Here is a 144,179-nt window from a genome sequence, read left to right as displayed (position 1 = left end):
ACCTGGAAATAACTGACAGAGAAGACTGGGAAATAGCATTTGCAAAGGCCAGTCCCACCAGTGAAACAGAACAGAGGAAGGAAGGAATCATCAGAGAGCAAACAGACAGATGAATGGCACATAAATCAAAACTACTTAGCAGTATAGGTACTGAATTTAGATTTTTCTCTCAAAATTACTTTTATTTGCATATGTAAATGTTTATTATGTGTCAAGCACTGTGGTAGACACATATCCTTTGGCTACAAGTCACATGGTCAATCCCAACATTAATGATGAAAGGAAACATACTCCATCTGCTCTAGCAGAGTTCATCAGCCAGTCAGGGAGTAAGGGTGGGAGAGGTGTGGGGTAGACCCCAGGTCTACAGAGGAGGGTGAGAGACAGAATTATCTATGTTTGAAGCCAATAAGACAATTATGTATTGCTTGGGACTTCAAGGTGTTTTCTGTGTTTTTTTTTCTCCTAATAAATAGGACCAAGTCAACAAGTAATTTCCTTAGTAGTTTGGTCCTAGAACAGTGGTCGGCAAACTGAGGCTCGCGAGCCACATGCGGCTCTTTGGCCCCTTGAGTGTGGCTCTTCCACAAAATACCACGGCCTGAGCGAGTCTATTTTGAAGAAGTGGCATTAGAAGAAGTTTAAGTTTAAAAAATTTGGCTCTCAAAAGAAATTTCAATCGTTGTACTGTTGATATTTGGCTCTGTTGACTAATGATTTGCCGACCACTGTCCTAGAATATATTTAGTACCTGGTTTCTTATGTCAGGTCAGATTCCTAATACACTTTAACAGAATTAAGAAGTCACAATAAAATCCTCATCTTAAGAGAAGATAGAAACTATTTTTTAATCCACTAAACTGTAGGTAATGTAACTACTTGTAGCTTGCAGGTAGATACATATTAGTGGGGCAAAGGCTGGGTGGTGGTGGTCAAAAGGTGGAGGACATGGGAGACATCTATAATACTGTCAACAATAAAAATACATGTTAAAATATAATAAATAAATAATTTAAAATAAATAAATAAAAATTAACATTTCTCAAAAGAAGTCAAAAGATAGAGCCACAACTATTTAGGTTTGACAAAGCAGGGGCTATTTCTCTTCATTTTGGAGTTTGCAGAAAATTGGATGTGATAGATAAACAGATTCAATTATCCTATCTAATAAAGACAGAATATGAAAATTGACCGTAACTCCATGACAAAGATGGCAGTGCCCACAGCCAATAAGGAAGGAATATGCAAATTGATGTGACAAGGCAAGAGGCGGAAGGCGGCTCTGGCCGGAACAAAGGGGGAAAGGTGGCTCCAGGCTGGAGCAAAGGTGGGAGGTGGCACCCAACCCTGGGGCAAAGGCGGGAGGCGGTGCCTGGCCCCAGGGCGAAGGCGGGAGGCGGTGGCCAGAATGAAGGCCCAGGTCCTGGATGCCGGAGGGAAACCAGTGCTGGCAGCCAGGGGAAGGAAGGCCTATTCTTGCATGAATCTTTGTGCATCGGGCCTCTAGTCCTATATAATAAAGAGGTAATATGCAAATTGACCATCACTCCAACACCAAAGATGGCTGCCCCCATGTGGTCAAAGATGGCCATCCCCATGTGGACACAAGATGGCCACCACAAGATGGCCGGCAGGGGAGGGCAGTTGTGGGCGATCAGGCCAGCAGGGGAGGGTAATTGGGAGGGACCAGGTCGGCAAGGGAGGGCAGTTGGGGGTGACCAGGCCTGCAGGGGAAGGCAGTTAGGGGTGACCAGGCTACCAGAGGAGGGCAGTTGGGGGCAACCAGGCCTGCAGGGGAGGGCAGTTGGGAGCAACCAGGCCTGCAGGGGAGGACAGTTAGGGGCGACCAGGCTGGCAGGGGAGGACAGTTAAGGGCAATTGGGCCAGCAGGGGAGCAGTTAGGTGTCAATCAGGCTGTCAGGGGGGTGTTTAGGGCGTGATCAGGCTGGCAGGCAGGCAAGCAGTTGGGAGCCAGCAGTCCTGGATTGTGAGATGGATCCCATATTGGAGAGGGTGCAGGCTGGGCTGAGGGACAACCCCCCACCCCATGCATGAATTTCATGCACCAGGCCTCTAGTTTGTTTATATATTGGAGATAAAGCAAAGAATGGATTTTGAACTATGTGGGATAACTATGGTTGGGTCTGATAAGTTGATAAGATCAATTTTGACAAATCTATTCTAGTTAGCAACATGTCACATGGTAAAGATCTAGAATGAATGAAGAGTGCCTCCTAATCTCTCATATGTCCCACCTCCTCCTCCCCCTCCCTGCCCCCCCTTCCCCACTGCAGTAAATTCTGCTGGTTTTCTGCTCATTTCCCTCATTCTTACCACTTTGGAGCACACTGGTTTGATTTGCAATGATCAAGACCAACATTTCTTTGCCTGACGGCTTTCTCTGGTCATCAGAGCTATGCCAGAAGTGCTGAGGAAGTAAGGCCCTCAGGAGCATCCCTCACTCAAAGACTGCCAAGAGTTGGTGTATAAATACCCCAGATCCACCCGGGCTGATGTAGTTCAGTTGGTTGGGCATTGTCCTGTGCACTGAGAGGTCACTGATTCGATTCCAGGTCATGGCACATGCCTGGGTTTGGGGCTCAATCCCTGGTTGGGGATATGCAAGGGCAGCCATTAGATGTTCCTCTCTCACATGGATGTTTCTCTTCCTTTACCTCAAAAATCAATTAAAAGTATTTAAATACTTTGGATTCCCAGATTCCCCTGGGATGTGTGTTCTGCATAGGCTTTGAGAGTTTCCCAGTGGCACCGCTCTTTAGTTACCCACAGTGGAAACTTTCTTGATAGCAAGCTCTTCATGGCTGCCTTTCCTGCCCCAAATCGTTTCTCCACTCCCTGTTGTTATTTTTTGGAATTATGTCCAAAATAAATTACTTGCAGTCAAATCTTTGCCTCAGGGTCTGCTTCTGGGAGAAATTGAACTATGACACATAGATTCACAAACCTATAACAGGCTGTTAAATAGAATTTTTCTTATTATGTCTGAGTTTTGGCTGAGGCCTCAGAGCTAGAGAACATGGTTTTAAGTGCCCAACTGTTCCAAAGAGAAGAGCCAGTCTCTACAAGACTTATTAATATGGGGCTGAATTGGCTAGTGGCTCTCACACAACATCTGTGTAAGGCCAAATGCAAAGGGTCAAATTAGAGAAAGAATTTATTTGAAGGGAGTTTGTAGGGAGCTCTGTATTGTTTCATGCTTCTTCTTCTTCTTCTTCTTTTTTTTCCTTAATCCTCACCCCAGGATATTTTTCCATTGAATTTTAGGGAGAGAGGAAGCGAGAGGGAAAGACAGAGAGAAACATCAATGTGAGAGAAACACATCAATTGGTTGCCTCCTGCATGAGCCCTGACCAGGGTTCAGGCCTGGGAAGAGCCTGCAACCTGAGGCACATGCCTTTGACTGGAATCGAACTCCGGACCCTTTTATCCGCAGACTGACGTTCTATTCACTGAGCAAAACTGGGTAGGGCTCATGATGCTTCTTTCTAACTGCCAAGTGAGCGGTAAGAGAACAGCTCATAAAAAGTGGGGCTGTCTGCAGGAAAGAAGACTGATGTCCCATTTCCTGACTGGGTGCTTGCCGAGCTGCAGAAACCCAAAGACCCCCTGTAATTCTACTAGAGCACTGGTCGGCAAACTGCGGCTCATGAGCCGCGGTTTGCCATTCTGTTGACTAATGAGTTTGCCGACCACTGTACTAGAGGAAAGTAGGAAGGAGTCCATTGGGCAACTTAATTTGTATCCCCAAGGGTTGGAGGGTTAAGTGAAGAAGGCAGAGGTGGGTGGGAGGTCAGCTGGAGCAGCCTGCAATGAGCAGAGAATTCAGCAGCTGGAGTGTCCCCACATCCAGAGTTTTTCCCTGGGCCAAGTGGGACTCCATGGACTGTTACTAGTCTCAAGTTATCTGAAAAAGTCCTTTCTTTTTTTTTTTTTTTAAATAAATCTTTATTCAGATTATTACAATTATTTCTCCTTTTTCCCCCCATAGCTCCCCTCTACCCCTTTCCCACCCCACCTTCTGCCCTTACCTCCCCCCCACTGTCCTCATCCATAGGTGTATGATTTTTGTCCATTCTCTTCATGAACCCCCCATACCCCTTTCCCCCTGAGAATTATCAGTCCACTCCCTTTCTATGCCCCTGATTCTATTATATTCACCAGATTATTCTGCTCCTCAGGTTTTTAATTCACTTGATTTTTAGGTTCGCTGTTTTTTTTTTTTTTTTTTTTTTTTTTTTTTTTTTTTTTCCCATTGAAGTTGATGTTTTATTTTTTTATTTTTTTATTTTTTTTGTTTCTTTTTTTTTTTTTTTTTTTTTTTCAAATTTTTATTAAGGTATTATATGTGTACATATCTTATCATTGCCCCCGACCCCCACCCCACTCCCATATATGCCCTCACCCCCCAATGTTTTGCATCCGTTGGTTACTCTTATATACATGCATATAAGTCCTTCAGTTGATCTCTTATTTCCCCCACCTCTCCCTAACCTTACCACTGTAATTTGACAGTCTGTTTGATGCTTTACTGCCTCTGTAACTATCTTTTTGTTCATCAGTTTATAATGTTTTTCATTATCCCCAAATGAGTGGGATCATGTGGTATTTTTCTTTCATTGACTGGCTTATTTCACTTAGCATAATGTTCTCTAATTCCATCCAAGTGCCTACAAATGGTAGTAATTCCTTCTTTTTTACGGCAGCATAGTATTCCATTGTGTAGATGTACCATAGTTTTCTGATCCAGTCATCTGCTGATGGGCATTTAGGCTGTTTCCAAATCTTAGCTATTGTAAATTGTGCTGCTATGAACATAGGGGTGCATATATCCTTTCTGATTGGTGTTTCTGGTTTCTTAGGATATATTCCTATGAGTGGGATTACTGGGTCAAATGGGAGTTCCATTTTCAGTTTTTTGAGGAAACTCCATACTGTTCTCCACAGTGGCTGCACCAGTCTGCATTCCCACCAGCAGTGCACGAGGGTTCCTTTTTCTCCGCATCCTCGCCAACACTTGTCGTTTGTTGATTTGTTGATGATAGCCATTCTGACAGGTGTGAGATGGTATCGCATTGTCGTTTTGATTTGCATCTCTCGGATAATTAGTGACTTTGAGCATGTTTTCATGTGTCTCTTGGCCTTCCTTCTGTCTTCTTTCGAAAAGCTTCTATTTAGGTCCGTTGCCCATTTTTTTATTGGATCATTTATCTTCCTTTTATTAAGTTGTATAAGCTGCCTGTAGATGTTGGAAATTAAACCTTTATCAGTGATACCATTTGCAAATATGTTCTCCCATACAGTGGGGTTTCTTGTTGTTTTGTTGATGGTTTCTTTTGCTGTGCAAAAGCTTTTTATTTTGATGTAGTCCCATTTGTTTATTTTCTGTTTGGCTTCCATTACCCTAGGGGCAGTATCACTGAAAAAGTTCTTTTGGCATATGTCTGAGATTTTGCTGCCTGTGGATTCCTCTAGTATTTTTATGGTTTCCCGTCTTATATTTAAGTCCTGTACCCATTTTGAGTTTATTTTTGTGTATGGTGTAAGTTGGTGATCTAGTTTCATTTTTTTGCATGTATCTGTCCAATTTTCCCAGCACCATTTATTAAAGAGACTATCTTGACTCCATTGTATGCTCATGCCTCCTTTGTCAAATATTAAATGCGCATATTGGTTTGGGTCGATATCTGGATTCTCTATTCTGTTCCATTGATCTATATGTCTGTTCTTGTGCCAGTACCAGGCTGTTTTGATGACAGTGGCTTTGTAATACAGCTTGAAATCTGGTATTGAGATCCCTCCTACTTTATTCTTCTTTCTCAGGATTGCTGTGGCTATTCGGGGTCTTTTTTTATTCCAGATGAATTTTTGGAGAGTTCTTTCTAGGTCTGTGAAATACGCCATTGGTATTTTAATGGGGAGTGCATTGAATCTATAGATTGCTTTGGGTAGTATGGACATTTTAATGATGTTGATTCTACCAATCCATGAACATGGTATGTTCTTCCATCTGTTTACATCTTCCTCTATCTCTTTTTTCAGTGTCCTGTAGTTTTCCGCATATAGGTCTTTTACCTCCTTGGTTAGGTTTATTCCTAAGTATCTTAATTTTTTTGGTGCGATGGAAAATGGGATTGCTTTTTTAGTCTCTCTTTCTGTAAGTTCATTGTTGGTGTATAGAAATGCCATAGATTTCTTGGTGTTAATTTTGTATCCTGCTACATTGCCGAATTCATTTATTAAGTCTGTTAGTTTTTTGATGGAGTCTTTCGGGTTTTTTATGTACAATATCATGTCATCTGCAAATAAGGACAGCTTTACTTCTTCTTTTCCAATTTGGATGCCTTTTATTTCTTCTTCTTGTCTAATTGCAGTGGCTAATACTTCCAGTACTATGTCAAACAGGAGTGGTGAGAGTGGGCATCCCTGTCTTGTTCCTGTTCTTAGGGGAAATGGTTTTAGTTTTTGCCCATTGAGTATGATGTTAGCTGTGGGTTTATCATATATAGCTTTTATGATGTTGAGGTATGATCCTTCTATTCCCACCTTGTTGAGAGTTTTTATCAAGAAAGGGTGTTGGATTTTGTCAAATGCTTTTTCTGCATCAATTGATATGACTATGTGATTTTTATCTCTCAATTTGTTTATGTGATGTATCACATTTATTGATTTGCGGATATTGAACCATCCTTGCATTCCTGGGATAAATCCTACTTGGTCATGGTGTATGATCTTTCTGATGTACTGCTGGATCCTATTTGCTAGAATTTTATTGAGGATTTTGGCATCTACATTCATGAGGGATATTGGCCTGTAATTCTCCTTCATTGTGTTGTCTTTATCTGGTTTTTGTATTAGGGTGATGCTGGCTTCATAGAAGGAGCTGGGAAGTGTTCCTTCCTCTTGAATTTTTTGGAATAGTCTGAGGAGGATAGGTTTTAGTTCTTCCTTGAATGTTTGGTAGAACTCTCCTGTGAAGCCGTCTGGCCCCGGGCTTTTGTTTGCCGGAAGCTCTTTGATGACTGCTTCAATTTCTTCCATAGTTACTGGCATGTTGAGCTGTTTAGATTCTTCCTGATTGAGTTTTGGAAGGTTATATTTTTCTAGGAATATGTCCATTTCCTCCAGGTTGTCCAGTTTGTTGGAATAGAGTTGTTCATAGTATTTTTTAACAATCCTTTGTATTTCGGCGGGATCTGTTGTTATTTCACCTCTTTCATTTCTGATCTTGTTTATTTGGGTCCTCTCCCTTTGCTTCTTGGTGAGCCTGGCTAGAGGTTCATCAATCTTGTTTATCCTTTCAAAGAACCAGCTCTTGGTTTTGTTGATCTTTTGTATTGTTTCTTTGGTCTCTATGTCGTTTATCTGTGCTCTGATCTTTATTATTTCCTTCCTTCTGCTTACACTGGGCTTTTCTTGTTGCTCTTTTTCTAACTCTTTGAGTTGTTGGGTTAGGTAATTTATTACCCCTGTTTCTTGTTTTTTGCAGTAGGCTTGTAGAGCTATGAACTTCCCTCTCAAGACTGCTTTCGCTGTGTCCCATAGATTTTGGATTGTAGTGTTTTCATTGTCATTTGTTGTCATGATGTTTTTTATTTCTTCTTTGATCTCTCTGGTAACCCAGTCATGGTTTAATAGCATGCTGTTTAGTCTCCATGTGTTTGATTTCTTTGGGTTGTTTTTATTGTAGTTGATTTCCAGTTTTATGCCACTGTGGTCTGAGAAGATGCTTGATATGATTTCTATCTTCTTGAATTTGAAGAGACTTTGCCTATGTCCCAACATATGGTCTATCTTTGAAAATGACCCATGTGCGCTTGAGAAGAATGTATATTCTGTGGCTTTGGGGTGAAATGTTCTGAAGATGTCAATTAATTCCATCTGGTCTAGTGAGTCATTTAGGATTGATGTTTCTTTGCTGATGTTTTGTTTAGAGGATTTGTCCAATGGTGATAGTGGGGTATTAAAGTCTCCTACTATGATTGTATTGCTGTCAATGTCTCCCTTAATATCCTCCAGGAGTTTTTTTATGTATTTGGGTGCTCCTGTATTGGGTGCATATATGTTTACCAGAGTTATTTCTTCTTGTTGGATTGCTCCCTTTAGTATTATGAAATGGCCTTCCTTATCTCTTGTTATGTCCTTCAGTTTGAGATCTAATTTGTCAGAAATAAGTATTGCTACCCCAGCTTTTTTTTCAGTTCCATTTGCCTGGAAAACCTTTTTCCATCCCTTCACCCTCAGTCTGTGTGCGTCTTTTTTTCTGAGGTGGGTTTCTTGTAGACAGCAGATATATGGGTCGTGTTTTCTTATCCAATCTGTTACCCTATGTCTTTTGATTGGGGCATTTAATCCATTTACATTTAAAGTTATTATTGATAGGTACTTATTTGTCGCCATTCCTATTCTTTACCCCTGTGTTACTTCTTCGCTTCCTGTTTCTTTCTTTCTTTTTTTTTTTTTTTTACAGTAGACCCTTTAGCATTTCTTGCATTGCTGGTTTGGTGGTAATAAATTCCCTTAGTCCTTTTTTGTCTGTGAAGCTCCTGATTTCACCTTCAATTTTGATTGACAGCCTTGCTGGGTACAGTATTCTTGGATTCAGCCCCTTCCTTTGCATGACTTTGTATATTTCATTCCATTCCCTTCTGGCCTGATGAGTTTCTGTTGAGAAATCAGTTGCTAGTCTGATGGGGGTTCCTTTGTATGTAACTTTCTGTCTCTCTCTTGCTGCTTTTAAGATTCTTACTTTGTCGTTGGTGTTTGCCAATTTAATTATAATGTGCCTTGGCGTCGGTCTTTTGGGGTTCATTTTGCTTGGGACTCTGTGAGCTTCTTGGATTTGTGTGGGTTTTTTCTTCCCTATATCTGGGAAATTTTCTGTCATTATTTCTTCAAAGAGGTTTTCTATTCCTTGCTCAGCTTCCTTTCCTTCTGGAACCCCTATTATGCGGATGTTGTTTTGTTTCGTGTTGTCCCAAAGTTCCCTTAGACTCTCCTCCTGCCTTTTAATTTTTTTTTCTAGAAGTTGCTTTTCTTGGGTATTTTTTTCCATCTTGTCTTCTAGCTCACTGATGCGGTCCTCTGCTTCTTCTAGTCTACTCTTGATGCTTTCTATTGAGTTCTTTACAGCAGCGATGTCATTTTTCATTTCTTCTTGGTTCTTCTTCATTTCCTCTTGGTTCTTGCTCATATTGTCGAATTTGTCTTCCATTCTTTTCAGCCACCTTATGACCATTTCTCTGAATTCTTTTTCTGGAAGGTTGCTAGCCTCCATTTCGTTTACTTCCTTTTCTGGTGATGCCTGCTTTTCTTTCATATGCGGGCTGCTTCTTTGTCTCCCCATGGTCTCTCTTCTCTGGGTGTCTGGTTATGTAGTTCTCTCTATCCTGGGTTGATTTAAAGGCACAAAATACAGCACTACCAGGTACAACTCACAAGGCACTGAACAGGAATGTATTCACGATATTAATAACCTCCAATAAAGGTGACCACCAGAGAAAGGCAAATTAGGTGATAGGAGAGAAAGAAGAAGAGGAAAAAAGAAAGAAAGAAAGAAAAAAAGAAAAAAGGAGTGTGAAAATGAAATTGGGAAAAGGGAAAGTAAAGAGAAAAAAAAAGTAAGAGAGACAAGAAAGTGACTAAGAGAGAAAGGGGAACAGACTATATATATTGGGGATAAAACTCCAATAGAACAATCACTAATCCCAGCAAATGCCAGCAACAAGTGCCTGGGGATTAATACAAACTACAACACCAACTAATATGGATTGAGGCAAGGGAAAGCTGAAGCACAAAACAAACAAAAAATAAACAAAAGAAGAATAAGCAAAACAATCTCACAAAAACAGCATAAAAATTGGATATAATCTACATTCAAGCAAACAACAACAAAAGGACAGAGAGAAGGACAAGTTTATGGATAGCTCAGACAGCAAAGGGAGAGGTGTATGTGGACTTGGAGCAGGGGTTTAGAGATTAGATATGTAAGTAGGGTGAAATTTTAACAAGGGGTAAACAGAAAGAATAGGGAAAATCTAAAGCAGTAAAAGGGTAAGACAAACAGGACACTGAAAAGGGGGAGGTTGGGAAGAGAGTGATGGCCTAAAGGTAGAGTTGAGATAGAGTAAAACGATGCTAAAGGAAAGATAAAAAATAGAATGTAGAACCCTAATCCCAAAATAAAATGAAGAGAAAATAAAATGACACTTAAAAAAAAAAAAGATAAAATAGCAGTAGTAATAATACGGATTGAAAATAAAAATGTAGCCCTAGCCGGCTTGGCTCAGTGGATAGAGCGTCGGTCTGCGGACCGAAGGGTCCCAGGTTCGATTCCGGCCAAGGGCACATGCCTAGGTTGCGGGCTCGATCCCCAGTGGGGGGCGTGCAGGAGGCAGCCGATCAATGATTCTCTCTCATCATTGATGTTTCTATCTCTCTCTCCTTCTCCCTTCCTCTCTGAAATCAATAAAGAAATATATTATTAAAAAAAAAAAAAAAAAAAAAAAAAAAAGAAAATAAAAATGTAATCATTAAAAAGGTAAAATCAAGTGATGAAAAAAGAAAAAAAAGTTTCTTGATTAAAAGATGCAAAAAATGAAAATAAAAAAAAATAAAAAAATAAAAAAATAAAAGGTAAAAATAAAATGTGAAGTAGTGAAGGTCATTCACTTCCTCTGTTTTTCTGTTTGGCACGCCTGTTTCTCAGTCCAGACAGTATTGCAGTTCCCTGCGATCCACTGCTCTTCGGTGTTGTAAGCCAGTCCTGATTTTAAGCAGGCGGTGTGTCTTAATTTCTCGTATTCCTTTATTTTTGATTACGCAAGAGTCAATTTGTGATTCAGCCCCTGGGTGGCAGTGTTTCTGGATTGACTTCCGGGTCTATCTATGGCCTCTCTAGGCAGTGTTAGAGCCTTCTTTCCCTGTGGCACTGCCACCGGCCTGTGGGCGTGGTCTGCCTCAGAGCTGACTCTCTGATGGTCACTCCCCGCTCCGATCCCCAGGTTCCAGAAAAACAACTTTCCCCTGCAGTCTCCCAGGGTGTCCCCAACTGGGTGATCCTATGTATTGGGCTTAGTAATCAGAAGCAAGGATTTGAAGAGGAAAAAGCCCAAGTGTGCGAACTCCAGGACTGCGAGTAAACCCAGGCACAAAGGGAGCGCACGGGCTGCGCGTAAGTCTGGACAGCCTGAAATTCTTAGGGTGTCCCTGCACTTCAGATCAAAATGGGTTGCTTTTTAGAGTGCCCTTCTCTTAGCAGCTCTGAGGACCCCTTTCCACAATCACAGATCACGCCAGCCCCTACAGCCACGGACTTTTCTTGGCACAGACTTCCCTGGTCCTCCAGCTCCCGCAAAACGCGCGTTCCTCTCTCCCGCCGGGACCAGAGACCTCACCTTATCCCAGGCGAAATCTGACCTTTCCGTGGTGGAGTGTAGAGCTCCTCTGAACCCGTGTGCTTGCGCCAGTTGGGGAGCGTTGTTCTGGGGCTCGCAGCTGTTCCTGGGGTGCCGCAGTTGTGGATTCTCAGGCTTCAGATAAGCTCCACTTTCCGGATCAAGATGGCGCAGACTCCGCGTCCAAGCCCGCAGCTCCGGGAGGGGACCCAGCCGCAGTTGGTGCTGCCAGGTCAGGGGAACCCCGTTCAGCAGTCCCCCACCTCCTTCTGGAATTCAGCTGTCTCCCAACCAGCCAACAAACACTCCTTGTGCGTCCCGCAGCTGTTCTTTCTTTCTGCTCCGGGACAAGGCTCGGAACACGTCTGTCTATTCCGCCGCCATTATTCCCTCCCTCTAGGTTCGCTGTTGATAGATATGTATTTGTTGTTCATAATTTTTCTCTTTACTTTTTTCTTCTTCCTCTTCTTTAAGAATACCTTTCAGCATTTCATATAATACTGGTTTGGTGGTGATGAACTCCTTCAGCTTTTTCTTATCTGTGAAGCTCTTTATCTGCCCTTCAATTCTGAATGATAGCTTTGCTGGGTAGAGTAATCTTGGTTGTAGGTTCTTGCTATTCATCACATTGAAAATTTCTTGCCACTCCCGTCTGGCCTGCATAGTTTCTGTTGAGAAGTCAGCTGACAGTCGTATGGGTGCTCCCTTGTAGGTAATTAACTGTTTTTCTCTTGCTGCTTTTAATATTCTCTCTTTGTCTTTTGCTCTTGGCATTTTAATTATGATATGTCTTGGTGTGGACCTCTTTGGATTCCTTTTGTTTGGGGTTCTGTGGGCTTCCTGGACTTGTAAGTCTATTTCTTTCACCAGGTGGGGGAAGTTTTCAGTCATTATTTCTTCAAATAGGTTTTCAATATCTTGCTCTCTCTCTTCTTCTGGAACCCCCATAATTCTGATGTTGGTACGCTTGAAGTTGTCCCAGAGTCTTCTTACATTATCTTCAACTTTTTGGATTTTTTTTTTTGCTTTTTGCTTTTTCGGTTGAGTGTTTTTTGCTTCTTTGTATTTCAATTCTTTGACTTGATTTTTGTGTTCCTCTAGTCTGTTTTTGGGTCTCTGTATAATATTTTTTATTTCAGTCAGTGTATGTTTAATTTCTAGTTGGTCCTTTTTCATATCTTCGAGGGTCTCGTTATATTTATCGGCCTTTTCTAGGATATTCTTAAAAAGTCTTATAACGGTGGTTTTGAATTCTATATCCAGTCGTTTGTTTTCCTCCATTTCTTTCGTTTGTGATCTGATTCTTTGACCCTGCATTTTCACTGATTCCCTGAGTTGGTAAGGTAGATATTTGTGCTAGGTTTCCAATATGGCCCAGTGGGTCTGCTTCCCCAGTTAACCTGAGGTGGACACTCTTGGTGTACCCCTTTGTGGACTGTGTGTACAGCCTTGTTGTAATTAAGTCTTTATTGTTGTTGGTATCACTGGGAAGAATTGACCTCCGGGTCAGTTGGCTGTAAGGATCAGCTGTGTCTATGCTGGGAGAAGCCCAGTGCTGGAGACAGCCCTATAGGATTAGACTTGCCAAATTGCAATAGCCTCTGTGCTCAGCTTGGATGGGGTGGAGCCTCAGTCTTGGCTTCCTGTCAGCCCCGCCCCTGCGCGCACGTGCGCTTTCAGTCCTCCGCCTTCCCCAGCTCGAGTCTCCGCCTGAGAGTCCAGACTCCCCCCACAAGAGTGTGGGTCCCCAGGGGCTCGCCTGGAACCGGGGTTCACTGCAGTCAGAACTGGGGCACAGTGCCGTCAGGAGCCTCTGACTCCCCTCCACCAGGGAAAGCCCGCGGCAACCTCCGCAGCCCTTGTGCGCACCGGCGCGGGCGCGCTTTCAGTCCTCCACCTTCCCCGGCTCCCGAGTCTCCGCCCGAGAGTCCAGACTCCCCCTACCAGAGCGTGGGTCCCCAGGGGCTCGCCTGGAACCAGGGTTCACTGCAGTCAGAACTGGGGCTCAGTGAAGTCAGGATCCTCTGACTCCCTTCCACTAGGGAAAGCCTATGGCAACCTCCGCAGCCTTTGTGCGCACTGGCACGCGTGCGCCTTCAGACTTCTGCCTTTCCCAGCTCGAGTCTCCGCCTGAGAGTCCAGACTCCCCCCGTAAGAGCGTGGGTCCCCAGGGGTTCGCCCGGAACTGGGGTTCAGTGCAGTCAGAACTGGGGTTCAGTGTGGTCGGAGGCTTCCTTCCCCCTTCCGCCAGAGGAAGTCAGCCAGGCTCTCAGCCGCCCTTCCTCTCTGCGCGCACAAAGCCCCTTTGCCGTACCTCCAATTCTCTGTGAGCTTTTCTCCTTCCTTCTAGTTGTAGAATTTTCACTCAGCCTGCTTTCCTGTGGTTCTGGATGGTGTCCGTTCTGTCTTTTAGTTGTAGTTTTGAAATTGTTGTGCGAGGCAGCAGTTTAGGTGTTTACCTATGCCGCCATCTTGGTTTCTCTGAAAAAGTCCTTTCTTGATGGAGCAAGTGGACCCCTTGGATGTACTGACTGACGATGGTAGCTGAGCGGCTTTGTGAGAGACCAGACAGCATCACCCTTGTCAGGGATTGGTGGGGTGAGGAGGTTGGCATGGAGAACTCTGAAGAACTGGCAAAGGTCTCCTGTGAAAGGGCAAGCCAGAACCTAGAGGTGTGCCTGACGGAGGGCATATGCTATTCAGGAGAGGACGGCAGAGGACACTGGCAGTGATGACCTCTGATCCCTCCTCTGTCTTCTCTGATCCTTGACCTTGTTCCAAACTAGAAGGAGCTAGGGGTGCAGCGGGGGGTGGGGTGGGGTTGGGGGGAAGGGAGGTAAGAAAGAAACAAGGGAGCGAAAGAATGGGCAGAATTAGCCACCCCTTCCATCTTCCCCATGACTGGTTCGAGGTCAGACAGCAGCTGGGAGTTGGAGGAGCTTTGAATTGGGTGAAAAATAAAAGTGTGAACTGTTGTAATGGTCCAGAGTAAAGAAAAAGCTGGCATCTCTGCTTCAGATACTGTTTAAGGATCAGGGAGATTTGTCAGAACATGCTGGAAAGCAGTTATGAGAGAAGATGAAGTTGTCTCCTGAGTGTTACCTTCCAAGTTCAGCATGTTCAACCGGCATATGTGTAATATAGGATTGAAAAATGCCTGCAGTCCTGGCTGGTGTGGCTCAGTTGTTTGGAGCATCGTCCCGTGCACCAAAAAGTGGTGGGTTTGATTCCCAGTCAGGGAACATACCCAGGTTGCAGGTTCAGTCCCTGGTCAGGGAACGTGCAAGAGGCACCCGATCAATGTTTTACTCTCACGTCCATGTTTCTCTCTCTCTCTCTCTCTCTCTCTCTCTCTCTCTCTCTCTCTCTCTTCCCCCCCCCTTCCTCTCACTAAAAATTAAGAAAAATGCTTACACATATGAGTGCTGCAATATGAGAGGGAATGCTCTGGGACAGAAATCATAAGGAATCCTCAAAGGGTAAAAGCAGATGGTTTCAGATTGAAGGAGAAAAATCACAGCCCCTACAATAGGACTAATGAAAAAGATTGGAGGAGCTTTGGGATTCCTCCAAGCCCAGAAGCAGGAGGGAACCTGGGGGTGACTGTTGAGGACTTTGAGTGGTACCTGGCAGAGGCACACAGGTGGTGTGGCCCTCCCCTTCTTCAGCACTTGTGCCAAGCAGTGGGTAGCAGAGATGTTGGGACCTGCATCCTGTTTTGTTGGGTTCCTTTCACCTCTTAGTAGTAACTTTTCTCCATCTCTGATGCTTTGATACCCACAGCCTCTTTCTCCTTTTTCAGCCTTCTCTTGATGGCACTCTTCATAGAAAATTTTGAAATTTGGTCTCATTCCAAAATATGTATTTTAATTTGTAGAATTTCCAGTGCCAAGCCAGAAATTGTAGTCATGCCCTTGAAATCACAGCATGTTCAGATCGATATGGCTGATACTGGGAATCAGAAGCAGTGCACTGCTGGTTGTTTTGAGATCTCCCTCCTGTGTTCTGCCTGCTGAACTCCCCTGGCCTTTCTCTGTGTGTCATCCTCGGGAGTAATGAAATGTAACTTGGTTCTGCCTCTGTGATTCTGAAAGACCTGGTGGACAGTAAGCTCCCTATTCTCTGAGAGGAGGTACTCTGCTGCTGCTGACTTTTTAATTATTTAGGTGAACATTAGAGCATAACTTCCAGGCAGGCCTCTCCTCAACAAAAATGTATTCGTAGATGTAAACGCCAGGAAAACTCTGAAGGCTAATTTCAGTTTTACACTATGAGTATTTTATTTCCCAATAATTCACAATGGTCCTGGAGGAGCCATTATTGTTAAGTAAATATGCATAGCCTGAAATCTCCCAAGATGTCATGGCCCATATTTTTGATGTGGGTAACAAAGATATATATGTAAGTAGGCCACTTCTCATCAGTTTTATTAATGGATTGCTCTCTGTGTCTTTCTCCATCTCCTCTTGCTGCCTTTCCTTTCTTTTACGTTCACTCACAAAGCTGAGAAAAGAGCACCAACTAATACAATACTGCCAGACAAACATGGTACTGTTTATTGTTTAAATACATTTTTATTGATTTCAGAGCAGAAGGGAGAGGGAGAGAGAGATAGAAACATCAGTGATGAGAGAGAATCATTGATCAGCTGCCTCCTGCACACCCCACACTGGGGATCGAGCCTGCAACCTGGGGGCATGTGCATTGACCAGGAATCGAACTGTGACCTCCTGGTTCATAGGTCCATGCTCAGCCACTGAGCCATGTCGGTCGGGCAACATGGTACTGTTTAAATTGTAAATTACCAATGGATGAGACAGTCTCAACTCAAATATTTTTGTCTTTTAGCAGACAAACCTGGTATTCTATCAGGTATGAAGAGAGATATTGGAAAACTTAGTAGATTTGGCACTTCTTCCCATACGTACAGTGGATGCAGAATTCATAGCTAACTTAGGAAAGGAGAAAGTACCTTTGCAAGATATGACCCAATGGGCAAAGTAGTACCTCAGGTCCTGCAGACTAAAGCAGAAACCTCAGGATTCATCAGGCTCAAGTCTACTGGAATAAGGGGCAGCTTCTAGCTTAGAGGTAGACGAAGTAAAGGGGCATCCAAAAAACCCCACTGAATCTATAGCCCAGAAAGAGATTAAAGAAAGCCCAGAGCAGCCGGGGGTGATGGGAGTTGCCTAAAGGGAAATGGTTTAGTCACAGAAAAGTGAATCTGAATTACCCCCATTCCTGAATTCACCCAAGGACTCTGTGAAATGGATAGACAACATCTCCAAAAGCTGGAGCAATTTGGTTGCATAATTATTCAGTGCTTTATTGTGATCCTCTGAACACTGTTTTGACAGTGGGGATGTACAGGGAGAAAGGAAACAAAGAGTGTATAAGAGGCAGAGTGGCATACACACACGCACCGATTCTCTGCTCTCTCCCTCCCTTCCACTCTCTCTAAAAATCAATGAAAAAAAAAAAAAAAAAAGATCCTTGGGCAAGGATTAACAACAACAAAAAAATAAATAAAAATTTAAAAAATAAAGGGATCCACTGAGGGATCCATTAATAAGCAAGATCAGGAAAGACTAGCAGCAGAGTTGAAGGGTGAGGGAAGGTTTCTGGGAGCAAGACAGGAGCCGGCCACAGATGTCACACAGGGATTGGTCTGTGTGGCTTGTAGCTGTTGCCATGTTGTAAGGATGTGTTCATGGTCCTGTATAGCGAGGCATTCTCCCAAACAAAATAAATATCAATAACTTTATAACTTTTTATGACATACTTTATGCAGATTCTAAGCGTGATGTTCCAAGAAATAACTTTTGGAAGCAAAATAAGTTCATTAATTAGTGATTTTGAATTGTGATTTTTTTTGTGTGTAATGCTGTTAAACTTGCTGGGTTAGATTTGAATGTTAAATTATTCAAAATCATGTCTGCTGGAATTTTACAACATTTGGATATCTGCTATAGGTACAGTTCTTTATAAATACTACTAAACTGTTATTTCTTATTTCTTAAAAGTATTTTAATAAATCCATAATAATGAGTAAAGAATTTCTGATGTTTCATTTCCAAGTCCCAAAGATGCATACTTTTTGAGAATTTAGAAACACCGCAATGAATGAGAGTCTGCTTTGAAACTTTGCCTAGGGCCAGTCTTTTTCCTGCAAGAAAAATACTGGTCTCTAAGAGGCACAGTTCCTACAGGGAAGCAAAGTTATTTAGTAAATGTCACAGGCTAAAGAAGCCGCAGGGATTTGCTCTTATTTTGTCTTATCTCCCATGTTCTCAATTTCATCAAGAATCATCATGGTACTTTTGTCTTGGCCGAGAAGTCAGCTCATATGCTTAAGGAGGCTTCAATGAATGTGGCAACCTGAGCTGCTGTTTGGTGTGGAATCACAGGTCTATTAACTACTGTGAGGCCCAAAGAACCCAGGGCAAAATCACAACAGCACGTGTCAACTGCATATTTTCCAGCCCAGCCCAGTTCAGATGGAACAAGATGTGATCAAACCACATCAAGTTCTCAAAGTACAGTGATTGCTTCTCTGAGAATAAATTATTTTTATCACCATATCAGAGATAATTGGGCCTGCTTTCTGGTTCTGGGAGGCTGGCCAGCAAAGACAGGGCATGAATGAAATTCATCAGGCACAGGCTTAACTTCTCACTTCAATTCATGTCCTTTGAAGTCAGAACGAAAAAGCTCATCCTCTTACACTTTAGGGAGTGTGATTAGCAGTGGTCAATCTCTGTTCCACTCACATTTTTGTATGTGGCCAGAGAAGGGGAGAATTACAATTAAATATTCATTTTAGATTAAATGTACTCCTCATTCTGATGTAACAAACATTTTTGTATGTGGCTTGTTATATTATGATTTATAACAAATATGTATTTGGTCTTTGTCCCTGTTTCTGGCACAGAGCTTCTAAAACCCGTCAAATTTCTTAAGAGCGATAAAGGCATCTTGATATTCACAACAGACCCCTTTTATTTTTTAAAAAAATATATTTTATTGATATTTTACAGAGAGGAAGGGAGAGGGATAGAGAGCTAGAAACATTGATGAGAGAGAAACATCGATCAGCTGCCTCCTGCACACTTCCCACTGGGGATGTGCCCGCAACCAAGGTACATGCCCTTGACTGGAATCGAACCTGGGACCCTTGAGTCCGCAGGCCGACGCTCTATCCACTGAGCCAAACCGGTTTCGGCCAGACCCCTTTTAATCACACCTGAGTTGATGTTAAGAGGGTGACTTTTAGAAAGCACCAAAAATGGGGACTGGTTGCCAGAGGAACCAACCATGTGATTGGAGATTTGGAAATTTTAGTCCCATCCACCTGACCTCTGGGGCGGGGAGAGGGGCTGGAGGTTGAATAAATCACCAATGGCCAGTGATTTAATCCAGTGATTTTCAGCATTTTTTACCTTATGGCACACAAACTAATTACTAAAATTTTTTTGGCACACCAAAAAATAGGTATAATCTTGATTCATTCACACTGACAGCTCTTGTGTTGGCTGTTGTCATTTTTTAATCTGACAATCTAAGGGAAAAGAGGTCAGTGCCCTTGACTAAATAGTCAGTTATTGCATGTTTCAAAATTTCTTGTGGCACACCAGTTGAAAATTGTTGATTTAATCAGCCATGCCTATGTAATGGAGCCTCCCTAAACACCCAAGAGGAGGGCATCTGGAGAGTTTCCAGGTTGGTGAACCAGAATGCATCCACCTGCCACCATGCTGGGGCCCAGGCTCCATGAAGACAGAATTTCCTTTTGTTTGGTACCTTGCGATATGTATCTCTTCATCTGGCTGTTGATTCATTTCCTTTGTAATAAATTGGTAATCTAGTGAGTAAACGGTCCCCTGAGTTCTGTGAGTCACTCCAGCACATTAATGAAACCTATGAAGGGGGTTGTGTGAACCTTTGATTTATAGCCAGTTGGTCAGAAGCAAAGGTAACAACCTGGATTTGGGATTGATTTCTGAAGTGGAGGGCAGAGGAGGTGATGGGACGGAGCCCTCTACCTACAGGATCTGATGCTATCTCCAGGTAGATAGGGTCAGAATTGAGTTGAATTGTAGGACACCCAGCTGATGTCTAAGAATTGTTTGGTGATGAGGGGACCACCCTCCCACACCCCCAAATACACTGGAATTGGATGATCAGAATTGTTATGGTCAGATGAGGGAAGAATTAAAATTTAATTTTATATTAAACAGACCACTCATTCTGATGTAACACTGCTCTGAGCTGCTAATTAGATATTCAGGTAGATGTAGATGTAATGTAGATGATGGACATGGTGAAGTAGATGATGTGGTTGATGTAGATCCTGTATATGCTGTAGATGTGGCTGTCGGTGACACAGATGTAAAGGCAAATGTAGATGATGTAGATCTAAATACAGATGTAAGTAGATATCAATATAGATGCAGATGTGCATGGCATAGTTGTAAACATGGATGCAGATGATGTAGATGATATTGATTAGAGTTTCTCAATCTCAGCACTATTGATAATTTGGGCTAGATAATTCTTTGCTGTCAGAGGCCGTCCTGTGCATTTTCCTAGATGCCAACGGCACTCTCTGCACCGCAAGTTGTGATAATAAAAAATGTTTCTGGATGTTGCCAATGTCCAGGTGTAGATGATTGAAGAGTACATACAATCATATAGCTCTAAACATAGATATTGATGACATTCTATGTAATAAAAGACTAGTATGCAAATTGTCCCCTCGACCGGAAGTTCAACCAGGAGTTCGACCAGGGGGCAGGACCAGCCTGCCAACCACCCGCGGTCCCTCTCCCAGGCCAGCCCGGGCCGATCGGTCCCAACTGGGGCAGGCTGGCCGGACCTCACCTGTGCACAAATTCGTGCACCAGGCCCTAACTGGTGTGGCTCAGTGGATAGAGTATCAGCCTGCGGACTCAAGGGTCCCAGGTTCGATTCCGGTCAAGGGCATGTACCTTGGTTGCAGGCACATCCCCAGTAGGGGGTGTGCAGTAGGCAGCTGATCGATGTTTCTCTCTCATCAATGTTTCTAGCTCTCTATCCCTCTCCTTTCCTCTCTGTAAAAAAATCAATAAAATATATTATCTACTTGATATAGGTAATGTAGATGGTATAAATGTCAGTTTTATGATCTGGGCAGGAAACTGTAGATGTTAATGATGCAGATGACATAGGTTAGGTATTGGTTATGAAATAAGTATCTAGACAGATCAATATGAAAATAATTTTCCCAACTTAAATTTAAGTTATTTGAAGGTAGGAACCATGACTCCATAGTCATATCTCCCAGAGCAATTTGGAAGTATTCTTTAATGATCTGTTGGTTATTTAATTAGTTCTACCTCTTAAGAACCAATAAAGTTATCTTTTATATTTCAAGTATGTTTTTTATTAAGAAAAGAGATTGGCTTAGGAATGTTTGTGGTAATTTAAAATTTCAGGTTATAAATGTATGTGGGTAGATATTTAATACACTTAAAACCTATCCTGCATATTTCCCCAACATTATATTATGAAAAATGTCAAATATGCAGAAAACTTGATAAAAATTTACAAATAAGACCTGCATACCCACCAGATTTTACCATTAACATCTACCATTAGCTCTTAAATATTCATCTACCCACCATCTATCCATTCATTAATCAACCTTATTTGTTAATGGGCACTGTTGAACTTGCATGGTGAGTTGTGTGTTGGCATTGGTTCATAACTGATTGGAAACTAAATAAGGGTCCTTCACTACTGATCACTGAAGAAGCTATGCTTTAGCACACACACAAAGAGGAGAGGGGAATGATAAAAAGAATGGCAGAAAGCTGATTGCTGTTGAACCTAGGTAATGGGCAGGTAGCACAATTCTCTCTACTTTTATGAAAGTTTTAAAATCTACATCCTTTGGTGTATTAAAAAGTAAAAAACAAAACAAAAACTCAGCCTGTCCATGGAGATATTTTAAATATACACATTTTCAATGCATATATTTATATCTAAACATAAAGTGTATGTGTGTGTGTGTTTTGAATAAAATAATATAGAAATGACACATAGAATACATAGTAAACACAGGGATTTTATGTAATGGTTCAAGTAAAACTTTACAGAAGTCTTAGGTGGGTAAACAAACAGAAAGTAACTTGCTGGATCATGAGCTTGGCGAGCTTTTATTATATAATAAATTCTGCTTATGTAATAAACTCTTTGAGGCCAAGGATCTTGTGAGGTACCACTTCTGTGTCTCCATACCACTTAATCCAGGGTACTGCAGAGTAAATGGTACTTAATAAACATTGGCTGATGGGCTAAACTCAGGAAATGAATTGTGATGAACAGTAGTTTAATTCTCTATGCAATAACGCTACACAGCTCAATCAATTGGAAAATCAGTTTCTTGAATCTGCCCTCATGGAGATTTGCACAGAATGTTTGAGCCTGAGGGAGACTCCGAGCTTTGCTAATGTCCTCATTTTGCAGAAGGAAATGAGTCCCAGAGGGATTATATGAGCCTCACTGAACATCCCACTTGTTAATGGCCGAGTTGTTGCCTCTGACACCTACAATTGGACTCTTGCTTTTGCAATGATATCTCTCAGAAGGCACAAATCCACCTCCCACCCCCAACCCTTGCTCCTGGCTTAAAATTCATGGCTTCAGTTACAGGAAAGAGAAAGAACTTGTCAAGCTGGCTCCACCAGGAGGCTGAACAGGAGACATGACTGCAGAACAAGCTCATGATCAGTGTTGCCCAGCACTGTTCTGTGCTGAGCCTGGGGAAGATAAGTGCTCTGTCTATTGGAAGAAAGATGGACACATGTTAATAGAGGATGGCCCTGCTGTGTAGGATTAAAGCATACATTAGTAGAGCAGAGCCATGGGGGCTGGAGAAAGGATGGAATGTTTGGAGGCCATAGAGCATGGATATAAGATTCTAGGACTGAGGAGAGGGCGGGACAGCCAGGTTAGAAAAGTGTTGACCAGGGTCTGTGCTTCATTCACCCTGTGGGTGTTAAGGAGCTTGGGAGGTTTCTGTGGGGGACGGGATGGGATCCAGTACTGACTGGATTTAGGAAGACACATGTGTGAGAGAGGCTGGCAACAGGGAGAACCTTGAGGAGGGCTTTCAGGAGATGAAAGCTTGGAGCAGGTGACAGCAATGGCAAGAGGAAGAAAACAGCAGATGTAAAAATGGTTTGCTCGGGCCAATGTTTCTCAAAAAGCAATGAGAGAACAAGGCCAGTGGGTTGCAAACAGGGCAAACATGCCTGAGTCTGGTCCACAAGCTTCTTGGACTAAAGAATCATTTCTCCCAAAGGGCTGTTGTTCGGATCACCATAGCATGTTCTTTCTCTGAATGTGAACTTGTCGGGAACATTGAGTTCTCTGACCCAAGGGAGAGTGATGTATGTTCCCCTGGAGAAGAAAGTGGAGGGAGGCGCCATTGCAACGTGACCTGAAAGAATGGGAATAGAGGAAGGAAGAGATGATTAAAACACCAATAGTGTCATCTGCAACTCTTATAGTCTTATTTTTTACATTTAGATCTTTAATCCATCTGGAATCTGTGTTTGTGTTTAGTGTGATGTGAGGATCTGTTGATTGAGTATTTAGGAATTCAAACTTTACGAGTGTTTTGAAATGTTACCCTTAACACATACTAAATTTCCATGAATATTCTCTTGCTTAAAACCCAGGAATCATTTCCTATGGTCTTTAGAATAAAATTCAAATTCCTCGCCCTGGCTTAAAAATCCATCGCCTGCTTCTGAAATTCACCTGCTATTCTGCCCCTGCATGCTGTGCTCTAAACATGGGACTTCTTCTGTCCAGTTTGAGCTCATTTCAGGCTGAGTTTCACACCAACTCTACAAATGCTCGTTCCTCTTCCTGATGCTCCACTCCAGCCTTTGTGTAGCTGGTTCTTGTGAATCCTGCAGCTCTCGGCTCAAAGGCTACTTCTTCAGTCTTTCTCGGACCACCCAGCCTCAAGCACCCACCCAGGCACTACCATCTCATCCTTGGTTACCCCAGAGCATCTACAATTCATTTTGATATCAGGAGTGAGGTGAGAAGTCAGGCTAGACATTGCTTTTTAAACTTCTGGCCATTCATGCATGCTTTGCTTTTTAAAAAGATTTGCATGATGGGCGTGAAAGAATGCACTCCCAGAGCAGGCGCCACGGAGACTGTTCTGGGAGTAAGGAATAGATAAAAATAAGCAAACACAGCCCCTTCCCAGGAAAGAGCATGCTGACCTTCCCCCCCTGCACTTATCAGTAAACAACCTCCTAACTTCTGGTTTTTGTTAAAGTTATAGCCCCTGTCAAGGTTTCTGTAACTATCTTGTGTAAATAACCTATCTTGCCCCCCACCTGCGTGTGATTTTTGCCTTTAAAAGTCTGTAGCCCACCCTAGCTCGGGGCTCCAGTCAGCAGTTTGAACTGTTGCCTGTGAGTCCCTGCGCCGCGCTTGAATAAAGAAACCTCTTGCTTTTGCATCGAGACTCGTGTTCTGCGTTTGATTTGGGGTCGTCGCTCTGCCAAAGGACCTCCCGGGGGTCTTCACGGCCTTACATTTGGTGCGTTGGCCGGGAAGGAGCGACCCCCCCTCAAACGTCAGAACTGACCTTGGAGGTAAGGGGGGCCCCCGAAAAGATTTCGTCTTGTTGTCTGTTGTCTGGTTCGTCTGTTAACTGTTTCAGGATTTCTGGTTCTGGTTTCTGGTTCTGGTAAAGACAGGTTGTTCTCTCCGTGAGGAGAGGGCTCCTCTGGCCGATTAGGGTTCGGTCAGAAAAACTGTCAAACTGGGGGACGCCCCAGATTCAGGAGATGACCAAGTAAAATTGGTCGTCGTCGGGTGTCAGGCGACGGGCGAGTCAAAGTCCGGCCGGGCAATCTGTAGGACGGGTGTCCGTCCGTCTGGTTATATCAGGTTATTGTTTCAGTCTCGTTGGGCCCTTTGTCTAAGTGTCTTGTTCATTGTTGTCTCTTTTTGTTTGCTTCTCTCTTTCCATCCTGACACGGACGGAATGGGACAGGGAAGTGTTGTTTGTCGGCTTCTTGTTTTGTTTTGCTTCTTTGTCTCGTGTCTGGGCCCTGTGTGTAATAATTGTTGAGTTTTGATTTGTAAAGGTTTTGTCAGGTTGTTGAAATCCTCTTGGAGGACATTGAGTGGTTCTTCCCTTCCTGTTTAACCTTTGACTGTGTGACTGGATTACTGATCTTTTTATCAAGGTTCCTTGCAGGATTTTACCTCTCCTGAAATGACCCTCTATGTGTACCCTGTCCCTCCCGACTAAGCACTCTTTTTTTCCAGGTCAACGCCGGAGTGCAGGATGACTTTCCCCTCACAGTCCCTGGCAGACTCTGGGAGTGGTTTTAACCTTTTTTTTTCCTCCACACACACTGGTCCCGCCCACTGGCCTGAGGCGGTGGCAGCGGAGCCAGAAAAAGCGGCAGCGGCATTTGCACACCCTCCCCCCCTTCAGGGTGTTCGCTTCCTGAGCCCTCAGTCTTCCTGTGCCGCCCCTCCCTCCTGGTCCCACCCTCATTATGGGAGACAGAAAGAGCTCCTGAGAAACTCCCTAGGTTGCAGGATGGGGCATTTATCTGCTTGTTGCGTCTGTTAGTCTTGTTTCCTTTGTCCAACATGAGTGCCATTTCTGTTTTGCTGAAACATGGGTGGAGAATCCTGTCCTGGGATGTGGGAAAGGGAGGCCCCCACGTCTGTTCTTGTTAGGCCCCCATCAGGGGATTTGGGCAGTGTTCCTGTTATCTGCTCAGACCCCAAGACTGTAAGAGTACTTGTTCACTGAAAGGGTATAAGTACAGATGTTTGTTTGATATTTTGTTTGTCTGCCTGGGTATAATTATTTGTTCATGTAAGTGTGAAAGTCTGTGAGAAAAAAAAAAAAAAAAAAAGAACATTTAATTTATTTAAGGCTGAGTGCTCTGACACATAGCAAACCGCCCCGAGTGGCCACTGGGATTCCTTTTTCCCAGGGGTGCTTGCTCTCTGTCAGAGGGGGAATCGGCCCACCTAACTAATAACATTTCTGTCTATGTTTATTAATCTGAAGGTATGAAGTTGTAACAGTTGTGGTCCGAAGAGGTTTAAAGCAGGGACCAAATTCTAAAGTTAACTATTTATAAGAAGGCAGCCGGAGCTGGCAAAGTCACCAAGTCTGCCCAGAAAGCTCAAAAACTAAATGAATCTTATTTCAGACACCTGCCGCCACCCGGTCTTAATCAGTGGTGGAGGAACGGTCTCAGAACTGTTTGTCGCAATTGGCCATTTGAGTTTAATATAGTTAATGATTACACTACATTGTAAAACCTTTAGAAGAAAAGGAAAATATTTTGTGGGCCACTTGGTCCTTTTGTGTGTGGCAACTCTCAAGTTATTGGCTCTAAAATCAGTACTTTTTAATGGAAACACACTCAAGCAGAGGGGCTTTTCAGAGAGGTCAGAAAGTCTGATTGCAGTGTAAGGGTCACCGGTTCCTCACACGCTGCCTTCGCGGGCAGGAGGCAAGCGCTTTTCCCAGTGGGAACAGAGAGAGGTCTGCCAGATGAAAACGCCTCGGTGGGTGCACCTCCATTCGCCACCTGGGACCCGAGCCGCGCTCCCTGCCTCCGCCCACCCGGCGCCCGTCCCCTGCAGGGGTTGTTTTGAGTAGCTGGAGGCGGTGGCGAAGAGGGAAATTCCCTTGTGACCCCCTGCGCCCCAATGAGACCCAAGAACCCCCGGAGACTCCTTGGACACTTTTCACCGTGTTCTGTTAGGGGGCTTAAAGAGGGCAGCTAGAAATTCCCCCATTCCCCTTTTCAGGCTTATCAGAAACTGAGATCTTTTATCTTTAGGAAGAATGTGGCCATTTGAATTTCAAGCGGCTGGAGGCCTGGGAACCGCATGCTGGGCCTGTTCCCTCCTCCCTCTACCTTTTCTAAATATTTTAAAAGAATAGAAGGTTTGAGGCATGGTTATACATTTTTGAAGGACATAGAAAAAAGATTTAAAGGCTAATTTGAGATTGTGAGATCTGTGAAGGTTTGTGTATGTAGTGAGAAGGAAAAAAAAATATATATATATATATATATATATATATATATATATATATATATATATATATATATATATATAAAAAGAGGCCAGTAGCAAATAGGAAGGAATTAGTATGCCTATTGCAGGAAGCAGGGGCACTGAAAGAGAGAATGTCCTGGCAGGTTAGCCAGGGAAGCAAAAGGGGAGACTCAGACTCCAAGGATCTTTAACTTAGAGGAAGAGGACTGTCGGGGCCAGGGCTCCTTTCCATTAAGCCCCCAGGAGCCCAGGGTAACCTTACAAGTGGGGGGCAAAACTGTTAGTTTCCTGGTGGACACTGGGGCAGTCTATTCAGTCTTGACAGAGCCGATGGGACCCGTTACCTCTAAGAAGACATCAGTCCAGGGAGCCTGCCTGTTTTCCTTGGACATCAAAAAGGACTGTGGACCTCAGAAGGAACACGGTAATGCATTCATTTCTGGTCATGCCAGAATGCCCATACCCCCTGCTTGGACGTGACAAGCCACCATATCCTTTGAGGGGGACAGAGCACACCTCACCGTGGATCCAAGGAACCCAGGTCCGGTTACATCCTCCCCCGCCTGTATTCTTTTAACCTGTCCTCTGTCAGAGGAATATATCTTGCAGGATACGGAAAAAGCGACACCAGGGGAAAAGCATAAGCCCACTACCTACCTGGAGGAGTTACAACGTCTCTATCCCATGGTCTGGGCAGAAAACAACCCCCCCGGGGTTGGCAAGTCATCAAGCTCCTGTAATAGTCCAATTGCAAGCCACCGCCACTCCAGCCCGGGTACTGGGGAACACAGCCGCTAAACTGGACCGAAGTAGAACAACGGGCCTTTGAGGAACTAAAGAAGGCTCTCGTCTAAGCACCTACCCTAGCCTTGCCAGACGTCACGAAGCCCTTCCACCTCTACGTGAGTGAGGTAAGGGGCATTGCCAAAGGGGTTCTCACTCAGACTCTAGGTCCCTGGAAGAGACCTGTGGCCTATCTAAGAGACTAGACCCCGTGGCAGCAGGGTGGCCAGCGTGCCTCTGGGCAGTGGCCGCCACAGCATTGCTGGTAAAGGAGGCAGATAAGCTGACTCTGGGCCAGGAACTAGCCCTGGCAACACTCCATGCTGTGGAGGCCCTCCTTCGAGCTGCTCCGGAGAGATGGATGTCAAACACCAGGATCACCCAGTGCCAAGCTCTTCTCCTGGACCAGCCCTGTATCCAGTTCCAAAAGACACTGGCCATCAACCCTGCCAGCCTGCTTCCAGATTATGATCCGGAGGAAACAATTCATGACTGCATAGAGGTAACAGACGCAGTACAAACAGCTCGCCCAGACCTGACAGATGTCCCTCTATCATCACCAGACGAGGTACTGTTCACGGATGGGAGCAGTTATGTTCAGATAGGATCTGATATGCAGGGGCAGCAGTAGTCACCCTGGACCGCACCATTTGGGTGCAGTCCCTGAATAGGGGACATCAGTACAAAAAGCTAAACTTTTGGCCTTAATCCAGGCCCTTTGATGGAGACACAGTGCCATCCACCGGGAAAGAGGGTTACCAACTTCAGCCGGAAAGGACATTAAAAATAGGGAAAAGATTTTAGCCTTATTAAAGGCCATCTGGCTCCCAAGGGCAGTTGCAATAGTGCACTGCACAGGACATCAGAAAGGGGAGGCAATTGAAGCCAGAGGAAATAGAGCCGCAGACCTAACTGCCAAGGAAGCCGCCCTAAAACCAGTGGGGCCTTTACAAGTCTTAGTAACCCTGCCAGACCTTGACCTACGGCAGACCCATCCTACACCAAACAAGAGGAGGAATTGGCAAAACAGAAGCAAGCCATCAAAGGACCACATGGTTGGTGGACCTTACCAGATGACAGACTATTGGTCCCAGAGGCTCTAGGTCAGACATTAGTTGCCCAGTTACACCAGGCTACCCACCTAGGCGACACCAAGACTTCTGGACTTCTGCGAGGCAGGTACTATATACCAAGCTTAGATAAGATAATTAAAAGCATAATCACTAGAAGTACTGTCTGTGCACAGGTAAATACTAAGCAAGGTAAGAGGGTCCCCCTGGGAATTCAGGCCTGGGGGAAATTCCCTAGGAGAGCATTGGGAGGTGGATTTCACAGAAATTAAGCCACCAGCGTCAGGGTACAAGTACCTGGTAGTTCTTATAGACACCTTCTCGGGTTGAGTTGAAGCATACCCCACTAAGCAAGCCATAGGAATTAAATTTGTCCTAGGAACCGGTGAAAACTGGACCAACCTCCTGCCCTTCGCCCTCTTATGGGCCAGGTGTACCCCCTACTGGAAAGGGTTTCCTCCCCCTTTTTGAAATCATGTATAGTAGACCTCCCCGCATCCTTCCCAGGGTCAGGGAGAAACTAAAAACTAGAATTCATAACCATTCCTTGCTCAAGTCCTTACAGGCTCTGCAGTATACCCAGAGAGCCACCCATAAGCTTGTTTGAAACGCACTGCCAGTGCTCACCGCGGACCCTGTACATCCCTTCCAGCCCGGGGACTCGGTGTAGATAAAGAAGTTCACTGCCCAAGGACTCACCCCAACCTGAAAGGGATGCTACACTGTTATCCTGAGCATGCCCACGGCTGTTACAGTAGACGGCATCCAGACCTGGCTACACCACTCCCAGCTCCTGCAGCAGGAAACAGCCTGGATCCTGGCAACCAGCAGCCTCACCCATAAGATCCCTAGCCTGGGCTCCACACAGGCCAGGAGAAGACTCGACGCCTGCAGGAGGGGGGACTCTGTGCCGCTTTGAGGGAACAGTGTTGTTTCTATGCAGACCATTCTGGGATTGTAAAAGACTCAATGTCCAAACTTAGAGAGAGACTTGAGACCCGGCGACAAGAACGAAAAACTAACCAGGGATGGTTCGAAGGCTGGTATAATCGTTCCCCCTGGTTCATCACCCTGATATCTACCTTGATGGGGCCCCTAATAATCCTTTTGATGCTCCTGACTTTTGGCCCCTACATCCTTAACAGGTTAGTGGCTTTTATCCGGGACAGAATAAGTGCAGTCCAGGTAATGGTACTCCAACAGAGATACCAACCGCTTTCTCAAAATGAGGGTCTGTAGTCCCAGGATTGGAACTCCCCAAAAACGAAAAGGGGGGAATGAAAGAATGCACTCCCAGAGCAGGCGCCACGGAGACTGTTCTGGGAGTAAGGAATAGATAAAAATAAGCAAACACAGCCCCTTCCCAGGAAAGAGCATGCTGACCTTCCCCCCCTGCACTTATCAGTAAACAACCTCCTAACTTCTGGTTTTTGTTAAAGTTATAGCCCCTGTCAAGGTTTCTGTAACTATCTTGTGTAAATAACCTATCTTGCCCCCCACCTGCGTGTGATTTTTGCCTTTAAAAGTCTGTAGCCCACCCTAGCTCGGGGCTCCAGTCAGCAGTTTGAACTGTTGCCTGTGAGTCCCTGCGCCGCGCTTGAATAAAGAAACCTCTTGCTTTTGCATCGAGACTCGTGTTCTGCGTTTGATTTGGGGTCGTCGCTCTGCCAAAGGACCTCCCGGGGGTCTTCACGGCCTTACAGGCGCAAGGTAAAGAGAGGCAAAGGTAGATGTGGGTTCACCTCATGGAAGTTTCTCACAGTATTCCAGGAGAGTGATGGTGGGAGACTACAAGATAGAATAGCTTATCTCATCCATTGTATTCTGAATTTCAGTCATTTCCAATGTACCACTTTTATAATTTTTGACACATCTATATGTCACCTGAGCTATTATTAATTTAACACTTTCAATAATTCAATTCACTTTTATATTTTAAATATTTATATTAGGCTTATCCTATGTAATATCTATAAAAGCACAGATTCAACATAGTAGTTATATTCCTCTAATATATTAAACTGAATAGATCACAATGAAAATAAACATTGTTTGTGCATGTACATTATTTTGTGTACTACCAGCAGTGTGAGAAACACTGGTCTGAGCAAACCAGTCTCCTCAGTTTTCCAGATGAAAATTTCCACTCAGAAGGGGCCACGTGGACTAGCTGCTCATAGCTGTTGATTGCACAGGTGGGTTCAGTTTATGAAAATCATCAAGATGTTTACTTATAAACTCTTTCTACAAGATTATTGTAATCCAATAAAAAGTTTTCCAAGTAAGCTTTAAAGTTTTGAAAGTATTACTGTGTTGTTTTGTGTTAATAAGATCTATTACTTGTGGCCCGACCAGTATGGCTCAGTGGTTGAGTGTGGACCCATGAAACTGGAGGTCATGGTTTGATTCCTGGTCAGGACACATATAGGGGTTTGGGGCTGAATCCCCAGTGGGAGGCATGCAGGAAGCAGCTGATCAATAATTCTCTCTCATCATTGATGTTTCTATTTCTCTATCCCTCTCCCTTTCTCTGTGAAACAAATAAAAACATAATTTTAAAAAATCTATTACATGTGTCCTTACATAGGTCAAGCAAAGAAATAGACTAGTGAAGTGAATAATAGTTTCATGAAGTTAAAAGATGGCAACAGTTCTCTTCTTTGGAGTTACTGCAAGCAAATCCATCCTCCCCAAGACCAAAGGGCCACAGGTGGTATCACAGGCCAGTCAGAACCTTGGTAGGATGATAATATGTCAGTGAGTGATGTGTAGGGCAGAATTAGATAATAATGCCAAAGGCCAGAGCCTCAATGTCGTTTCCTCTTAGTCTTTATTGAAGGTAAACAGAGATAAATGGAAAATGCCATCCTGACCCCACGAAGATCAAATTAAGGCACGAGATTGCAGGGAATCAGATATCTTGTTCTGACCTGTCACAAGCACTTACTTAGATACAAACAAGAACAGGCCACACTCCTTTTTTTTTTTTTTTTTTTTTTTTTACCATCAGGTGCTTCTGGCTTTTAGACTTGTTAATTCTCTGCTTTTAGAGTCCGCTGGCTGAGAGCCCATAGCACTGATGAAATTAACATAATTATTGACACTAAAATCTCACTGCCCAAGAGAAGCTGCTGCCTCCGGGCATGGAGATTCAAATAGCTTATATCTTTTGTCCTTTAAAAACAGTATAAAAGAGCAGCTTGGGTGGCGGGAGACTGGGCAGCGGCCTGGCAGCCCAAGTTCGCCCAGACACTAAGGGTGCCCAAGGCCTCAGGCACCCAGCACACGCCCAGCCCGCCGCCACGATGCCCAAGAGAAGGTCAGGTCTGCGAAGGGGGCAGCCAAGGAGGAGCCCAAGAGGAGGTTGACCAGGTTGTCAGCCAAAACTGTTTCTGCAAAAATGGAAATGAAGCCCAAAAAGGCGGCAGGAAAGGATAAATCTGCAGACAAAAATGTGCAAAGGAAAAGGAAAAGGGGAGCAAAGGGAAAGCAGGTGGGAGTGGCTGACCAGGAACCTAAAGAAGATCTACCTGTGGAAAATGGAGAAACTAAAAACAAGGAGGGTCCAACTTCAGATGAAGCAGGAGGAAAAAAAGCCAAGTCTGATTAATGTCATATACCATGTCTTATCAGTGGTCCCTGTCTCCCTTCTTACACAATCCAGAGGAATATTTTCATGAACTATTTTATAAATGCAAGTTTTTTAGTAGCTCTAGAAACATTTTTAAGAAGAAAGGAATTCCATCTCATCCCATTTTTTTAAAAGTATAAATGCTTTTTTTTAAGTGGTGAAATCATTTGCTGGTTGTTTATTTTTGTACAACCAGAAAATAGTGGGATATTGAATATGAGAGACTGATTGTCTTGGGTGTCAGCTTAACATTCTATAGATGGGGGTAATTTTTATATCCTACTAGAGGCCTAATGCACGAAGATTCATGCAAGAATAGGCCTTCCTTCCCCTGGCTGCTGGCACTGGCTTCCCTCCGGCACCCGGGACCCGGGCCTTCGCTCTGGCCACTGCCTTCTGCCTTAGCTCCGGCCCTGCCACCCTCCTGTAGCTCCCTCCACCCCCCAACCCCCTCAAAGCAGGTGTCCCGCCCCGCCCCGGCCGCTCTGCGCCTGCACTGTTGCCACAGCAACAACACAAGTGTCCTGGCCTGGCCGCCGCCATCTTTGTCATGTCAATTTGCATATTCCCTCCTTATTGGCTGTGGAGTGACGGTCAATTTGCATATTCTGTCTGTATTAGATAGGATGATACAAAGCATACTAAATGGCAATTTGGAGTCAGTCATGCATTTGCTATGTCTTGAACATTTTAAATTACTTCAATTTACATGTTTTTGGTAGAATTGTTTCCTAAAGAAAACCACTCCTTGATTTTGGCTCTCCCTGTCAGAATTCTGTGCATCTGTAATATCTTTGGTGGTAGTCCAGTTTTCCTAGTAACTTTGTCAATGTGCTGTGAAAGACTGAAAATTTAATTATGTAGTATATATGATATTAAATTGTGAATTAGTGGGACTTTGATGTAACAGCGTATCAACATTTGAAGATATTGGTACTTGATACTTTATTAAGGAAAGTTAGCCTCTAAATTTTAAGCTTGAAAGTCACTGAAATAACTGTTTAGAAAAGAATCACAACTACATGACTTTACATTTTTGGTACGTATGCTAAGAATTGTGTACAAAATGATATGTCTGTGTTCTGATCCTCAAAACAAACAATAAAATCTCAATTATGAAAGAAAAAAAATAAAAACAGTATAAAATAAGTCGGCTTCTTTCTGTTGGTAGCCATGGAAACTAATCTCCAATATTTCAGTGACTGCATGATACTAAGAACTACAGCATTCTTCAAGGGCATCTATTAATTTGCTTCACATTAAAAAACAATAAAACTAGGATGACCTTCAAATTCAAGCTGTAGATTTTCTATAAGTCCCATTGGTTTCATGACTATGTGGGGACCAGTTGAATAGGAGAGGCCCATGGAGGAAGACTGCTGGTCGGAGGAAAATTGGGAGGCTTGTTTTTCCAAGTCTCTCAAAGGCCTGTTCATTTCCTGTTTCCTACCACTTAGGTCTCCTTCCCGTGGTGCCTCTGCACGTCAATGTGGAACTGTTTCTTACGTCTGAAATGTTTCTTATGTCTGACCTTCCTGACCTTTAAAAGGCTTCTGTCTCCATCCAAGAGTCCCCAAGGAACCTGCCTGCAAGGACACATTCACTCTGAATGTACACGGTTAAGCTGATCTAGTTGCTTAATGTGGTTTCTGGAAAGCTTAGAGGGTCTTATAACAATTAAATTTCATCAGAAGTTTCTCCAAATCTAACTGCACAGCATTGCCAGCTTCTCTTCTTTTTTTTTTTTTTTTTTTTTTTTTTTTTTTAAATAAATCTTTATTCAGATTATTACAATTATTTCTCCTTTTTCCCCCCATAGCTCCCCTCCACCCCTTTCCCACCCCACCTTCTGCCCTTACCTCCCCCCCACTGTCCTCATCCAAAGGTGTATGATTTTTGTCCATTCTCTTCATGAACCCCCCATACCCCTTTCCCCCTGAGAATTATCAGTCCACTCCCTTTCTATGCCCCTGATTCTATTATATTCACCAGATTATTCTGTTCCTCAGGTTTTTAATTCACTTGATTTTTAGGTTCGCTTGTTGATAGATATGTATTTGTTGTTCATAATTTTTCTCTTTACTTTTTTCTTCTTCCTCTTCTTTAAGAATACCTTTCAGCATTTCATATAATACTGGTTTGGTGGTGATGAACTCCTTCAGCTTTTTCTTATCTGTGAAGCTCTTTATCTGCCCTTCAATTCTGAATGATAGCTTTGCTGGGTAGAGTAATCTTGGTTGTAGGTTCTTGCTATTCATCACATTGAAAATTTCTTGCCACTTCCGTCTGGCCTGCATAGTTTCTGTTGAGAAGTCAGCTGACAGTCGTATGGGTGCTCCCTTGTAGGTAATTAACTGTTTTTCTCTTGCTGCTTTTAATATTCTCTCTTTGTCTTTTGCTCTTGGCATTTTAATTATGATGTGTCTTGGTGTGGTCCTCTTTGGATTCCTTTTGTTTGGGGTTCTGTGGGCTTCCTGGACTTGTAAGTCTATTTCTTTCACCAGGTGGGGGAAGTTTTCAGTCATGATTTCTTCAAATAGGTTTTCAGTATCTTGCTCTCTCTCTTCTTCTGGCACCCCCATAATTCTGATGTTGGTACGCTTGAAGTTGTCCCAGAGTCTTCTTACATTATCTTCAACTTTTTGGATTTTTTTTTTTGCTTTTTGCTTTTTCGGTTGAGTGTTTTTTGCTTCTTTGTATTTCACTTCTTTGACTTGATTCTTGTGTTCCTCTATTCTGTTTCTGGGTCTCTGTATAATATTTTTTATTTCAGTCAGTGTATGTTTAATTTCTAGTTGGTCCTTTTTCATATCTTCGAGGGTCTCGTTATATTTATCGGCCTTTTCTAGGATATTCTTAAAAAGTCTTATAACGGTGGTTTTGAATTCTATATCCAGTCGTTTGTTTTCCTCCATTTCTTTCGTTTGTGATCTGATTCTTTGACCCCGCATTTTTACTGATTCCCTGAGTTGGTAAGGTAGATATTTGTGCTAGGTTTCCAGTATGGCCCAGTGGGTCTGCTTCCCCAGTTAACCTGAGGTGGACACTCTTGGTGCACCCCTTTGTGGACTGTGTATACAGCCTTGTTGTAATTAAGTCTTTATTGTTGTTGGTATCACTGGGAAGAATTGACCTCCGGGTCAGTTGGCTGTAAGGATCAGCTGTGTCTATGCTGGGAGAAGCCCGGTGCTGGAGACAGCCCTATAGGATTAGACTTGCCAAACTGCAATAGCCTCTGTGCTCAGCTTGGATGGGGTGGAGCCTCAGTCTTGGCTTCCTGTCAGCCCCGCCCCTGCGCGCACGTGCGCTTTCAGTCCTCCGCCTTCCCCAGCTCGAGTCTCCGCCTGAGAGTCCAGACTCCCCCCACAAGAGCGTGGGTCCCCAGGGGCTCGCCTGGAACCGGGGTTCACTGCAGTCAGAACTGGGGCACAGTGCCGTCAGGAGCCTCTGACTCCCCTTCACCAGGGAAAGCCCGCGGCAACCTCCGCAGCCCTTGTGCGCACCGGCGCGGGCGCGCTTTCAGTCCTCCGCCTTCCCCGGCTCACGAGTCTCCGCCCGAGAGTCCAGACTCCCCCCACAAGAGCGTGGGTCCCCAGGGGCTCGCCTGGAACTGGGGTTCAGTGCAGTCAGAACTGGGGTTCAGTGCGGTCGGAGGCTTCCTTCCCGCTTCCGCCAGAGAAAGTCAGCCAGGCTCTCAGCCGCCCTTCCTCTCTGCGCGCACAAAGCCCCTTTGCCGTACCTCCAATTCTCTGTGAGCTTTTCTCCTTCCTTCTAGTTGTAGAATTTTCACTCAGCCTGCTTTCCTGTGGTTCTGGATGGTGTCCGTTCTGTCTTTTAGTTGTAGTTTTGAAATTGTTGTGTTAGGCAGCAGTTTAGGTGTTTACCTATGCCGCCATCTTGGTTTCCACCCGCCAGCTTCTCTTCTTGCTCCCCCCGAAACAATTGATATAACCCTTTCCTGTCACTGCAATTTGTTTGGCGAACTGTCTAGGTAAGGATTACTGCGAGGCTTCCAATGACAGCTGCAGGGATCTTAGTGCCAGGTGACGTCATCTACCAACTGAACTCTCAAATGGGGGTTCAGGACACAGTCGTGGAGCAGAGCACCTGCCAGCACAAGCCTGCATCGGCGATTTAAAGCCACAGGAATATAGTCAATAATATTGTATGATGTCAGATGGGTATCACACTTATTGGGGGATCACTTCATAAGGTACATAAATGTTGCCCTAGCTGGTTTGGCTCAGTGGATAGAGCGTTGGCCTGTGGACTGAAGGGTCCCAGGTTCAGTTTTGGTCAAGGGCACATGCCCGGGTTGCGAGCTCAATCCCCAGTAGGGGGCATGCAGGAGGTAGCCAATCAATGACTCCCTCTCATCATTGATGTTTCTATCTTTCTCTTCCTCTCTGAAATCAATAAAAAAATATTTTTAAAAAAGGTACATGCCCTAGCCGGTTTGGCTCAGTGGACAGAGCGTCGGCCTGTGGACTGCAGGGTCCCAGGTTCAATTCCAGCCAAGGGCACATGCTTGGGCTGCGGGCTTGATCCCCGGTGGGGGGACATGCAGGAGGTAGCCAATCAATGATTCTCTCTCATCATTGATGTTTCTATCTTTCTCTCCCTCTCCCTTCCTCTCTGAAATCAATAAAAATATATTTTATAAAAAAAGGTACATAAATGTCTAATTACTATTATATGCCTGAAATAATATAATATTGTATGTTAACTATAACTAAGAGATAAATTTAAAAAATAATCTAAAAAGAAAAGGTAAAGCCACTTCCTGGTGAAGTCAGGACAGGGTAGGGATGAGGGGGTCAACCATTCAGAAAGTGGCAGAGGTGCTGGCGGCAGACAGAAGGCAGAAACCACCAGAGGAAGGAGTGCACCTGGGCAAAGGATTCCTCTCTCTCCCCCACCACAAGCTGACGAGGCCACTGGCCTACCCAGCCTATCATAACTGAGCTTGTGCGTACCTGGGTGTGTGGAGCACCTTTATTTTCTCCTCACCTTTCACATTTACAATCTGGTGGAGACGAAGAGACTTTATTTTTTTTAAATTTGTGAATCCTAGCTGTTATTTTAGGAGGTCCACATGTCCCTTCCACGCCCAGGTGGTACTATAAAATAGGCAGTTCTGGATTTGGAGAAGCAAGGGTCTGACTAAGATGCGATGCACTTTTTTGGAAGCGTATTTAAATCTTTGTATTCTTCTGGAACATACGCGCTCAATCGCGTGGTCACAGTTTTACGACATGGTATAATTCTTTACTTGGTTCAGCACAGTTTTATTTCCTTCAAAAAATTCATCTGATGGTAGCCTGTTCCCTTAGGTCTGGTTCTCCCAGAAGTAGACTCTGAGTCAAGGATTTAAGTACAAGCGATTTATTGAGGAAAGGCTCATAGGTGGCACCAATAGGTGCATGAAAGGAGGGAAAGCATCGGCCTGATTCCGAGTGGAGCTCCAAAGAGTAAATTATGCCACAGAGCATGTCTTCCTTTGAGACAAGGAAGCTGGGCTTTCTGAACTCCCAAACCAGTCCGTCACTGGCCTCTGGCCAAAGGGAAAGGTAGGAGGGCGTGTGGCCATGGGGGCTGTAAAATTCCCAGGCATCGATGGCTCTCTATTTGGGCTGACCCAGCCTCTAATACTTGGTCACAGATGCCAGCTGTTGGCTGCAGAGCACTTAACTGGGGGAGGGGCACAAAGCTGGCAAGACAGACCTGAGAGGACCTGGGTGGTGCACTGACAGCGTCAGCCCCAGGGCTGCCCTCCAGATCCAGTCGGCCTGCTCTGGCCACCAGGCACCAGTTATGGGTCTTCCATCACATTCTGCTGCAAGAGGAAACGAATAATGTCTTTGGAAAGTCCTGGGGTCGGCTTTTCGTCATCCAGAGACTGACTTCCTTCTCCCAGTGGGTAGAACCGGGCGTCCCTGGAATACCTCTGTAACAATGAGCAGCCATCCCGGTTGAAAATGACCCGGGCCATTTGAAAACTGCGGAGGGCGTACTTCTGGCTCTCCTGGCCCTGCAGTTCATCGATTTTCTGAGACAGGCACTGGCAGACAGTTTCAGAGAGTGGGTTTCGAGAGGCTGGCTGTGGGTGGCCAAACATCTCATAGAGTCTATCCAGGGATTTCCGAAGTTCCTCATCCTCTGTCTTGGTCTCTGGTTGGCCATTCACAGAAGGGTCGAGCCAGAAGTTCTCAGAGGCCCAGGAATCACTTTGTGTAGTATTTAAGTGACGGCTGTCTGTAAGACAAACACATCCCAATACTCAAACACATACTCAAAAATATCAGAAAGCCAGCCCCAAGTAGGTGATGTCTCTTTTTAACTCAACACAATTACTGCTCCCGGGTAATGGGCAATGGGCAGAATCAGATGATTTCTGATTCTGTTCCCACCATCCTGGGGGTATGCCACTTGTTTGCCCAAAACAAGAACATGTTTCAGGGGTTCTTGAAAAGAAGTTCAAAGTGGCTGTGAACTTGGATGGGAAAAATATCATATCTTTATTTTCACTAATCTCTACCTAAAATCAAGCATTTCCTTCCATGATGAATGTAGGCAATAAACCCATTAGCAACAATACCTGTGACTTTATCACCAGTAGATCACAGCTATTTTTATATCACATTATAGTTTGTTGAACATGTTTTGAAATATCACGTATGCCCATCACTATGCTATGGACTGAACTGTGTTTCTCCAAAATTCATATATTACAGTCCTAATCCTTAAAGGAGATGGGCCTTTTAGGAGGTTACTAAGGTTAATTGAGGTCATAAAGGTGGGGCCTCAATCATATAAGATTGGTGGCCTTCTAAGAAGAGGAAGATCTCTCTCTTTTTTTCTTTCTCTCTCCCCCCTCTCTCTTCATGTGCAGGAACTGAGGAAAGGCCATTGAGGACACAACAAGAAGGCGGCCTTCTCCAAGCCAGGGAGAGAGTCCTCACCACACCTGACCATGTTGGTTCCCTGACCTCGGACTTCCAGTGTCCACAACTGTGAGAAAATAATTTCTTTTGTTTAAGCCATCCAGTTTACGGTATTTTGTTATGGCAGCCCAAGTAGACTAAGGTAACGACTATGAAATCACCACAGTTATTAGTCCTGACACTAGATCTTATTATTTAAACATTAATTTAAAAAACATATATTCATTACAGTATCACATATTTTGTACTTTACGTATTTTAATAGCTACATTTCAGTGTTTTCCCGTGGTAAGCTTGTATGTTTTACTTCATGCAGTTAAAAACTTTGTTCTGCATTCATGGGCTCTACCAGATGCCAAAGGGATGCCCTGCACAAACACAGTGCAGACCCCCAGTGCAGACAGTTCTGGGCATTTGCACAGCTCAGATATTTCTTTATTTACTCCCTACTATAACCCTACAGACTCTTTATCTCTAAATTAAAACGACCTTTTTGCTTTTTAAAAGAGGAGTAACAAATAAACTAAGAGATTTAATAATAGACAGTAAGTAACCAGAATTGGAGCCAAATCCTAGTTCTTGATCTAACTTTCTGTACCTCTCTGGGCACCCTAATTCTTAACATAGGAATCTCTTAAGTCTTTTGAAACAAAGAACTTTCGTATCATTTTTCTAGAAAAGATTTTACACAAATAATTTGTAAGTTGCTGAATTCCTTATACAGCCACCAGCTTTATGCTTTAAACTTTTATACTTTAAATCACAATAATATATTTTCCCTTTTTTGCTCTAATATATGCTGTAATTAATTACTAGCTTTAATTCTACACACCCACTCCCCATCCACTTACTCAATTAATAATTATAATAAAAATATCTGTATCCTGGCCGGTGTGGCTCAGTGGTAGAGTGTTGGCCCATACACCAAAGGGTCTTGGGTTTGATTCCCAGTCAAGGGCACATACTTGGGTTGCAGATTCAATCTCTCAGCCCCTGTTTTCCTGCCTTATGGTCTCCTGACCAATCATCTGTGGGTTAGCAGATGGGTAGGGACCCCTCACCCTGCCATTGCAGGACCCCTTTCCCATTCCCCTTGGCTCTCTAACAGCAGTACCATTTGTTAGGCGAGTACTATTTGCCAAGGCCTGAGCTAAGTCTTTTGTTTGTTTGTTTTAATAACAAAGTAGGCCACCAAAAGAAATTTTACAATTACTCTCCAGAGGTTTGTTTTAATTTTTTTCTTGAAATGATCTCAAACTCATGGAAAACTTGCAAGTACAATACAAATAACTTTTTCTCATTAATTATTTGAAAGTTGCCAACCTGATGCCAACCCTGATTTTCCTACCAGCAAGGACGTTCTTCCACATGACCCCAATGCAACCATCAAAATCAGGAAATTAAGAGGGACAACATTACTGCCATCTAACCCTAGCCCCCATCAAGTGGTCCCGATCATGTTCTTTGTAGCAGAAAGATCAGGTTGAAAATCATGTGTTGTGTTTAGTTGTCAGTGGGAAGAATGAAAGAGAGAAGGAGATGCTCCATAGAAACACTGGGAAAGTTGGAGAGTTCCTGAAACTGCCCACCCAAGGCAGCCATCTACACAGAACATTCCAAGGAACATAGCATGTACTTATTAAGTAACTGGTCAACAACTTTGATATGCGGGATTTTAAGTTTTCATCGGAGTTTCATTATTATATTTAATTTTTGAAATTAGGTGTCCTAAACTCAGTGTCCAAAAGAACCCCCAAAATTAGCCTGTCTTCTCTATTTTTCTTGCAAATGTCAAGCAGACTGCAATTCATCTTCAAAGACACCCCCCCTCCACCCCCAATCTCTTTCCAAAGAGCAATAACAACATGGGTTGAATCATTCACTGCTTCAGTCAGTTCTTTTGAACCTGCCTCCAGCTCATTTCAGTCTTTGATTTCCTTTTAAAATTTGCATTACTGCCAACTACAAAGCCATCTCTTTAAATCATGTGTCTGGTGTGGCCTTTTGGACATCACCAGCAAATAAAGCTAATTGCTTCTCTTTTCCTAATGCACTAAATGTAGACAGAAGGATGGATCTTTGATAACCTAGCCAGTTCCTGCTCAATGTTGCATTCTCACAGCTATGTTCAAGGCCCACCTTATTCTACCTGTTGATATAGCCCTGACTTGTAGGGCTCTCAGCTTGGGACTATATTATCTATTCTAGGGAGAGACTGGGGATGTTTTTGTGTCAGTGGTTGGAAAGTGCTACTTGCATTTAGTGATGGGGTCAAGGATATAAATATCCTACAATGTAGAATAGTGATTTTCAACCGGCATGCAGGAGAATTTTTAAAGCATGCAATACCTGCCTATTTTAGTCAGAAGCACTGACCTCTTTTCCTTGAGATTGTCAAATATAAAAATGACAACAGTCAACACAGCAATAGTTGTCTGGTGTGAATGAATCAAAATTATACAATTTTTTGGTCAGATTGGCAAAAAATATATTTTTTGGTGTGCTGCAGAATTTTAGTTATTAGTTTATGTGTGCCACGGGATGAAAAAGGTTGAAAATCACTGATGCAGAAGATAATTCCATAAACCAAGAATCATACTGTCCCCATATTTCAGTAGTGCCCCTTACTCTCTCAGGAACTCTGGCTCAAGGATGGATTGTGGAAGGAGTGGGAAGTGAAGGCTGAATCCTACTGCATCGCAATACATTGATTTGCCCTGAGCTCGCCTTTGCTGTTGATTCTTGCACAATGGATTTCTTGCTGGTACCCATTTGCACTATGCATTCCTGCCTTCTCAGACCTTGAGTTTTTTTGTGTGTGTGTGTTTTTTTTTTTTTTTCCTAAGCAAGGGCTTAACCACCAATCCTAATTCTGGCATTACTTAAATTAGAAATTCCCTTTTCATTTCAATAGGCTTTCAATTACAAATAAAGTTTCTTTAGGAATTAGTAAGAAGAAAAGGAGGACCAGGCTTCCTATGACAATGCTTTTGCATGTACTATGTTAAGGTCACCTATCTACCAGAATATCTGTTTCTTAACTTTTCTTTTTTGTAATCCTCACCCAAGGACATGCTTTTATTGATTTTAGAGAGATAGGAGGAAAGAGGGAGAGAGAGAGAGAGAGAGAGAGAAACATCGATGTGAGAGTGAAACATTGATCGGCTGCCTCCTGCACGTGCTCCTACTAGGGACTGAACCTGTACCCTTCAGTGTACAGCAAGCATGTCAAACTCGAGGCCCACAGGCCGCATGTGGCCCACAACAAATATTTTTGTGGTCCAGCCAATATAACGGTATGAAAGAAATGTTTTAATAAAAATTTAGTAACTTAATTTTTATAATATCCTGTTATAAATAATTATTAATAACAAACTACAATGCTTGCTAATGACAGATTACTATAATCATGTTGCATTCATTTCCCTTACGTGCCTTAAGTGCAGGTGCACCATTTCTCTCCACTAATACTAGCAGCAAATATTTTAGTAGCCACTTGCCACATCACTAGTCTTGGACTGACTTGTTTGGTGTGCACAACAGGAAATATTTCGCTTTCGGAGAACAAGAAAAATAAGTTTATTTGCGTTATGATTATTAATTTGTGCAGTTATTCAGTGTCTGGTAAGTTAATGTTCAAGACAAAATATTAATTTTTATGAAAATGTTCTATTATTTTATGTTGTTGATTACTCAGCAACAACATGTATTCAGCATGCCTCTATTGAAATAAAGCTACGTTTCTATAAAAATTGAAGCTTTTGTTTTTTTGTGGCCCACATAAACTAAAACCTTGTTTATTTGGCCCGTGTTAGCCTTTGTGTACAGGACAATACTCCAACCAACTGAGCCACATTGGCCAGGGCTGTTAACTTTTCTTTTGACCAAAGAGAGAAAACATACAGATATTTGAGATTCTTATGGACCTATTTTTATATCTTTAGGAGTTATAGATGCTAATTTGAGTTCAGTAATCTGAGACAACCAATTAGCATGGAGCATTTGAGATTAATGGTTGTGTTCTGCAAGAGACGCCATTAGCTTTTAGAAACCCAAGTGGTTAATACAGTAGGGGTTTCTTCCAGAGAATCTTCCTGGCTATTTCTGTGGCTGATACACACAGCAGGATTTTACCTCTGTGAAACATTTTAGCCTTCAACTCTAACAAGTTTCCCCTGCATAAATTTGATATTTAGAATTCTGTCTCCTTCTTGCATCAGCATCAATCACTGCCCACTTGGCCTTATTTGCCCAGAGTTTCTTTTACTAACAACTGTTAATTGGGAGGATTTGTGGTTTTAAGTCTGCACAGAGCTGAAAGAAACCTACGACTCAATTTTAAAACATGGAGAATTATCAGGATTTAAGGAAAGAAGTAATATGTGGCATGTGCAGTCTCCTATGTTGCTCAGAGGGGAAGCTGCCCCTTTTGCTGGGCACTGCCCAGCACACTTCTAAGACAAACCCTGCTGCCTTGGTTTGTCTGTTGGAGGTTGCCTGGGTTCTGTGTGGCTCTAAGAAAAATTTATGGGCATGAGAAGAACAAGGTGAATGGGGGAGAGGGATGTTCTGGTTATCAATGGTCACTTATTAGCGCTCTTTTGATGCAAGGACTCACTTCCTTTATGGCAATGGTCAAACTTCAGAGGCCTCATAAGTTCTCTACATGGTGACACCACCAGTTTAGTATATGAGGGGCTGTGGCCCATGGATCTGGGGGTCCTGCTCTTTTAGTCTGCATCTGCCTGCTCCAGATCTCACTTTCTTTTACTTCATTTTCTCTTCTATTTCTCTCACTCCTGCCTTCCCACTCCATAAGAGGAGTGAACAGGATCAACAAGATTAAGCCCTATTTCCAGCCCTACAGGCTACGTGAAAGTCTGACTGGTTGCTCACACTTCTGCGTCATTGCCTTAAAAAGTCTGGCTTCCTTCCAATCCTTGAATGCATCAAGAGAGCTCCCTCCCTTCATGGGGAATGTGGTAGGAGTCAGACAGACATGAACAGAGCAGATAGGTCAGGTGCAGAAGGTCACCAGGGCAGAACTTCCCGGGTGCCTAGCAACACACAAAACAAGGAAAAGAAGGACCTCGCCCAAGGGTAACCTTCCCTCCCCTAGCATATCAATCAGGTCATGAGGTTCAGACTGCCCTGACCTTTCCTCCCCTGGCATGTTGCTAGTCATGCCAGTTAGACCCCTTAGAGGGGGACCGAATAAGGGGGCCAGAGAATAGCCCTTAAGCATTAAGCCCCCAGGATAGGACAATAGGTTCTGACCCACATCAAATACATCTAGGCCTGAGTTGTGTTTCAGCTCCAGGCCCAGAAAAGCAGCAACATCAGACAAGTGATGCCATGGCCGCCTCAGGACCAGCTGCATTGACTAAAGACCCCCTGTGCTGGTGCCTACCTATCAGTAGAGACCATGACTCTGAAAAGACATACCTGAAAAGCTGATGAATATTCTATTAAGATTCTCCCCTAAAACCCCCACCCTTAAAAGCTATTAGGATGGAAACTGCCCCAGTCCCTGGCTTCTTCTTGAACCTTTACCTTTCTCTTTCTTCTAAGCTCCAAAGGCCTTTCTTTTGCCTCTGTAACTTGTTTCCTGAACCCATTTCTTCTACCTCTGTGACTTTTAAAGAAACTTTTGCTTATTAAAAAAAAAAAAAAAAAAAAAAAAAAAGCAAGCTCCCTCTTTGGAACCTTTGCACTTGCTGTTCTCTGAGTAGAACATGCTTTCTCCACATATCTGCATGGCTGGGCTCCTCTCCTCCTTCAGGTCTCTGCTCAGATGTTACCTTCTTAGTGAGGCCAGGATGGGCTAGGTTATGACACATAGCAAGCAAGCCCCAAATCTCAGGGGCATAAAACAACAAAGGATTTTTTTTCTCTCATCTTCCAGCTCAGTGTCATACAAGTAGATCCGAATCATCTTTGTCCTTACCCTGGAACCCAAGCTGATGGGGCAGCCAGGGTCTCAACTATAACAGAGGGAAAAGAGTGTGATAAAGGAGGCAGTGACTGGGAAAACTGTGTCACTCTGTTTACCTATCATTGGCCAATGTTAAATCATGTAGCCAAGCCTGATTACAAAAGAACGAGGAAGAAAAATTCCTCTATAGGAAGAAAGTTTATGTTGAAGCTCCTGCATTGGAGTGTTAAGACACTTTGCTTCCTAGGTTATTAATACCATAAAACTAATGACCCCCGCCCCCAAAATTAATAAGCTTAAGCTACCTTTTGCCTGATAGTAACCCTGTTGGTTTCTACATTTTAGAATGTGCAACTGTTCCTTTAAAGGATAGAATCCATATACTTACAAAGGAGGAAGGGCAAGGGTGTGGCTATCAAGATATTTAATCCAATTTAACACTTCAAAAGGATGGAAGATCTGGTCAGATGCTTTTGAAACCACGGTCTCTGTACTTGTTTACATCTGAAGCTAAAACTGAATGAATCACCCAAGGGGAGGTGGCATATGACTAACAGATGCAATGGGTAGAGGACAGGGTCCTGCAAAATGTAACTGCTGAGAAACAAAATGAATGCTGGGGGAAAAAACAAAGATATGTGCGACAGCCCTAAAATTAGGTGCCTAGGCCAGTTATATAAGGCCAGTTTCCACTGTCTGATCTGTAAGCTATTTTACTTTTATCTTGGCATATTATACTTTTCTTCAGAAATGGAAATGCTCTGAAATTTACAGGGAACCCTAATATCCAAGTTTATACCACCCCAAATCGGCAATTAAGATATCATATTTGCTTCTTTTTTCTTATTAAAAAATTATACATTTCAACTAAAGTTGACCACTTCTATAGAAGCTTATTCCTTCCAGCCCATTTTTATACCTTACATATATATGTCTCCATAAGCAATAGAATTGTTGCTTTGTGAGTGGTGGTCATTTTAAGTTCAATGAACAAACTTTTGCTTTTTTCACTCAACTGTATGACTTTTTACTTCTAGCTAATGTTGATATATATATGAATCTGCCTTATATAGTTTTCTAATATAGGAACATACTGTATTATTTTTCATTCATTCCCTTGCTGATGGGTATACAGCTTGTGTCTAATTTTTCATTATCACAGACAAGGCCTCAGTGAGCCCCTGGTGCCTACCTCCTGGTGCACTTGTGTGAGACTTTCATGGAAACACAGCCAGGAGCGGAATTGCTGAGTCAAAGGGAATCTTATCAATTTCACTAGGATCCAAATTTACCTCATCCAAAGTGGCTGTAGCATTAACCCCTCCACCCCCCCCCCCCCCCAGCAGAGTCTAGGTTTTCCTGTATCTCCACCACTTTGCCAAACCCTGATACTGTTAGACGTTTCAAATGGGATCTTCTCATCTGGGTTCTCATTTCTGTGATTCCTTGTGTGTCTGAGCTGCTTTTCATACACGTGTTGGCCATTTGGGATTCTGATACTGTGAACTGTCTACTCATATTCTTTACCATTTTTCTATTGGGTTTTGTCTCTTTTCTCTCTCTTTTTTAATAGCCTGCAAAATAAATTACAAAGAAAGCAGTCTCTTTGACTTTTCTTTGCTTTATCTCAGTCTGAAGGGGATTAAAAGGAATGAGAGAGTGAAAAAAAGACTTCATGAAAAGCCTCAAGGTTTGTTTTGGTTTTGGTTTAATGGCAAATCTTCTCAAGCAAAAAAAAAAAAAACCCACAAAAAAACCCTCACAATGTCAGCTTATCACTTCCAAAATGTGATACAGTGTATGGGTGTGTGTGTGTGTGTGTGTAGGGGGGGAGGTGGTGGAGTGGAGAGCATCCTGGTCTATCCAGACAAGAAAACTGAGACAAAGGCCAAATCTCCAGAATCACTTGATGAAGGGATTGGCAAATAGAACCGGAAAAGGCTAATCTTATTAATTTTCTGAGTTAAAATTATCTCCATCTGGTTATCATTTGCCATAATTAGGACCAGCGATAGATTTGCATGTTGGTGATGATGAGCCAGGCAGGGATGCTCAGAGCCTCCCTAGCCAATTCAGATAAGTTTCAAATGGTATCTTCTCATCTGGGTTCTCATTTCCTTGATTCCTCGTATGTCTGAGGGGCTTTTCATGGATCCTAAAAATGCTTAACAATTATTTTCTTTACTGTGAGATTGAGGCTTAGCCTGAGGCTGAATTTAAAATAGCTTTGTTTTGCACTTTGTTAAGTAGGAACCAGTTAAAGGATCAGAATCTGACCCCTTTACAGCCAGGAAAGCCATCGGGAATTATTTGCTCCAACTCACTTTCTGGAACAGAACCTTACTGCTGGAGCGGGAGCAAGAATAACGACCCCTGCTGACCCCATCAAGCCCTGAGAGGGGACAATGAGGCAGGCGAGGCTGACAGACAAGTGAACCCGATAGACCGTCCTCCTCAGCAGCCATTTGGAATTAGGAGCTTCGCCATAACCCCTAAAGCAATCATTTAAAATGTTTCCCCCAAAACGGTTTTTTTAACATTTCATTTTACATGGGAGGTCTCAGCAAATTTGTTTCATATCCTGGCCTAGATAGTAAGGAACGCTTGGGAGTAGAAAGGCAAAGCAAATGATTCAGATCTAGGTTTCTATAGCAACATTGCTTTTTATTTTTATTTTTTTTGAACGCCACTGTTTACTTCAGCAGAGTTAAGTTAAATGTGAGCAGCTAATTAAGATGATGCTGGAAACTTTGCCCTTAACCTTCACTATAAGAAAAAATAAGCACATTAAAAATGTTGCTTGGTGTGTTGCTGGAGACATACAGCAGGGGGATCATTCTCCTTTGCTGGGAAAGCAGAAACCTCACAATCTGACCACATCCACAAGTCAATATTTCTTTTTTTTAAGATTTAAAGAGGAATGGAACAGAACTACTATCCAACATTGACCTCAGCAGTAAGACATTTTTTCCATATACAGAATTTTTGTTAGATGCATATTTGTGTAAACAGATTTCATTCTACATCAAATTGATGATAAGTACGCCTATGAAGTAACAGAATGAATTGTATACCAAGACCAGAATGTAAATATATAGCTGACTGCTCCCTCTTCAAAATATTGGGGGGAGGGACTCTTATTTTGAAACCACTGCCATTGCTGAGAGCACATTGGAGTCTCTTAGGAAGGTACTTCATCCCCTCTGTCAGTGTCCGTCTGTTGGATGTCCTCATTAGTGGCAAATCGCCATCCTCAGAGGGCAGAATTACCTTTTTGGAAACTGTCAAGAGGCATTAGGAGTGAAATCTGATAAATAATGGAGGTGATCAAGCATGGGATAAAAAGCAAGGTTTGGAATATAAATGTCTAATCGCTATGCTTTTCACCTGAAACTAATATAATATTGTATGTCAAATGTGATTGAAAAATAAAAAGGTATTTTAAAAGAAAAAAATATGTAAAATCAAGGTTTATCTCCAAAAGGAAATTGCTTTTCTTATGTTTTAAAAGTTGGTTCCGAAAGCATTTCTCACGAAGGAGTTCCTAAATCAGTTCTGTGCTAGGGCAGGCAGCAGGGTTTCGGTGTGTATATACTTTCAGATGTGTTATCTTAAAGGACAGACCTGACATGGATTTAAGTTCTGGCCTTTGTAAAAGGCTCATAGCCATCAATCAGAATGTTGAATGTTTCTATCCTGACAGATGTGATGCGTGTGAGCATCGACTTTGCATTTAAAGGCTTGAGTTTGAGTCCCAGCTTGGCCTCTTACTGGCTATGTGACTTTGGGCAAGTTACTTAATATCGCTGAATTTCCAGGTCCTCACCTGTAAACTGGGGATGATAACAGTTCCTACTTCATAGGACTGTTGTTAAAATTAAATGATTTGTTAGCATAAAGCCTAGCACATACTAGTAGTAAATAAATAAAATCTACTTAAAATCATTACCATGGTGACAAGAGTAGTATCGGCAGCAGAGTTGTCACAGGTGAAGTAGGTCTTTGTCATTTAACATCTGGGATTTTTAAGAGTGGATTGCAAATACTCCTCTATGTCCACTATTCAGTGATAGATGCTTCTGACAAGGGAAGTCCAGATGAACAAGCATCCGTTCCTGACTAGAAGGAACATCACTTTTGCCAGTAGCTACTGCCCCATCCTGGCATCAGAGCTGATGGGATGAGTCATAGTGAACATTACCCATCTCACAGCAGTAGGGCTATGACTACAGAGAGGTCCCAAGTGCACGCTCTGCAAAGCAAACATGATCCCAGTGTGGGTGGAAACAGCAGGTGGCTCCGTGTGTGGGAGTGTCAAACACAGAAGCCCAGGCTGCAGGGCCCTCCAGCTGTCCCCCGACGCGTGTCCCCAAGGGCGACCAGCACCGGAGTGTAGGTGGGACTGAAATGACTCAATCTCCAAGGAGCCTGCTGCTGGTGGTGGTTTTTTGGAAATTGATGGAAACTGTAAATCAAGCAAAGAGCCTTAGGAAAAGTTTCGGTGAGTAAATATATTGAAGAAGGAGAAATAGGCTGCATAAAAAAGAAAGGTTGGGAAAATAGAAAAGGTCTAGGGTCACAAGATGATGGCTGGCTAGTCAGAATTGTAGTGCTGAGTTAAACTTAAAAAGGTGATATGAGCCTGGCAATAAAATGAGAACAGTTCGAGGAGATAAGTTCTGATCTCCTTTCCTCTTGCTCTCTTCCCCCATTTACAGCTGGATCTGAAGGAAGGCAAAGCTTTGAGCTTTCTCTCCTGGACCAAAATCTTCAGAGAACATGGAAAACTCAGAGAAAATGGAAAACTCCACAAGCAAAATTTAAAACAGCATAATACAGCCTATGCAGAAAGGCTTATAACCAGCAGAAAGGTGGAAGTTGGGACTGACTGAATGACAGAAAACATGGGACATGAGGGATTTAGGATGTACTTGTATTGAAAGTGTTTCTAACATGGATTCATTATGAAGGCTTAGAAGTGTGTGCAAACATGGAATTGAATTTCTACCTTTACAAAGGATACTTCTAGTAGGATTGCAGAGATAGCTGTATATTTTTGACAAAAGAGTATGGTTTACAAGATATTTTGAAAATCCTCACTGTTACCAAACATCTAAAAATGCTGGGTAAAATATTATTTTTAAAATCTTGTAAAATGCATGATTGAGCTGGAATAAAGTAAATAAAGTCCTTAGAGACCAAAAGCAAAATGAGTGAAGGCATTCCAAGAGGCAAGTGAATATAGGAGACTTAGCACACCAGCTTTAATGGCCACACAGGGGTCGGGACACAAAGTCTAGGGTCATGGTAGGATGAGGTGCTCGAAAGATCACTGCATAAATCTGAGAGCCCTCTGAGAAAAGATGAACTAGAAAAGAAATACTTGTGTCTTGCAAAGGGTCACAGTAAGAAAACTTGTTTGTCCTGGCTTTGGCTCATTTGGTAGGAGCGTCATCCTGTGCATCAAAAGGTTTTGGGTTTGATTCCCAGTCAGGGCACAGACCTAGGTTTTGGGTTTGATCCCCCAGTTGGGATGCATATGGAAGGCAATCCATCGATTTTTCTCTCTGTCATCGATGTCTCTCTCTCTCTCAAATCAAGAAAAACATATCCTCAGGTGAGGATAAAAAGGGAGAGAGGAGAGAGAGAGAGAAAGAGAGAGAGAGAAAGAGAATATCTCTACTAAGATTTAACCATAAGCCAGACCTCACATATGTTTATAGCCTTAGTTGGGACTATTTTTGTGGTCTATAAACCTCAAAGCCAGGTATTTATTTTTATATGGTTCCAGATTGATGTGCCTTCCTATGTTTAGAGAAACCAAGTGCAAATCCTCTTTAGAGAAGTATACTCTCAACCCAAACTTCAAAAGAAACCCTACACATAAAGTTCCATTGGACATGACTCACAAAATACACACTGAACAGGACAGAACCCCTTTTTTGCGAGTAAGAAAACAAAAAGATCCAGCACCAAAAGAAAACTCACAGAACATTAAGTATTGCAGAATATAAAACAAATGTGCTTAATATGTTAAAATATACAATGGGAAATAGAAAGTTTAAGTCAACAGGTAAATTAGAAAAAGAAATACAAATAACTAGAAAAATTACAAATCATAATAGTGGGTAAAACAAGGTTAGACACTGCTAAAAAATCGAAAATAGAAATAAAATGTAAAGATATTACTTAGAATTTAGCACAGAGAGACAAGGAGATGGAGCAAACAAAACAGAAAAAATAATAAGAGATGCAAGTCAAAGTGAGATGCTCTACTATGCATCTAATTTGAATTTCTCAGAGAGATAACAGAGACTAGGGGCAAGGCAACACACAATGAATTAATGGGTAAGAATTTCCTAGAACTGATGAAAGCATGAGTTCTCAAATTTAGCAATCACCATGTTTTAAAAGCAGGATAAATAAAAAGAACTCTATAGCTAGGCACAAGATAAAACTGCAGATCATCAAAGGCAAGAATAAAAAGTCTACAACCACTCAATAAGAATATACAGATTACCTATAAGTAAATGATGATTAAGTTGGCTGCTAGCTCAATAGCAGCAATGTAAGCAGGAAGGCAGTGGAATAATATCTTGAAAGTTCTAATTGAAAAGATTGGCCAACCTAGGGCCATGCAGGAAGTGGTAAGGAAATTAAGATAGCAGTCTCTTAACTGGCCAGATTGACAAAACGATAAATGTCAGGGCCAGATTGCCTTCATATCAAATCCTTCCTGTTACCAAATACATAAAAATGCTGGGTAAAATATTTTTTTTAAGATCTCTTAAAATGCATGACTGAGCTGGAATAAAGTAAATAAAGTCCAAAGTTCATACTCTAAGAGGGCTTAAAATGGACAATATTCATATCACCTAGGTTGATTTATGGAGATTTTGCCTGAAGAGAGAGAAATGAATTTTCATGTTCTCTATCCCTTTGATGACATGAGTTGGTTTAGTTTATTAATATGGCCCAGCTATCTTTGAACTGTATTCCAATACTAGACTTTGATCCCAAATCACATGTGATCATCTTAAAAGTATAGTTCATGTCCACCCTGTATTTTGCTTCTGAAAGTTTTATTCCATAAATAGCCAATTATACAAAATCATTCAAAAATCAAAGTTGTTCTAGTTGGTTTTATTTTTAAAAATGAAGATGCTTTTAATGTTTTGCAGGTGATATTTTCTTTCTCTGCAACCAATTATTTCTATTTACTTTTCAAATAATTACAAACTTTATCTTCCTAACTCAGTTCATGCCTGCTTCTCAGGTAGCCTCAGAATTACAATACTAATTGTGCAGCCAATGGCCCACAGAACAAGATATCTGCTCCAAACACTCTTTTGGAAAAAAAGAGAAAATAATTATTTTTACTCTCATGATAGTCACTCTCTTTGAAGAGATCACACAAAAGAAGCCATATAGCTTAGTACTAAGAAGGCAGCTAAATCTCTTTTAGCAAATAAACCAAGCCAATCATGAGAAGATAAACAGAGTCAAAGATTATTACTCACAAAGTTATTACTGGTAACATTTACTACCTCATTGGTATTTTAGAATTTTCTGTTACTTAAGGTCCTCCTTAAATTCATTTTATTTCACATATAAATAAAACTGTCTTATTTCCTAGAAAGGAATACAAATTTGTAGGTATTATGAAGAAGAAAAAAGAGAAAGATGACCTAATTATACTGGTTATTCCAGATGATTACATTTTTTTTTGACCTGAGTGGCAAAACTTCAAACACATTTGTTTCTTTAGCTCCTAAAAGCAGTCTGTAATAACTCATGCACACAGTAAATCTTCCATGCACATTTCTGTTTTTCTGAATCTTGATCTGAACACTGGTTAACCGGGTATGTACATATAATCTACCAAGCTGTATATAACACGTAAGATTTGTGCACTTTATATGAAAATTGCATCTCAATTTTAAAAATATCTACATACATACACACACTTCCTGTCTTCACTAAGTCTTGGATGTGGCATAGAAATTAAGTTTTTAAAAAAAGATTCCTGAGGGTTCTAATGTTCAGTTAGGTTGGTAATCACTACCCTAAGGCAACTAGAACTTGTCTTCATTAGAATAGACATTCAGCAAATATTTGTTTTAATGAATGAATGATCAAATCAACAAACTAATATATACCTACTAGGGGCCTGGTGCACGAAATTCGTGCATTGGGGAGGGGTCCCTCAGCCCAGCCTGCCCCCTCTCACATACTGGGAGCCCTCAGGGGATGTCCTACTGATGGCTTAGGCTGCAGTCTGGCCTCCCTTTGCGGGAGGTGACTGGTCTGATCAGGAGAAGGTGCCAGCGCCATCACCCCGCTGCTGCAGCCACTGCCAGTCACTGCAGCCACCAAGGTATTTTCATCAACACGGACTCCAGTCCCTTCACCATGACAAAATGACAACTTTCTTTAAGCATTTTCAAGATGTGTCTTTCATAGGATATGATATTTCTTTCTTTATTTTTCTTTTTATCCTCACCTGAGGATATGTTTCCATTGATTTTTTCCCCCTTCCCTCCAATCCCAGGCTCGGCCCCTGCCCAAGCCTACACCCTCCACCCCAGGCTTTAGGCTTGGGAAGGGGTCCCCCCTCCCCAGCACCTCCGATCACAGGCTTGGTCCCTTCCCAAGCCTAAAGCCTCCGCCCCAGGTTTTAGGCTTGGGAAGGGGATCTCCCACCCCGCCCCTCCAATCGCAGGCTCAGCTCCTTCCCAAACCTAAAGCCTATGCCCGATGGCTGGCTGGGAGTGACCTGGGTGCCGAGGAGGTTCCTGGGACCCAGGTATGTATGCAAATTAACCACCATCTTTGTTGGGTTAATTTGCATACTCACTCGGATTGGCTGTGGGCGTAGCGGGGGTATGGTCAATTTACATGTTTCTCTATTATTAGGTAAGATATTATTCATGGTTGTAGGTATACCATTGACTTGGGCTAGAAAAAGCCCTAAAAATTTATTTTTGAAAAAGTATGCCAGATAATGTTTTAAGTACTGTAAATGCATTCTCTTATGAGCCCTCACAACAACTCTATGAAGTAAGTTGACTGTTCATGGTCTTCAGTTGCAGCCAACATAAATCATTTTGGCTGCTTTAAGCAGAAAGAGCAGTATTAAGAAGTATAACACAGTTCATATCATTGTTGGGCGAGTTGCAGAAACCGACTCTGGGCTGAGCTTTTAGGAATTGCTACTCCAATAAACAGCCAAAGGGGCTACTGCTTCTATCACTATTAGGAACCCAAAGAATTAGGAAGCTGCTGCTACAAATGCTGCACCAAAGTAACACAGTTTCTGCTGCAGTCTGGAAGCTTCCCAATAGGAAGATGCCTGCTGAATCAGGAAGCTATCACTACAGCTGCTAGTTCCAGAACCACACTGCCTCTGCCATTAGACACATCAGCTAAAAATGAATGTACCAGGCCCCATTTCTCTCTTCCCACACAACCTAGGTCTAAATTCAAAGGTTTATGGGAATGCATTTTATTAGCAGAGCTAACTTACATCCAGAACACTGGCTGTGCAAGAGATTCAGGAAATGGAAATTTCCACCCTCTGTAATACAAGAAATCATGGTATGACGAGGTTGTAATAGGCATTGTGTGGGCTAATCGATAAACTCACATATAATGAAACTGAGGCACAGAAATTAAGAAACTTGATCAAAGACACACTGCTAGTAAGTGCCAGGGTTAGGATCCAAACTCAGAAAGTATGCCCCAAGGACTCATAAAGCATATCTAAATATATAAAACCCTAATATGCAAATAGACTGAATGCAGAACAACCAAACAACAGAACAACCGGTTGCTATGATGTGTGCTGCAGACCAGGGGTGCATGCAGAACATAGCGGGTGTCAGCAACAGGTGGCAGAGCATGAAACATGGCGGGCGTCAGCCACGGTGGGATGGTGGAGCAGGTGGGCGGGGGCGCCAGACCAAGATGGGGCGCCAGTCGCTGTCATTGGGGTGAGCCTCTGGTAATTACTGAAAATTATTTGCTCCCGAGCTGCAGTCTTGCCCAGCACTCATACCCACTGATGGCGCTGGCCCCAATCACTCTGCGCCATCAGCGGGTGCAAGTGGGGCCAGCGCCATCAGCGCGTGGGAGTGGCAGTGGCAAGAGCGAGGCTGCCAGCAGAGAGGGGACCAGGGGCCGCAGGGGCATGGAGGATGGGCTGAGACCCGCTCTAGTGCCCACGGCAGCCTCGCAGCCCACAGTTCCTTTCAAGGTGCATGAATTTGTGCACTGGGCCCCTAGTTAGAGAATAATAAGATAGTGCACAGGCAAGCTCATGGGTGTGAGGCCTGCAGTCCTGACATACAAGTTTTTGTGTTCACAAAGAACAACTTCCAATTAATTTTACTCATAAATCCTGATATCACGTCTTGAATTTTAAGTCTCCTCTCATAGTTTCTCAGCTTCAAAATTCAAAAAGGTATCATTAACTTACTTGACTATTTTATTTTTGGTCTAGAAAGTGTTTGTAAGTGTTTTGGGTGATGGGGGATCAAAAAAGATTCTATCACTAAATAGTCATTGAAGATGTCCATACCCAGGCTTGAATAACCACCTCCAGCTCCAACTCCTCACATTACTTCTACTGTATAAATTAAAAGGATATTCAAACGTATCCTGAAGTTATTTCAAGACTTTCTAATGGAACATCTTCCTGATTCTACTTTCATCAAAAAGTTTTGGAAACTGTGTTAGATGCGTTAGAATGATGGCTATTTAACCTCTGCTTGGAAAGATGACCATTATACAGCTCTTGTGCACTGGAAACTGTGAGACCAAACTTGATGTACCCTCTATTATCTGAACTGTATTTCTACACACTCTTAGTGTAGTTTTGTATATCTATCTATCTATCTATCTATCTATCTCCATTTATCCATCCACCCACCCACCCATCTCTATGAGAATGACCCAGATAGCAGAATAAAAACATCAACTGTATCCAAAATTAATATATCAATAAGTACAGACTAAGGTTGATATGAGTGAGAAGGGTCAGTTCCAAATCAAAGGATGGAAATGTTAAAAGTTCCCCACAAAGGAGAATGTGTCAGCTATTTTTAAAAGACCATAATTTTGATCAGAGATCCTTCTGGGGGCAGGAGAAAGAGAAAATGCTTCATTTGACATGACAAGTTATGAACTGCAAATCTGCCAGTTTGGGAAGGGTAAATATTTGCTGAAGATTAAGTACATGGCAAAGGTACATTATTAAATCTAAAGTAATTAAAAAGCTCAATTTAGTATTGCATGCATCTCTCCATTTTTAATGAGCATACAGTCTCAACAGCCAGGAGCCATAGTCCAATCTATTTCCATGGTGTAGAAGGAAATGATAAATGTCTTCAGCATGACTTCCGATAAAGAGAGTCTGACTTAATTACTCCACGTGCAAGTGAAAATGGATTTGGTTAAACAAATGAGCCTGCCAGCAAGGACATCAGTCATATGCTGGACTAAGTTTCAAATGTACATCAAATGGCATCAGTGACATGTGCACAGAAGAAGAGCTGCTGAACACTTACATTTTAATTCCTAACTAATGTTTGTTTATCAAAGTAATATATGCTTATAGCTTTCAAAAGGCAGATGAGGCTAAAAGTCTTACAATGAACAATGGTGCCCTGCCTCCTCCATCCTCTTTCCCATTTCTAAGTCTACATTTCAACTTGCCCTTCCTTCTGGTTTTTAAATTGTATATATCTAATTGATATAATCACAAATGATAACTTATCAGCTTAAGACATTATATGTTGACATCCCTAGGCCTTATATATGCACAGGTACCTTCACCTATTCTCTACGGTTATGTCGTTTTTTTGTTTTTTTTTTATTAAATCAACATTCAGTATTTCTATTATTGTAACTATATAAAGTTGATCACTGCTAAACATACTAAGAATGTTTCCTTTGTTTCTGTGATTAATAGTTATTTTTTCTGCTTGCTTTGCTTTGTAACTTACTTTTTTAAAAATTTTTTTATTGATTTCAGAGAGGAAGGGAAAGAGATGGAAACATCAATGATGAGAGAGAATCATCAATTGGCTGCCTCCTGCACACCCCTACGAGGAGCGGGGGGGATCGAGCCTGCAACCTGGGCATGTGCCCCTGGCCAGAATCGAACCCGGGACCCCTCCAGTCCGCAGGCTCTATCCACTGAACCAGACTGGCTAGGGCTGCTTTGTAACTTTCTTTATCTGTATCCACACCCTCCAAGAGCCTCTCAGTATAATTTTCTACATGTCAAAATGACAGGATAGTCTCTCAAGTCCCCAGCTGTCCTGATCACTTCCCTCTGAGAGCCCTCCAGCCTCTTTCCAGGTTGCTCTCCAGGCCTGCTCCATAGCTGTTGACCTGGGTCTTCCATCTGTTGCTCTACTAAATTTCTTGTATTATTCTATGATGGTTCCTCTGCCCCATTTCCTTCCTTCCTCCCTTCCTCCCTCCCTCCCTCCCTCCCTCCCTCCCTTCCTTCCTTCCTTCCTTCCTTCCTTCCTTCCTTCCTTCCTTCCTTCCTTCCTTCCTCCCAGATTTCTTGTGCTCCATTTCAGTTTATTTCGTTTTTATTAGTCTTGGTCTCTATATTTTCTGATGTAGGATTTCCACAAATATCTAGTGATCACTGGCTGTGAGTTCATAATTTAAGGGTGAGGCATTAAAAAGTTAATTTGGAAGCCCTTTCCATGGGTAGGGCTTATAGACTGGTGGACTTCATATAGGGTGACTGATAATCATTCAGGTTTTCCAGAGGTAGCTCCTCTCATCTCTGCACTGGCCAGAGAAGGATGGATAAGGGTGCTGTTTTAGACAAGGAAGTGCAGAAAGTCCTCTTTGAGGAGATGGCATTTAACTGGAGCCCTGAATGCAATGAGGGGAAAAGTGATGCAAATATCTGGGGCAGCCAGGTTCCATAGAGAGGAAATGGCAAATGCAGAGTCCCTAAGTGTCTGATGTGGAGTGAAGGTACAGTGACCACTAAACCATGAAGGTATCTTGAGACCGGAAAATGATGCAGGCAATGCCATAAATTATCACCGAATGTATTGTGGGGTAAGTTAATTTATAAGCGGTAGGATTAGAGGGAATAGGCAATCCAGCAGTCTGTGTGCAGCTAATCTCTGCTAAATGCTTTATAGCAGTGGTCGGCAAACTGCGGCTCACGAGCCACATGCGGCTCTTTGGCCCCTTGAGTGTGGCTCTTCCACGAAATACCACGTGTGGGAGCGCACATACAGTGCGATTGAAACTTCATGGGCCATGCGCAGAAGTCGGTTTTCGGCTCTCAAAAGAAATTTCAATCATTGTACTGTTGATATTTGGCTCTGTTGACTAATGAGTTTGCTGACCACTGTTTTATAGTATAGCTATAAAGTGATTGACAAGACAGCAAGACAAAGAGCCAGGAACCATACCTCCCAGAGGTCTTGTGATGGATAATTGCTTGCAGTTGACACTAACACCTAGTTTGATATTTATCTCAGTTGCTGTGCCATTCTGGCTGTTACTGACAGGAATCTCTATGGTGACACTGTAAGCTTACAGCACACAGCTAATCATTAACCATAAGGCTTTGGTATGCTTGCTGAGAATAGTTAGGGTGGTCCGAGTTCACAGCATGAATACAAACAGAAAAGAAATCAAGGAGGTACAAAGTTGGAGTAAGCACCACACACAGAGATGGGAACAAGATTTAGTGAGGATGAGGACCAGCCAGAAGGCCACTGTGGCTACAGCAGAGTGAGCAAGAGGGAGACAGAAGGAGCCTGTGCATTTATCACTTATGGAAACAATTTTCACACAGGCCTTGTCAGAGACATTAAAAAGCCAAATATTACAATATTTAGACATAGTTCATAAAAGTAAATCTGAATAAAACTATGTTCTAAGGTGTTACTTGTAGTGGAGTCACTGGTTTGCAGTAATAAGTCATGCCTTCCCACTTAAACAGGGAGGGGTGGTCATCCATGAGACTAGTTGTTAGAAGAATTCCTTGATCAGAACTTTTAGCTTTGAGTTTTGTTGCTCTATTTCCTGAAAATTACTTGGAGATGCTCCTGTGTTGTTCAACTACCTCTTTGATTCCTTGGATCCCACCCATTCTTTCACTTTAAGAAAATATAAGTTGCCATTACAGAGGTCTCTGTATTTTACAGCTGCCCTTTTTAAAAAAATTTTTTTTATTGATTTTAGAGAGAAAGGGAGTGGGAGAGAGATAGAAACATCAATGATGATGATGATAATAAGAGAGAGAGAGAGAGAGAGAGAGAGAGAGAGAGAGAGAGAGAATGAATCATTGGTTGGCTGCCTCTTGCATACCCTACACTGGGGCTCGAGCCCACAATCTGGGCATGTGCCCTGACCAGGAATTGAACAGTGACCTCCTGGTTCATAGGTCAATGCTCAACCACTGAGCCACGCTGACCGGGCACAGCTGTCATTTTTAACAAGCATGTTTCCTAAATAAAACCATTTTTAAAAAGTGAATCTGAATCATTTCTACAGTATTTGACATCAGACCAAAAAAATCACTACCACTTGCCTTTGTTTGGAGAGTCAGGCAGGCTAACAGTAATGTGCAATTATCTATCTCTGTTCAACCCTGTGAAGACTCTAAAAATTAAAAAATCTATAAACATAAACACTTACACTAGAGACTCTCTGAATAAGATCTACACACTTCTAAGCTAGGTCAAAAGGAAGCAGCTCACGTTGTTGAGAAAAATCAAAAGTTTAGAAAAAATAACTAGTTGCCAAGGCAATGAGAAAAAAAAATTAGACAGAAAATAGAGTTTCCATCTCAAGCACTATCACATTCAGAAGCTGAGTGTCTTCTGGGCCTGCTTCAGAAGTTGTATTTAACCTCCACTCAGTCATTTCTGGAGATAGGGCAAGAATCGAGAATCCACAGCACAGGGGCCTTTGTCAATGCTGGGCCATGGGACAACTCGCTAGTAAAAAGCCTGCAAGAGGGTGAAAGTAAACCCTCTGCAGGCTAAGGCATCAGAACCATTTTTCTTTATTCTGCAACTTTTCCTGTGTGACACTTTTACAGAGAACTTCCATTTATGAGCTAGACAGGAAATGGTTACTGAGAGATTAGAAGGTCAAATAATTTGCTGGAGGGTTTCCAAACCCTTCTCCTTGAATTTCTATCATTTCATAGTGACTCAGAGCTGACTTTAAACACCATCTGTGCTCCTCCACTAGCACCCTGCTAAAAGCCATGCCATTTGTCAAAGTCATTCTTGACCCTCCCCTCCCCAGCTTTCTCCACCTGGAGATTCTACTGCTCCTTGGGGACCCAGTGTCATGCCCCTATTCTGTGGGGCCTCCTCAATCTTCCAGGTAGAGCTGGCTGTCCCCTACTCCAGGTCCTGCGCTCAGTACACGGTATTCAGTAGCATTTCCATCCTGGTGACTAGTGAAAGTTTGTGTGTGGCTGTTTTCTTATCCAATTGTGACTTTCTAGAAGCAGTGGCCCTGTCCTGTCTATGGTGGGACACCAGAGGCGTACAGTGCTGATGTAATTGGTTTTAGTGGATGAGACAAAATGAATTAATGCACTGCTCTAGCTTTTAATGCTAAAGGACAATCCCAAGACATCACCAGCACAATTAGGAGGAAGAATCTGGAAAGCTGGCTATGGGTTGAGGGAGGCAAGTGCGTCTGGTCCCAACTCAGGCCCTGGGAGGCTGTGAGATGACTAAACCTTTCTCAGTTTCCAAGCTCTGTCATGCAGAAGGTAGCAGGTGTTCCATGTAAAGGGGGATTTGATTTTCCAATAAGTTCAAGGTGGCGGGGTTAAAAACATTAACTAGGCCTTTTCCCCATAGGTCTTTGCACGGTAGAATCTCACCCACAGAACTGGATGGAATGAATGATGCAGTGAAGTTCTGCTGAGTGCTTGAGATTCCTTATTGTTACTCTTCTCACCCATCTACACTCTGCAAGTTTTTCTCATAGATTTTCATGGATCTCACAGACTGCAGATTACTTAAAACTTAAAAAATGCTATTTTACTAAAGGAATTGGTCAAATTAGAATGCAACCCAGCTGGATGAGACTGTAATATTAATTTTCCTGTATTATTACAGAAACAATCCCTTTCCTAGTTCTTCCTCTGCATAGAGTTGCACTGTTAATTTCTCTAAAAGTTTTGTGTGTTTTTTCTACTTTGGAAAGTTATATTTGAAGGAAAGGACTCACAGGATAGGAGAACCACTCGCCCAGAGGCAGTGCTCTGTTCCCCGCCTCCAGGAGAAGGCTCAGACGTGAATGGTGGCTTTCTCAAAAATTGAGCATTGCCTTCCTGACAATGATAACATAAATATCACATCAATAAACTCACCCAAAAGCAGATACCTGTATTCTAAGGTCACAACATTAAAGGGAATCAAATGTAAACACATATGAAGTGTCTCTTCAATGCCAAACACAGCAGGTGCCTCCTAGATGAAAGGGGTTCCAGGAGAGAGGAGTATAGGGCCACTTCAGGTAACTGAACATAGGCCAATAGTTAGACAAAATGGAAATGATGAAGATACGAGTCCAAGCTATATATCTCTTCCTCTTTTCTGGACTTCTCTCTCTCTCTCTCTCTCTCTCTCTCTCTCTCTCTCTCTCTCTCTCTCTCTCACACACACACACACACACACACACACACAGATAGAGAGAGAGAGAGAGAGAGAGAGTAGGGTACTCACTTTAGACAGACTCTGTTCAAGACAAAGAATCATTTATAGCAACATGGTTAAGCAGAGCCTAGAGATAATGCAAAGCTCACATGGCCCACAACCAGAGCAGAGTCGAACAAACAAAACAATACGCCCATTAAGGTATTTTAAAGGTCAAGAGAAATAATATGTCAGTGTTTACAGGGGAGATTTTTCTTCTTACCAATGAATAATCTCATTTAAATGAATCATGTAAATTCTTAAGGAGTCTAAAGAGAAACTAGGGACAAAGCTCAAAGTAATCTGGGGGGAAAACCTGAAACAGGTCAAGGAGAAACAGGAGTCTATTTTAAGACTATTTTAGGAGGAAAGCAAGAGTACAAATACTGTATGGTATGTGCACCCAGGAGCATGACAGACCTGGAGCTCCAGGTCATAGCAAGGAAGACAGCCATGGAAGCCATACAGCACTGTATGCACTGGTGTAGGTAGTTACTGTGCTGTTCCAGAAGCATCAAGAACAGCACAGCCTTGTGCAACCACCCAGAAATCTCAGCCCAGAGAGGCAAATCTTCTGTTAAAATTCTCAGGCAGAGAACTAGGATTAATGGGATTTTAAGGTCTAAAACATGTAACATCTAAGAATCTGAAAGATCTCACCTGCTTTCAGGATGTGATTGAGGACAATAATAGTAGTCAACACAATGGTCTATCTTAGAGGAACTCTTGGATCATGTCATGTTATATTATTCTTTAGCAAGGCATGAAAGTCCAGCTCTTAATCTAAGTTACATCTTCACATATGGAGAGTAAAGAAAACTGAGGCAGTAACACATACGCTTTCTACTCTACCAAAAAATCCTTTAAAAATTTGGAGAAGTTTCTCCCCTAGACTTATTTCCATCATTCTTAAGAAATAAAATAAAAACAAAAAACAGGGGAGTGGGAGAGGAGGACAGGTTGAGCCTGCAACCGAGGTACATGCCCTTGACCTGGGATATTGATATTTCTCTCTCTGTCTCTACCCCTCCCTTCCATTCTCTCTAAAAACCAATGGGAAAACAGTGGCATTCTAGGAAAAGCAAGGGAAAATACAGCAAAATAATAAAAGTGTTGCTCTCTGAGTGGAAGGATTATGGGTGTTTATCTTCTACTTCTTTGTGCCTTTTCATATTTCCCAGTCTTCTACAATAAACACGTAAACAAGAGAATTTTCAGAGAGAAGTGGAGAGAGATAAAAGAAATTAGAAAAATCAAATACAGACAGCTCAAAGGAACCAGCACAACTATTACCACTTAAAAGCAAATGCTTGTTTTGCCTCAGGCAGAGCCTCTGTTCTTTCCTATTTCTTCAAGGGCAACAGTCATTTCTCAAATATATATTAAATGTCCACCAAATGCCTGACCCTGGATGGAGAAATGAAAGGTGGGGCTGTTGGCCTTGATCAACTTGCAGTCAAGAAAGAATCCAAAGAAATAAAACCCCTAGAGCACTATCAACTGCTAAAACATGTTCTGTTTCTGTTTTTGTTTTCAAAGTGGCTATAATCAGAGTTTGTGGAGAACAGAGGTCAGAGTGCCATGAAGATTTCACTGACCCGGAAAAAGAGCTGACCCCTAAGGGAGATGGGGGTTGGATGAGCTCCCATGGTCCTTCACAAAAAGATCACAGCTGAGTTGAAGTGTCTCAGTAGTTTCTGTTGGTAGATAACATGGGCTGCTTAAAGACAGTGTAGTACTGCCCTAGCCAGTTTGGATCAGTGGATAGAGCATCGGCCTGAGGACTGAAGGGTCCCAGGTCAAGGGCATGCACCTCGGTTGCAGGCTCAATCTCTGGGCATGGGTGCATGTGGGAGGCAACCAGTCAATGTGTCTCTCTCACATTGATATTTCTCTCTCTGTCTCTCCCCCTCCCTTCCATTCTCTCTAAAAACCAATGGGAAAAATATCCTCGAGTGAGGATTAACAAAAGAAAAGACAGTGCTGTCCTAACCAGTTTGGCTCAGTGGATAGAGTGTTGGCCTGCAAACTGAAAGGTCCCAGGTTCAATTCCGGTCAAGGGCATGTACCTTGGTTGTGGGCACATCCCCAGTAGGAGGTGTGCAGGAGGCAGCTGATCGATGTTTCTCTCTCATCGATGTTTCTAACTCTCTATCCCTCTCCCTTCCTCTCTGTAAAAAATCAATAAAATATATTTTTTTAAAAAAAGAGGAGAGGATCCAAGATGGCGGCGTAGGTAAACACCTAAACTGCTGCCTTGCACAACAATTTCAAAACTACAACTAAAAGACAAAACGTCTATCACCCAGAACCATGGGAAAGCTGGCTGAGTGGAAGTTCTACAACTAGAAGGAAAGAGAAAAGAGCACTGAGACATGCACAAGTGCTGAAAAGCTGAGGTATGGAGGTGCACGAATCGGGCTGGTGGCGGGCGACTAGGAGCGCTGCTTTTACAACCCGAAGGGAGACAAGCTCCCGATTACTCCGAACTCCAGTTTCTGGGGAGACGCGCGGGACCCAAACTCCTACGGGGAGAAGCAGGACTGTCTGCCATCGTGTCGAAAAGTGAGGGTGGCTTGCTTGCAGGGCTGCGTGCAGGAATAATTGTTTACTGTGCTGGGGCACGGACGCGGGACGCGGTTGGAGACACAGAGCCGGCTTACTGGCAGCCATCGCTGTTTGCCACGCCCTAGCCTAGTGACGCCCTGAGACCCCGCCCTGCACAACCTACAAACCCACCCAAGCTCCAAGCAGCAGCTTTAGCATATGAATGACCTGCCCTATTGCAGCTTAACCTAGCAAACTTGCAGCCCGGGTCAGACAGCTCCAAAACCTCCAAACCCCAAGCAAAGAGGAGAAAACTGTAGTTCTCGCTGTAGCTCCTGCTGGGTGGCCTCAGACAGTAGCTGACCTGCACCCCATTGGAGATCCAGAAGCCAGTGTACCTAGTGGTCAGTGTGAGACACCAGATTTCAACTCCTCACATCCATAAGTGACACATTCAAGAGGCAGACTCAGTGAGCACCAAAGCCCCACTGAAACAAATCCTGCACCATAAGCATGTCTCCAGTGCAGCAGTTCTTCCATTATAGACACAGCAGGTCCTCACAGCCAATTGGCCTGGAGGTCAATTCCTCCCAGTGTACCAACAGCAATCAAGGCTTAACTACACCAAGACTTTGCACTCAGCCCACAAAGGGGTGTACCAAGAGTGTCCACCTCAGGTTATTGGGGAGGCTGAGCTACTGGCCCCTATAGGTCACCTACCACACAAAGCCACTCCATCAACACAGGGAAGCAGCAAAATGCGGAGACAAAGAAACATGTCACGAATGAAAGAAATGGAGGAAAGCAAACTACTGGACGACATAAAGTTCAGAACCACATTTATAAGGTTACTCAAGAATCTTCTAAAAACTGCTGAGGAACTTAGTGAGACCTTTAAGAATCTTAATGAGAATGCCAAAAAAATGGAAAAGGACCAGTCAGAAATTAAGTATACACTGTCTAAAATAAAGACTATACAGAAACTCAACTGTAGATCAACGTACCCCAAGAATCAAACCAAAGATCTGAAATATGAGGAAACCTAAAACACCCAAACAGAAAAACAAAAAGAAAAAAGAATCCAAAAATATGAAGATAGTGTAAGGAGCCTCTGGGACAACTTTAAATGTACCAACATCCGAATTTTTGGGGTGCCAGAAGAAGAGAGCAAAATATTGAAAACCTATTAGAAGAAATAATGACAGAAAACTTTCCCTACCTGGTGAAAGAAATAGACTTACAAGTTCAGGAAGCACACAAAACCCCATTCAAGAGGAATCCAAAGAGGACTACATCAAGACACATCATAATTAAAATGCCAAGGGCAAAAGACAAAGAGAGAATCTTGAAAGCAGCAAGAGAAAAACAGTTAGTTACCTACAAGGGAGTACCCATATGACTATCAGCTGATTTCTCAGCAGAAACTATGCAGGCCAGAAGGGAGTGGCAAGAAATATTCAAAGTGATGAACAGCAAGAACCTACAACCAAGATTACTCTACCCAGCAAAGCTATCATTCAGAGTTGAAGGTCAGATAAAGAGCTTCACAGACAAGAAAAAGCTAAAGGAGTTCATCACCACCAAACCAGGATTACATGAAATGCTGAAGGATATTCTTTAAGAAGAGGAAGAAGAAGAAAAAGGGAAAGATAAAAATTATGAACAACAAAATGACATCAAATACATACCTACCAACAAGTGAATCTAAAAATCAAGTGAATAAAAAATCTGAAGAACAGAATGGACTGGTGAATATAATAGAATCAGGGACATAGAAAGGGAGTGGACTGACAATTCTCAGGGGGAAGAGGGTGTGAGGGGTGCGTGAAGAGATTGGACAAAAATCTTACACCTATGGATGAAGACAGTGGCGGGGGGCAAGGGCATGGGGTAAGGTGGGGTGGGGAATCAGGTGGAGGGGAGCTATGGGGTAAAAAAAAATAGGAACAACTGTAATAATCTGAACAATAAAGATTTATTAAAATAAATAAATAAATTTTTCCCCCCCAAAAAGAGAAAAGACAGTGCAGTGCTTGTGTGCCTTTTAACCTTCAGTCAAAGTGTCAATGTAAACGTTTGCCTATTCTAATGAGTCTGCTTGAAAATTATAGCAAGGACCTGTTTTTAAATTGATATATTTTAAACTCTTTGGAAAATTATAATATCCATATATGAAAGTGCCTAAATCATAGCTCTATTAACTTTCACAAACTGAACACACTCGAGTATAACCAGCACCCAAATCAAGGAACAGAAGAGCACTGGAGAACCCAGGAGCCCTTCCAGTGCCCCTTGAAGTTACTCCCACTACCCGCCAAGGATTTTTGTTATTTTGACTTCTAACCTCTAGATTGCTTTGTCGTTTTTATGCTGAAAACAAGTGGAATTACACTAGGTATTCTTTGGTATCTGGCTTCTTTCACTCAACCTTGTGAGAATTATCATTTTGTTGTGTAGAGTTGCAGTTTGTTCATTTGCAGTAATATACAGAATTCCATTGTATGAACACATAACCACTTATTTGTCCATTCTACTGGTGATGAGCAGTTGGGTAGTTTCTAGTTATGGCTACTATAACTGGTGCTGCTATGACTATCTCAGTGCATGTCTTTCCATGAAAATATGGATGCATTTCTCTCAGGGCTGTACCTGGGAATGGAGCTGCTGGGTTGCAGGGTAAACAAATGTTCAGCTTTTAGAGATACTGTAAGTACGAATAGATGTAATAGCTCATCTGAGGATTAAGGACCCATTTCTGGTTTTGCCTGTTCCCAGCTCTACTGACGGTGTCCTATACCACAGCGGGTCCAAATCTCATCTTCTATCATCCAAGATTGAGAGCCCCCAAACCATTCCATTCTCATCTACCTTAAAAATATTTTCTTCATAGATATTGTCTATGCTTGTGTGTGTTTTTTTTCTAAAGAAGAGGCTGTAAACCAGAAGGGTAGAAGAAATTATGCTGTAGTTAAGGCAAATGATATTATAAGGGACAAGCTGTCTAGTAAAACACACTTATAATTATAATTATCCTCAAAATAAATCAAATTATCCATATAAATCCAACCACTCACTGGTAAATTAATGAAAAATATGACAGTGTTGAGCTTTTAATTGCTTCTATTGCAAAACCCCCAAACTTCAACTTCAGTTATCAGGCAGAAAAGAGGCAATTAGTTTGCAACAGATGTGTCAGTGAAAACCTGTTACAACATGGGCCCAGAGTTAATATTCTCCAAGTTTTGAAGTCCATCTGTCCAATTTTGTCATGTTTTCATTTTAGACAATCCTACTTAGTCCTTCCAAATTAATTGCTTTTTGTTGTTTGGGTTATTGTTTTTTTTTGTCAGGATCTTTTTCAATCTTCATTATATAAGTTTCATAGGAGCCCTGTTATCTCAAATACCAAGTTTGATTTCCTTTTCAGAACACTTGTTTTTTCAGAATATTAAACCTCAGAAAAATGGCAGATGAAAAGATGATTGAGCAATGGTAGGGCTTAAATAAATTAAGGCTTCCAGGAGAAACCAAGATGGCGGCATAGGTAAGCACCTAAACTGCTGCCTCGCACAACAATTTCAAAACTACAACTAAAAGACAGAACGGACACCATCCAGAACCACAGGAAAGCCGGCTGAGTGAAAATTCTACAACTAGAAGGAAAGAGAAAAGCTCACAGAGAATTGGAGGTACGGCAAAGTGTCTTTGTGTGCGCAGAGAGGAAGGGCGGCTGAGAGCCTGGCTGACTTTCTCTGGCGGAAGGGGGAAGGAAGCCCCCGACCGCACTGAACCCCAGTTCTGACTGCACTGAACCCCAGTTCCGGGCGAGCCCCTGGGGACCCACGCTCTTACTGGGGGAGCCTGGACTCTCCAGCGGAGACTCGGGAGCCGGGGAAGGCAGAGGTCTGAAGGTGCACGCGTGCCAGTGCGCACAAAGGCTGCGGAGGTTGCCACAGGCTTTCCCTAGTGGAAGGGAGTCAGAGGCTCCTGACTGCACTGAACCCCAGTTCTGACTGCACTGAACCCCAGTTCCAGGCGAGCCCCTGGGGACCCACGCTTTTGTGGGGGGAGTCTGGACTCTCGGGCGGAGACTCGGGAGCCGGGGAAGGCAGAGGTCTGAAGGCGCGCACGTGCGCGCAAGGGCAAGGCTGACGGGAAGCCAAGACTGAGACTCCGCCCCATCCAAGCTGAGCACAGAGGCTATTGCAATTTGGCAAGTCTAATCCTATAAGGCTGTCTCCAGCACCGAACTTCTCCCAGCATAGACACAGCTGATCCTTACAGCCAACTGGCTTGGAGGTCAATTCTTCCCAGTGATACCAACAACAATCAAGACTTAATTACAACAAGGCTGTACACACAGTCCACAAAGGGGTACACCAAGAGTGTCCACCTCAGGTTAACTGGGGAGGCAGACCCACTGGGCCATATTGGAAACCTAGCACACAAATCTACCTTACCAACTCAGGGAAGCAATGAAAATGCGGCGTCAAAGAATCAGATCACAAACGAAAGAAATGGAGGAAAACAAACGACTGGATATAGAATTCAAAACCACGGTTATAAGGCTTTTCAAGAATATCCTAGAAAAGGCCGATAAATATAACGAGACCCTCGAAGATATGAAAAAGGACCAACTAGAAATTAAACATACACTGACTGAAATAAAAAATATTATACAGAGACCCAAAAACAGACTAGAGGAACACAAAAATCAAGTCAAAGAATTGAAATACAAAGAAGCAAAAAACACTCAACCGAAAAAGCAAAAAGCAAAAAAAAAAAATCCAAAAAGTTGAAGATAGTGTAAGAAGACTCTGGGACAACTTCAAGCGTACCAACATCAGAATTATGGGGGTGTCAGAAGAAGAGAGAGAGCAAGATACTGAAAACCTATTTGAAGAAATAATGACCGAAAACTTCCCCCACCTGGTGAAAGAAATAGACTTACAAGTCCAGGCAGCGCACAGAACCCCACACAAACGGAATCCAAAGAGGACCACACCAAGACACATCATAATTAAAATGCCAAGAGCAAAAGACAAAGAGAGAATATTAAAAGCAGCAAGAGAAAAACAGTTAGTTACCTACAAGGGAGCACCCATACGACTGTCAGCTGATTTCTCAACAGAAACTATGCAGGCCAGAAGGGAGTGGCAAGAAATTTTCAAAGTGATGAATAGCAAGAACCTACAACCAAGATTACTCTACCCAGCAAAGCTATCATTCAGAATTGAAGGGCAGATAAATAGCTTCACAGATAAGAAAAAGCTAAAGGAGTTCATCACCACCAAACCAGTATTATATGAAATGCTGAAAGGTATTCTTAAAGAAGAGGAAGAAGAAAAAAGTAAAGAACAACAAATACATATCTACCAACAAGTGAACCTAAAAATCAAGTGAATTAAAAACCTGAGGAACAGAATAATCTGGTGAATATAATAGAATCAGGGGCATAGAAAGGGAGTGGACTGATAATTCTCAGGGGGAAAGGGGTATGGGGGGTTCATGAAGAGACTGGACAAAAATCATACACCTATGGATGAGGACAGTGGGGGGAAGGTAAGGGCAGAAGGTGGGGTGGGAACTGGGTGGAGGGGAGCTATGGGGGGGAAAAGGAGAAACAATTGTAATAATCTGAATAAAGATTTATTAAAAAAAATTAAAAAAATAAATAAATTAAGGCTTCCAGGCTGTGTTGCTACTTCCTGTTTCTAAAAAGTAAAATCTTTTTTGAGGATATTAAACATCATTTGTGACCTTTAAAAAGAACTCCCTGAAGTCATTAGTTCATAATAAAATCTAGTTAGACTATCACAATAGTGAGTAATATAAAATGATGCCAATTTTCAATTATAAGTCCCGACAATGCCTATTATACATTTTCAAAATTACTGAATAGGTTTGAAATGGTCCAAATAACAATCAAATATATTTTGATTGGCAGCATTTGGGAAAAAGAAATGAGAAATAGAATGATTTCAGATAAATAATTCCCCAAATATTATATTCCCTATGGTGACTCAAGGAAAAGGGAGTTTGTTCTTGGTCCAAGTCCTGCTCCCATACAAGTGGAAAGGGTGGCTACTCTGATGATGGGCGAGCGGGGTCATGAAGAAATGACTCCTTTGAATGACAAGCAATGAATGACTTGGGAATGGAAAGGAACTTCATGGGTCCTTCCATGGCATCTAGAATCTCCACTCTGCTGGCCTCCTGAGGTTGTGACATGTCACATAGTATTGTGACCAATACATTTATTCATTCAACAGATATTTCTATTATGTGCTATATACTGCTCTAAGGTCTGGAGCCTCTGTGATGAATATCACATATATAGTCTCTATTCTCACACAGATGAAGATTTGGAAGAGAAGGTAAAACAAGGAATAAATAACTACACAGATAAATTCTCACAGTCACATGTAGGGTGCCCCCACAGTGAATGTGACAGCAAGTAAATCTGGATGAGATGGGAGAGTGTCAGGGAGTGACCTGGATATGTACAACATGTGGTATAGTTAACCAGTGTTAAATGTGCTGAATCCATGATCTTAATTAGCACCATCTTTAGCCAGGTAAGTGATATTTATCACACCTTTCCATTAGTCATTTCAATACAACTAATTTTTTTTTCAGCACTCGTATTTATTTCAGCCACTTGAAGGTGCCACAAAAGAATGCCAAGATAACAGTGGTGGCTGAATGTAATGTGTACAACACAGCACCTCTTCTGTCATACATACATACATACATACATGCCAAGATGAGTATGGTGTGGTCTGTCCTCAACAGTGGATGGTCTGGCCTACAGAGGAAGCAGTCCCACAAACAGGCCCCCAGACCACAACACGCAATGCAGCCTAATGGAGTACATGTAGAGTCAGCTGTCAGGGAACTAACAGGAGGCAGGGTATTTTGGGCTGGATCATATGAATAGGTAGCATTCTCTAGGCCAAGAAGGAGGCAAGGGACTCTAGGGAAAGGGAATGGTCACAAAAAGTTGAAAAGAGGTTCAAATGTCAAGATGTGTTGGATGAGCAGCCTGCAGACTGGCTGAATGGTGGGGGAGGAGACCAGAGGGCAGAAACATGGCCGGGTGCCCTGGCCCTCTGTCTTGGAGTTGGGAACCACAGGGAGGCCTGGCAGGAGATGCAAGGAGGGAGAAAGGTGGTGGACTATTTACTTCCCTGGCTCCTTTCCTGGGAGGTTGCCATATGGTGGCTGCATCCCTCCACAAGCTCACGGCTCTGGTCGGGCAGCCCACGCAACACAGCTCTTGTGGGCGCGCCGGCTACAGGTTTCTAGGCCCAGGTCCTATGCTTCCCCTGTGGTTTCCTCCCAGCTGCTCAGACCTCTGTACATACTCTTATTTATTAAGCTCCCCTCAAATTACCTGGTTGGACTGTGTTATCTGTTCCCCACCAGAACCTGAACTGATACAGTCACACAGCAAGGAAATCAGGGTGGCTGATGAAGGCATTAGAGGCAAATGCAGAGAGGGAGATGCCTGTGGGAGAAGAAAGGGGCAGGGGGTGGCACTATCCACAGGTTTTAACATCAATCATTTCAAGGCAGCCCATTGAACAGATGAGGAAACTGAGATACAGAGAGATCTAGTGACTTTCTCAAAGTCCAAGCTAGTGAGTGGTGAAGCTCAGATTCAAACCCAGGGAAGTCTAGTATCAGAGTCATGTTCTCAGCCTCTGTGCTAGACTGACTCTGGCAGGGGCAGACAAGGAGACTTCAGAATTCAAGACCTTGAAGTGGCAAGGCACTGGTGATGACGCCTCTTGGGGAAGCCATGTGTGTAGATTGCTGAAGTAAGGCTACTTGGAGAAAATCTTGTTACCTTATACAAACTCTGCCTTGGGGACAATGCAGAGCTCCGTGCAGGTATCAGAATGGCAGAAATCCTTAAAAAAATGACTGTCTAAATAAGTTAGTCAGGTCTGCTAAAAAACCATAATTACATTTCTACAAAACCTCGTATTATCGAGAACATATCACAGAGTCATTTCAATATGGGAAAAGAAGGATTGTGGTCACAGAGTCCATAAGACTGGATTATTTTTCCTGTAGGAGCTTACATATTATATGTTATTTTGTTAGCATCTAAAAGAGTTTAATTATATTTTGTTATCATCTAAAAATACTAAATGGCTTGAACGGCACAGAAATATAACCTGCAGCCAAGCTCATATTCACTGACGGTAAAGAAAAACCCTTGGCGTCAGCTGGCCTCTGCGGGTGGCCGCTTCCTTTTGCCTGGCCCAGGGTTCCCTCCGACGGCGCTCACATCACAACCCACAGTGGTCCAGAAAATGCAAATTGTGCTTCCCACATGGTCAAAGGCATAATAACCAGGTCTCTTGCAGCAGATAAGACCATGAAAACTATAGTGCTCTGGAAAATGAGGAGTGCTAGGGGCCTCTCCCTTACTGTGACTTACTTTAAATGGCATCTCACTCTATTAGCTCAGGCTGTCTTCCTTTGGCCAGCAGAGCCATGACAACATGCTCCTATCAACGTCAGAAATAACTTCCACAGCAATCACTTTCTTTCCTTAAGGAGAGAGAACGGGAAAACGCTCCCTAGTCAGACTCACATTTTCCATTTGCACTGTGGGTTGCCAAGCGTACCAGCCCAGCTGAGGCTGTAATGAGGAATCCAATATCGAGTTCTAGATGCGTCGGCTGGGGGCCTGCAGGCACACAGTGGGAGTCTGATAATAGCTTCTGATGGTGCTGATCTGCCTCTGCCTTATTCTGCTCATATCCTCAGGCCAGGTCCCACGCACAGTTAAAGATGGGACTACAGAGACTGGTCCATTTCTGCAGTTGTTCACTCAACACCAAAAGCAGGTTGCCATGATCATAGGTACACGCTGGTTTTCTGTGCAAGAGCGGGCAGCCAGCAGATGATGCTTATCAATCAGTGATGTTCCATACATCTATATTAACAGGAGCCAAGAAAAACTGACACTAGTGTGAATATCCTTTCAGGTTCAAACTGCTAATTTGTTTTAAAAGAGTATATCCTCTACCTGATTGGGTGGCTCAGTTGGTTGGAGCATCATCCCATACATCAACAAAAAGTTTGTGGGTTCGATTCCCAGTCAGGACATGTACCTAGGTTTCGGGTTCGTGTGGGGGTAACCAATCAATGTTTCTCTCTTTCTCTTTCCCTTCCTCTATCTCTAAAAAAAAATAAAAATCAATAGGCTTATTTCTGGGTGAGGATTAAAAAAAGAAAAGAAAAGTATACCCTCTCTTTGGGTATAACAAGAGAGATCTCATAAAGTATTTTGAAAGAGACATGGTTCAGCTAAGTGTATGGTCAATGTTGAAAACTTCAGATTTTCCTCATGACTCAACATCCCCATAAATAAGGTGTGAGCGCCTGCCCAGTGACTAGGTGCACTGGTGCTATAGGCTGGTTCCTGCTATAGTTTGTTCCTCTTCTCACCCTCCCCTGTGACCAAGTGACAATTAAATACACCAATAAAATCCCCTCATGCCTTCTGCTTGTGTAGGGATTGTACCTGACCCAACAGGGGCACCTGCCCACGGGTATTCACTCTCTCAGCTCCCTTCCTGCTTGGTTGAGTCTGCTTCCTGGGTGCTCCTCCCATGCGCCTCCCTTCTCTAGGATCTGTGAGTACAGTAAATCCTTTCATTTCACATGCCTCTCCAAGTAAAATTTCTGCAGCTGTGTTGAAATCATCCTTAAAGACCCAATGAGGGGGACTTAATTCCGAATTACAAGACACTAAGCCATCCAGTGGTTTCTAAAAGGAAGCTAAGGCCTCTGATGACCATAAAGGCCAAGGTCTGTACACTGAGTGGCCAGATTACTAATCTGGCCACTCAGTGTATATCCTATATAATAAAAGGCTAATATGCAAATTCTCCCCTCGACCAGGAGTTCGACCAGCAGGCAGGCCGGCCAACCACCCATGTCCCCTCCCCCTGTCCAGGCTGGCTGGACCCCAGGCTGGCATGAATTCATGCACCGGGCCCCTCTCTCTCTCTCTCTCTCTCTCTCTCTCTCTCTCTCTCTATATATATATATATATATACATACATACATATATATATATATATATGCGTCTCCTATATAATAAAAGAGTAATATGCAAATTTACCATACCTCTGTTACGCCCACAAAGCCATGCCCACCAGCCAATCAGGAGCGAGTATGCAAATTAACCCAACCAAGGTGGTTGCGGCCACGGAGCAAGCAGGAGGCTTGGGTTTCCCTGGCAATGGAGGAAGCCAAGCTTCTTCAGCCCTGGCCTGCCTTGGCCTCCGCTCAAGGCTACAAAGTTTCAATTATAGAAGATAAATAAATCCCAACAAAAATGTCCGTGGCCACGGAGCAAGCAGGAGGCTTAGCTCCACTCAAGGCTACAAAGTTTCAATTGTAGAAGATAAATAAATCCCAGATACCAGGGCCTCCGCTTGGGTTGCCGGGAGGTGTGGCCAGCCTGCAAACCATCACAGGCCCCTCGCCCAGGCTGCCCCATGCCCCAAGGGAACCCCCACCCTGATCTGGGACACCCTTCAGAGCAAACCAGCTGGCCCCCACCTGTGCACCAGGCCTCTATCCTATCTAATAAAAGAGTAATATGCAGATTGACCATCACTCCAACACACAAGATGGCTGCCCCATGTGGACACAAGATGGCCACCACAAATTGGCCAGCAAGGGAGGGCAGTTGGGAGGGACCAGGCCTGCAAGGGAGGGCAGTTGGGGGTGATCAAGCCTGCAGGGGAGGGCAGTTAGGGGTGACCAGGCCTGCAGGGGAGGGCAGTTAGGGGTGACCAGGTCTGCAGGAGAGGGCAGTTAGGGGCAAACAGGCTGGCAGGGGAGGGCAGTTAGGGGCAAACAGGCTGGCAGGGGAGCAGTTAGGCATCAATCAGGCTGGCAGGGGAGTGGTTAGGAGGTGATCAGGCTGGCAGGCAGAAGCAGTTAGGGGCAATCAGAAAGGCAGGCAGGTGAGCAGTTAGGAGCCAGCAGTCCTGGATTGTGAGAGGGATGTTCGACTGCCCATTTAGACCCCAGATTGGAGAGGGTGCAGGCTGGGCTGAGGGACACATACCCCCATGCACGAATTTCGTGCACCGGGCCTCTAGTGTGTGTATACACACACACACACACACACACACACACACACACACACACACTGAGTGGCCAGATTATTATGTGTTCAGAGATCATAATAATCTGGCCACTCAGTGTATGTGGACCACAATGTGCAACTGATCCATTTGGAAAATGCAATCTGAACATTAAGATTTGGAAAGGCAGCCTAAATTTAGGATCTTCAAATGAAATCAGGAAGACTCAGACTTCAATCTACATTGTAGAAAATTGGAGATTTTGTCATAAAATTGTTCCATGGGTGCATTTTCCCCTTAAAAATGCAACCTTATTACAACTAATGAACCAGCTGCATGTACCGGTAACTTAGGTGCAAGTTGTAAAGCAAAATATCTGTGTTAACAAATGCATATATATTGTGGTTAACAAATATATATTTGTACCTTTTATGCAATAGAATTCAAGTTCTTATTTATTAAAAAAAAAGAAAAAGAAAAAGAAATACTAACCAATGATATAGAAGAAAATTACCTTCCTGAATAGCAACATTCATGGATATCACTAATAAAGAATTTAATCCTTTACATGAAACAAATTTCTAAAAAAGCAACCTCCATCTTCTAAAGTCAAGGTTGGGGCTGGCTGCTGCAGGAAGCAAGCATTCTGGTCTATTCCTCCAGTCTCTGACTACACAAAGGGGAGCCCCACACTGGTGGGCAGGGCCTGCATTATTTGGAATCGTCTCTGGTTCTGGAAATTCTTCAGTTCTGGTTGACATGGAGGAGAGGGAGCATTGCTTCCTGCCCCGTTCTGCTACAAATAGCAGCTCTGAAAGGGTCCCCTTTTTCTCCTTTGCATCACCCTATCTGTCCCCAAGTCTGACTTCCCCTTCCATGAGCTCACAGGTGGGTGGCATTTGCCAGCTTCCCTGGCTACCAAGTGTGGCCATATGAATAAGTCCATAACAACAGCAGTGGTGGAGTGTGTGGAGGGGTGGGTGGAGGAGAGGAAAAAGGCTGGAGTGGGTTGGAGAGAAACCAGGAAGGGAAGAATGGAGAAAGTGAGTATCGACAAATTAGATTCATCTTTCACAGCCCTTGGCCATAAAAAGGAAGAGGGAAATGGGGAAGTAGAGCTTACTGAAGAGCAATATGGAATCAAGGGAGGATTTCTTTCTTTTTTAAGATGGGAGATATTATAGCATGTTGTCACTAAAAATGAGCCAGTCAAGAGGGAAAAATCAATTAATTCAGGAGAGAGGAGATAATTGGAGGTATGAGGTCCGTGACTAGAGAGAGGAGACGGGGATTACATACAAGGGGAGGGATCAGCCTTAAACAGAAGCAGGAACAACTCATCCAAAGAAGAACTGGGAACCTATTTTATGGGGCTGCAGGGGAGCTGCCTTCCCAGCAGGTTCTCCCTGTGCAATCTGCTGAAACCCTCCGTGTGGCTCTAAGTCAGCTCTGGACCTAGGACAACACATCAGGCTCTCAGGCACAGCCTGTCTGGCTTTGTCATCCTGGCCTCTTTCTCCAGAACACTGTAAATCAAAGGCCCGGGCTGAAGCTCAGACATCAAACCTGGAGATGAAAAGAAGACGAGCCCAAAGGAGACAGAGAAAACCTTCCTCCTGTGAGACAGTATGGCAGCTGGCCAACCTATCAGCTAACATCAGCCCGAAGTATCATTTCCCCTTCTTTATTTCAGGAACTCTACCTAGTCTTTCACAGCTATTCTTTTTTAAACCTTATCATGACAAACAACTCTCACTGTGGGAGAATGAATGTCTTCTATTCTGAACATTTCAGAGGCCAGTTTCTAGGGTTTTCTATCACTGGGAGGTAAATCCCAAGAGGGCAGAGACTGCATCTAGCTCTCATTTCACCCCAGCACAGTGCCTGGCACATTGTAGGTGCTCAGTGAACATTTGATGAATAAATGCATTGAACTGACTTTCCATCTCAAAAGTTCTATCAATCACTCAAAGGATACCTCTTGAGTGCCTATGTGTATAGCATGGTGCAAGGAGTTATGCAAGGGTCATGAAACTTAACTTGGCATATGCCTGATGCACTTAGAAAGACAATCAAGTCCTCATTGTGTATCCACTGGGATCCAGAAGTTCTTTAGGCCTAAACACAAAGGTATAATTGTCTCAGCCAGTGTGATGTTTTAAATATTCTATGTAGTTCCTATGGTGCCTGAAATTAATAAGCATTCACTGAGTACTTGCCACATGTGATGAAGGCAAAGCAGTTATAAAGGTGAGCATTACAGTAAGCAAAGTTTGGGACTGGAAATAACAGATATGGATAAGAAAGATTATAAGTGATTTTTTTCCCTTCTAATGTTCTGTATTTTCAAATTCTCCTACAATTAGCATGCATTGGTTTTAAAGCCAGAAGGAAATAAATGGTGCCCCTGAAGAGGTGGAATAAGGTGGGGAAAATATTAGGCAAGTCAACAAAAATGAGTCAGGAAGAGGCAACCCCTGTGGGAACCCACAATGGAAGAGCACAAGCTTTGGAGTCTGCAGATCTGGCCAAGTCTCAGCACTGCAGCACATTAGCTGTTTCTCTGGGCCGTTAACGTTGCTTCTCTGCACCTCCGTTTCCTGATCTGTACACTAAGGGTCAGAGTTTCTTCTTTAGGTAGACAATGAAGATTAAATGAGATAATACACCGAAGGCTCTCAGCACAGTGGTAAGGGAGAGTAAATAGTGGCTATTATTTCAATATCTTATTAGGTGGCAGACAGTGACATCTGATGCACTCTTGGGATTATTATAGCTGTCCCAAATTTCTCTCCTAATATGCAGCTGCAGAGCCCCTACCCCATTCTTTTACCACCTTTTTTACTGTCTTCTCTTTTGCTCCACTGCTTTTGTCTCTGCCAGGGTTACCAGTAACACCCACTGGTGTGCTCAGCTCTGCAGGTGGGATCTAGTTGAATGAGGTGAGGACCAGGTCACATGATCCACGGTTCCTCCCATCCTGACAACTCCGTTTGTGATTTCAAGCCTCTTATTCACTATTGACAACTCTGTGTCATCTAATCTATAACAGTGGGGACAGGATCCCTGCCTTTACTTACTGCAGAAAAATACCAAGAGAGAAAAAAATCTGAGTAAATAGCCTCTGGCAATGACAAAGTAACTGATGCCCAACTTGCCCTCCTGCTGTGAACAATAAGAAAACCAGACAAAATGTATAGAACAACTGTTTTCAGGTACTAGACACAGGTAGTATAGGACTTTGCTCCCTGACAGGAGGGGAACAGTAAGATGTCTGATTGCCCCAACTTTCTGCCTAAGGGTACTTTCTGGTCCACAGTGCACAGAGGAGGAAGCCAAGGAGAGGACAGCGGTCTCCTTGCTGGGGAGACAGAGACTGGATGGAGCCTGAGGTGCCTGGAATCTGTGAGGCAGAGTGCTGAAGGAGAGGGAGCTCACAGAGAAAGAGCTCCAGGAACTGGCAGAGGGAAAGGGGGGCGGTTCTGTGTAGAGGAAGGTGTTTAATGGCATGCCTGGCCTCTGCCTCCTTGGTGCCAGTAGAACATCCATAGCTGTGACAATCAAACATGTCTCCAAACATTGCCAGATGTCCCCTGGGGGGCAGATTCGCCCCTGGTTGAGAACCACTGTTGTAGAGTAAATACTGAAGTTATCTACACAAATGAGGAAGGATGGAGGCAGTTGTTATAAGATATACGGTATCAGTAGTTAGAAGAAAACTTGTCCTGGGCTGGAGCAGGACCTGCCAAGGCCAGATGCACTGGGCCATGCTTTTGGCAGGGTGGCAGTTACCTCGGGAGTAAGCTGGGCTGTGACATTGGAGCCCACCTCCTACGACGCAGACAGCTTTTTTTAAAAAATGTTTTTACTGATTTGAGGAAGAGAGAGGGAGGGAGAAAGAGAAACAGAGAGAAAAACATTGATTAGCTGCCTCGCGCCCCCTACTGGTGATCGAGCCCTGACCGGAATCAAACCTGCGACCTCTGGGTGCATGGGACAATGCTCAACCAACTGAGCCACACTGGCCAGGGTGAGACCCACAGCTTTTTCCTACATGGATGCTGCTAATCAGACACATGGCCATGGGAATGTGCCCAGAAAGGGAAAATAGAGCTTTTGCTGTGTACTCAGAGCAAATGAATCTGGTTGTATGGGTTTACTTAAAGAAAGCCTTATCTATTAATGCTATCAAGATTTACTCTAAACAGTAATTATTCTTTGTCTAATATTGTGCAAACATGTACGTTCAGATACTTTCTAGTGTTTAGTCAGACATCTAGTTCTTTAGTGATTTTTTTTTAAAGCCGTCATTTAATCACTTATGAACACAGTTTTAGAAAGAAAAATACACCCCCAACATTTCTCACCTCCTCTTAGGAGAAATTATTCTTTTTAGTTCCACCTCTGAAAGTACACTGCAATGATGTACATGCCACAGCTCTGTATCTGCGACTATGGCAAATATTAAAAAGGCTACCCCCATAAATTCCTTTATGGCATATAAATTTGATGTTCTAAAACAAATATTTTACCATGAATTAATTCTTAGCAAGTAATAAGATTAACTTAACTCAAACTGATTTCTATAACACTTCCACTATCTGTAAATATTTCTTGTACATTTTTAAGAAAATCTTTTGTTACTTAATCATTGGGCTTCATCATAAATATTAACTAATATGTAATTCTCACCTGAGGACACGTTTTTATTGATTTTTAGAGAGAGAGGGAGAGAGAGAAAGAGAAACATCAATTGGTTGTCTCCCGTATGCACCCATGTGTGTTCTGACCAGGAATTGAACCTTACCACCTTCTGCTGCATGGGACAACACTCCAATCAATTGAGCTACCCAGCCAGGGCAATATTAACTAATATTTCAAATACAGTAATATAATTATCAAGATATAATTCAACTAGTGAGAATATTCACTCACCAAATGCATTGGGTAAGATATGTACAAAGAGAGCCACAAGCTTGAGAAAGAAAAAGTGGCAACACCTAAACAGACATCATGCTAAATAAATTATGGATCAGTGATAAAATGGAACACTATGCAGCCACTAAAAATATGAGAGATCTACATGTACTAGCTTGGCAAGATGCCTTGATATAGCATTAAGTGAAAAGAGCAAGATAAAAAAAAATTGGTATATATGGTAAAATTCCATTTCTTTCTAAAAAAATAGATACATATGCTATTTGTGTGTGTGTAATATGTGCATGTATATATACCTTTATGTATGTATTTAGTTGTGTAGAAAATATACCTGGAAAGATATACAGAAGTTATTTACACTGATTACCTCTAGGGAGAAGCACTATGGAGACAAGGACTTTGCTTTTCACTTCATACCCTTCTAGTTATTTTTTTAAAGAAAAAAGTGACTAATACCTTTATCAAAAGTACCACAACTATTATACATATACCGAAGTGGGGACTTCCCCCCAAGACTAGTTGTGGTAAATATACAAAAAGAACAAAGATATACTTTGGGTTGTTTTCTATAGCTTGTTGCCTGAAATCACCAATGAATTCTAGAGAGCATGAATCCTGAGGCTTAGCAAAGAAAGGCTATGTCCTCAAAAAGGAAATCTAAGGAGTACCTCTTTTTCAGCAAAGTTAAAATAACTCTAGGGCTTGCAACTTGCCAAATCAGAACATTCCACAGAAATAAGACTCTGTACCTTTGAAACTGCTTAGCATAACTAGAATGAGCACTATTTTCAGAAGTTGGGAGTTTAGATTGTATTTCTGGATTTTTTTTTTTTTTAACCGAAGTGAAATCACTGTGCCAATTCTGAATCACAATTCAAGCACAGTCAAATGTAGGCAAGAGCTGCCCTTGGCCCAGCACAGGCAAGGGCGACAAAGCAAAGGCTGACTGAGAAGAGGCAAGGCTCTGCAGGGCTCCCGCTGAATGCCGAGGGCACTGCCTGGCCCTCGGCTGCTAGCCAACTGATTTCTAAGCCAGTGTGTTCATGAACAAAATGAGAATTTAAGGCAGAAAATTACAGGCAATGGTTACCAGGCCACTCACTCACTCTCAGGTGCTAAAAGCAAGTCTTCTCAGGGGAAAGATATAATACATGTCATTCTAGTAGAGAAGATGGTGACAGAGAGCTGGCAACGATCACTGCCTCCACTCTGCACCTCTCCCCACGCCAGGATACTCAGTTCACATCCCCCAGGCGCACAGAAACAAAAACACGGGTTGAAAACAAGGAATGTTGGGATCTTAACTCATCAGCATACCATGGGCAGGCAAGATGGCCAGGAAAGCCAACTTTTCCTCCCTTCAGCAGTGATATGGTGACGTTGACTTTGTCAAGGGCCAGAAGCAGATGCCAGGAGCCTCTCCAGCTCCTGGGACAACACCATGGCTTCTTTTAGGCCTAAAGCTAATCCCTCCAGAACTTGGGAAGTAGTTTATCAAAACCGCATGCCTGACTGTGAAGTGTGGAAACAGACATAGGGCACTTAACTGCAGATAATCTGCTTCCTCACAGTAATACAGGAAAATGATCAGTGCTTTGTGACCTTCACAAGGTATTTGATATATGATAGAAGAAAAGAGATAAGCAAATGTTCTAATTTTCAACAGGGAGGAAGAAAGGTACAATTCATAAACCCATACATTATGCATCATTGAGCCTGGTGGTTAAACAGTGTGGGGATGGAGATGGTCATTTGTGACATCTATTGTCTATCCAATTCCATTATTATCCCCATAAAACAGATGAAAAAAATGAGGCTCAGAGAAGTTCTTTAACACATCTAAGGACACTAAGTAGAACAGTGGTTCTCAACCTTTCTAATGCCGCCACCCTTTAATACAGTTCCTCATGTTGTGGTGACCCCCAACCATAAAATTATTTTCTTTTTTTTTTATATATATTTTTTATTGATTTTTTTACAGAAAGGAAGGGAGAGGGATAGAGAGTTAGAAACATCGATGAGAGAGAAACATCGATCAGCTGCCTCCTGCACACCCCCCACTGGGGATGTGCCCGCAACCAAGGTACATGCCCTTGACCGGAATCGAACCTGGGACCCTTCAGTCCGCAGGCCGACGCTCTATCCACTGAGCCAAACCGGTTAGGGCCATAAAATTATTTTCGTTGCTACTTCATAACTGTAATTTTGCTACTGTTAATAAATTGTAATGTAAATATCTGTGTTTTCCTATGGTCTTAGGCTCTACAGCAGCAGTTCTCAACCAGGTTGATATTTACATTACGATTCATTACAGTTATGAAGTAGCAACAAAAATAATTTTATGGTTGGGGGTCACCACAACATGAGGAACTGTACTAAGGGGTGGTGGCATTAGGAAGGTTGAGAACCACTGAAGTAAAAAGTGATGAAACCCCTCAAGCCCCAAAGGCTGTACTTTCTGCCTGGCCCAGCCCTCAGCCCTGTCACGTTGGGCCCACTTCTGTCTGATCACAAATTTAGTACAGTTCAAGCATTTACATTCCTAGTTTGTTGTCTGCTCCATAATATCTAACTTTTACCCTTTCTAAGAAATTGAAAAATGTACCACTTGCACAAAGGTCTAATTTCTTAATTTAGAGAAACCAACGGGGAGATTGGGAACCGACTGAGAAAGGAGACTAAGAAATAGAAACACAATCATATTACTGCGGCTTCATGAGTGCTAGACCAAGAGTTGGGCATTAAGGTACAGCTTTCCTAGGTCAAGGCAATACTATCTTCTGGGAGGGAAAGGGCACTTGGGGTTAGGATTTTTGTTTTCCCCGCAGCTGATCACTGTGGAAGGTTGCCAGGCTTCCTGCTGCCTGGACGCCACCAAGATTTCCTGGGCAGGGCAAAGGCTTTATTTCACCCCCAGCGGCACACAGCCCGCTTCTCAGTAAACAAACTGCCAAGGGGTCTGAATACAAAGAATTTCTCAGGTTGTTTTTCCTACCCCTCAGAAAACACATCAAGTTTTCTGAGTCAACAGGAAACATCGCATGCCACACTGAACAAGATCCTGCTTCAGAACGCCGGGTACTGTCCGATGCACCAGCACGTCTTTCTGTGCCAGTCACAAAATGTCAAGTGGCACTGGGATATCCGTTCGGTGACAGAAACGGCTGCTGGACGCCTTCAGCAAGTGCAACTTCTGCAATGGAATTCCTGGGGTACACCTTGGCCATATCTGAAGTGTCTTTGCAGAGTCACAGATCACTCTAAGATAGTGAAAGAGGAAAGGATGTGGCAGATGCTGAACCAACAAAACTGGCCTGCAGGTTAAAGTCACGTAAAAAACATACAGGAGGTGGAGTGGTAGCTAGACTCTTTGTTTTTTGTTCTATGCTGTTTGGCATTAGTTTAAAGATCCAGCTATAGGAGCAGGCCGCTTCCTCTTTTGATAAGGAGGCAGGAGACAGGTGCCCAACCGCTAAAGACCAAGCCCACTACCACCTCCTCTTGTCGTTCTTGTTTTATTCCTTCAAATGTTAAATTCAGGTCCAGGATACAGGGGGAGGGAGTCCCTGAAACCTCACACTACATTTAACCCTTCCCCTTTTTTTCTGGGGATAGTTTTCATTCTCTCTATCAGATTCTCAAAGGGATCTGCAGTCAAACAAGGTGAACAAATGCCTTTGAGCCTTCAGGAATGTCCTATTGAAATAGCCACACAAAAAGATGAAATACTGCCTTTTGCAACAATGTAAACTTTCATTATCTTGATGGTATCATGCTAAGTGAAATAAGGCAGACAGAAAGGACAAAAATCATATGATTTCACTCATATATGGAATATAAACCAAAAAAGTAACAAACGAACTGACAAAACAAAACAAACAAAATCGCACTGGCCAGTTTGGCTCAGTGGATCCGCCTGTGGACCAAAGGGTCCCAGGTTCTATTCCAGTCAAGGGCACATGCCTGGGTTGCAGGCTCGGTCCAACGTGCAGGAGACAGCCAATCAATGATTCCCTCTCATCATTTATGTTTCTATCTCTGTCTTCCTCTCCCTTCCTCCCTGAAATCAATAAAAATATATTTAAAAAAAAAACACAAAAAAAAACAAACACTTAGATACAGACATCAGAATGGTGGTTACCAGAAGGAAAAGGGATGGGAGAGGGCAAATGGGGTTCAAATATAAGATGACAAAGGAAACTAGACTTTGGGCAGTAAGAACACAAAGGCATATACAGATATCAAATTATAATGATGTACACCTGAAATTTACATACTGTTATTAACCAATATTATTATCTCAGTTAAAAAAAAGGGACTGTCACCAATACTTCACACCCCCTAAATAGTGGCCTATTGAAATACAGTCCCTCTTGAGTTTTGAGTGTTGTGAGCTAATCAGGTGTATGCCAAGGAGGGTGAGAATAAACCCAGGACAGCGATAAGGGAAGGCCAGGGCTGGCAAACAAGCCAGATAGGAGCCAGAGCAAAATGTAACCCCTATTGCTTTGTCCTGGCCTGGCCCTATAGTGCGTGACAGAGAATCCCATGGTGTAAGCATTAGGAGAAACCTGGGGAAGCAGTGGTCATTACAAGGCTGTGGCCAGGAGGACCCACTGGGTTAAGGCTCAGTATCGACTACAGTGGCCACTGACAAAGCTCTGGAGTTAGACTGTCTAGTTCCACCATAACCTTGCTTAAATAACCACGCTGGGCCTGTTTTCTATGCTGTAAAATGGGGATTAAACAGAATGTCTCCCGTTGTTTATTCAAGGATTACCTGGAGAAAGGCCAAGTAAACATTCAGTAAATATCAGCTAATTTGTAAATGACTCCCTACTCCTTTTGTAACCACTTTTGTGTATGACATTTGCAGTGATTACTTGCTGAGGCTGAGAGATGTATTATGACCTCTATGCTAATTCTTGCATTTAAGAACTTGTGGCCACATGTGTTAAAAGTATATTCTTAGCTTTGCTACTTAGCTATTTCAGAACTTCTCTCTTCAAAGGATCCAAACAAGTTTATCTCCTCCATACTTTTTTTATATCCCACTTTCTGGAGATATCACACAAAGTCTACAATAATTTGAACATTTCTAAACTCAACAGACATAATGACAGAGGGGACTTTCTAATATCTGCTTTTGATAACACTTACTGGCTAAAAATGTCTTTTGTATGTATGATGCTTTGAACTTCTTTCACAGCGACTCTTTATTTTACTTCCTAGAAGCCCAATGTATGAAATTCGTGCATAGGTAGGGTCCCTAGGCCTGGCCGACGATCAGGGCCGATCTGTGGGGCGACTGGTGGGGTGATTGGGGGGGGGGGGCAGCACCAGCCCACTTGCCAACCGGCCCCCTCCCCTCCCCCACTGCTGCCCACTCGCCAGCAGCCCCGCCCCCCACCACCACCAGTTGCCTCCCTCTGTGGGGCAACTGGCGGGGTAGTTGGGGAAGGGGTGGACCCACTGGCACCTGCCTTGGCTGGCCTGGGGCCTGCGGGCTGGGGGCAGCTCCTGCATTGAGCATCTGTCCCCTGGTGGTCAGAGTGCGTCATAGCTGGTCATTCTGCCGTTTGGTCAATTTGCATATTAGGCTTTTATTATATAGGCTGTGTTTCTTTATTTACTTATAGCTCTACCTTTCCTCATCAAGGACTGAGGGTGACTTTAAGGGCACATAAAAGTTGATGAGACAGCATAAAATAAAGATAAAATCAAGGAAGAAAAACAAGGAAGAAAATAACCCAAATCCCTGGGAATTAGGAAGAAAAAGGTATTATTCCTATTTCACAGAGAAAGAAACCAGGGTACAGAGCTAGTAAATGACTATTTGAAGCTATGTGGGTTAAAAGCTAGAAATAACCTGAGACTAAGCCAGCTCTAAAAATGACATCCTGGGACTCTGGAGTATTGGGAAATTACAAAACTAACTAATGTCAAAGAGACCACCGTCCTGGTCGGCAAAGCTGGGCAGAGACATGGAGACTCCTCCTGGGAGAAGTAGCAGAGCTGGATGTGGATGGAGAATGGAGGGGTGGTGGTGCTGATGGCAACAGTGTAATTCATACCATGGATCAGGTACTCACAAAGTGCCCGCACCATCCTAAGAATGTTCCAAGCATTACTTCTTTTAATGCTCACCACAGTGCCTTATGATGTAGGACCAGCATTATTCAAATTTTGCAAGAGAGGAAAACGAGGCCCAGAAAGATGAAGTAACTTGCCCAAAGTCATAGAAGTACATGACAGATTTTAACTTAGACAGATCTGACTCCAGAGCCTGCTCCTCACTTCTAGTACCTGCAAAGTCCCGATGCAGACAGGAAAGCTTGGCCTGAAGGAGTAGGGACATCTTTTTACAAAGCTAAGAAGGTGAGAGGGGCAAGATGGTGGGTGTGGGTCAAGGAAGTTGCAAAGGAAAATGAGGACTCTGCTAAAAAACAGAAAGTCATGAACTAATTCCCAAGCCTTTTATTTAGATTTTGCCAGCTTGCTGGGAAGGAAAACTTCCTTAAAGTGACTTCACAAGGGGTCAGGACACTGATCTGTTTCCAAAACCAATCTCAACTCTGAAATAGGATAACAGGATGATGATGATGATGATGATGATGATGTTAACAATGATGATGATGATACTTTAAAAAAAATGTTTGCTTTTTCCCACAGGAAGATTAGAGCTATCATTCAATTTAGTGAGTATTTACTGAGCACATATGTAACAGGCACTGTAGTAGGCACAATGATTTCAAACACAAGATTTTATAGGGAAGAATTTACATAATTTTCACAGCACATTAACAATTTTTTAAACATCAAAAATTTCTAAATTTTAAAATAGAGCACTTCTAATTCTTCCATATCTGGGATATACCTGGGTATCAATTTACCAGGCTATTCCTATTACAGTACTCTAATAAATTACTGTTGTTGGTTTCTTGTTGTTTTTTTAAACATTTATTCTCCAGAACATTCTATTTTTATTTTTTAAAATACGTTTTTATTGATTTTTTTTTAGAGAGAGAAGAAGGGAAAGGGATAGAGAGATAGAAACATCGATCAGCAGTCATGTGCCCTGGCCGGGAATCAAACGAGTAAGCTTTTGATTCATGGGCAGATGCTCAACCACTGAGCCACAGGACCAGGCTAAATAACTTTTTTTGAACAGCGTCCCTCCTGCTCTCCATATCTCCAGCAGCAGCCCCCACCCTCCACAGTTCTTCCCTGTGCTCACTTCAAGCTGTGGCTTTTTCCTTCCATCAGATCCCCTGTACCCAGGCCTTTGAGGGAGTCAGTAAAGCTATCTGAGAACTATTTCCAGTTGTCCCCTCTCCAGGCCACTGACAGGATTGCACCTCCTGGCTACATTGTGGAAATGGGGCCATGTAAATAGTTCTGGGCAGGGGGGTGAGTGGGAAGAGATCAATAGATCAACCAAAGAACTTGTTTGCACATATGCATAACCCATGGACATAGACAATAGGGTGGTGAAGGCCTAGGGGCAGTGGGGTGGGAGGGGCAGGCAGGGCGGGGGTAGAAGGGGTCAATGGGGGAAAAATAAAGATTTTAAAAATAAAAAAAATAAAAATCAATGGAAAAATATCCTCAGGTGAGGATAACAAAAAGAAGTTTAAAATAAAAGAATAGTAAAAAAAAAAAAAATAGTTCTAGGCAATGAGTATGAGTAGGAATTTAATCTGAAGATTAATTTAACATTTATCAAATTTTTAATTCTATAATTTCCATTTGCTTCTTTTTTAAAAAAAATATATTTTATTGATATTTTACAGAGAGGAAGAGAGAGGGATAGAGAGCTAGAAACATCGATGAGAGAGAAACATCGATCAGCTGCCTCCTGCACACCTCCCACTGGGGATGTGCCCGCAACCAAGGTACATGCCCTTGACCGGAATCGAACCCGGGACCCTTCAGTCCGCAGGCCGACGCTCTATCCACTGAGCCAAACCAGTTAGGGCTGCTTCTTTTTATAAGTTTGTATTTCTTCGCTGAGGTTTTTCCATTTTTTCAGTTGTTTCAAGAGAATTTGGAATTGATTGCTGAAGCATTTTTGATGGTGGTTGCTTTAAAATACTTGTCAGATGATTCCAACATTTGACTCATCATGTTGATGTCTGTGACTGCTTTTTCATCTGAGTTGTGATCTTCAGTTCTTGGTGTCAAGATAGGTGATCTTTGATTGTATCCTGAGCATTTTGTCTATTATGTTTAGAGAATATTACATTTGGAGAATTTTGGTCTTTTAGTTCAACACCCAAATACCCTGTTTAGGTTTAGCATGCAGTCTGTGGCCTACTTTTGTGGGCTATGGTTCCAATGAGAGTGTAATTTTCAGAGCCTTTGCTGTTTATTTTGGTCTGTGTGATTTATCTGGCACTGCCAAGGCTCCCACAGGCCCCTGCTGGGGCTGCCTGAGGAATGGCCTGGCCCATGGGTGTCTCGTGGTGGAGGAGGGAGAGCTCAGACCTCCTGTGGGGAGGAGGCTCCCCAGGCTGGGCTGCTTATTTAGGTGGGATCCCCTTTTCAGTGTCCCCAGAGAATGTGCGTGGGGGAGGGCAGTCGAAGGCCCACCGGCATAAAGGCACTTTCCAGACCAGGTCACTGTTCATGCATTGGCAGAATCCCCTTGCTTGTGCCTTCTGGCTGCCAAAGTCTGGCTTAGCAGGGGATGTAAGTCTCAGGCCACTTCCTGTGGCCACTTACTGTTATGGGTCTTTTATCAATTCCCTCTTTCTGGGTGCTAAGCTAGCCTAGTGATGTTAGATGGACAACAGGTCAATCCCGGGAAGAAATGACTCCTTCCTGGGCCCCTTCTTGTTGCTAGATTTCAGGTCGGGATGCATGAGGTCCTGGTCACCTTGTTTCACTGATGTTGTTCCTTCAGTCTGGGGCTCCAAACCAACTCATCTTCTTACCCCTGCAAAATGTTCCCCTTTAGTTGCCTGTTGTGTTTCCAGGGTTTACAGTTGTACTTAGCAGGGAGAAGCGGAGAGAAATAGGGCTACTCCATCTTGTCAGATTAGAAATCCCAAAAGATTTTAAAATTTTCATTACCCTTTAAAGCTACTATAATTTTATCAGATAAAGTAAATTTAAACCCTTTGGTCTTATCCTTGTTTTGTTTCTTTTTTAAAAAGCACAACTTTTACTTGGTAAATGTGCAGAGAAAAACCAGACATCATTCTTTATGTCTGCATTAGCCTGTAATCGATCTAGCCAGATAAATGAAAGGGTGTCCTCAGGTTACAGAATGCATGTCCAGTAAGTAGACCTAACATTGCTGCCTTAAGACAAGTTAGCTTCTCAGATTTCAAAAGAGTAAAATAAGCTCCAACAACTTTTAGTCTGATTCCTAGTAGGCACAAAATTCTGCAAAGAATGAATTACAAAGGCTTAAGACATGTTACATTTAAATTCTTTTTCTTGGTAAGGCTTAAGAATATGTTTTAAAAAGTAGCCACTAGAGGGCAGTAGACTCACACTCTGCCCAATAGCAAGAGATTGCCAGGCACATCTCAGCTCTAGACCCAGAGCAGCTGTGTAGGTACTACCTAAAAACATGGGATATTATTTTAACCCATTTTCCCCCAAACTCTATTTCTAACATGTCATTGGCTCATAGGTAACTTCTCCATTTTTTAATTCCTAGTATTCCCCTAGTATTTTCCAAGAGTTCTGTGTAAAAAAAAAAAAAAAAAAAAATTCTGGACATAACTACTAAATATATTATAAAGAAACTAGAGGCTTGGTGCATGAAATTCGTGCATGGGTAGGGTCCCTAGGTATGGCCGGTGATCAGGGCCAATCTGTGGGGCAACTGGCAGGGCGATTGGGGGGAACACTGCTGGCTCCCGCCTTGGCCAGCCTGGCGCTACCCACTCACCGGCCCCGCCACCTGTCGCTGCCACTGCCGGTCACCACCCTCTGTGGGGCGACCGGCGGGGCAATCAGGGGGGCCCCACTAGCACCCAACTTGGCTGGCTTGGGGCCTGCGGGCTGGGGGCAGCTCCTGCGCTGAGCGTCTGCCCCCTGGTGGTCAGTGTACATCATAGTGACCAGTCATTCTGCCATTTGGTTGATTGGCATATTAGGCTTTTATTATATAGGATGGGACTCAGTACCTGTGGTTGTTTGTTTTTAAAATTTATTTAAATGTTCCACTCAATTGCATTATTTTGTAAACAGAAAAAATCTTGTATGCTACAGAGTGTGATAGGAATACAGTTTTCTTAAGAAAATTGCTTAAAAAAAAAAGTCTTAGGTATCCTTACAGCCCATAAGCTTTCACACTGTAATTAGGGAAATGTTTGCTGAATAAATAAAGAAGCATCTCCACTAGTAACATGCTTTCTTCATGATGAAGAAATGTAGTGACAATTTTCAACCCTCAGTGGCATTTTGTCTCCTCATAGATGTTCATTTCTCTGCTGGTTATTTATTTATTTATTTATTTATTTACTTACTTACTTATTAAAGCTGGGGGCTTTAGAGAGACCAGTTCAAGCCAGCCTGAAGACTTTCCCATTGAGTTGAACAAATCTGCAGGGTTTATGTAAGAGTATATTCTATTTAACTTAGAAACTTTCTCATCCTATAATACACATAAGATCAATCACAGCTTAAATATGATAAAGTTATAAACTGGCAATCAAGGTACTGTGATACCTTATGTCTATTTTAAAATCATATCAAATTTCACTTATATGTGTTTTTTTATTCATTCAATCAGCCTTTGCTGAGCACCTACTATGTGCCAGGCACTGTACCCTTATTCTCTACTCACATGTGAGGGTCTAGGTTTAGAAGGCAGCAGCTGCAGACATTGTGATTAGACAAGACAGAGAACAAAACACGAACCCTGAGAGGCAAAAAGGAATTAAATAAAAAGCATTTACCCTTAAAAGTTATGCTTCACCCAGCCAGTGTGGCTCAGTGGTTGAGCATCGACCTATGAACAGGGAGGTCAAGGTTTGATTCCTGGTTGGGGCACATGCCCAAGCTCAATTCCCAGTGTGGGGCATGCAGAAGGCAGCAATCAATGATTCTCTCTCATCATGGATGTTTCTAACTCTCCCTCACCCTTCCTCTCTGAAATCAATAAAAATATATATTTTTTAAAGTTATGCTTCAATAACCTAGGTTTTTCTAACATCAAGCATATTAGCAAAACCCAGCTCTATCAAAAATTTCAGGGAGCTTGCTGGTCTGTAAAGGGCAGCCACTCAACAGACAAAAAACATGATTTACAACTTCAAAGGGCAAAGAGCCAAGAATAAGAAGAGTTCCCAGGCCAGATGAGAACATTTCTACTGAATAGAAAAACTTATCAAGGGTTTCATTCATTCCAGCAAACAGAGTTAAAACTCCCAACTTGTTTTCTTCCCTTGTTTTTGTGGGTTTTTTCCCTTTGGTTTTAACATAAGAAGCTGGTGTGAAAAATTTAACTGAGAAGGCAATGCCTTCTCTCTGACGAGCCTGCCGGTAGGTAGAGTGTCTTCAACAATGGGAAGAAGAGAGGTTGTAAGAGAAACACAGTGGGCAGTGGACACAACGCTGGACAAATGAACCCGAGTCCTGGTCACTCCTGAGAGGGTGCTGATATTGAAGGTATCCTGAGTTGGGAGAAAGAAGCTCGCAGAGACTGAAGGAGGTAGCTGTAAATATTTAAGACTTAATACTACTTAGTACTTACTCATTCCTGGATGTTTGCAATTTCTTTCAAGTTCTGCCTTTGAAGTCAGCCTGACCCAGATTTGAGCCTCATCATTCCACCATTCCTTAGGTAACACATTAATACCTAACCTCACTCTAAAGCTCTATTTCCTCATAGGTAACATGGCGATTATAATAGTATTTACTTCTTGAGGGCAGAGGTGAGAATTAGAAGGAACAGTGTATATAAAATGCACAGCACAATGTCTGTCTTGTTTGTCCTATAAATATCAAATTTCTTGGGTGAAATGCCTAAATACACAGATTATAAAATGGCCTTTGAAGTTTGGGATGTTGACAGATTCCATAAGAAGAATAAGTACTGATGGTGTGTATTTACCGACTTTAATCCAGCTGTTTTCCCATATTTTAAGAAGACACGGCTGAGTGGCAAGTCATGAATAAATGTTCACTTGGGGAAGCCCTGGAGGAGCTATCGGGTCAGACCAGTGGGCATTGCTGGACACCTGAACTGGGAAGATAAATGCCTGGAGGTGTGGCTCTCAGCAGGAACACAGCCTGCTTTTCAATTCAACTGGGATTTCTTTTTTAAACTGTGTCTGCAGCAAAGTACAGAAGTAAACAAGTCTCTTCTCCCACAGCACATGCCCTTGAAACTTAAAAGTGAGGAGAGATGAGAGATGTCACGGTTGGCAAATAGCATTCTTGAGCCTTTAAAAAGAATTCTCTTAAACTAGTATAATCTCTAATGACTGTTTACTGTTATCTACAATTTAGCAGCCTAAACAGAGAAACATATGTATATTTTAAAAGGGACAGAAAAGTCACAGTTAGGAAAAGTCTGTACAGAGAGTCACCTAAGAAACAGGAGCTGCCAGGTTATTCTGTGACCTTGATGATTTTCTTCATTTCCTGGGGTTCAACTTCCCTTTGCAGAAAATGAGACAACTAGGTGAGCTTGGTGTTTTTCAAACCCTTTTTGGCCCTGACATCCTTTCTTTCAATGAATGCTTATCTGGAAGCTCACACAGTAAATAAGCTGACATGGATGAGCAAGAGTGGAGAGTCCAGGGCCCCCATAAATTCACTACTTCCTCCCAATCCCTACCCTGTACTCCCTACACGGCTGCCTGAAGTAGTTTGAAAACCGCTGGCCCAGAAGCTATGCCATCACTAACTCCATGGACCTTAATCAGATACACTTAACGGCTTATCCATCACTACTGGAGCCACACAATTAGGACATACAGTATTGCTGCCTTCCAGCAGTAGCAAGCACAGAGTTCAAAATCCCATTTTGGACCTGAAAATGAAGTCTAGGTGGCCGAATCCACATAACTCAATCCAGAAAGTGGTGACAAATGCAGAGATGCACTGTCACACAAAATATTCAGACTTTCCAAAAAACAAGACAGAACAAAAACCCGTCAACCTGATCGGTGACAGGAAGTATCAGGTTCTGTTGTATGATTTCTCAGAGATGTGGGTCCTCACCTTCCTTTCCCTTCCTCGGGATCTCAAATCCAGTTTAGAAGGTGCTGGGTCATGAGCCACTTGGTTGGATATCGTTTAATGTACCTATAAAAATGTATTTTAATTCAATGTAAAAGAAACTTTAATATGGAAATTGTCTGTTTTATGAGGTTTTATTTTCATTTTATTTCACTTTTAAATTTATCCATATTTTAAAAGTCAGTAAAACCCGAGGAGAAAAAGTTAATCTTTGTACCTGAAACTTAGCATTGCTCTTTTCATTAAAGAATGGAATCAATCCATTACAATGAGAAAGTATTCTTCTGAAGGGCTTGCCTGCCATGTGCATTCACAAATTTATTTTGTATTTTCAAAGAATCACTTAAAAATATTGTTAAAATGAATAATTTTCTACCTATTTTATTTCACTCTTTTTTTCCCCTCTGAGTCATTTCCCCCTTCCTATCTTAAAATTTATTTCTAATGCTAAAAAATATAAGGAGAATTAAATGTAATTATGATTTAAGATATAACAGGATATTTTATATGTTGTTAAGTATTTTTGTTGTACTTTTATTATCCAGGTTTTTATGTATTACTTCTTGTTTACCACATTGTATTTTGAAACCTTTATTTTAAAAGTTTCTTATTGTAAATACTTGGATTTTTGAATGCTCATAGAAATATATTTTTATTGAACTATTTCTTTTTTCTTCTTCTTCCAAAAAAAAATGTCTTTAACATTATTTCTCTGTCTAAAATATATCCTGTAACCTATTCAAAATGATAACACATCCAGAATTGTACAAATTCTATTTTGAGATTCTGGATTTAAGAGTTTATTATTTCTTATGAAAATAAAATTTTCTAGAATTTCAAATAGATACCATATGATCATTAAAAGAAAACAAGGCATATTCATTCTACTCTTAAATATAAAATTTCTTGGGTGAAATGCCTAAATACACAGATTATAAAATGGCCTTTAAAGATTGGGATGTTGACAGATTCCACAGAAGAATAAGGAGGTTTTAAGCACTATTTACTTTAGACTCTAGCTGTCTATCAGCTAGAGCCTTTAATCATCAAAGACTTAATTGGGTTTAACATTCAACTTGCTGTGTACATGCAACCAATTTCTCCAACAACTGACCTTAGAAGTTCAGGTTGGAGGAAAGGCCTGAGATTTTCCACCTCGTATTGTAATGTCTGAGCACAACTCCAGAGAAACCCTCTGTCCTGTGCTAGTATGTATCTTGGCTGCTTTCCAGGACAAAGGTTTCAGAAGGCCTTGATGAGATATGCCATGTGAGCCACCCAGAGTTTGTCAAGCTGTTGTAATGCACACAGGACGGCCCCTCCAGGAAACCTTTGTGACCTGGCTTTTGAGAGGTTCATCCAAGACCATTTGCCATTTCACATGAGGCTCCCGTTCCGTTTACTCTGTACTTTTCTTGAGCCTGGTAACAAAAGAGGAAGGAAAGAAGTGTCGTAGAGGCAGGAGTTCATGTCCATCAGCAGCGATGTACTCAGGACTAATTGATGGGATTCAATTCAGCAGTCTCTGGCGTGGACTGGAATAGACCAGGGAGAAAGGGGCACACTTCAAGCTGGAGAACAATGCAGCTCAGCTGTGGCATTAAGGTCTGAGTCAGCATAAAAACAGGCCCAACAGGAGTGGCAGGCCTGTGTTAATGAGTAGTTAGACACCAGCAGGGTCCTCTGCTCAGCTGGCGTGCACCTGTACAGCCTTGCCGTTTGTTAAAATATTGCAGTGCTGCTGAATTGCTTGTTAAATATTTTGAACAAACACTCTAGACACCAGATAACACAGAGTCCTGACAAGGAGCGCAGGAGCTTTGACTGGAGTTGGCAGGAAAGTGGAGGTAGACAATGAAATCTCAAAGGCACTGAGAGGAAAGGGATGGAAACGGTGTTTCAGAAAGACCTTCTTGGGGTATGGGGCGTTTGCCTTAGCTCAGCAGGATTGGGCAGAGGGAGGGAGTTTCGTAATCCTGTGCCTGGCTTAGGTGACAGATTGTTTACTTCATCAGCACGTCATGAGAAGTGGCTCGTTGGTCATTTAAGGACAGCTGAGCTCTATTTACTTAAACAAATATAACCCGGCCTCGCCTACCTTTGGGTACCTAGGCTGAAATGATAAATGACTAAGGCTTCTGAGCTTTTCTGACTAATACTTTCAGGTTCTTATCAACCCACTAGCTTCTTAGAAAGTGCTATTAAGTCTCATGTCCCTTGCCACTAATGTCCTCCTCCAGGGCATGAACAGTAATGTGGCAGTGAGCATACAGATAAGGGCAGAAAAGTGTCCATTAGGTGTAGCTTCTGGTGAAGGTCACTGGCATCTGAGCAAGAGAAGGCTTAGTCTAGTGCAGTGGTCGGCAAACTCATTAGTCAACAGAGCCAAATATCAATAGTACAACGAATGAAATTTCTTTTGAGAGCCAAATTTTTTAAACTTAAACTTCTTTTTTTTCTTTAAATATATTTTATTGATTTTTTACAGAGAGGAAGGGAGAGGGATAGAGAGTTAGAAACATCAATGAGAGAGAAACATCGATCAGCTGCCTCCTGCACACCTCTTATCGGGGATGTGCCCACAACCAAGGTACGTGCCCTTGACCGGAATCAAACCCGGGACCTTTCAGTCCACAGGCCGACGCTCTATCCACTGAGCCAAACCGGTTTCAGCAAACTTAAACTTCTTCTAACGCCACTTCTTCAAAATAGAATCACCCAGGCTGTGGTATTTTGTGGAAGAGCCACACTCAAGGGGCCAAAGAGCCGCATGTGGCTCGCGAGCTGCAGTTTGCTGACCACGGGTCTAGTGGGTACTGGGGATGGAGGTCACGTGCCCAAGAATGAGGCACAATCATAAGATGAAATAGGTATAATGAAGGAGTGTAGGCAACTCCTTCAAAAAGACTGCCTGGCCCTGCAGGCATGGCTTGGCAGTTGAACGTTGACCTATGAACCAGAAGGTCATGATTGGATTCTGGTCAGGACACATGCCTGGGTTGCCGGCTCGATCCCCAGTGTGGGGCCCGCAGGAGGCAACCAATCAACAACTGATGTTTATCTCTCTCTCTCTCTCTCTCTCTCTCTCTCTCTCTCCCCCTCTCTTGCTCTCTCTCTCTCTCTCCTCCCCCCCCCCCCCACCTTTTCCTTCCTCTCTGAAATCAATATATTAAAAAAAAATCCTGCCTGGAGTCTTTAGGGTTTTTCTATGTACAATATCACATCATCTGTAAATAATGACAGTTTTACTTCCTCCTTTCCAACTTGTATGCCTTTTATTTTCTTCTTGTCTGATCTCTGTGGCTAGGACTTCCAGTAGTACGGTGAATAAGAATGGTGGAAGTGGACATCCCTGTCTTATTGCTGTTCTTAGGGGAAATGCTTTTAGTTTTTGCCCATTGAGTATGATGTTGGCTGTAGGTTTGTCATACATGGACTTTATTATGTAGTAGGGGCCCAGTGCACAAATTCATGCACCTTGAAAGGAACTGTGGGCCGCAAGGCTGTGGTCGGCACAGGGGTGGGTCTTGGCCCATCCTCTATGCCCCCACCCAGCCTCTCCCGCCGTGGCCCCCGGTCCTCTGTTTGCCAGCAGCCCTGTTCCTGCCACCACAGCTCCCATGCACTGACAGCACCAGACCCGCTCACACCGGCTGATGGTGCGGAGTGATTGGGGCCGGCGCCAGCAGCGGGTACAAGCGGGGCCAGCACCGTCAGCGGCTGCGAGCGGTGGCTGCTGCCCTGATCACCCCTCAGGAGCAGGGAGAGGTGGAGAAGCCCTCAGGGGTGACTGGGGCTGGCAGCTGCCACTCGCACACACTGATGGCACCGAGCGATTGGGACCGGTGCCGGGCGCCAGCAGTGGGTGCGAGTGGTGGTTTTGTCACCAGCAGCAGGTCCGAGAGGCAGTTGCTGGCCCCAATCACCCCTCAGAAGCAGGGGGAGGCGGAGAAGCTGTGAGGGGCGATCAGGGCCAGCTCCAGCACCGGCAGTGGGTGCAAGTGCCCAGCACCGTGGTCAGCAAACTGCGGCTTGCGAGCCACATGCGGCTCTTTGGCCCCTTGAGCGTGGCTCTTCCACAAAATACCACGGCCTGGGCGAGTCTATTTTGAAGAAGTGGTGTTAGAAGAAGTTTAAGTTTAAAAAATTTGGCTCTCAAAAGAAATTTCAATCATTGTACTGTTGATATTTGGCTCTGTTGACTAATGAGTTTGCCAACCACTGGCCCAGCAGAACCGTGGTGCACGGGAGCAAAGAATTTTCAGTAACCACCAGAGGCTCGCCCCAATGACAGCAACTGGCACCCTGCCTTGGTCTGGTGCCCCCGCTCCCCTGCTCCACCATCCCACCACGGCTGATACCTGCCATGTTCCACACTCTGCCGCCTGCTGCCGACACCTGCCATGTTCCATGCATGCCCCCTGGTGGTCAGCGCACATCATAGCAACCGGTTGTTCGGTTGTTCTATTGTTCCGCCATTCGGTCTATCTGCATATTAGGGTTTTATATATATAGATGTTGGGCCCTAGCTGGTTTGGCTCAGTGGATAGAGCTCGGACTGTGGACCAAAGGGTCCCAGGTTTGATTCCAGTCAAGGACATGTACCTTGGTTGCAGGCTCCTCCCCGGCCCAGGCCCTGGTCAGGGCATTTGAAGAAGGCAACCAATCGATGTGTTTCTCTCACATTGATATTTTTCTTTGTTTTTCCCTATCTCTTCCACTCTCTGAAAATCAATGGAAAAATACCCTTGGGTGAGGATTTTAAAAATAAAAGAAAATCCTATATAATAAAAGTGTAATATGCAAATCAACTGAACAGCAGAACGACCGGTCACTATGACATGCACTGACCACCAGGGGGAAGATGCTCAACGCAGGAGCTGCCCCCTGGTGGTCAGTGTGCTCCCACAAGAGGAGCACCGCTCAGCCAGAAGCCAGGCTCACGTCTGGCGAGCTCAGCGGCGGTGGTGGGAGCCTTTCCCACCTCCGCTGCAGGCAGGCAGTAAGGAGTGAGGGGTCCCGGACTGCGAGAGCCCTAGACTGCAAGAGGGATCTCTGCCTAAGCCAGCAGGCGGACATCCCCCAAGGGGTCCTGGACTGTAAGAGGGCGCAGGATAGGCTGAGGGAACCCCCCACCCCACTGTACAAATCTTGTGCACTGGGCCTCTAGTAATAAAATAAAATAAAATAAAATAAAATAAAATTAAATTAAATTAAATTAAAAATGGGTATTGGGCCTGGCCAGTGTTGCTAAGCAGTTGAGTGCCAACCCATGAACCAGGAGGTCACAGTTTGATTCCCAGTCAGGGCACATGCCTGGGTTTGGGGCTCAATCCCCAATAGGGGGTATGCAGGAGGCAACCAATCAATGATTATCTCTCATCATTGATGTTCCTATCTCTCTTCCTCTCCATTCCTCTCCCTGAAATCAATAAAAACATATTTTTTAAAAGATGGGTGTTGGGCCCTAGCCAGTTTGGCTCAGTGGATGGAGTGTTGGCCTGCGGACTGAAGGGTCTCAGGTTCAATTCCGGACAAGGGCACATGCCTGGGTTGCAAACTTGATCCCCAGTAGGGGGTGTGCAGGAGGCAACTGATCAATGATTCTCTCTCATCATTGATCTTTCTCTCTCTCTCTCGCCCTTCCTCTCTGAAATCAATAAATATATATATATATTTTAAAAATGGGTGTTGGATTTTGTCAAATGCTTTTTCTGTGTCTATTGATATGATCATGTGGTTTTTGTCTTTCAATTTATTTATGTGATGTATCATATTTATTGATTTACGAATATTGTACTAGCCTTGCATCCCTGGAATAAATATCCACTTGATCATGGTGTATGATCTTTTTAATATATTGTTGGATCCAATTTGCTAGTAATTTGTTGAGGATTTTAGCATCTAAAACAAATGGGACTATATCAACCTAAAAAGCTTATGCATAGCAAAACAAACCAGCATCAAATTGAAAAGGGAACCCACTGCATGGGAGAACATTTTTGCCAATGGTACATCTTATAAAGGGTTAATCTCCAAAATATATAAAGTACTCATACAACTCAACAAAGGAAGACAAACAACCCAATTGAAAAATGGGCAGAGGACCTAAATAGACACTTTTCCAAAGAGGACATACAAAAGGCCAAGAGACATATGAAAAATGCTCAATGTCACTAATTATCAGAGAAATGCAAATTAAAATGACAATGAGGTACCACCTCACACCTGCCAGAATGGCTATCATCAATAAATCAATAAACAAGTGCTGGCGAGGATGTGGAGAAAAAGGAATCTTAGTACACTGCTGGAGGGAATGCAGACTGGTACAACCATTATGGAAAACAGTGTGGAGTTTCCTCAAAAAATTAAAAATGGAACTGCCATTTGACCCAATGATCCCACTATCAGGAATATATCCTAAGAAGTCTGAAACACCAATCAGAAAGAATATATGCACCTCTATGTTCATAGCAGTGTTATGTACAATAGCTAAGATATGGAAACAGCCCAAGTGCCCAACAGTAGATGAATGGATTATAAAACTGTGGTACATTTATACAATGGAATGCAGCTGTAAAAAAGAAGGATCTCTTACCCTTTGAGACAGCATGGAGGATCCTGGGAGGTATTATGCTAAGTGAAATAAGCCAGTCAGAGATCCCAACTTATATATGAAATATAATGAACAGAATAAACTGATGAACAAAACAGACACAGAGAAATTGAAACATGCAGCAGATACAACAGACTGATGCATTTCAGAGGGGTGCGGGACAGGAAGCGATTCACCAAAGAACTTATAAGCATATATGTACAGCCCATGGACAATCAATAGTGTAGGGAAGGCCTGGGGAGGGGGTGGGAGCAGGGTGGAGGGGTTCAACAGGTGAAAAAAAGGGAGCATCTGTAATACTTCCAACAATAAAGATGAAAAAATATTAATAATAGAATTAAACTAAATTTAAAAAAAAAAAAAGCCTGGGAAGAACAGGTGAGTGATAGGCCCATAGCCAGAGGCAACTGCAAGGTGAAATGGGGAGTCTATAATAATAAAAGCATAATATGCTAATTAGACCGATGTCTAGAAGGATGTCCTTCCTTCCGGACAAAGCCACAGTGGGCCAGTGTCGAGGCAGAGGTGGCAGAGGCCCCCGGCTGCAGCTGCGGCGGCGGGCAGGGGCCGGGGCCAAAGCCCTTGCATGAATTTCGTGCATCGGGCCTCTAAAATAGTAAAAGTGTAATATGCTAATTAGACCAGATGACCTTCCAGACAAAGCTGGGACTGTGAGGAAAGCCCGGGTCCTGGGTGCCAGAGGGAAGCCAGTGCCGGCAGCCAGGGGAAGGGAGGCCTACTCTTGCACAAATATCGTGCATCGGGCCTCTAGTCCTTTATAAAAGTTAGGTCTAAGCCTGGGCCCATGGCCTTATAACCTGGCTTTTGCAGGGGCCCCTGCTCCACCATCATATATATGAGGTGCTGGATGACACTAGATCTGTGGTGAAGATTAAAGCTGGAAGTATACGAGGAAGGAACGTCAGCATGAGCTGGCTCTTAGACACAGGAGGTAGGGGTGGGCCTCCCCAAAGGGTAAGCCTGTAGGGTAGAGGAACAAACTTGGTGTGGCAGAGGCCTAACCCTGTTGCAAGTAGGGATGTAGGGGTGGGGATGGTAGGAGGTGAGATCAGAGAGGCCCAGGGCCCAAAGGGCATGGTAAGGACTTTGGCTCTTGCTCTGAAAAGCCATGATGAGAAGCTATGGGGAGTTTTGTACCAAGGACTAGCATGATCTGATTTAAAAGGATCCTTCTGGTTGCTGTGTTGAGAAGGGATTGTAGGAAGATAAGGGTAGGTGTGGAAAAACCCAGTTAGGACACTGTGACAGTAATACAGAAGACAGATGATAGTGGCTGGGACCAGGGTGGTAACAGTGGAGTTGGCAAAAACTGTTCAGATTCTAGATTTAATATGAAGGTAGAGTGGACAGGATTTGCCAATGAGCTGGATGTGAAGTTTAAGAGAAAGAGGAATTGAGGATGACTCCTAGATTCTTGTCTAAGTAAACAGAAGGATAGAAGTGCTTTTTGAGATGAGAAAGCCTCAAATAACAGGTGTGTGTATGTGTATATGAGGGGAAGGGACTGAGGAAGGTGTAAACCAACCATGTCAAACTCAAAGGCTAACACGGGCCAAGTAAACAAGGTTTAAGTTTATGTGGGCTGCAAAAAAACAAAAGCTTTAATTTTCATAGAAATGTAGATTTATCTCGATAGAGACATGCTAAATACAAAAGGCTGAAATAAATGAGTAATTGTTAACATAAAATAATAGAACATTTTAATAAATATTAATATTTTTTCTTGAACATTAACTTAACAGTCATTGAATAACTGCACAAATAAGCATAATGCAAATACTGTAAACCTATTTTTCTTGTTCTTCGAAAGTGAAATATTTCCTGTTGTGCACACCAAACAAGTAAGTACAAGACTAATGATGTGGCAATTGACTGCTAAAATATTCGCTGCTAGTATTAGTGGAGAGAAATGGTGCGCCTGCGTGTAAGGCAAATAAGGAAAATGAATGCAACACGATTATAGTATTTAGTCAGTGAACATTGTAGTTCATTATTAATAATTATGTATAACAGGATATTATAAAAATTAAGTTACGAAATTTTTATTAAAATGTTTCTTACATACCGTTATATTGGCTGGGCCGCAAAAATGCTCATTGTGGGCCGCATGCAGCCTGAGGGCCGCGCATTTGACATGCTTGGCGTAGACGTATTGGGAATTTGGTTTAGGATGTGCCGAATTTAAGCAATCGGAGTAATTAAAAAATTAGTTTTTTAAAAAGATCTCTAATGGAAATCTAAGTGATGATGTCAAGTATACAGATAGTCTAAGTGTCAAGCTAGAGATCCAAGCTGGAGAGAGAAATTTGAGATTGATCAGGGTACTGAGGGCGTTTAAGACCCCCAAACTGGGTAGATTATTCAGGAAGTGAGTGATAATAGAGAAGAAATCTGATGACTCAGCCCTGGGGCTCTCCAGCATTAAAAGGCTGGAGAGGCAAGAAGAAAGCAGCAAAGCAGACTGAGAACAAATTGACAGTAAAGTAAGAAAAGAACCATGACAGGCTACTTCCCAGAAAGCCAAGAATTCTCAAGAATTCAAGAAGGACAAGGTCAACTGCGTAAATGCTGCTGATAGAGCAAGAAGGATGAGGAGTGTCCATTGGACTTAACAATGTGGAGGTCATCAGTGACCTTGACAAGAGCCATTTCCATGGAGTGATGGAGACAGAAGCCAGGTTGGAGGGTTTCAGAAGGACCTGGAGAAAGCAGTTTTTCTGTAGTAAAGAAGAGAGAAACAAGACTGTAACTAGAGGAAAATTTTAGAACTAGGGTGGATATTTTATTGTTGTTGTTGTTTTAAGTATATTTTTATTTATTTCAGAGAGGAAGAGAGAGGGAGAAATAGAAACATCAATGATGAGAGAGCTAGGATGGATGTTTTTTAAAGATGGGAAATATGATAGTGTGTTTTCATGATCATGAGAATGACCAGTAGAGGGATCGGATGACACAGAAGACTGCCAGAGCGACAACCTTGAGTAGGCAAGAGAAGCCAGGATCTAGTGCAGAAGTGAAGGCTAAAACAGGATAGGTCTGCCATGGATACAGGAGGAACGGAAGCTGGTGGACGTGCAGTGTGTGTGTGTTCATTCTCTTCTGATTGCTTCTGGTTTTTCGATAAAACAAAAATCAGCCCTAGGTGGTTTGGCTCAGTGGATAGAGCATTGGCCTGTGGAATGAAGGGTCCCAGGTTCGACTCCAATCAAGGGCACGTGCCCGGGTTGTGGGCTCGATCCCCAGTAGGGGGCAGAAGGCAGGCAATTGATGATTCTCTCTCATCATTGATGTTTCTATCTCTTCCCCTCTCCCTTCCTCTCTTTAATAAAAATATATATTTTAAAAAATCAGCTCACCAGATCACCAGCTAATCAGGTATCAGAGAGGCTGAAGGAGGAGGTCATGGAGGTTTGCAAAGAGAGGAGAAGATACAAAACAGTCATTGAGGAGGCGGGAGAATGAACTTTAGGAAAACAGTGTGTGATGGATAGGCAGCACGAAGGGTCCCCTGGAGGTGGGTGCCATAAAGGTAAAGGGAGCCTGGTCAGCGTGGTAGTGGGTTGAGTGGCCCAGATGCTGTGAGGTTATGAAGAGTAGGATTTCCAAGAGTCCACCATGTGCCAGTACCACGTGCCTCACACATATTCATTCTCATGATCCCTCCCCACAACAAGGTAGGTGTTATTATCTCCATTTTACAAAAAAAGGAAACCAAAACAGAGGCCAAGTGACTCGCCCAAGGTTAAACCACAGGAAGAAGCAAAACCCGAATTCAAGCCAGACCGCTGGACCCAGCACTATGCCACTGATACCTGCAGAATGTTTAGACCTCTCTCAGGACTTCTAAAAGAACCTTTTTTTTTTTTTTTTGCATGAAATGTCTATATTATTAACAAATACTCTAATATAAATCTTTCAACATGCTTCTCCCTTTTAGAACTGTCAGCCAAATTGGAAATGATAACAGTTGCTTTCCTATGGTTTATTCATCCAAAAGTCAATAAAAAGTAAAAACAGAGCCCACACCGAATTCTCTGGAAGAACAGAGCCAGGCTCTGAATGCAGGTCTGTGGACCTCCAGGTCTGAACTGGGCAATGAATGGGGGGGAAGACGTGAGCTTTACAACCAGGGATGGTCACTACGTCAAGGAATTATCATTAAGCTTAAATAACAGACTTTTGGGTAAACTGAGTCAGAGAAGCTTATAGAAAAGTTGTTACCTAAATTCAGAGTATCCTTCGTACGAGGAATATTGAAGTCCTTATTGCTATTGTCTATAACACGTAATTGGCCCACATTGCTATTTTCTGAAGTTTTAAGAGAACAAAACCAAAAAACAATCCCACTCTCCCCATGGAACCAAGTGTTTCCCTGCCTCTGATGCATTTGGATGGAGATCAGAAAGGGACTCAGACAAAAAAACAAAACAGCTTCCAGGAAACAGCTTTTTGTGGTGGTCGCACCAGGGAGGCTGTCCTTTGAAGTGTCTCCCTGGTTTTGTTGAGACGTTTTTCTACCTGAGCCAATGAGTCATTCCACAGAGAGAGAGAGAGAAACAAACTATTGCATCCTTGTATATGTGAGGGTTTTTAGTTTTTGTTTTGTTGTCTTTTTTAGTGTTAGTTTGTTTTAAACTCTGCTCCTTACCTGGATCCACCTCAGAAGAGGAAAGAATGGAAAGGGCTTCTGCAGAACTAGCAGCCTCGCTGTGGGCCTCCTGGCTGGGTTCCCGCAGCACGTAATCTCTTAGGTCACAAGCTGATGGCAGCTCCAGAGTGTTGCTCTCCTCTGACTGGCTGTCTGGAGTGGCTTGCGGAGTTGCCATAGTCCTGCCACAGGAAAAATAAAACAATCAACACAAAAAGTTTTGCAAAGAGGAGCCTCCATTCAGACAGTCACGACTTGAAGGACTGAAGTCCCAGAATCGTAAAGGCCAAAGCACAGTAGAACCAGGATAATCTGTCTTTACTTCCTTGTCTGTCCTTTAGACCCAGTATTTGTTTACCGTATTTTCTTCCTCATGAGAAACAAATGTTCTCATTATGAAAGAAACCATGAACAATTCCAGCTGGAAAATAGGCCGTGTGCCTGATGAGGATGAAATAATTCAAGGACTACAAGAATATTTAATAGAAGGGAAACTGTTCATAAGATATCCAATAAAAATGGATTTTAAAACAATACGTAGGATTTGATCCAGATTCTGTAAAATAAAATGTCATGTGGAGATGCATGCGTGTGAAATATATAGACCTATAGCTAGAAAAAACAAATCCTGAAGAGTGTATCCCAAATTAATTTTACTGGTAACTAATCCAGTGGTTTAATTTCCGGGTAGTGAGATTATAGGTGATTTGCATTTTCCTCTATGGCCTACTCAAACATGCATTTAGCCAATTATTTGACATGCCAGGCCAGGTGCCAGGCTCTGAGGATATAAAGATGAATGTGATGGGCTTTTCCTTCAGGTTGCTCATTTTGGGGTGATCCAAACACAGAAACATACCATGTCAACACAATGACAAAACAGAGTGGAGCCCAGAAAGGGTAGGAAGTTTACTGGAGGAGGTGATCCACGTGCATAAAGCAGACCAGGCCATGGCCAGGGGACAGTGTGAACACCAGAAGAACCAGCTTGGGCAACCACAGTGGCATGGGGTGTCAGGAGTTTAAAGGGAGAGTCAAGAACAGTCATGCACTGTGTAACTGGAGAGACAAACCCTGTGGTCTTAGTTGGCACCCTCTCCTCCCCCTGTGCCAAGTCTGAGAAGGACAGCAAGGCTGGCTGCTGTCAGCAATTTGGATATACAAAATCTTTTTTTAATGTGTTTTTATTAATTTTTAAAATATATTTTTATTAATTTCAAAGAGAAAGGGAGAGGGAGAGAGAAATAGAAACATCAATGATGAGAACCATTGATCAGCTGCCTCCTGAACACCCCCTGCTGTTTGTGCAAGAGGAGATCAAGCCCACAACCTGGGCATGTGCCCTGACTGGGAATAGAACCTGTGACCTCTTGGTGCATGGATCGATGTTCAACCACTGAGCCACCAGCCAGGGAGATATACAAACTCTTTAGCTGAGCTCTGGGGACCGTGAAAGTGGCTTATTAGGTTCAGTGTTTGGACATTTCTTGTTAAAAATGAGTTGTTCCTGCCCTGGCCAATGTGACTCAGTTGGTTGAGTGTCATCCCTTGCACCAAGAGATTGCCAGTTTGATTCCTGGTCGGGGTACATGCCCGGGTTCTGGTTAAATCCCTGGTAGGGTGAGTGGAGGAAGTAGCCGATCTATGTGTGTGTCTCTCTCTCCCTCTCTGTTCTTCTCTCTCTAAAAATCAATAAAGGCATATTTTTTCAAAAGACAGGAATTATTACTTTTAATGAGTTGTGAAAAAAAAAATAAATAAAAATGAGTTGTTCCTTCCTCCTCCTGAGTCTATATCCACCTGTAGGTTGGATTCTCTAATTGTGTGTGTGTGTGTGTGTGTGTGTGGGTGGGGGCGGGCTCCTTTCAGTACATCCAACCCCCCCTCCCCCATCTCTTTGTAAAATAACTATGGGCCTGGGGAGATCCTGGATCCTCTGCTAGTCTCTGGCTCATAAGTTGTTGTCATCAATAAATCTTATTCTAGACAACATGCATCATGACTGCCATGGGCCACCATGTACTATGCAGAGGAGTTACACAGCCAGATCTGCAGATATGGCAGCTGGGAAATAGGTGGCTTTGCAGGGCCTATGCCCAGTGGCAGGCAATCTCAAAAACAACGGGAATTTATTCACCTGCAGTGGTCCTGGTGAGAGAAGAAGAGTTTGTGAACGAGGGTAGGGCACTACCAGTCAGGAGCAGGGGCAGATTAAGAACATATTTAGGAAGGAAAATGAGAGTAGAACTTAATAACTGAATGAATAAAGGAACTAAGGAGAAATAGAGAGCCAATGAGGAATGGCACCTGGGTTGTATTATCAACTGAGTTAGAGAAGATAGAAGAAAGGGGTTTGGGAGGAGGCAGTATTCCAGGTTATGTAATATTATGCAACTATTAAAATGATAGAACTTGAAAGACCTCAAAGATGTATGTTTGAATGAAAGAAGCAATTTCAGAATAACATGGACAGTCTATAATAATAAAAGGGTAATATGCTAATTAGACTAGACGTCTTCTGGATGTCATTCTGGACGTCCTTCCTGACAAACCTCCATCTATCTACCTTCCATAATAATAAAAGGGTAATATGCTAATTAGACCAGACATCTTCCAGACGTCATTCTGGACGTCCTTCCTGACAAAGCTGGGGCTGGAAGGAAGCAGCCCGGGTCCCAGGTGCCTGCTGGCGGCCGGAGGAGGGAAGCCCAGGTCCCAGGTGCCAGAGGGAAGCTGGTGCTGGCAGCCCGGGTCCTGGGTGCTGGAGGGAAGCTGGTGCCAGCAGCTGGGGGAAGGAAGGCCTACTCTTGCACAAATTTTCGTGCAATGGGCCTCTAGTATAACAATAAGAGTAGTTGGCCTGGCCAGTGTGGCTCAGTTGGTTGGGCATCATCCCATGCACCTAAAGTTTGTGGGGTTCAATTCCCAGTCAGGGCACATGCCTGGGTTGTGGGTTTGATCCCCGGTGGGGGGTGTGCAGGAGGGAACTGATTAATGTCTCGCTCTCACATCAGTATTTCTCTCTCTCTCTCTCTCTCTCTCTCTCTCTTTTTTATTCTCTCTCTCTCTCTCTCCTTCTCCCTGCCTCTCTTTTTAAAAATCAATAAAAAATCTTAAAAAAAAATAAGAATAGTTATCATTTATCAAGTGTTTGTTGCATGCCAGGTATTGTGCTAAGCTTTATCTGCAACCGCTCTATGAAGCAGGTAACCCAATTATTACCGTAATTTACAGTCAGTCAGACCCAGATACAGAGACAAGTAGAGTAACTTGCCCAAGGAAACCCATCTAGAAAGTACCAAGCTAGGATGAACTCAGCACCAAGACCTCCCCGTCTCCTCTGTCTGCACAGCCTCCATACTGTGACCTAAGCAGGCACAGACAGGAGGAGGTGGATGAAAACAAATCAACAGAGAGACCTGGCAAGACCCTTCTTGTTTGAAGACATCAAGTCACATGCTGTTATGAACATTTGCTCTAGCCGAGAGTGAGCCAAGACATCAGCTGATTGCTTCTGAAAGGAGTGGAGTGATTAATGTTCCCAAAGAAGCAAGAACGTCCTGTCTTTTCACACGTGCTACATTAGCCAATCAGGCCTGAAGTTTCAGCAAACACCTCTGCTGCAAGCTATCAGTGGCTCCTCCTTCTCTCCTCATGTTACCAAACACTGCTCTGGAATCTTCTGGAAGGGGTCAAATAGGTAGGTCAATGAATGCCTGCCTGCAAAGGTGCCTTGAAATCAACCATCAACTGAAGGTGTCGTTATCAACGTTAAAGCAAAAGGAATCCTTTTTAAAAACAAATAGTACATTGATGTGACATCTACCTTTTCTTTTAGAATCACTTACATTAAACATCAAATACATTCCATACTAGGTATGTGAACAAATAACCTGTGCATGCAAAGCACAAAGCAAGTAATAGGTATAGAAGAGCCGCTTCTCATTATGGTCTGAAACCATGTAGGCTGGCAAGTAAAATACAATGATTATTTTTTGCCCTAAAACTTTTTAAATCTTCACCCAAGGACATGCTTAGAGAGAGGAATGGAGAGATGCCTTTGCACATGCCCCGGCCAGGGACCAAACCCACAACCCAAGTACGTGTCCTGACCGGGAATCGACCTGGAAACCCTTCGGTGCATGAGAAGACGCTCAACCAACTGAGCCACTCTGGCCAGGCTGCCCCCAAATTTTTTATATGTGGTTCAACTTCCTTCTCCAGAATTGCATATTTTCCTTTCTTAAAAGAGCTTGAATTACAAGGGGCCAGCCTGGGCCTTAGATGCCACTCTTTGGATCTGTCCATAGCCTTCAGGAACAAAAATCCCTTCTCTCACTTCTGTTCCATTGGACTGTCACTTAACTTTTCAACATGCCCAAATTGCTCCCTCCCGTTTTCAACAAAACCTGGTGTATAAGGGAATTACCTTATTCTTTAGAAATGCCCCTTAAGTATATGTTGGTAGGGGGACATGATGTCTATAACATACTCTCAAATGGTTCTAAAAATGTGTATATGCATGCACACACACACACACACACACACACACAAGTAAAGAAGAGGAGAGAACCTGGGGTTAAGCCTCAAGAAAGTCCAATTGGAGACAGAGGTTGAGCTGCAGAACTTACTTATTTATTTATTTAAAAAAATATCTTTATTGATTTCAGAGAAAAAGGGAGAGGGGAAGAGATAGAAACATCAATGCTGAGAGAGAATACTTGATCGGTTGCCTCCTGCACGCCCCCTACTGGGGATCAAGCCCACAACCGAGGCATGTGCCCCCACTAGGAATCAAACTGTGACCTCCTGGTTCATACTCAACCACTGAGCAACACTGGCCAGGTGGAACTCATATATTTATATACATTAGCAAGAAATAATTAAATTGAAATTAAAAGAACACAATTCCATTTACAATAGCATCAAAAAATAAAATATTTAGGAAATATTTAATAAAAATATGTAAGGCATATACACTGAAAACTACAAAATAAATGTTGAAAGAGACTGAAGAGCTAAATGAATGGGAAGACATCCTATGTTCATGGAAGACTTGATATTTTATTGCCCAAATTGATCTATAGATCAAGGCAATTCTTATCAAAATCTCAATTGCCTTTCTTTTTTGTTGACATTTGACAAAATTCTTTTAAAAATTCACATGGAAATGCAATACCCAGAATGGCCAAAACAATTATGAAATAGAACAAAGTTGGAAGACTCATATTTTCCAATTTCAAAACTTACTGAAAAGCTACAATAATCAAAACTGTATAGTATTGGCAAAAGATTGAACATATAGATCAATGGAATAGAATTGAGAGTCCAGTTGTAAAATCTTACATTTATGGTCAATTGATTTTCTTTTTTTAAAATTAAAGTATAGGTGATATACAATATTATATTAGTTTCAGGTATACAACATAGTGATTCAATATTTATATACCTTATGAAATTATCACCACAATAAGTCTTATAACCATCCATTACCATACAAAGTAATTACAATATTATTGACTATATTCCCTATGCTTTACATTATATCCTGGTGACTTACTTATTTTATAACTGCAAGTTTGTATCTATTAATGTGCTTCACCTATTTTTCCAATCCTCCCACCTCCCTTCACCTTTGGCAGTCATCAGTTTGTTCTCTGTATCTATGAGTCTATTTCTGTCTTGTTTTGTTTTTAGATTCCACATATAAGTGAAATGATATGGTATTTTTTTTCTGACTTATTTCATTTAGTATAATACCCTCTAGATTCATCCATGTTGTCACAAATGGCAAGATTTCATTCTTTTTAAAATATATATTTTTTTATTGTTTCAGAGAGGAAGGGAGAGGGAGAGAGAGATAGAAATATCATTGATGAGAATCATTGATCTGCTGCCCCCTGCAATCCCTACACTGGGGATCGAGCCCACAACCCAGGCATGTGCCCTGACCAGGAATCAAAACGTGACCTCCAGGTTCATAGGTCAACACTCAACCACTGAGCCATGCTGGCTGGGCCAAGATTTTATTCTTTTATGGCTGAGTAATAGTCCATTCTATATACACTAGAGGCCCGGTGCATGAAATTCATGCACTTGGTGCAGGGTCCCTCAGCCCGGCCTGCGCTCTCTCGCAGTTTGGGAGCCTCAAGGGATGTCCAACTGGTGGCTTAGAACCACAGCAGGCCTAAGCTGGCAGTCGGACATCCTTAGCATTGCTGCGGAGGCGGGAGAAGCTCCCACCACTGCCACTGCGCTTGCCAGCCGTGAACCCAGCTCAGGGCTTCTGGCTGAGCGGCACTCCCCCTGTGGGAGTGAACTGACCACCAGGAGGCAGCTCCTGTGTTGAGTGTCTGCCCCCTGGTGGTCAGTGCGCATCATAGCAACCAGTTGTTCTGCCGTTCGGTCAATTTGCATATTAGCCTTTTATTATATAGGATACCACATGTTCTTTATCTATTTATCTATCGATGAACACAGGTTGCTTTTGTATCTTGACAATCTATACTAATAAAAGGTAAATATGCAAATTGGTCAGGACACCCTCACAATAACGACCGAACAGCAGGCTTCATGGGGCAACAATGTTGGCAGGAGGGGGTTAGTGAGGGACGACCAAACGACTGAACAAGCAGGCTGTGTGGGGTGACCAGGCCGGCAGGGGGGACAATTGGGGGCAACCAGGCCGGCAGTTAGGGGCAATCAGGCCGGCAGGCAGAGGCGGTTAGGAGTGATCAGGCCGGCGGGGGGGGGGGTGGTGAGGGGGGGACAGTTAGGGGTGATAAGGCAGGCAGCCAGGTGAGCAGTTAGGAGCCAGCAGTCTCAAATTGTGAGAGGGATGTTCGACTGCCCATTTAGGCCTGATCCCTGGTATTGGGCCTAAACGGGCAGTTGAACATCCCTGGAGGGGTCCCAGATTGGAGAGGGTGCAGGCTGGGCTGAGGGAACTCCCCCCACCCACCCCCCGTGCACGAATTTCGTTCACTGGGCCTCTAGTTGTAAATAATGCTTCAATAAACATAAGGTATATATTTTTTAATTAGTGTTTTTGTTTTCTTTGGATAAATACCCAGAAGTGGAATTGCTAAATTGTTCATTTTTTATTGTTGTTTTGTTTTGTTTTTTGTTAATCCTCACCTGAGGATATTTTTCCATTGATCTTTTAGAGTGGAAGAGAGGGAAAGACAGAAACATCAAAGAGAGAAACACATCGATTGGTTGCCTCCTGCATGAGCTCTGACCAGGGCCTGGGCCAGGGGCGGAGCCTACAACTATGTGCCCTTGACAGGAATCAAATCTGGGACCCTTTGTTCCACATGCCTACATTCTATCCACTGAGCCATACCAGCTAGGGCTGAATTGTTCATTTTTTGAGGAACCTCCATACTGTTTTCCATAATGGCTACACCACTTTACATTCCCACCAACAGTGCATGAGAGTTCCCTTTTCTCCACATCCTCACCAACACTTGGTATTTATTGTCTTTTTGGTAATAGCTATTCTAACAGGTATGAGCTGATATCTGATTGTTTTGATTTGCGTTTCCCTGATGATTAGTGATGTTGGGCATCTTTTCATGTGTCTGTAGCCATCTGTATGTCTTCTGTAGAAATATGTCTATTCATCAACTGATTTTCCACAGGGTGCCAAGACAGTTCTACAGGGAAAAGACTGCCTTTCAACACTGAGATAACTGGATATTCACATAGAAAAAAAAAAAAAAAAGTAAAATGGTGCAGGCACTTTGGAAAACAGTTTGGCAGTGTCTCAAAGGATAAATAGTTACACTTTGTCCAGGCAATTCCACTTGTAGGTACATGCTCAAGAAATAAAAACGTGTTCACATAAACCTTCACAAATATTAATTGCAGCTTTATTCATAATAGACAGAAAGTGAAAACAATCCAAATGTCCATCAACTAATGAATGGATAAATAAAATTTGGTATATTCATACTTGGAATATTTTTCAGCAATAAAGGAATGAGGTTCTGACACATGCTACAAGGACAAATTTTGAAAACATTAATTCTAAAAAGCTGGTGTTAAAAAAAAAGACAACAGGCTCAAATAAACTCATAAGACTTTTCTATAGTCACATGTCACCAAACCTTTAAAAACGTGAATTTTATTTTATGTGAATTATAGCTCAAAAAAGCTGGTGTTTTTTTGGTTTTTGTTTTTTAAAGAAGAAAAACCTAAGCTCATGCAGACACACTGCCTGCAGACTCCGGGGATCCCCAAAACTAAGGCTGCTGAAGCTGCAGAGGCCGCACACTGGGGTGGAGGAGGGGGTGCATGGGCAGGAAATTGTAAGTGTGCCAGGAGAAGCGGCCATGACTTCCCAATTGTGAGATAACCATCTAAAGCATTGTGGGCACCCCCTCCCCTCTCGAACCCCAGTCCCACGGCACTCCTGAATCAATCCAGACAACCCGCCCAAAATATTCGTCAATTACACTCACCAGCAGGCAGCAGCGGCAAGTTGGAATCCGGAAGCGGAAGAGCCATGTTTGTTAAGGGAAAAGTGAGTTTAAAAGGAAGTCGCTGGAGCCATCTTTGCTGAGGGCAAGCAAGGGCAATGGAAGGAAGCTGCGGCCATCTTAGCTAAGGGCATTCGCCCAAGCTTTGCAGGGGCAAATGGCTAGTTTGGGCAATTTCTAGAGGTTTATTAATAAAATGCACTTGGTGGACACTAAAGAGAACAGAAAAACTATTTAAAATTTTTAAAAATGTGAATATCTGCACTGAAAAACTAGAGAGAAATTAACAAAGAATGAAAATAGTTTAACATTTTTGTTTTTGTTTTTTTTAAATCCTCACCCAAGCATGGCAGGGATTGGATTACAGGACAATTAACAAGATTATGTGTTCTCTCAAGGGTGGTTACCCTTCAGATGGATCTGAAAGAGGCATGTCAAAGGTGTGTTAACTTAGATGCACACAGCTTCCTTGAACTAAAGACAATCCTTTTATAGGCCTGAGCATGACTACCCACCCTGACTTGCCCAGTTAGGAATTTATGATCAGATGATCATGTGAGGTTACTTTTGGTTGGATTAATTATATTTTCATACAGAGTATTTATAATGAACATAAACTTGGACCTTAGTATCTGAAATCAACACTTGCACAATGGTAGGCAAATGGTGAAGACCTTAAAAAAACAGTTTGATGGACATCCCTCAATACTAGGAAAAACATCCATTTTCTGTATCTCCAGCATGATGAACACCTGACTTGTCACTAAGAACCACTCTGGATTGTCTGTACTCAACGTTGGATCAACAAACAGCTTGAATATGGAGTTAGGAGAGTGCGCTTTAATCCCAGCTCTCTTACTAATCAATTTTATGACAGTAGCCTTTTAACCTCTGTGAGCCTTATTTTTTTCATCTGTAAAAAGGGAACAATAAATGCCTTCCAGGACTACTTAAAAAACCCTGCTTGATGGAATAAGTGATGGATTGGTGGCCAGCAATTATAAAATCACTTCTCTCACAAATTTATGATGTGAATGTTAGAGTTAATGAAAATATTCCATGTCAGCAGCAAACAAATGCAACTTGAAGATTCTAGCTACAGACACTGATAATGCTTCTGAATACTAAAAAAATAATTTGATTATTACCCATTTACTGGATTGTGATGCCTCGAATCTTCTGGAAACTACTACAAAGCTTAGAAATCAGCAGGTACAATATGGTAATGAAGAGTTTTATATGCTTACTAGAGGCCCGGTGCACGAATTCATGCACAGATGGGGTCCCTCTGGGTGGCCTGCAGGAATCAGGCCAAATCCTATAGCCCAAGGCCGCCTGCAGCTCCTACCTGCCGCTTCCGCTCATCCCGACCCCACTGTGCCTGCCGTGGGCTCGCGCCCAATCAGTCCTGATCAGAGAGGCTCATGTTGCCACAGCAATACTCACCAGCCATGAGCCCTGTGTCTGGCATCCTCCCAAGGGAAGTGGCCTGCGGGATGGGGCTGAAACCAGCTCTCCAACATCCCCTGAGAGGTCCTGGATTGCGGACCCCACAGGTTCATGATCTGGCTGGGGAGGGACCGAGGGAGGACTCCAGAGTGTATCTGGCCCATCTCACTTAGTCCTGATTGGCCAGACCCCAGCAGCAAGCTAACCTACCAGTTGGAGCATCTGCCCCCTGGTGGTCAATGCACATCATAGCAACTGGTTGACCAGTTGACTGTCTGCCCCCTGGTGGTCAGTGCAAGTCATAGCGAGCAGTTGAGCAGCCTTAGCATATCATTAGCATATTATGCTTTGATTGGTTAAGTTGTTCTGCCATTCAGTCTATTTGCATATTACCCTTTTATTATATAGGATATTCTACTGCTTCTAATAATTATTAAAACAACAATAATCATTTTGTATCTGTGGATCATTATCTTTTATAGTTTCTGTGGGTCAGTTATTGGGCACTGGCTTGGCTAGATGGATGGTTCTGGCTCAGTGTCTTTCATGAGGAGACAGGCTAATATTGGCTGAGGCAGAAATCCTCTGGTGAATTGTGTGGGAGTTGGAGACTACTTTCTTTTTTTTTTTTTTTAATAAATCTTTATTGTTCAGATTATTACAGGTGTTCCTCTTTTTTTTCCCCATAGCTCCCCTCCACCTGATTCCCCACCCCACCCCATGCTTTTACCCCCCACCACGGTCTTCATCCATAGGTGTAAGATTTTTGTCCAATCTCTTCACGCACCCCTCACACCCCCTTCCCCCTGAGAATTGTCAGTCCACTCCCTTTCTATGTCCCTGATTCTATTATATTCACCAGTCCATTCTGTTCTTCAGATTTTTTATTCACTTGATTTTTAGATTCACTTGTTGGTAGGTATGTATTTGATGTCATTTTGTTGTTCATAATTTTTATCTTTCCCTTTTTCTTCTTCTTCCTCTTTTTAAAGAATACCTTTCAGCATTTCATGTAATCCTGGTTTTGTGGTGATGAACTCCTTTAGCTTTTTCTTGTCTGTGAAGCTCTTTATCTGACCTTCAACTCTGAATGATAGCTTTGCTGGGTAGAGTAATCTTGGTTGTCGGTTCTTGCTGTTCATCACTTTAAATATTTCTTGCCACTCCCTTCTGGCCTGCATAGTTTCTGCTGAGAAATCAGCTGACAGTTGTATGGGTACTCCCTTGTAGGTAACTAACCATTTTTCTCTTGCTGCTTTCAAGATTCTCTTTGTTTTTTGCCCTTGGCATTTTAATTATGATGTGTCTTGGTGTAGTCCTCTTTGGATTCCTCTTGTATGGGGTTTTGTGCGCTTCCTGAACTTGTAAGTCTATTTCTTTCACCAGGTAGGGAAAGTTTTCTGTCATTATTTCTTCTAATAGGTTTTCAATATTTTGCTCTCTGTCTTCTTCTGGCACCCCAAAAAATCGGATGTTGGTACGCTTAAAGTTGTCCCAGAGGCTCCTTACACTATCTTCATATTTTTGGATTCTTTTTTCTTTTTGTTTTTCTGGTTGGGTGTTTTTTGTTTTCTCATATTTCAGATCTTTGGTTTGATTCTTGGGGTACATTGATCTACAGTTGAGTTTCTGTATATTCTTTATTTTAGACAGTGTATGCTTAATTTCTGACTGGTCCTTTTCCATTTTTTTGGCATTCTCATTAAGGTCCTTGAAAGTTTCACTAAGCTCCTCGGAAATCTCATCAAGTTTCTCGGCGGTTTTTAGAAGATTCTTGAGTAACCTTATAAATGTGGTTCTGAACTCTATGTCATCCAGTAGTTTGCTTTCCTCCATTTCTTTCATTCGTGACATGTTTCTTTGTCTCCGCATTTTGTTGCTTTCCTGTGTTGATGGAGTGGCTTTGTGTGGTAGGTGACCTATAGGGGCCAGTAGCTCAGCCTCCCCAATCACCTGAGGTGGACGCTCTTGGTACACCCCTTTGTGGGCTGAGTGCAAAGTCTTGGTGTAGTTAAGCCTTGATTGCTGTTGGTACACTAGGAGGAAATGACCTCCAGGCCAATTGGCTGTGAGGACCCGCTGTGTCTATAATGGAAGAACTGCTGCGCTGGAGACATGCTTATGGTGCAGGACTTGTTTCTGTGGGGCTTTGGTGCTCACTGAGTCTGCCTCTTGAATGTGTCACTTATGGATGTGAGGAGTTGAAATCTGGTGTCTCACACTGACCACTAGGTACACTGGCTTCTGGATCTCCAATGCGGTGCATGTCAGCTACTGTCTGAGGCCACCCAGCAGGCGCTACAGCGAGAACTACAGTTTTCTCCTCTTTGCTTGGGGTTTGGAGGTTTTGGAGCTGTCTGACTCGGCTGCAAGTTTGCTAGGTTAAGCTGCAATAGGGCAGGCCATTCATATGCTAAAGTCGCTGCTTGGACCTTGGGTGGGTTTGTAGGTTGTGTGGGGCGGGGTCTCAGGGCGTCACTAGGCTAGGGCGTGGCAAACAGCGATAGCTGCCAGTTAGCTGGCTCTGCATCTCCAACCGCGTCCCCGCGTCCTGCGCCCCAGCGCAGTAAACAATTATTCCTTCATGCAGCCCTGCAAGCAAGCCACCCTCACTTTCTGACACGATGGCAGACAGTCCAGCTTCTCCCCATAGGAGTTTGGTTCCCCCATGAATCCCCAGAAATTGGAGTTCAGAGTAATTGGGAGCTTGTCTCCCTTCGGGTTGAAAAAAAGCAGCACTCCCAGACGCCCGCCGCCAGCTCGATTCGCACTCCTCCATACCTCAGCTTTTCAGCGCTTGTGCATGTCTCAATGCTCTTTTCTCTTTCCTTCTAGTTGTAGAACTTCCACTCAGCCAGCTTTCCCGTGGTTCTGGGTGATAGACGTTTTGTCTTTTAGTTGTAGTTTTGAAATTGTTGTGCAAGGCAGCAGTTTAGGTGTTTACCTACGCCAGCATCTTGGATCCTCCTGGAAACTACTTTCAAAGTGACGCACTCATGGCTAGCACGTGTGTGTTTGCTGCGGGTGGGAGGCCTCAGTTCCTCTCCATATTGGCCTCTCCACAGGGCTACCTGCATGTCCTTATAGCAGGTGCCTAGATTCCTCAGAGCTAGAGTGGCAACTTTATTTCTGTAAAAGACCAGATAGTAAATTTTTAAAGCTTTGTGGGCCACATCCAGTTTTTGTCACTTCTTCTTCTTTTAAAAAACATATTTTAAAAAATATAAAAATCAATCTTGTCTTGCAGGTCATACAAAAACAGTCTGTGGGATGGATTTTGCCTCTGAGCCCTAATTTGCCAGACCCTGCCCTAGAGTAAGCAAGCCAAGAGACCAAGATAGAAACTGCCATTCTTTTTTTTCAAATCATAAGAGAAAGTCTATTTAGAAAGTTACAGAGCTAGTAGAAGTGAGCCAGATGGACTGCTTAGGCTCAGGAAACAAGTTACAGAAGCAAGAGAAGGGCCGTTGGAGCTTAGGAGAGAGAAAGGCAAAGGTAATGTGCCTGGGAGGAAGTGGAGGGGGAGGGGAAAGGCAGGGTTGTGCTCCCATGAGGGAAAGCATCTAAACTGCCATTCTTTAAAGATCTATCCTGGGAAGTCACACACTGTCCTTTCCACTGTATTCTATTGGTTATTGTGGGAGAGGACTACAAAAGAGTTTGAACACTATGTCAAAGGCAAGGGTCATCGACCTTCTGGAGGCTTTAAATATAATAGTAGTGTCAGAGGGGCATCTCAATTGATTAACATGGTAAACCACACAGATAATTATCCTTACCATAAAATATAAAATGTTCTGCTCCTAATTGCTTGGTATTCTTCTAAATATTTTCCTGAAAAGGTATAGAAAATAGTAAAAAATATAAATAACTAGATTGTGAGCAAAAACTACCCTTTTTATTTTTAAAACCCCACAACTCCAAATGAAACTATTTTGAAATAGTAGACATTAAGTAAATATTTGTTGAATTAAATATATATATGTATATATATTAGTGTCTATAGGCTTCAATATAGCCCTTTTAAAAACTGGTCCATCCAATGATTTGGCACTCTATAAATAAAATATTAAAGATTAATTAATTATTTATTTCTCAGCCAATTGTACTGACTTTATATAGACACAGCACTTTTTCTTTTTTCTGAGAAGAATAATGTAGGGAAAAGCATGAGTAATAAGATATTTATAGAAATACCTTACTGTCAAAAATGTAACAGTCTCACTCTCTGGGGGAGGGGAGAAGGGATGGGATCCCTCCCTCCCTGAGTGTTACAGCCCCTTCTGAATGTTACAGCCATATTGGCCTCTCACCGCCCCCAGCAGCGCTCGCCGAATTCCTGGGCCAAGGGAGCCAAATTAAAAAAAAAAATTCTTTTTAAAAATGTAACAATCACATTTTTTCTTTTAAATATTCATTTGTCTTTTTGACGGATACTTTTGTGTGATGTTCTCAGAGAGAGTGTCTCAAGTATGTGTAGGACTTCATGGAACTTGACAAGAACTACTGGCTTCAACTTGGCTTTATCAGTAATTTTTGAGTCTCCAAATGATTTTTTCTGTTATTATCTTTGACAATATCCTTCTGAAATAAGGAAACAAGGTAAAAACCACCTGCTTACACTCTATGCTGGTTAGACCACAGGAGCACCAAATTATTGACTTTCTCCCTGCCCCCCACACACACCATGACCTATAGGAAGCCTGTGGGGTGCAATGAAGAGACCTGTGCAAGTTGTGGGATGTCCTCATGCCTGCATTTCTCATCCTTAGCTGAGGGTAGCATTCCCCACAACACCTAAAAGGGTTTCAGTCATTTGAATTCCTCCACTAAAAAGCAAAACACACTCACACTAATGAATCACAACATTAATGTATGTTCCAAAAGTTCTCTTGAGCTGTGCAAGTCTTTGTTTTCTGATCCTGGGAAGTGTATTTCTAAATGCTGGCAACTGGGAAGGTCTTTCTAAGCATTATACGAGCCCCAATAGTTTTAAAGAAAAGAGTGAGGCCTTGACTACATAGAACTGTGAATGTTGCCCTGATCACATACTGGAGCCACATACAAATCAGGCAAGAAGCTAATATCCATATTATGTAAAGGCTCCAGGAGACCTGCTCTGAATGGATATCCAGGATCAGTTGTTAGAGAAGATAAGCAAAGTTCTAAGACAGTTTCATGAATAAGCATAGAAAAATTGGGTCAATATACAGTGGCTATCTCTCAGAGGTAGAATTGGGAGGGGCTGGATGAAGAGTAGATATTATCATTTTTTACTTTATAAACGTCTATATTATGTGAATCTTTTAAATTTATTTTTACAACTAACATATATTACTTTTGTAATTCAAAACAATTATAATATGCTAATGATAGCTAAGTTTAGTAGAGTGCTCTATACTGTGCTAAGGGCATTAAAGACCTGGATTTCCTCATTTAATGTTTATAACAATGCTGTGAGTAAGGTACTACTATTATGCCCATTTTACAGATGAGGAAACTGAGGCACCGAGATTGTAGGTAACTTGTGACAGAGCTCATAAGTGTCTGATGAAACACACATTAAAATATATAAACTGAAAAATATGCTATTACCCTAAAAGGAATCACAATTACTATTCCTCAGTCAGGATAGTAAGAAGCTAGGGAAATTCCTTGAAAATTGGAATAAGGGAAACGGAGACAAAATTAAACAAAGCCAAACAATTTGAGCAATTTACAGCCAGCTAATTTATCTTTCCTAACCAAGGACACTTAGGAACAAATGGATTACACATTCCATACCATTCATTCCAGGACAGCCCAGGATGTTCTTTAAAAATGAAATTAGCCAGCCTCACTAAAGTGGCTTAGTGGTGTTGGCCTATGAACCAGGAATTCATGGTTTGATTCTGGGTCAGGGCACATGCCTGGGTGTGGGTTCGATCCCCAGTAAGGGGTGTGCAGGAGGCAGCTGATCAATGATTCTCTCTCATCATTGTTGTTTCTATCTCTCTCTCCCTCTCCCTTCCTCTCTAAAATCAATAACAATATATTTTTTAAAAAAAGAAAAGAAAGAAAGAAACTAACCAGCCCTGGCCGGTGTGGCTCAGTTGGTTGAATATTGCCCCATGCACTGAAAGGTGGCTGGTTGGATTCCCAGTTAGGGCACATACCTGGGGTTCACGTTGCGGGGGAGAGGGTATATTAATGTTTCTCTCTCTCCCTTCTTCTTTCTCTAAAAATCAATAAAAACATATTTAAAATAAATAAATAAATAAAATAAAAATGAAACTAACCATTGCAACACCCTGATTGCTCCTGTTTCTAAAACAACAACAACAAAAACTAACCAGAAAAGAATCCTGACCCCCTCTTTATGCACGTTTAGATTAATCAACATATTGAAAGACACATCTGGAAAACTAATGAATATTCTGTTAAGACCCTCCCCTGAGACCTGAGACCTCCCCTAGGATTTCCACTGGCTAATGAAAGATAAAGAGCCTCAGACAAAGGACGCAGGGGCTCTCTTTCTACAGCACATCCACGTCTTTCTCCTTTAGGTGTGTATCTCTGCTCTCTTTCTCCTAAACTCTAAGGGTCCACACAAGACTTGCAAACAGGGGAGCAGTGGGCAGTAGCAGCTCAGCCTGGGTTAACTGCCTGAACCTGTCTCCCAGGGCCCTTTTGCTCTGACTCTGAAGTAGGCTCTCAGCAGTCCCATCTTGATGCACTTCTGTCACTGTGATTTTACTTCTCAGTGAGTTCATGCAGCCCACGTGGCCCACTTCTTTCCCATAAAGTTTTTTAAAAGCTAAAGCAGCCCCACTTAGGCTGTCTCCTGTTGGTTTTTCTATTCTAAGCCCTTCCCTCATTTCACTGTCCCCAGCTGTAGTAAACATACTCTCAAAATCACCTGGACTTGTGTTGAAATCTTTCCTGCACAGAGTCAAGAACCCACACACTGCTGCCGGGCCCAAGGCAGACCCACTCCAGGCCTGGGCGCCATCTAGTTACAATCTTAGCATTAGAAAATAATTTGAAGGTAACTTTTAATTTTTAAAAATTGAAAATAAGTTTTAATTTTAAAACATTGAAGTCATAAATTATTTTTTTTATTTTATTAAAATAGAACAGACACAGCCCCGTACTGGATATCTGCAACCCAAATCTCTGTGTTTTAGAAGCATCCCTCCTGTGTGCTATAAAAACTCCACATCAGAGTGCCTCGTTGCTAAAATGGCTTGTGTAAAGGCCTAGAGAGGGAAAAATTATTAACAAAAGCATACATGAAGAGAAATGTGTAACTACAAAGCTCCAATGCTCCAAACCGATTGATGTAGAAAATGAAAATGTGAAGACATGCCTTTCATTGGGCTTATTATTTTACATTTGGCTTCCTCCTTTGTTGTGGATGGCCTGACAGACTCATTAGGAAGGCGGAGTGCTCACTGCATGTCTTCGGTGACACTCCAGGAGTCAGCAGCCTCACATTTCCTGCTGTTCTTGTTTTATAAAAAGGAGGTAATAAAACGCATCTCCCCCAAGCACCTGAGCGTGTGTGAACATACTTTGCCTTTGCTGTCACAGTGACTATCATAGCTCACTCCCTGTTCTCCGAGAGAAGCAATTGCCTACTGTCCACTGATAAAGTCAAGTTATAAGTACCCATTATCAGTAAGTCCTTGGAGCTGACCGAAATCCATCAGAAATCCGAGGACAACAATGAGCCAGATGTTTCTGAAGATCCAAAGGGCAGAGTCAACCTCTCCAGACAGTGAAGTGGGAGGCTACCTATTAGGTCATTTGAATAACAGAAGGTAGAACATCCTGCCTCATGGGATCTTTGTCAAGCTTAGTACTTGAAGTTCCACCATTAGAAATGCACTCCTTATTAGAGTCTTCTTTCAGAATGAAAATACCTTCACATCAGCTTTCCATATGGGCAGTGAATTCAAAGTTGGGTCATTAGGAATAATGCCTAGAAGCACCTGCCTGCACACCTCCGTCCACCTTGAGTCAGGGGGTGTGAATGGATTGCCCAGGAGAGACACAGACCATCCTAGGACTCTGAGGGCTCTAGAACTTCCTAGTTCATATGTCCCACATAAACAGAATCAGGCTGACAACCTACTTTCCAATTGCAAGGAAACCTCAAGCTTTGGCTGGGTTCCCTCTTGTGGATGAAAATGTGGTTCTATGGAAAGGTTACTGATAATAAATTCCTAACTGGGCAGGTCATGGTGGATAATCCCTCTCCAGGCATATAATTTATTTAGTAAAAGGCTTGTCTTTGCCTTAAGCAAGTCTTGTCCACCATTTTTGTGCATTAGGATTAACACACCTTTGAAATGCCTCTTTTCAGACCCCCTCTTCTAAAGCTGATCACCCTCAAGACTATCCTGTAATCCAATCACTGCCTTGCTTTCTCCCACCGACATGTAATCTTCCTTACATCCCCTCCCTAATTCCAACGACAAAAGAAACTGCAAACTGTCATTTTTGGAAGCATTTTGCTAGGTCTGCTGAGATCTCGCTTCCAGGTATATCTTCTGTTTAACTCAAATAAACTCATTAAAATTCTTTACAGCCCTGGCCAACGTGGTTTAGTTGGTTGGAGCAAAATAGAATATTGGGGACTAGATATGATTATGAGAAGTAGTAATCATGCTCTGTTAACCATGATTGTCTTGTGTTGGTTAAAGAAAGGATATTCTAACCCAGGGGTGGGCAAACTTTTTGACTCGAGGGCCACAATGGGTTCTTAAACTGGACCGGAGGGCCGGAACAAAAGCATGGATGGATGGAGTGTTTGTGTGAACTAATATAAATTCAAAGTAAAGGAGTGGAGGGGAGAGCAAGAGAACCGGATAGAACAGCCGGATCCAGCCCGTGGGCCGTAGTTTGCCCAAGGCTGTATCTAACCTGAGAGTTGTATGCCCACAGGACCTGGGATCTGGGAATTATAATTCCTACTTCCCCATGTAATCCTTGTCCTACCCTATATAAGCAGTTGGTTTATGGGGGGGCTGAAGAGCAGGTTTTAGTGGATGACCCACTGCTCTCCCAGACTGTTGGAATTATTGGAATAAACCCTCATATATGATTCAACCCTGTCTCTGCTGAATTGGCTCAAGCAGTGACAGGCAGCCTGGACCCATTGGTTGTCTGGTTTCAGTCCCAGGTACTGAAAGCTTGTGGGGCAACATTTCTCTCTTCTCGCTTGAGGCCTTATGGACCCACACAGCTGTGCTCTGGCAGTACTTAGATGCAGACATGCACTTTCCAGGCACCTCACCGAGGAGACTTTTTCTTTGTCTGAACTCCAGAAGACTGGCTTTTTTTTTTGCTTTTTCTTTGAAATTACTTTGTCATTACAGATTATCTCACCTTTTCCATGGGGAATGAGTCAGTATTCTGCTCTGATTAAGGATCCCAAGGTCCTAATCACTTTTCCCCTTTGAAAAAAGAACTCACTATGTCCACATTCTTTCTCTTAGCATGTAACCTAAGCTCTAACTGTATTCTATGCTCCAACATTTAACTAAGGGCCATTCCCATCAGCCCTGGACACTAAGAGGTTTTCAAATAGAAAACAGTTAATGTATATTTAATCTACAAACTGCATGGGGTAGAGGGTAAAGGGCAAGAAAGAAACCAGCAAATTGCAAATGCTTAGATGTCTAACACACCCACAGTCAATCAGTTGAGAGGCAGACACACCCATTTATCAGCCCTTCAGAGAATCATCTCAGAGATTAATAGCATTAAGAAGCAGTAGGACTTTGAACTGGGAGCAAGGGTTTACTCACCCAACCAGGTTACAAAAGGCAGTGAGAGTATGCTTTGAATGAAGGTGATTAGATACATTTAATGCTAGCCTTCTAACAGTTGTCCCTAAAATTCCTCAAAATTATGAGTTTTTTGTCTCATTCAGTGTCTAACATTGCCCACTGTTTTACTTGATACACTGAATGAGTTGGACATAATATTTTTAATATAAATTCAACTGCTTCTTGCTGACCATTCCTTCATTTACTCCCTCCTCTTAGATCTGTAGGAAAAAATATTCCCACAAAGATAGAGTCAAATTAGAAGACAATAGAAAGTCAAGTAACTCAGTTTTCAAGGACTGCCAGGGAAAAGTCACCCATGGAGCCACAATGGCTCCTTTGTACATTCATCCTCACCAACTACACTCACTCAACAGGCTCTGGTCTTTCGGTGGCATTTCTCTGGTCAGTGCAGGCTTTTCTCCTCCATCAGGATTATTTCACATTTCCTCCTCTCCCTCTTGGCTGCTAACTTGCTTCCTAATGCCATCAAATATCCAACCCCATCAAGATTCCGACCACTTGAGCCTCTTTCCCTCCATTTCACACAGAAGTTACTGACAGTTCCTGTGTCTGTCTATGCCCTGTCCTCTGTCCCAGCACATTCACAGAACATTCATACTATTGATCTGCCCTTCCCTTCTCTAGCTAATTGTTCCCTCTCAACTGGTTCTTTACATCTACATCCATATGTCCATTTCCTTACTTATTATACTCATAATATATAAAATACATGTTACAGCCCTAGCCAGTTTGGCTCAGTGCATAGACCATCAGCCTGCGGACTGAAGGGTCCAGATTATATTCTGTTCAAGGGCACATGCTGCCCTGGTTGCAGTCTCGAACCCCACGGGAGCGTATAAGAGGCAGCCAATCAATGATTCTCTCTCATCATCGATTTTTCTATCTCTCTCTCCCTCTCCCTTCCTCTCTGAAATCAATAAAAATATATTTTAAAAATAAAATACATGTTGCAAATTTGTCACTTGTCTTTTTACCTCGTTTATACTTTTTTGTTTGTTTGTTTGCTTGTTGTGTTTTTAGCCATGCAAATGTTTCTTCTTTTTAAACAATCATATTTATCAATCTTTTATTGCAGTTAGATTTTCAGTTAGAAATACCTTTTCCTATCCTCAAGAAGTAAAGGAATTCACACATGTTTTCTTATAGAACTTATATGGTTTCATTTTCACATTTAGATATCCAATCCACTTGGAATTTATTCTTTTATATAATGTGAGATATGAATCCAATTTCATAATTTCTCCATGGCTATTTAAGGCATCACAATACCACTTATTAAAAAGTCTTAGCCCTTGCCCTGACCAGAGAAGAGAGATGGCCTCATGTTCTGTGATTTTAAAACTTTTATTTAAAAAACCTTGCCCTACCAGGTTTGGCTTGATGGATAGAGCGTCGGCCTGTGGACTGAAGGGTCCCGGGTTCAATTCCGGTCAAGGGCATGTACCTGGGTTGCAGGCACATCCCTAGTGGGAGGTGTGCAGGAGGCAGCTGATCGATGTTTCTCTTTCATCGATGTTTCTAAACCATCTATCCTCTCCCTTTCCTCTCTGTAAGAAATCAATAAGATATATTTTAAAAAAAAATAAATAAAAAGTCTTAGCCCCAGAGATTTGAGGTGCCACCTTTATCATGTTCTAAATTTCCATGTGTAGTTGAGTGTATTTATGGACTTCCTGTTTGCTCTATTTGTGTGTCTGTCATTAAAAAAAATACCCTCCATCAAATCCTACATGTTTTTCTAGCATTTGTTCTAACTCTCCCTTCTCCTATACAACTTTTAAAAAAGTTTTCTATACTCTATGCTTCCATTTTCTTACCATTTACTTTTCAATTTCCTTCAATCTGGTTTTCACCCTCATTATTCCATCAAAATATTTTGAGCTTGAGTCATTGCCATGGGCAGTTTTCAGGCCTCATCTATGTGTTCCCTCAGAAGGTTTTAAAATATATATATATTTATTTCAGAGAGGAAAGGAGAGGGAGGGAGATATAGAAACATCAAGGGTGAGAATCATCAATCAGCTGCCTCCTGCATGCCCCCTACTGGGGATCAAGCCTGCAATCTGGGCATGTGCCCTGATCAGGATTGGATCCTGTGACCTCCTGGTTCCTGGAGCGACGCTGGTATTCTCCCCTATTACTAGGCTACCCTCCTTCTTCCTCCCCCAGCCCAGCCCCATCCATGTTCTCTCTATCTAGGAATAATGCTCCCATTATATCCTCTCTGGGTACTATGTACTGCTTCTTGGAAATTTAAAAATCATAGTTAGCATTTTATTTAGCATTTACATGGGAGATTTATTTTTAATATCTATGAGGACAGGGCCATGTCAGTCATTTGTTTCTATTTATCCCAACATGTGCCTCTGGGCCTGACATCTATATATATAAAAGGGTAATATGCAAAGTGTCCCCTTGGGAGTTTGACCTGGAGAACAGAAATTCGATTGCTCATTATGACATGCACTGACCACCAGGGGGCGGCACGGAACATGGCGGGTGACCAGTGGTGGCTGCAGGGTGTGGAGGGAGCGAGGGAAGGAGGAGGCAGGGAGGCAGGGAGCCGGGAAGGCGGGGAAGTGGGGAGGTGGGGAGGTGGGGAACCTGATTGGCCCTGATTGCTGGCCAGATCTAGGGACCTTACCCATGCACAAATTTCGTGCACCAGGCCTCTAGTATGATAAATAAATGAGTAAACTTAAACCATCTCCTTCTTCTTTCAAAGTCCTAATTTTCTATACTTTAAACTTTCAAAAAAATATGATTTTGTTTCTCAAGAAGATGTGCTTATGAAACATGGTATAGCAATGAAGTGTGAAATCAGATATCATGACTAGAATATTGGGAATAAGGAAAGTTTAGTTCTAATTCCAGTCTTAAAAATTACATTGGTGGAGCAGGGAGGCAGAGGTGGGCTGGTGGGGGTCAATGGGGGGTGGGTGAGGGGGAAGCATGTAATACTTTCAACAATAAAGAATTATTTAAAAATAAAAATCACTACTGTAAAAATTTACAGTGGTGAATTGAGAAAAAGATTTTAAATACTGCATACTTCCCCAAGCATGCAAAATTTAGCTGCCTCAGTTCTATTTTTATTATCGTAGTTGCTTTTGTATTCCTCTTTTCCACTGAATTGTCAAATTTTTTATGGAATACCCCATGTTTTACTGACTTTTGTGTCTCCATGGTGTCCATCACTTCAAAATACATAGAAGGTATTCAACCAATGCCAAACAATGTGTAACACATGATGGTATAGTTATTAACCGCACTGTGAAAATAATGCAATATTAAAAATAGTTGTGCCCTAGCTGGTTTTGCTCAGTGGATAGAGCATCAGCCTGCGGACTGAGGTGTCCCGGGTTCGATTCTAGTCAAGAGCACATGCCTGGGTTGTGGGCTTGATCCCCATTGGGGATGTGAAGGAGGCAGCCAATCAATGATTCTCTTTCATTATTGATGTTTCTATCTCTCTTTCCCTCTCCCTTTTTCTCTGAAATCAATATGATATTTTTAAAAAAGTATTTAAAAAAATAGTTGAGGAAGAATTGAGGGGATTTTTTTTTTACTGCAATTTAATCAGAAGTATAATATAAGCAGAAGTACCCCAAATATGATAAGCCTTTGGTCAGAGATATAAACAAGCAGAGCTGATGTCAGACAAACCATGAGATAGTTGCTCAGAAAGAGGTGAGAGAATGCTTAAACAAGCAGTTAAGGAAGACATAGGCATCTGGAATTGACAGCATATCAATCAGGGAAGGCTCTCTAAGATAGCATTGGGTACAAAATTGTAGAATTACCTTCAGTTAGATGTAACAAAAAATTTACTTAAACATAATAGAAGGTTTTTCTTTATGTAAATAAAGTCCAGAAGCACCTGGTCTAGTGTTGATACATTGGCTCCGTGATCATCTGGAACCAAGATACCTTTGATCTTGTTGCTTTGGCAATTAAATGTGTGGCTTTTTTCCTCATGATCTAAAATAATTGCTTGGGTTCAAGCCATTGTATCAGCATTCAAGCCAGGGAGAAACAGGAACAGAGAAAGATGGCCATACCCAGTCCTTTAAGGACATTTACTGGCACTCGTATGCCATTGGTCAGAACTTAGTCACATCGCCACATCTAACTGCAAGAGAAACTTGGAAATGTAATCTTTGCTTAGGGAAGCCACATGCCCAGTTAAAAGTTATGGAGAATGAATAACGGGGGGTCAAATTACCGTCTTTGTCCTACCATTTAGTCAGAAGAACTGAGAAAGGAGTTTGTGTTGCAGAGAATGAAATTTGGAGAAAATCGTGGATTGAGCCAGTTTTCACATTTCTAATTCCTACACACTGCATAGGTAGTGGCCAAATGAGTGATCATCAAGCCTCAGGTGGACCTCAGCATCCCAGTTAATCCATATTGCTGCCTGGTCAGCTCCCTCCTCCACTCCCATAGAGGCTGTTCCAAACCTTCACCATTATTCTACAGCCACAGTCCTCCTGCCTCCCTGACCTCTGACACCCCAGAAGAGATGGACAGTTTCAAGCACAGGTACCTCAACTTCCCATCCCCATATCTACAGGGCTTTTTTTTTTTCTATCATTTATCCCCACAACACATATCCTCAATTTTGTTGTTATTTGCTTTTTTTTTTTCTTTATGGTGCCCTTTCTCCTGGTTAAGATAAATGCTGCTTCTCAGGAACCAAGACTCAGTGATTATTATGACTTCTATATCTGCTCTATCCTAACACTTTCTAAATATTTTCAAGGCCCCCCCCCCCCAAAAAAAAGAAAGCCAGGTAGGTGTGGTTCAGTGGTTGAGTATCAACCCATGAACCAAGAGGTCCCCAGCTTTATTCCCAGTCAGGGCACATGCTTGAGTTGTGGGCTCAATCCCCAGTGTGGGTGTGCAGGAGGCAGTTGATCAATGTTTCTCTCTCATTGATGTTTCTATCTATCCCAATTCCTTTCTATCTCTAAAATCAATCAACATATACATACATACATACATACATACATACATACATAGGAAATAGAAGGGTCAGCACCTCTTTGGCCATGTGCTTTTATTTAGCTACCACCCTCCTCTCAGTATTTGCTTAATAGCCCAAACTTCTAGGTAAAATGTTCTACTTCCCTACCTCCACTTACTCTTCAACTCATTGCAATCCTATTGCAACCTGACTTGTGGCCCCTATTGTCTACTGAAATTGCTCTGGCCAAATCCCTGATGACCTACTAATTGCCAAACCCAATGTTCTCTTTTTCATCTCCATCTTTCCTAACACTTCCATAGCACATGACATGTTGATACTGTTCTTCTTCTGCAAATTTCTCATGTGGTCTCTGATGAGCTGTATGCCTATTCCTTTTCATTTTACTTTCTGCCTCTCATTGGTGTTCCTGAGCTTGCCTGAGGGCAATCTTGTCCCTTTTCACAACTTCAAATACTCCCTATGTTCTAATAATTCCAAAGTCTCTATCTCCAGCTTCAGATAAAAAATTTCAGTTAGCTTCTGGACATTTCCACCAGGATGTTGATTTGCTCACAATTTTCTCACAAATTGTGAGGAGTGATTTGGGCTGGACTCAGCTGGGCAGTTCTGCTGATCTCACTGGAATTCACTCCTGCACCTGGAGTCACCCGCTGCCTCATCTGATGCTCAGTGGTTTAAAATGGCCTCACTCCAATATCTAATGGGTGGTGCTGGCTTTTGGCTGGGGCACTACAGTACTCCTTTGTATAGCTCACCACGCTTACGCACATCATTGTTTCAATGTTCCAACTCTGGCCAAAAGAGAGTAAGCCTCAGTGTGTACGTGCTTTTCAGGGCTCTGCCCTGGGACACCCTTGCTAATATCTCACTGGCCAAAGGAAGTCACAGACCCAAGTCCCAATTCAAAGGGTGGAGGAATTAATTCTATTTCTTGATGGCAGAAGCAGCAGAGTTACACAGCAAAGAGTCATGTATACAATGATGGATGGTATTATTGCAGTAGACAACCAACACAACGTTCTTCTCAATTCACACTTGTTTATTCTCATGTCTTTTCTATCTTACGGAATGGTGCCAGTGTCCCCCATTCACTCAAGCCAGAGTCATTCTAGTTTGCTCCTTCCTCACCTGCAGATACTGTACGTTAGAAGGCTCAGTACCAATTCCCAACCTCTTTCTCTTCTATGGAGATGTTGATGCTAAGTACTTTCTCATATTACTTTGTATAAGTAGTCATGTGACACAGTTTTGGCCAATAAGTAGAAGTCTGTAAGTGGTTTTGCAAAAATGTTTGCTTTGTTATTAAAAGGAATAGACCCTGTCTTCTTGTTTCTTCCTTCTGTCCCTGAACAAGGTATCTGGAGAAGTACAAACCATCTTGTGACCTTGAGGTAACAAATTTTAAGTAAAGGCCAAGAGCATCACAGAGACACACATCAACTTGGATATTGCTAAATCACTGAACCAAAGGCAGCAGTTGTTTCAGTCTAAACTTCTTGTTATCAAAGAAAAATAAACTGTTTGTTTAAGCCACTCTAAATTGTGATTTTTTTTTTTTTTGGTTACTTCAGTCAAAAGAATTTCTGACACATATTCATTCACTAAGCCAATCAGCCATCACATCCTAAATGCTCTTTCTCTTGAGGTTTTCTCACTTGTACTTCATTCATTCTATCCCTGCTGCCTCCGTTATTGGGGAGCAGCAGTACTCTGACCAAAAGTATTCTCTTTCTACCAGCGTATTTAAATTCATAAAATTCTCATTATTGTGCTCGCTTCGGCAGCACATATACTAAAATTGGAACGATACAGGGAAGATTAGCATGGTCCCTGTGCAAGGATGACATGCAAATTTGTGAGGCATTCCATATTTAAAAAAAAAAAAAAAAAAAAAAAGGCCCTCACCGGTTTGGCTCAGTGGATAGAGTGTCGGCCTGTGGACTGAAGGGCCCTGGGTTCGATTCTGGTCCTGGGTTGCAGGATCGATCCCCAGTAGGGGGCATGCAGGAAACAGCTGATCCATGATTCTCTCATCATTGATGTTTCTCTCTCCCTTTCCCTTCCTCTCTGAAATCAATAAAAAGAAGAAGAAATAAAATTCTCATTATTGAGTTGTGCTTTTGGTTAAGATATAATTTCCAAAATGTCACTGCTAAAGCACAGATGTACTATAAAAGTACAGAAAAAAGACTGGAAACAGTCATTACTGACTGGGCTCTGCCATCGTCTGTGTTTGAACAATCCCACCAAAAGATTCTGATGCAGACTAATGTTTGAGAACCACTAAATGAAGCAATGAAGAAATCTATCATTGCAAACTGAGACAAATGCTCTGAAGGAAAGGAACTCTACCAATGTTATTCAAAGCATGGTTTTGCCCACTGTTGATAGCATCAGCATCATCAGAGAGCTTATTAGAAATACAAATTCCTGAGTCTCATCCTAGACCTACTGAATCATGGGGAGGCAAGTAGGGACCAGATCAAGAAACCATTGGGAGCCATTCTAAGTAATTAACACTTTACATGATAGGAAAGTGAGGATCTCTGAATAATTCAAATTCCAGCAATAAACAGAATTAGGTTGGAGAAAATATTAGATTCTGGAAATTATATGTTAACCAAAAGCACAACTCTATAATGAGAATTTATGAATTTTGACAGGCTGGTAGAAAGAGGATTCTTTTGGACAGGGCACTGCTGCTCCCTAGTAACAGCATTGCATGGGAAGCTGCCTATAAACACCCACACATTCCGGTGGCCCAATAGTATAGACAGGGAAGCTGAGAATTTAGAACCCTGGCAGGCAGCAAGTAAGAGTTGGGGAGCTTGCAGAATTGGTGTCACAATCCGTTCCTGCTCATGCATATTTGACTTCCTCCGACTCCCTCCTCCTGCCGCATATCTCTAAATCTGGGGCAGTTTGGTGAGCTTGCACTACTCCAGCTAGAGTATTAGGGATTAAATTGTTCATTTCAGGTTATATTGGACCACAAACACATTGCTCTGTGTAACAGCCAGGTCTTCGGGGCAAGTTCTGTGAATATTGCGGGGTAGTTGAAGACGTGCTCATTCACCTGTGGGGAGATAAGCCATCATTGTGCTTTTAGGGCTGCAAGAAGGAAATTCTCACAGGGAGTGTAGTGGAGCAGAACTTTTTGAGAGTGTGAGTGTAATTTTATTATGCTTTTCTGGGTTAATTGACTCTTTAATAGTATGTTATAGAAGTTACTTGAGCTAGCTTGAGATATTAGGGGAAACGTATACCTATATTATACCTACATTGGCATATTTCACAGACCAGGAGCCAGTTGTAGGAGGGCTTTAGGAAGGGAGGGAGCCTGGAACCGGAGGCCATCTCTCTTCTCTGGTTCTGTGGCCCAACCTCCTCTCCTCTGCCTCTCTCTGTGTGTCTCTCCCGTCTCGCTCTCCACCCTCCCACCCAGTTCTTCAGACTGGCTTTCTGGGCTTCTCCTATGCATGTGATATACTATGACCATTCTGATCAACATCCTCTCCATTCTAATACAAGATTCCAGAGAAAGAGAATCTGATGGGTGCAACGTGGGTAGAGTCAGCTATGACTGGTACAAGCAAGACTGTGGAGGCCCATCCCTGGTACTCCCATGGTTAGATGAGTTAACTCTTCCTAGGGTTTCATGAGCCAAAAATGTCCACACTTTCTCTAAGCGGTTTGAGTTAGGTTTCTATCACTAGCTCCCCAAAGAATCCTGATTAATATTTGTATACATAACTATTATTTATACAAGAAACAGATCAATGCTATTTATATTCTTATGTTCAGTAGGACATAATCTATTTTGGTTATCTATTGTTATAAAACAAATCACCCCAAAATTAGCTGCTGAAAATAACAACCGTTTTATTATCTCTCATGGATCTGCTGGTTGACCTGGATAAGCTGAATGGTTCTTCTGCTGGTTTCCTTCGGGGACTCCCAGGTGACTGGGCAGAGTCATCTGAAGGCTCAATTATCTGGAACATCCAAACTGGCTTCTTTAGTGACATATTTGGCATCTCATGGCTCTTTCACGTGGCCTTTATCTCCACAAGGTAGCTTCTCATCCAGGGCCTGTCCATAGTCCCTCTCTTTCTAACAGGGTGGCGTATATGGTGGCTCAGGGCTCCCATGAATGTATTCTCAGACATTAAATCTCTTTATGACTCAGGCTTGGAAACCACATAGTATCACTTTTTCTGCATTCTATTGATCAAGCCAGACTCAAGGTCATTTCAGTATCTAGGAGAGGCAATGAGACTCAACTTCTTTTTTAAAAAAATATGTTTTTATTGACTTTTACAGAGAGAGGGAGAGAGCAAGAGCGAGAGCGAGAGCGAGAGAGAGAGCGAGAGAGAGAGAGAGAGAGAGAGAGAGAGAGAGACATCAATCGGCTGCCTCCTGCTGGGGATCAAGCCTGCAACCTGGGCATGTGCCCTGACTGGGAATCTAACGGTGATCTCTTGGTTCGTGGGTCGACACTCAACCACTGAGCCATACAAGCCGGCTGAGATTATAAGAGTGGCAAAGAAAGTACAGCCATTTTACCCTACCAGTATAACTTGCTGATTTTTACAGACGTTATTTAAATTTCAGTTTCTCGGCATGTCATATTTGGAGATTCAAAGAATAAGAAAATCTAAACTTTAAAAAATGTCTAAGGCTAATAAAAATAATTCTCCTGGTATTTCCATGTCTATGGGTTTTATTCTAGAACTGGCAGTTGCTTGAAAAGATCATTCAGATATTCTGTGCAATATAACTTTCCCAAAAGAGTGAGTTATTATGTAATTGCATGCTTAATGTTGGCCTCCCTCACTAGACTAGCAAGTTTGGAAAAGCAAGTATCACATCCTATTGGCACATGGATCTCACATGCCCCAAGGCATGCTATCTGCACATGACGAATGCTCCTTAAATACTTCTTTTTTTAAAAAATATATTTTTATTGGTTTCAGAGTGGAAGGGAGAGGGAGAGAGAGAGATAGAAACATCACTGATGAGAGAGAATCATTGATTGGCTGCCTCTTGCACACCCCCTATTGGGGATCAAGCCTGCAACCCATACATGTGCCCTTGACTGGAATTGAACCCAAGACTCTTTAGTCTGTAGGCCGACGCTCTATCCACTGAGCCAAACCAGCCAGGGCCCTTAAATACTTCTTAAATAAATGAATGCAGTGGTTCTTAACCAGAGGTGGTTTTGCTCTCAGGGGACAATCGAAAAAGTCCAGAGGTCTGGAGACATTTTTGGTTGTGACAACTGGATGGGGTGTTGCTAAACATCCTACAATGCATAGGACTGCAATAACATGGGTATATCTTACAAGCATCATATTGAGCAAAAAAAAAAAGCCAGGTACAAAATGATGATATACAGAATTATTTCATTTATATAAAATTTAAGAACAGGAACAATTAATCAATGATGATAAAAATTATAATAGCCTTGGTTGTAATTCTCAAAAACTAATTTTCCAGCAATTTACCAGGGAGAACATACTTTGAAATTTCAAACTCTGCCTTGTGTCAAAAGCTTTAAAGTAACTGTATTCAACTCACCTATGGGGACACTCTGAGTTCTATGGGAGACTGGAGTCTTGCCTGTTGTCTCCGATGTGCTTGGTGAACATGGATTTCCCTCTGGGACTCCTGGGACTTGCAGATAGGGGTCTGTCCTCTGTTCCCTGCCTCGCTTCCTCTATAGGGCAAACTAATTTCCAGGATCTCTCCAACTCTAGTCTACCACATGCTGCAGTATGAACTGGCACAACCAGAAACCAAAACATAACAACTGCTAGCATAGTGCTTAGGAATAAAGGACAACCTGCAGGTCTGAATACCTGTGGGCATAACTTTAGGTTCAAATCACTGATTATTCAAAATATTGTCTCAGTTTGAGTTCTCCCAAAGCAGACCCTGAAACAAAGTCTTGGGTGCAGGTCATATATTTGGAAGGTGGCTCCAGGAAGCTCCGTGAGAGGGGATGGAGAAAAGCTATGATGACATAGATTAATAAGCAAGTCACAATTTAGGGCAACTTGGGCTCAATCACACTGGGCACCCTCTGAAAAACTGTGTAGAAACTGTCTCAGAAACATCACTCTAAGGGATGGGGAAGCTGGGGCTTTATGCACTGTTATGGACTGAATGTCTGTGCCCTTCCCCTTCTACTCCCCAATTCATATGTTGAAGCCCAAAATTCCGAGTGTGACTGTATTTGGAGATGGGGCCTTTAAGGAAGTAATTAAGGCTAGATGAGGTCATAATGATGGGGCCCTGATTTGATAGGATTAGTGTCATTATAGGCAGAGACATCAGAGCTCACTATCACACTCTCTCTCCTTCTCCCTCTGTGCACACTGCCTCAGAAAGGCCATGTGAGGACATATGGAAAAGGCAGCCATCTGCAAATCAGAAAGAGAGCCCTAACCAAAAACCGAATCGTCCAGAACCTTGCTCTTGGCCTTTAGCATGCAGAATTGTGAGAAAATTAATTTCTGTTTGTTTTTTTAAGCTATACATTCTGTGATGTTTTGTTTTGACAGCCCAAGCAGGCTGTTATTCATTATATTTCGTTCTCAGTGACTGAGTGTTGCCCTTGAGGGCATTGCAGGTGGCTGGAGGTGAGAAGTTGTGCCGGTACATACAGAACTTTCCATCTTGCCTGCAGGTGAACTCAGAGGTGAGCAAAGGGAATCTGGCAAGTCTCTACAGTGTCTGCTATACCATTATTTCCCATCTTACAAAAAACACTCCTGCATTGACTATCCTCGTATAAATGCCATTTTGTACATGTTGAAGCATCAACTAGGGATACGTTTACTCAAGCAAATGGGATGGGCATGTAAATTATGATAGATATGACCAAATTGTTCTCCTAAAGAATTATATCAATTTGCATTCCACCTGCAATGTCTGTTTCTCTGTGTCTTTCTGACACATTTATCAGACATTTGATCTTGCCAGCCTAATAGGTAGACAGGGTGTCTCATTGTGATTTCCATTTGTAAACTTCTTTTGAATAAGTGTAATAAAGTGTAAGACAAAGGTGAGGGGAAGGAAGTTTTCCTGCTTCATTGGCAACCTCGGCTCATAAATCAATTCTTCACCAAGGGCATGAATGCACCAGCAACTTCAAAGGTTGTAGTGTCTTTGGCCTGGCTGGGGCAGGAAGGAAATTCCCTTAAGTATAATGTGGTCCAGGTATCACTTGATCTTAGTGTTAGCCATGGCAACAATAGTGGCAGCAACAGAGGGAGCAGAAGTAGTTTCAAAGCATCAAAGGCTTTGGAGCAGATTAAAGCCCAGGAAACCACAATGAGGGTGGAGTTAGGGGGGATAGTATATACTACATGGTAGCTATGTTTGTGAGCTAACCTAAGTTACCCCTGCCCACTTCCAGAAGAGGGGGGATCAGAGGAAAAGAAAAGTCGTGTGTACTATTATAAGGTTCCTGTATTTTTATCTCTGCATTGGGCCCACAGTTATTTTGCTAGGCTTCATAAAAAACCCCATACCCATATGTCTCTAGAAGAGAGAAGGACCATAACATGCAAGCAGTTGAAAACATTATTTGCTGTTACCACCACTATTTGTATAGACAAATCACAAAGAAGATAACTGTGTGGAATGCTGGAGAGAAGTCAGAGGCCATGCTGGCCCTTTGGGGAGAGCTGACACCAGCTCTCAGTGGCATTCTGAGCCAGCTGCTTGCTTATTCCTGGAAGTCTCCGCAGGGTTGCCAGCCAATGGTATCTTCTTCTCTCTGTCCTCCTCTCTCTGATGCAGAGCCTTTGTTCCATGCTGATCACATTACTAGGGTGTTCTATTTTAAGCTAACCTTGAATGACTTGAGTTCTTTTGCTAATACAGAATTGAATAATTGGTTTGCTTACAGCAGGCCTGTTGATTTATCTGCTCCATCAATGGGACAGACTGTCAAAAGGACACCTACAGCATATGTTAAAAAAGCCAAAAAAGACCCCTCTGTTTTTGGGAAAGGCAGCTACGTACCAACCAATGCACCACAGATGCCAGCACCCCCCCAAATTTGCACCTGCTATAGTTAAAAATGATTGCATATTTCCTTTTTCAATCTACTAAGTTGATTCCAGGCAACTATCACCTGACTGGGAGTAACTGCTATAAAGAAAAGAGTGAGTTACTCTTGCAGCTCAGCTACATAAGGGAGTAGAATTCTCCAGTTCCCAAGCCTTCCAGAGTGTTCCTCCACAGTGTTGGGACAGGTGGCTTCACAATCTTTCCTGCCCTTTGCCTTTTCACTCTGAGCGTATGAGGCGACCCACATGCCCACAGCCACTTAGCCAAGACTTCTAGCTACAGATTGTCAACACTGTAAAGAAGGGAGTAAAGGTTTATTCAACTTTGAATCTTCCCCAGATCTTGTAAAAGATTCAGGCTCTTGATATTTCTCATGTGGATTATTGCATCCACTTCCTACCTGCTACTTTACATAACTTCTTTTTTTTGGCTGTAAAGCCCCCACCTTTATTGATTTTTGTTTCTCCAAATCCCAGGTGCTTCCAGATACAAAGAAGGCATTTCATGCTTACTGAATGGAATGACCAGTTGACTGACTTGATACAGTCATACCTGAGTAAATAAGGCTCATACTTTATCTTTGTTGAATCAGTCTAGGTTGTAGCTGAATGCCCAGTGCAGAGCCTGAGTGAGCTCAGTGATCACTTGTTGAATGTCAATGAAGGTAGAGCTGTGAAACCTGAGCCCTACCCTGCCTGAGCCCTAACACCTGCTTCTCCAGGCCTCTCCACAGCCAGCCCTACTTTGGTGACTTTATTCTCCACATGCTTAGTCATCGCAGTGCAATTCAACAAGGTTTATTTCCTGTGCTTTTTAGAAAATGTATTTTTATTGATTTCAGAGAGGAAGGGAGAGAGAGAGAAACATCAATGATGAGAGAGAATCATTGATTGGCTGCCTCCTGCATACCCCACATTGGGATCCAATCCACAACTAAACAAACTGTGACCCCCTGGTCCATAGGTTGACGCTCAACCACTGAGCCATGCCAGCTGGGCTCCTGTGCTTTGCTCGAGACGTTAAAGAAAAATACAGCAATGCCCACACCTTTATGCAGTTCAGTTTACAACCTGCACAAAATAGTTCAACTCCAACCAGCTAATGACACTGCAGCTGTGCCCTGGTCCACTTCAGGCAGTCCTGCTCTCAAAAACTCTCTTAGAGCAAGAGATACAGGCATAACAAAGAAACAAAGACAGAAGAGCAAAACAAGGAATGAGGATATTTGAAAGTGAGAAAGTTCTACAGAGCAAGGGATTAACCTGGAATTGAAAGGGGAAGAGAACACGTGCTTTCTTCTTAAATCCAGAGTTAGAAAATGTTTTTTTAAAAAACCGGATTGTCCATCTGTGATTTGGGAAGATCACAATGAAAAGAGAAGAGGCTTCTTGAGTGTTAGAATCCAGGGCTCTGACATCACTGGAGCTAATTCTAAGCTGCTTCGAGATAAAGTCATGATTTCTCAGCTGGCCATACAGATGCCTCCTGGCTGGGTGGCCTTGGGTGAGTTACTTTACCTCTCTATTTTTGCCCCTACATACATTACAGAGTTGTGAGGACAAATGTATTGTTGACTGAGCATCAATGAATCGGGAGGCTTCGCTAAAATTTAAAACAGCAAAGATTTATTCAAGGTCTCAGAAGTTGCTGCTTTTATTCAGATAAGGGAAGACTGAGGAGGTTTTTTTCTGTATCTGTTGAATCTCAAATGTCTTCAGCTTAAAATCATCTTTATGCTAATTCAGGCGTTCCAAGTGGATCCCCACAACGTACACACACACAAAGTTAATGAATACTTGGAATATGACTTGTTGTTGTTTTTGCTTTTATTTTTATAAGATTTTTTTCCTATTTTTTTTTTTTGAGATTATAATGAACATGGTCACAACACACATAAAGTCAGAAGTAGGAGAGAGAATGCTCTGAAGGCATATTTGGTCACCCGAAATCATTAAGCAAGACTATCAAAAACATAAAGTGTAAAAATTACCAGGAAAGCCCTAGTCGGTTTGGCTCAGTGGATAGAGCATCAGCCCATGGACTGAAGGGTCCCACGTTTGATTCTGGTCAAGGGCACATTGCAGGCTCGATCCCCAACCCTGGTTGGGGCTAAGCAGGAGGCAACCAATTGATGTTTCTTTCTCACATTGGTGTTTCTCTCTCTGTGTCTCTCCCTCTCCCTTCCACTCTCTCTTAAAAAAAAAAAAAATCAATGGGAAAATATTCTTGGGTGAGGATTAACAAAACAAATACCGGAAAAACCCTCACATCTTTTTCAAAGTACCTTTAAGGGGAAAAAAGCAGGCCCTTGAAACGTTTGGTTCTTTTTATTTCCCCCGGTGCAAATTCACATTGTGGTTTTGGCTAGGTGGTAGAGAGCGAGTGTCACCTGTGGTGGCCCTGCCCACGGTGGGCAGATAGGAGGGAATCCACACCAAGATGACTACCTTTAGATTCTGAGAAGCAAGTGGAAGGTGGATAGGTAGGAAGGTAAAAGTGGCCTCTCTCTCTCTCTCTCTCATTTAAGTTTTCCTTTTCTGCTGCCGAGTCATCCTCAGCAATGAAAATAACATCATCCTGTTTGCCTGTAGCTGTTTTAGCCTCCTCACCGTTATCTCCATCCTCTCCCTCACCATCACCTTCTTCCTCTTCTTCTGCCGGTGTCAGCCTTCTGCTCCCTGTTTCCCTTGTACGCATTCACATTAGCAGGGGTGTGTCTCCCATTCTCTGGCTCCTCTACAACTTCTAGCTGATGCAGTGGATTAAAAAGAAGTATGAGGTTGGGGACTCTGACAACTAAGCTGTGGGTGTCTGCGGTGGCTGTGGGACTGATACCCAGGAACATTGCCAAGACAGAACAGCTGGTCTAATACAACTATTTCTTAGGAACAAACAGGATGACATAATTGCCAGACCTCATACTAGTCTGAAGTTTATACATGAACTTCTTATTATTAGTTTGTTTCTGTATTTATTTATTGTTAATCCTCACCTGAGGATGTTTTTTCCATTGACCTCTCAGAGAGAGTAGAAGGGACGAAGGGAGGGGGAGAGAGAGCAAGCGAGAGAGAAACATCCATGTGAAAGAGAGACATCAATTGGTTGCCTCTGGAACACACCTGCAACCTAGGTATGTGCCCTTGATTGGGAATCAAACCCATGACCCTTCAGTGCATGGGCCGATGCTCTATCCACTGAGCTACACCAGCCTGGGCTTAATTAAGAGTTTTATGGTCAGTGTTTTTTTGTTTGTTTTGGGTTTTTTAAATTCTTTCATTGTAGTTTTATTTATTTTCTATATATTTTTTTATTGATTAAGGTATTACATATGTGAACTTATGTCCCGATTGCCCCTCCACCTCCCCGCTCATGCCCTCACCCCCCCTAATGTCTGTGTCCATTGGTTATGCTTATATGAATGCATACAAGTCCTTTGGTTGATCTCTTCCCCTCCCCCCCAACCTTCCCTGCCTTCAGTTTATGTTGTTCATTATATTCCACAAATGAGTGAGATCATGTGATATTTATCTTTCTCCAACTGACTTATTTTGCTTAGCATAATGCTCTCCAGGTCCATCCATGTTGTTGCAAATGGTAGGAGTTCCTTCATTTTTACAGCAGCGTAGTATTCCATTGTGTAGATGTATCACTGTTTTTTAATCCATTCACCTGCTGATGGGCACTTAGGCTGTTTCCAGATCTTACCAGTAGCTATGGTAAATTGTGCTGCTATGAGCATAGGGGTGCATATATCCTTTCTGATTGGTGTTTCTAGTTTCTTTTTTTTTTTTTTAAATATATTTTATTGATTTTTTACAGAGAGGAAGGAAGAGGGATAGAGAGTTAGAAACATCGATCAGCTGCCTCTTGCACACCCCCTACTGGGGATGTGCCCGCAACCAAGTACGTGCCCTTGACCGGAATTGAACCTGGGACCCTTCAGTCCGCAGGCCGACGCTCTATCCACTGAGCCAAACCGGTTTTGGCAATGGTGTTTCTAGTTTCTTGGGATATAGTCCTAGAAGTGGGATCATGGGGTCAAATGGGAGCTCCATTTTTAGTTTATGGTCAGTGTTTTTGCCTTAAAGGCTCAGCACATAATGCCCAGGGAAGAAAGCCCTGTGTGTATAAGGTCAACGCAACACTTTCTATTTCCAGGGAAGGCTGGGGTCACACGAAGCTGGTTGTGGGATGTGGTGCCTTTGAGAAACCAAGGGTGGGGGCAGTAGTACAGGGTGAAATGGATGCTCTGGTGTCTTGCCAGATTCCCCTCTTCAGGACCAAGACACTCATCCCCTCTGCTGCCAGGAGGGTTGGCCTCTGGTGGCTGCCTTAACCAAAGCCACATGCCCTTCCTGGTGGTAGCCTGTGTCCAAAGACTGGTTGTTTCAATTCAGGACTACTCTGAAGGGCCACCCCAGTGCCAGGGCTCAGGTGGGATCAATTAAGGTCTATATAGCGACAGCATCACAGCCCAACTTTCCCCTTTGCTGACTCGTGGAAGGAGTCTGTGCCAGGGGTGCTCGGAGTGCTAGACCCCGTTCTCAGTTCTCTGCTAGCACCTGGGGGAGAGGCCGAATTTTATGAGAGAATGGCTGCATACCACAGAGAGGTGATAAAAGTCTGCTTGATGTTTGTTTCTTCGCCTTCTACCTGATCTCCCTCTAATACATAGATTAAATGATGTTTGAATTGGCTAACAAACAATGTATGACCCCTCTCAAAAGTCACCAGACATTTGTTGTGACTATGACAAGGCCCTGGTGTCTTCCTTTGGGTTCATGATGTCATGTGTGCCTTGGAGCACATTCTTTCTGGAGTCCACTGTCCTCATGTTTCCCTTGGCACCTAAATGAATTCCCAGGGTTATTGCCAGAATTCAAATAAACAACCCTGACCTCAGCCTGAACTGAAGAAAAAAAAAAAAAAGACAACCTCAAATAACCTTTTTTCTTCGTTTTAGGTACACAGACCTTTTTAGCACATGGCCCACTGGGATTGCATCTTAAGATATTTATATTCTCTCCCACATATCTTGAGCTAGAACCTTATAACCAAGCAAGAAGAACATGTCAGGGACAGCCATTTATGTTCAGTGCTGACAGACTTCATTAGTGGCGGATGACCTGTGTGGCATGGGCACCAACCAACCAAATGGATGCCAGCCAATCAGTGCAGATGCCTGTGAACAAGCTGTACTGGTTAGTACTGGTAGAGGTCTACTCTGCAGAGACCTGCAGCATTAACTCGCCATAATATATCAGTGGTAAGTGCTGTTTTAGTTAGGTTCCCTCAAAAGCAAAATCTGGGAGAAGGACATGAGTGTAGGTAGTCTATTTGGTAGGTGATCCTAGGAGGCAGAAGGGAAGGAATGGGAGAGAAAAGACAACACTGATATGCTATGAGCTAGTTACCACTGCGGGCAACTGAGGCTCAATCCTGCTGGGACAGTCTGAAGAACCATGGAGAAAGCACATCAGAAGTGTTCCACCAGAGGATGGTGGTTGGGGCATTTTACCACTGATCCCATCCCCCATTAGCTGAATATCACCCCCTGGGGGTGTTACCTCCCTCTTTCTTCCTTTCTTTCTTTCTTTCTTTCTTTCTTTCTTTCTTTCTTTCTTTCTTTCTTTCTTTCTTTCTTTCTTTCTTTTCCTTCCTTCCTTCCTTCCTTCCTTCCTTCCTTCCTTCCTTCCTTCCTCCCTCCCTCCCTCCCTCCCTCCCTCCCTCCCTCCCTTCCTTCCTTCCTTCCTTCCTTCCTTTTTCCTTCTTTCTTTTTTTGTTTGTTTATAAAAGAAATCCTATATAATAAAAGGGTAATATGCAAATTGTCCCCTCGACCAGGAGTTCCACCGAGTTTGACCAAGGGGCAGGGCTGGCCCACCAACCACCCTGGAGTCCCTCCCCAACCCGCGGCCAGACCCCACCCATGCACAAATTCACACACTGGGCCTCTAGTGTTAATAATAAGTGTTTATTTATTTTTTAAATTTATTGTTTTGAAAGAGAGTGAAACATCAATTTGTTGTTCCGTTTACTTATTCATTCATTGATTGATTCTTGTATGTGCCCTGTCAGGGGATCAAACCTATAACCTTGGCATATAGGGACAATGCTTTAACCAACTGAGCTACCCAGACAGGACCCCTTGTACTTTCAGGTTACCTGAATTTGGTTAAGGCATCTTCTGCTGCCTTAGAGAAAGCAGAGAGCTGTTTCCATGTGTGCTTTATGAAGGATGCTGGTAAAGTGTGCGACTGACTGCCAATGATGCACTAAAGTCAGGTGAGTTGAGGATGTGACGTAGCATATTACAAATGTCTGCTACAAATGCTTACTAAAATATAAATAAAAGGCACCTAAATGGATGCATGCACCCCCTTAAATCTTAAATTATTGTAGAGGACATGTTTTTTGTCTGCCCAGTATGACTTCCTTTGTGGAAACACTGTTCTCCTCATCCTATGTAATAAAAGGGTAATATGCAAATTAACTGACTCCGTCACAAAGATGATGGCACCCATAGCCACAAGATGGCTGCGCCCAGTCCTCTCAGCCCTGCCGGAGTCCCCCAGTCCCAGGGGGGCAGCTGCTGAGAGCAGGCAGCATGAGCGGCCTGGCGGAATGCTTGCTT

General features: G+C 42.8%; 2 protein-coding genes across 6 annotated transcripts; one reads left to right on the top strand and one right to left on the bottom strand.

Annotated features, from left to right (window-relative positions):
- Window positions 1-29,347: 29,347 nt before the first annotated feature.
- On the top strand, window positions 29,348-31,988 carry LOC308256584 (non-histone chromosomal protein HMG-14-like; the record flags this gene model as incomplete). Its single annotated transcript, XM_080684910.1, has 2 exons — window positions 29,348-29,563; window positions 31,653-31,988. 2 exons carry the CDS (start codon window positions 29,348-29,350, stop codon window positions 31,986-31,988), a joined length of 552 nt encoding a protein of 183 aa, XP_080541036.1.
- Window positions 31,989-37,040: 5,052 nt separating this feature from the next.
- On the bottom strand, window positions 37,041-140,292 carry SHLD1 (shieldin complex subunit 1). Of its 5 annotated transcripts, XM_080686432.1 has the most exons (6): window positions 140,155-140,285; window positions 120,790-120,851; window positions 118,414-118,468; window positions 117,416-117,763; window positions 104,703-104,884; window positions 37,067-38,264 (listed from the first exon to the last, which is right to left on the bottom strand). In XM_080686432.1, the coding sequence occupies exons 5-6, from the start codon at window positions 104,878-104,880 to the stop codon at window positions 37,822-37,824; spliced, it is 621 nt and encodes a 206-aa protein (XP_080542558.1). In that variant the 5' UTR covers window positions 104,881-104,884; window positions 117,416-117,763; window positions 118,414-118,468; window positions 120,790-120,851; window positions 140,155-140,285; the 3' UTR covers window positions 37,067-37,821. The 5 variants fall into 5 exon arrangements, with proteins under 5 accessions (XP_080542557.1, XP_080542558.1, XP_080542559.1 ...); XM_080686433.1 differs by lacking the exon at window positions 120,790-120,851; XM_080686434.1 differs by lacking the exons at window positions 118,414-118,468; window positions 120,790-120,851 and having other exon boundaries at window positions 140,155-140,292.
- Between the last annotated feature and the right edge of the window lie 3,887 nt (window positions 140,293-144,179).

The sequence above is a fragment of the Plecotus auritus genome (assembly GCF_963455305.1).
Source record: "Plecotus auritus genome assembly, chromosome: 8".
Classification (NCBI taxonomy): domain Eukaryota; kingdom Metazoa; phylum Chordata; class Mammalia; order Chiroptera; family Vespertilionidae; genus Plecotus; species Plecotus auritus.
Note: the sequence above shows the minus strand (reverse complement) of the source record. Positions and strands in the feature narration are given on the sequence as shown.

What these genes read in the sequence shown, in the direction of transcription:
- SHLD1 (XM_080686434.1), bottom strand. Translation starts at nt 104,880, where the DNA reads ATGGCAACTCCGCAAGCCACTCCAGACAGCCAGTCAGAGGAGAGCAAC. An exon ending in CTCTTCTGAGGTGGATCCAG is followed by an intron (nt 38,265 to 104,702) that starts GTAAGGAGCAGA and finishes TTTGTCTTACAG; the next exon opens with ACAGCCGTCACTTAAATACT.